General features: G+C 40.2%; 4 protein-coding genes and 1 long non-coding RNA gene across 7 annotated transcripts; 2 read left to right on the forward strand and 3 right to left on the reverse strand.

Annotated features, from left to right (window-relative positions):
* Positions 1-4,431: 4,431 nt before the first annotated feature.
* On the forward strand, positions 4,432-50,408 carry LOC134535141 (nascent polypeptide-associated complex subunit alpha, muscle-specific form). The gene is made up of 14 exons (XM_063374092.1): positions 4,432-4,657; positions 26,096-26,520; positions 26,749-27,865; positions 29,076-29,261; positions 30,399-30,582; positions 31,889-31,978; positions 32,636-32,772; positions 33,181-33,308; positions 34,510-34,777; positions 36,855-37,071; positions 40,502-40,627; positions 43,527-43,704; positions 45,069-45,317; positions 49,279-50,408. The coding sequence occupies exons 1-14, from the start codon at positions 4,576-4,578 to the stop codon at positions 49,399-49,401; spliced, it is 3,510 nt and encodes a 1,169-aa protein (XP_063230162.1). The 5' UTR covers positions 4,432-4,575; the 3' UTR covers positions 49,402-50,408.
* LOC134535143 (protein N-terminal glutamine amidohydrolase) lies at positions 48,990-69,884 on the reverse strand. Of its 3 annotated transcripts, none has more exons than XM_063374097.1 (6): positions 69,554-69,884; positions 65,615-65,768; positions 65,038-65,183; positions 60,514-60,638; positions 57,891-58,040; positions 48,990-49,494 (listed from the first exon to the last, which is right to left on the reverse strand). In XM_063374097.1, exons 1-5 carry the CDS (start codon positions 69,679-69,681, stop codon positions 57,934-57,936), a joined length of 660 nt encoding a protein of 219 aa, XP_063230167.1. In that variant the 5' UTR covers positions 69,682-69,884; the 3' UTR covers positions 48,990-49,494; positions 57,891-57,933. The 3 variants fall into 3 exon arrangements, with proteins under 3 accessions (XP_063230167.1, XP_063230168.1, XP_063230166.1); XM_063374098.1 differs by lacking the exon at positions 48,990-49,494 and adding an exon at positions 50,553-52,539; XM_063374096.1 differs by lacking the exon at positions 48,990-49,494 and having other exon boundaries at positions 55,656-58,040.
* A 5,811-nt stretch (positions 69,885-75,695) lies between these two features.
* Positions 75,696-103,228, reverse strand: LOC134535145 (uncharacterized). Its single transcript, XM_063374102.1, has 3 exons — positions 102,969-103,228; positions 87,818-88,076; positions 75,696-79,268 (listed from the first exon to the last, which is right to left on the reverse strand). Exons 2-3 carry the CDS (start codon positions 88,069-88,071, stop codon positions 78,695-78,697), a joined length of 828 nt encoding a protein of 275 aa, XP_063230172.1. The 5' UTR covers positions 88,072-88,076; positions 102,969-103,228; the 3' UTR covers positions 75,696-78,694.
* A 1,428-nt stretch (positions 103,229-104,656) lies between these two features.
* On the forward strand, positions 104,657-111,981 carry LOC134535337 (uncharacterized). Its single transcript, XR_010075610.1, has 2 exons — positions 104,657-104,850; positions 109,688-111,981. It is a non-coding gene; the product is annotated as an uncharacterized LOC134535337 (long non-coding RNA).
* Positions 111,982-112,518: 537 nt separating this feature from the next.
* Positions 112,519-133,872, reverse strand: LOC134535146 (uncharacterized). The gene is made up of 4 exons (XM_063374103.1): positions 133,664-133,872; positions 130,288-130,579; positions 128,550-128,670; positions 112,519-114,909 (listed from the first exon to the last, which is right to left on the reverse strand). Exons 1-4 carry the CDS (start codon positions 133,837-133,839, stop codon positions 114,677-114,679), a joined length of 822 nt encoding a protein of 273 aa, XP_063230173.1. The 5' UTR covers positions 133,840-133,872; the 3' UTR covers positions 112,519-114,676.
* Positions 133,873-134,398: the final 526 nt, after the last annotated feature.

A 134,398-nucleotide genomic window follows, 5' to 3' on the forward strand; every position in this document is an offset into this window, starting at 1 on the left:
CACGTCACTCCAGAGATAGCTCGTCCCCACTGTTCAGTAGCCAGGAGGGACCTCCATCACGAGTGGACCAGCAAGCGGCCGTCTTCGGGAGAGCTCAACATGGCCGACATGGCTCGGCACAGCGACTTCCAGTCCTATTCCCGAGCCGTCATGGCGCAGTTGGCCACCACACCGGCACCCCACTGGAGCATGCCGCTCATACATCATACTCATGCCCTGCACGGGTCTACTCATCCACACTTGCTTGGCACTCCCCGATCAGCCTTGGGACAGACTCTCCCAGACACCAGTGGACCACCTCATATCAACAAGACACATTGCTTGCATTGTCGACGGAGCACCGACCCACTGATCAGTCAGCTCGCTGAGCCTCGTCCCAGCACCGACCATGCACGCCAGGACGATGACACGTCTGTAGCCGGTGGGTCTGGCGGATAACCTCGGTGCTCCCCAGCCAGACATCAGCACCGTCATCAGCATGGCGCCCTCAGCTCTTGGCTACGACCCGCAGACAAGCAGCTGCGCCCCGGGGCCCCATCACTTCTAGGTGTTGCGCCCATGTACATTGTTCCTCGTACACAATATGTAAATAAAGATTAAATGTTTTGGATGGGTACCCCAAAATCTTGGCCACCAATTAAAAAAAAAAAACTCGCCCACCCGAGTTGTTTCTGGCAGTAGGTGTGGGTGCTCCTGCCACTGCAGAGTCGCACTCGAGGTATGCGGGGGAGCGCCAACAGGACATGGCGGCAGGAGGGGGAGAGGTGTTGCGTCGCCGACACTCGCCCGCTCTGGCCCGGCCCGTGACGTCACTAGTTCCGGCGCGTGTGGGGACACGGCTCAGGCATGCGGGCGACATGCAGTGAAAGTGCGCACCGCGCGGCTAGGGAGAGAACTACCCCGGCAGGGGCGGCTTTCTGGGTCACGGCGCACAGCCGCGCAACTCAGAGGGCCGCCATCACAGTCATCACTCAGTGCGAGTCATCGGCCTGTCGCCGATCTCAGAGCAACTTGTCTGAAGTTTAGCCTATTGCACTGATTCATCCGGTGTATATACATATAAAAGCGAAATACCGCTCGCTGACTCATCACCAGCTTTTTGAACTACAGACATACAAACTCTTAAAATTTGGCTATCATGTACCTTATACCCTCTGAACATCCACTAACAACTGATTTTACTTAAATAAATTCCCAAGAGTGTGTACGAGGATGCCCAAGGGTTTGGAAAATTTTAAAATTATATTCTGCAGCAGTTTTTGCTGAACGGAAAAACACGGATGAGAAGACAGACGAAATGTGTTTGGTAAGTGACTTTTCGTCAAATTAAATGGAGAAGAGCAGTGCTTATCAGAATGAAAGTACAGAACTACTTTTGTACAAGGAAATGCATTTTACAAAGACATTTCAGGAGAAATCACCTTTAAATGAAATAGATCTTGCTGACATGGAAGAAATAGACTTAGATTTAGAGGACAGGCCCCTTTCAAGTGACGAAATTTATCTTGAATGGCTGAAATATGTTGCAGGCTATATAGCTCACTGTTTCAGAAATAAATATCCTGACCTTGGCACTACGGATTTCAATTCGGAGGACGATAGATGGATACATAAAGGGTAACTCAAAATGTCCCACTAATGCATTTTTTGAATTAATAAAGATCGCTGAAATGTGTTTTGATAATGTTCATGGCAACAATTTGTGCAAAAAAGAGCGGATTTTTTAATCACTGACTAAAATGATTTGCGGAACTACTGAAAATAAATATCCAGAAGAAGTTATAAACTGTTTTGTCAGGACAAGAACGTATATGCGTATCAAGTATTTGAACGAACAGGAAATATGTTAACGAACAAGACGAAAAACCTAAGAAAGAAATAAGATGAGGAAAACTACCCTCTAAGATTTTTCAGTGTGATAGTGTCCACTTTCCTTCACCATAATATGTATGTTCATAATTTATTTACGATGTTTTTTAACTACTATATTTAAGAAAAGCATTTATTGTGAATATTGCAGCATTTATGTAGGGCTTAAGGTATTTATTGTATTCCAAATATTGAGTATGTCATTTTTATTACCTTTATTAAAAATAATATATATGTTAACAATGTAACAAATTTGCGAAATTTTTGTATTGCTATTGCAATTTCGTTTCTTGTAAATATTATTGTATACTTTTTCATATTGAAATTAAATTTGCTATAGGGTTGTTTGTATTTTAATTATACAGTTATAAGATGTTTTTATATTTTGTTTACTGTTTACAAACATTTGAAAAATATTTCCTTAACCATATTTCCATTTCCATGGCAATAGTCTTGTTAGCTTTTCGGGTAACTCTTCTACATGGATGATAAGACTATGCGACATCTAAAACATATCACACCACCTTTACATAACTATTAAACTAAGAGGTGTTTTCTTTGCATAATATTAAAGTATAATGTTTCCTTGTGGCGTAGGTGATTTATAATTTCCATTTATCTAGAAAAATGTGCTTTCAGAATGTTTTTTAACACACAGTGTTTCGGAAGGTTTTTGAAGAAAAGAATTGTCTACGCGTTTTATTTTTTTGCAGCTGAATTAGGGCACGTGCATGAAATATAATTAATCCGTAGGAAGCGCAATGGTTTAAAGTATTGATGTTGAAGATTTGAAAAGATTTATTGAAATAGTGTGAGAGAACGAGCGAGTTGAGTGAGAAGATGTGCGGGAGTGGCAGAGGTTAGCTCTCAGCCACATGGCGTCGTGCGCAGTTGCGGACGAAAAAATAATCCATTCCGCCTCCCCATGGGCCAGCATAAGGAGCAGTGCTGCCACCAGCTACAAATATGTCATTTGAAAAACAACACATTTCCAGATGTGGTGTTTCTCAAACGAACGAATGTTCGAACATCTCGTATCTCTGTTGTTTTTTTTTGTATTGGAGATGTGGTTGTATAAATGATATTGGATTTGCCTTGCCTTCACTAACAATTTTGTATGTCTACTCAATTTCGACAAGAAATAGACATGAGGTGTTTCTGAAATGACTGATTTAATTAAATCGTCAACGTAATTGTGTTTTAGGTGAAAATATAGAATTATTTTGCTAGATTGTTATGTTAAAATATTTTATAGAAAAACTTTAAAATAAATAAATGAAAAACCTTTTAATTCTTACATATAAACCCTAATGGTTTAAAATATACAAAAAAAAATGCATGATATGGAATTTAGCGCTTAAATGTTTTAGATTTAACATATATAATATTACTTTTATAACTTTTATATCTACCTTACTTTACTTTTATTTATGTTGTTTTTTATTCTTAAATTTTAATAAATGGAACAAATTCTTGAGCATTTAAATTAAGAAACAATGAAAATTAAATTATATTGATAAATACACTTTATTTAATAAGAAATTACCTATATTCTTTTCACAATTGTTTTAAAAATAAATAAAATTGATTTAAGATTAAATACATTTTCTAATTTTAAAGAATATGTGTACGATTTAGATTTTGTGTTGGTTGGGATTATGAAATCAATATTAAATATGCATCGGAATTTTTTTTTAATATTTAAAAAGTTCTCTTTGGTGAATTTCTTTTAAAAATAAAATTATATTTTGTTGACTATTTTATAATTTTGAACTCACAAGCACAATTTGATGACTTTTAACTAGCTTTGATACATTCGTTAAAATTCTTGTTTATTTAGTTAGTACCTACTTTTTGTATAATTTTCAGGTGAAAATTTTTGTGATACTTTTTTTGTTAGCTGTTTTGTGGTTGAAAAAAAATTAGAAATTTTGTTTGAAAATCGACAAATTTGAGTCAAGAAATGGAAATTTATAGTAGAAAATTTTTAAATTTCGATTGTTCTTATGGTTTGAAATAAACATTTTGATGGTTTTAAGAGACGGTTTTTGCGTTGGAATTTGTGATTTTTTGATTGGAATTTTGTAAATATTTCATTGAATTTCAAAGGATTTGCTAGTGGTCCAGAACTCTAAATTATATACTACTGACATTCAATTAACAGTAATGGCCAAAAATATTAATTACTTATTTATATTATTTTTATCATACATACAAACCTAAACGACGAACGCGAATGACAAAAAATGATGTATTTGAAGTGCGGCAGAAGGTTGTATTCTCCTGTCCCCTCCCTTGGAGTCGAACCAGCGACCTGCGCTTCTCGCCGGACGGGTCGAGTTATGGACTCGCAATCAGCGCCCTGCGGTGAGAGAAAGTTGCGGACGGAACACAGCTGCCGGATGTGCCCTGGGCGTGCGGGCAGCCGTCTGAGTTGACGAGCTGCGCGCGCGAGTTTCACCTGTGGCGGGCCGCCATGACAGTCGCGGTCGACCAATGGGGAGCGGGGACGACCAGCGACCGTCATCTGTTGTTCGCCTCGTTCAGTCGGGCCGAGACAAGAGGCGGCGACATGGTTCGCGACGGACTGCCTGCCGCCTGCCGCGTGTGAAATGATAATGGAACGCGTGAAAGTCTGTAAGCGGCCGCGCGAGAAGTAAGTCGCCGTCGTGTTTGGAGAAGTGTTGGGAGCGACAATACTCGACCATGTTGAACGGAGTGCGTGTTGCGGGATTGTTCCGCTGGACGCTGTGGGTGGCGCTGGTGTTGCTGCTGAGGCACTCGGCAGGTAAGCAGACTTCGTGGTCACCACCGGCAGGTTCCAACAGTTCCTAGTTTGCTCTGTACTGTTCTTCCAAGTGCGTTAAGCATTGTTGGACATGGAGAAGTCCCACTTAAGGCCCGTTCTACAATCGCAAGTAAACGGAACGAAGGATCTACAATGATCCGTACGGATTGGCTCGGCATTGTCCAGCTTTTCGTTTCCGTTACTCCGTGCGACCAATAGAAGCCGAATATTTAGCTGCGGTGGTAGCCATGTTTGTTTACGATTTAAATACGTACCTGAAAAATTTAGGTAGGCCCTACATGTATATATAATGTTCTATTATTACTTTGTGGTTTATTTTGATTAAATATATTTAATTCTCAACGTTTCTTGTTCACAGGTCTCAAATTGTTTTCTTAATTTAATTAATGTTTCGTAATCGTGAATTCAAATCTCACTGAAAGAAGGGAAGGGGCAGTGTACTGAAGTGGAATACCCTTTTTTAAAGTGAGTACGAAATTAAAAAAAATTATATGAATTTCTGACGACTTGAAAAGTTATCAAAACTATGGAGTAGATTATTTTTTTTGTAACTTACATTTTTTTTATTGTTCTAGAAGGTTTATGGCAATTCCCCTCCCTTACCACCCCTGGATCTTACAAAAGTAGTTTTTGTAAGTAGTAAACAGGGTTTTGCGTGTTGACGAAAACAACAAAATGACCACCTAAACCAATAACTGAACTAGCCGCACCGAGACCAGATGTAGCTTCACACTCGAGTCTTGATCGGGTTCAGAGACACGACCTCTCGCAGCGGAGGTCGCTGGTTCGAGTTCCGCAGAAGAGTTGCGCCTGGAATACCGCGCCATTCATGTGGTCGGCTAGGTGTATATATGCTAGATAGCGCATAGGCTGTCAACTTTAAAACAAACAAAACAATTAGGCCTAAATAAACAATTTATTTTCTTGGCATTACTATTAACTAAAGCCTCTTCGTGTAATGAGATGACAATTTGTGTTTTAAGTTACATCTCAATTTTTTTTCCCCACAGATATTGACTAAAAAAAATCACGCATGTGTACATAATCATGGCCACTCAAGGTCGAGTATAACGTTTAGTAAAGTGGCCCTATCTGATGAGGAAATTTTATAACCAACCAAACATGTTTTTAAGCTTTCGTGATAAGTTTACAGGAATATTCCTTAAATAATAATATTAACGACAAAAAATATGAAATAACCAACATTGCGTGTAAGACCAGCCATTTCGGTTTTTTATTTTTTTTCTCGTCATTTCTTAATTTAAGAGCTATTTCTGAAATTTAAACTCGATATATACCTTGAATTTACTGTTATTTCATAAATACTTCCAACACATATTCACTTAGTGCAGTATCATGGCGTGGAAGTCGCACAAGTGATGATAGCTACGAAGTCTTGCGCAACCATGATATTACACTAAGTGAACATCTGTGGACAAACAGCAAATGCAAGGGATATACATCGAACTTATTAAGTAAAAGTAATGACGAACAACTGAAAAAGAAAACAGGGCGTGTGAGACGAGGCATCGACAGCTAGGGACCCCCCTGACATGACTCATGTATGAGCGCAGAGTGGACGGGAGTCCTGTCCGCGGAACTCATCCCTATCTCCACGTCGCTAATGACGAGAATCTGTCTCTGATCGTCATTCAGCCCGACATGCCCCAGTATTTGCTCGGCCAACATTGTGAAAACCATTCGGAATAACTTCCATTGTAAGGTCCATCGACCACGCGACCAAACAAGAGCTTGAATCTGAGTTCGCGGAGCTGTTAGAACTCGCTAAGTTCCCGAATAGCTCCGTAAATTCTGCTTCCGTTATTTGATTACCTTTGTTGTCCTGCCTATTTTGATTCGGGCAGAACAGAAATATGTAGGTGTAATTTAATTTTATATTACTTTAAATGAGTTACAAAATGAAGTAAGATAATTTTGTGTTGTTCCTTTAAAAAAAAAAAGAGCTTAGAATATTCATACACCAAACATAAATAAATATTACATTTTTTGTCTAAGGAAACAGTTAGCTAAATCATTAAGTAACTACCGGCACCACAATTTAAATCAGAAAAGTTTAGTTAATGATTGTAAATTGAGTTGACATTATGAGTAGGCTAGGTCACAGAAATTTACGAAATGTGACCTTGACATCTGATTATCTATTATAAATGATGCAACGGAACAATATATTTAGTGACAGTTACGTCCACCTGAAGCGTGCACGAGTTAGGCCTGGTCTCACACACAATGCTAAATATTATCCCATGTCTGTGGAAAGCCACGCAAGCTTGAAAATAACATTACGTTTATGCAGCACTTAAATTTGCGGCGCCCTAATATTCAGGGAAATGGCTTCACCGGGGGACCTGATGTTGGGGGGGGGGGGGGGGGGGTTAGCCCCAGAGGAAAGGAGGGTTCGGTGCCCTCCACCGGGAAATTGGAGAAAATAAACTCTATGAAACAATGTTCTTAAACCAGCCCGTAACTTAAAATTCCGACGATGGTTTGTCCATTTATCCTGAGATAGGTTGGTGCGCCAGTAGCGCGTGGGATCTCTTGCACTTCCTGACGCGACTTGCCGTGTGAATGCTTCTGTTTAGCGGAACAACTGATTCATGAACTGACGCAATCGAAACTTTGAGACTGAAAATGTGGACAGAAGTAAATGGGAAGAATAAAAGTTGTAATGTTTGTGACCGCTGTGTCGCGAGCATCAGTGCTGCCCATGAGCTGTTCGCGGATGTAGCTGGCCCGGGTAGTGATGGGAGGCAAGATGGAGCAGCGGTGGTTGCGCCAGTGCGTGGAGCTAATAAAACACTAGACACTGGTGCAGAGCGGACACTCAAGGCTTTCGAACCTTCAGTTTTTTTCCTTCGTAGTCGCTGTCAAAAATGGCAAAATAGACAAACATAAAAGCGGTTTTTCCATGATTTTTAAGTAAGTCAATAAAATATCTGTGTTATTAAAAATTATGTCTAAAAGCTAACATTCTTTGCATGTATGCAGTAAATTTATATAAACGTGTATAAAATATGTATGATAAATCTAAATATTTTTCATCAGCATGTGCAACTCGTGACAGGACAGATGGCGATGCCGCGGCCTGTGTCAGCTGGAGTGTGGAGTGTAGCAGAGTGCGAGGGTCGCCGCTAACAGTACCGCGTGCGCGGGAACCGGTCCCCGTGGCGCGTGTCCCGTTACACACGACCCCTCCCCCCCCTCTCCCTCCACGCTCGTGTTTTCTTTCCAGTGTTGGCACTCGTGAGTTTTTTTTTGGTGGTTGTTCGTTGCTAGGAATGTTAACCGTATTATGTTTTAGATCATTTATTTTCAAATACGGAAAAAACCTTGGTTATATATTTTTTCAAAACTTAAAAACTACGTGATTCCGAAGTATGAGTGCTCAGTTTCTACTGCAAAAAGAAATACACACGTGCACACGTCTGCTAACATATCTTTTACACTGAATAAATAATTATGGTATGGAAACAACATTTAAATAAATAATTTACACACATATTTATATTTAATTCACTGTAATGCTCTTTGTTTTAACTTGTAAAATGAAAGGGCACAAAAATACAAAACCAAAATACAGTATTAAATATTTTTATTACAAAGGATATTACAATAATCAAAACAATATTTTTATTTTCTTGGTACACAATAAAGTTGTCATAAAATGTTCTTCTTAGGTATGTGTTACATTTAATTTGTGTGTCTTTATATATTATATATATATATATGTGTATATATATATATATATATATATATATATATATAAACTGTTTGTCTGAGAGCTTACATCACCAAAACTGCACGCCAAAATCCACCTGTAAACGATTTTTACACTATATAAGTATACAATTTTGTTTTAATTTTGAGTATGCTAAAGTCTACATGTTACATGTCAGGAGCATATGTACCTCCTGATAAAAAAAAAAGTGCGTAGAAAGTAGCTACCAAGCAGTTCTCGTTCAAGTAAAAGGTTCGAGATGTTTAGCTTTAGACCAATTACACATAAATTGATAGTTAATTATGTAAGGCTTTTCAAAAGTAAAATTTCACGGTTTTTGTTTGTGAAAACTAATATTAAATATTGCTTGAAAATTCTTAGCTCTCCCCACAAAACAATCAATCAGCAGTTTATGAACTTGGAAAATGCAGTTTTCAAAAATTCGCTATTTTACAATATTGCAGGCACCTTAAAATTAATTATACATGGAAAAAACCTCAGAAACGAATACTCGCATTTGCATAAACAGAGTCTATCAGCCCTGCTATCTAAACTATTTTACAAAGAAAATAGTAACTAACGATACACATGGTTTTAGTAAACAAGAACGTAGTATGTCAACATTTAATGAATCCCTGGTATTGTACTGTAGTAAAGGGATGTTAATTTGTGTGTACAAACAATTCACAGTTGTAGAGTGTCAGTCTACGAGAACGTATGTCAGAAACGGTGAATCTCACATATGGCAGAAAATTATTTTACATTTTTATTGTAATATTATTACGTGCGGTTGAAAGCAACATATATTTATAGATTGTACAAAACAATAATATTGTAAACAGTGTAGCCAAGAGAGTGCTGCACCTCAATGGGAATTCTTAAGTTGTAATTTTGCCGAAAAGATCCATATTTTTGGACGATGAACTTTTATTACAACATTACTTAACACGTGCTTCGTGTTTTAACATGTAAACGATTTTGTTGTAGCAGTCATTTTATTTAATTGCTACCAAAATAATTCAACATTGGCAAAAATGATTCCAAAGGATAATATTTTGTTCCCGTATGTATAATTATTTTGAATTATAAATTATTACATTATTATAATATAAATAAATTAGAATATTTATTCAGCATATTTATTGATTTTCAATATTAATTAAAAATTATCACGTTAAATTTACTAAGTTAAATATGTATTTTGTACACGTATTTATATTAATATTAAATACTGAGATTTTATTTAAATTTTTTAATTTGATTGAATTTATACTTTGCTAACAGTATTTAACATTTAATTCCAGTCCTATTATTATATTATTTATATTAATTATTCGCATGCAAGATTAAAGTAATGTCTAATGACGCCAAGTAAGTCATAATACTGGAGCAGCCTCGCCTGACCTTGTTCACTGGCCTCGCAGTGAACCACTTGGCCACGTGACAGCAGTACACTGTTGCCAGATTGTCTTATTCTGTACACCAGAGCATTTTTGATTTTCATAAGATCACTGGCAGTATTATCACAGTTGTAGTCATTCCGACAGAATATAGTTAAATGCTGAGCACTAATAATTATTTCACTTGAGAGACTATTTGTAACAGTCAGTCACTCTTAGTAAGAAGGCATTTCATGAATGTACGTGCATTGCTGAAAAGAGCCAAACTTCTTAAAATTAAATAATATCAACCAAAATGTTAACAAAAACGGTTGAAACAAGGATGCCATCATTCAATTACATCTTCTTAGAAATAAGAAAAAGGAAATTGAAGACCTTGCTGCAAAAAGGGGATAACTCACATTTCAGTAATTTTACAGGAGAGACAAAAAACGTATTGCAAAATTGGGGCTACTATATGTGCATGACTTGTTTACATTTTCATTATAAAGTATGGAAAAGTGTATCGTCAACCACATTCACAATAAAATTGCTTCCTAAAGTCGGAAGTAAATCGTTAATAAGTGAAATGAAGTTATCCCTTTTTTGCTCCAAATAATGAAAATAATAATACATATATGTATAATCCCTAATTAATGACAGTATTTTAAATTAACAATATTACCACATGATAGAAGACTCTTTCTACTCTTAAAAAACTATGTATTGTAATAAAATCAATATACATAACATTAATTTCAGAGAAGTACCCAAAACTTAAGATAAACAATACAATGTTATTATAACAAGTCAAAGTACCACACTTCATTATGTACTATGAAAGAATATGGCTGTAAATGAACACACATAAACAACTATTACACGTTCACAGTTAAATGTAGTCATCGTCTGAACAAGAAGCACCACATTCTAGATCTATCGTTGCCACAGACTTCAAGTTATTGTAGTACCACATGTCACACTTCGGAACATTCTGCTCTGCGAGTTTCATTGTGTCCCTTAGTTTCGCATCTTTAAGTGGTAGTTTCATCACATATGCAGGAGGAGCATCAAGTGAAAGTTGTTGTTTAGCCTTTATTAAATTAAAGTTTTCATAGTAAAGTTCACTTTGGTGACTGCAACATCGCAGAACTTGTGATGAGCCAGAGTAGTGGAAAATACGGAAACGCGATACAGTAAATACACTTGTGCCCTTCACTTTTTTCATAAACATTTGCTTCAAATGTGTGACGAAATCTCGTACATCATCTTGTTTTACGTCAATGACAAAGAACTTCTTAGGTGAGGTTTTCTTCACCAAACTTTTGTACTCTTGAGGCAAATATACCCTCTCTGTTTTTCTGATGTTTATTTCAATGCGACCAAAACACCGGTCACATGGAAGGAAGCTGTGGCCCGGTTCTGGAAATCGGTGCACAATATCGTCAAATCTCCCTATTTGTGTGCAGCTAAAAAGGAACTGGACTAAAGCATTGTTCTTATTCTGTGCACAGCAGTTGTCTGAAAAAAGGTAGACTTTCTTTACCGATGTGTTGAGCACATTATCAAAATAATGTTTCAGGAATGAGATAACTTCATTTGAGCCTATCTTTGCTGTACATTCATCATACATATAATAGTGGGCAGTTTTGAGTTTCGCTTAATAGATACAGAAGTTGTACATCCAAACCTGGCGACAGTAAAAAGCATCGCTGGACGGTACTTTTGGAAGGGGCATATTTTGTTGATAGTCAAAACAGAGTGTATCGGTAAATTCATTGTTTTCAGCTTCATGTATCTTACCTTTCATGCTTGTATAAAACATGTCTGCTTTAGTGATGTGAACCATTTTTTCAGTCTCAAGTCGTTTCTTTTCCTCTATGGAAGTTTCCCCATTTATCTGGTTCTCTAGAATATCACATGTTTTGCACGTGTCTGTACGAGGCCTCCCGAATGAATAATTAAAGTTATTTCGAAAATATCTGTAATAATAATCATACGTCACAGTAGGTTTGATGTTTTGTCCTTCCTTCAGACGATGATGCACATCAACTTCATACTTCTCCAGATACATTTGGTACATATGTGATATGTTTAGCAACGGAGACAAATAATACCTGTTGCTCTTACCTCTGCTGTAATGTGACAATCTCCTTGGGAAGCTTCTGATATGGTTATCGACTTGCTGTTTGATATTTTCGGGAATAGCATTTGCTCTGGTATCATGTTTCCCTAGGCCACCTGTTGGAGGTGTTACAGATGTTGACATGTGCTTTGCAATCCTTTCCACTCTCTTCTTACCAATGCCATGTAGTAAGCAGAATCCCATTTTGCAAACTTCGATTTGCTTTGGGCCGTCCCTAACCTAAAATCAAAGCAAACATGCAATAGTAAGTACACATGTTCATTGGCGTGATGATTGTTTACAAGATAAGGGTAGAGGTATTGAACTTACTTTGTATTTGATACTGAAGCAGCGAGGTGACTTGTTTCCGGATACTATTCTTCGTCGGGCTACTGGTAAAACTGTAATCAGTCCACTAAGATAAGAATCTTGTCTTTCTTGTTCTGCTATATTATTGAATGCTTTCAAGAATAAATGTTTGCGTTCATTAGTCAGACTGCCGAGGCAGTTTTTCTTGCAATTGCAGTTTGTAGCTGTTTGCCTGCCTGGTTTCTTTTTTCCTCTATGCCCCACATAAGCCTCTAAACGAGCACGTTTTGATTTTGCTACATTTCGCTTCCATTTCTTTACATTACACTTTCTTTTTCTACCTCTATTTTTACTTTCACCTTTATCTAGTTCTGAATCACTATTTTCCACGTTGGACGGAATATATTCACTTCCAGATGCTTCAAGGTCTGTACACTCATCACTACTTTCTGCCATATTTGATAAATGAACAGATGTTTATTTTTTCTCCATAGAGATTATACTTAGTAATCACCTTCGAGCATATAGAGTGCGTTCCAGCTATATGTTTTCATGTTCACATCTAAAACAGATGATGAGAGGCGACGTAGCAAGCGAAATATGCAGGTTGAATATTTAAAAGTGATTTTTATGGGTGAAAAATAATTTTAATTGTAACTGTGAACATAAGTTAGGAAAATATGTTTGCTGCAAAGAGGGGATAACTCCGCAACTTATCCCTTTTATGCACCAAAAGGTTACAGGGGATAACATTCTACAGTCTGTTGCTAAGGCATTTAAAAAGGTATTTATACCCTTTCTGCACCAGTTTATGCAGTGATTTTTTTACTGTATAGCCAACCAATAAAATGATTTTAGGTAAAAAGTGGACTTATCCCCTTTTTGCACCAAGGTCTTCAATTATCAGAGAAGTATATGTTGGCCGGTCGAGCCACGGAGTAGGAGCAGGGATTGGGGATGGGGTCAACGACCGCCCGCCCTGTCGTCACGGCGGCCATATTGGATGGCCTTGACCTCTGACCGTGAACTTCAAAATAGGCCAAAAATAACTCAAAATGGGCAAAAAAATTAAAAATAAAAGATTGTTGTATTTCGAGGGGAAAATTGCCATCAGCCATTCACCGTGAAGTGGAGCGATGCAGTCCCTACTACTACAGATTGCCGCGTGGCGCCCTCTGGACCAAAAGGCGGTGTTTGTTCGCGGCCACGCAGAGCCCAGGCCGCCAGGAGGTCACTGCCAGTGGCCTGGCGAGGACCCTTGTGACCCGGCCAGCCAGCCCTGTCGCGGTCCTGTCTGCCTTCCTGAGCCTTCCTGACAGTATAGACACGTACACTTCTGACGTGCAAACTTTGAATAGAAAAACAGACTTCAACTCTTGGGTAAAAAACGTAAACTGAGGATTGAACTGTGGGGGGGGGGGGGATGCCCCCGCCGAGGATCACTGCTCCAGCGACCCCGGCTTGGAGGGCCCCCAGCCTGCCCCAGCCCGCACACGGGGGAGCATGGCACTTTAGAAAGTAGGCTGTGCAACGCTAAGTCACCACGTAAAGGATGTAAGAAATTCCAAGTAATTTAGGCAGTTTCTTTTCCAAAGAATATTCAGCACAGAACTAGCGTGTCCATTTAAAGTTTTCAATTCAAAGTCTACGTTTCTACCCATTCATTGAAGTCTCCCGCCAGAAGTGTTCGACAATTCTCGACAGAACTTTAGAACGCCAGCTGGACTCCTTCGAAGCATTTCCTAAGCGCAAGGACGTAATGTGTAATTTATTATTCCTTTTTAAAATGAAATCTTACTTTTTGTATTGAAGTGGTTTGCTCCCCGCTATGGTTTTTCAATGTTTGTTATGACGAGGCATAAATAATAGCTAAGGGGCAGGTAGCTGACACCGCTCACTAGACTGCAAGGTATGCCCGCGCCAGCGGTGTCTTGTGATTGGCGGCCGTCTGCGAGAGAAGCCACTGTCTTGTTTGGCCGAGCCACTCAGGACGCGCTTGCTTGCGCTGAGTTGCTGTGATTGGCGGACCGATAGCAGACATGCACCTGGAAGAAACTCGACCATTCATGAAACAGCCGATGCTACAGAGCTGGCCTCGAAATATTTTCACGCAAAGTACGTAGGGACTAGAAAAATTCGCAGATTCATTGACCTCTAGGATAGACTCCACAGTCCTCTACATACTTGAGCCAACACCCTCTCTCATTGGCTGCTGACTTGTGAGACCTCTCGATTGGGCGGCCTGTTATACGACACGTCTTGGCGGGGCCCTAGAGTCTTCCAGATACACCGTGACCTAACAGCAGAAGATCGCAAAGGTATGAGTATTTGAAATTTAGCGTATCGCGAAATGGATCCGCGTATTTTCTCGGTCTCTAGCCCTAGATAAAATGTATCTCCGGTAGGAAATGACTTATTATTTCACACGAGCAACGTCACCTATGTTGTTATAATTAAAATTAATTTTATTTTTATTGCTTATTTTAAAATCAATTAAAAAAATTCTTTATGCCTTTTATATTATGAGATAACAGAACAAACGGGCAGAAATATGCATTAAAGTTATTAGAGCAATCGGAGAAAAAAATACTATTAATAATAACATTTGTACGAAATTAAACTATAAATTGCAATGACAGGGCCTGATAAACGTCTTGTCGGCCTTCATGTTTCGTTCATTGGTATCACGCACTTTCCACAACTTATAGCTAGTTTAATCACGAATTCTTAAAGTTGTGTTTATTTCATGTTAAGATTGTTTAAGCTGAGACGTATTCCTTGGTAGTTTCGCTGTGACAAGGTTTCCCGATGTGCAGGCAATGAAACACGCGGGCAGCAGGCTCCCCCAGCATGCACCGCGCAGCCTCACTTGCGGGGCACTAGCGCAGTTAAGCATCAGCCCGGGAGACGAAGCAAGCATCGCCAACAATGCGGCAGCCGTTGCCATGGAGATGATCGGCAAAACGTGCCTGAAAATGGCTAAAATATATTTTTGACGTGATAACGTCTTATAAATCGATGATCGCCGGCTGCACGCACGAAAAATTGTCACGTTCCGCTTGAGCCGAGCGTGCAAGAACCGGCCAACCAACGTGCGAGAAAATCTTCTATAATATCAAACAGGTTAAGGAGGGCTTTTAAACTAATTGTTCGTGATTATATTTGAACAAATTATTTAAATTAAATTTGCAAAAACTGTAAATAATATTTGAAAATTAAAAAAAGTATGTAATTTTTCATCAGTGTTTTCTTATGACGTTATCACGTAAAATTATCGTCCGTAAAACCGACTTTACAGACAACCCCCTTTAAAAAATAAAATAAAAAAAAGCGGCGATAAATTCCGAGTCCTTCATTACCACGTGGAGCGCCGTAAAAATGAGGACTTGCTGAATGTCTGCGTTTTGTATGAATTATATGCCTTTCAAAGAACAGAACTCCGTCCCGAATAACTTTTTTTTTTTTTTTTTAAAAGAACTGAATCGAGTTTGGAAAATATCAGCTGGAAGTACAAACGTACGAGATGGCACGGCACCAGGCCTTATTAACACAGACAGTACAAGCAGCTAGCTCCCAGATGCCGAGCCAGACATCGCCCGCTGCACGTCGCGGCGAGGCGGTTGCAAGTGGCGCACGCGGGGACTGCCGACGCGGTGGTCGGCGATGCTGTCCTACTGGCGGCAGGCGTTCAGCCCCGCTGCCCGAGCGCACTTTCACATACCCCCCTTCCCTTCCCTTCCCTTCCCGCGACACGCACAGCGCAGTCGAGCTGGTCAGCCTCCAATCCGTCCATGACTTCAACACGAGGATTAGGAACTCGTTTTAGGTCCAGATTTAATTGTTCGTTTTGAAGACACTCTTTCACCAATATAACCTCCCATGAGAGCTAAACAAATTTCATTTTTCTTGTTCAGGGAGGAGGGGGGGGGGGGAGAGAGAGAGAGAGAGAGAGAGAGACTATATACTACTTACTGCAAAACCAGTTAAATTAAAGAAGGAGTTAACGTTCCGCACTACAGTTTAAATCGTATCTTGTTAGTATGTGACTAAACTGATATTTAATGATGTATTCATAGAGAGAAAGAATTGTGAGCGAGTGTTGCAGCACTCGCCAGTGAGTGTAAACATCTCACCTCGGTAACGAGCCAATACATGTGTTCTCATGTTGCAAATACACTTATAATACGAAACTGGGACACGAAATTTAACATAGTACTTATTCTTTTACCCGTTCCGAGCATGATAAATAAATTGAAATTATTAATTTTAGGAAAAAACCGGTAAAAGTTATTCCCCTTTTTAAAAGCTAACTTTAATTAACAAGAGGGTTGGTACTATCGTTTATGAGGTTATACTTCTGTAGGCCCGTTGAAGGTGAGAGTTCAGTATGCACCAGGAATGCAACGAAACAAGCGCGCATTGCACAACGGAGATCTGACGTGTTGAATGTCTAATGCGCATGCGTGTAGAAACTGCTATAGCCGTCCGGGGACGTACTAAGTGTATTGGGGTGCCAAAGTAAACTTTACGGTAGTGAAACTAGCCTGGAATACATTTTGTAAACTTGAATAGCCATAAAAAAGATAGTAGCAACTTTAAAATTACCTATAATTTATTAACAAGCACACTTGTGTTGGGACGAACATGGCGTCAAAGATTTAACATTTTGCTGGTTCTCTAAAGCATTACGAATGTGGCGCTGTCTTTGAAGTATTTTTCAAACTAAAAGTGGCACTCCAATAGATCCCGGGTATGGACTTGATTTTCCACAAGGAATTATATAAATACTGCAAATCTTGTTAAAATTCACTAAACAGTACTGTAATTTTCTCACATTTAAATACTAACCTGAAATATTTTAAAACACACAACACAAAATATATGTTTGTATATTTGTTTTTCCTTAAATGACGACCTTGACCTTCATAATTTGCCAAAAGTGACTAAGATTTACCTAAATTTGCCAAATGTCGCCAAAATTTAAAGTTTGCAGGAAAAAATTTCTTCCAAAAAAAACCCCTATCTCGAAGGAAAACTTCCAATGTTCAGGAAAAATTTCACAATTTAGTCATCAAAAAATTTCAGAGGCTTGAAATGTCCCCAAAGAGACTTAAATTCATATACAAGCCTCCAATAAACCTCTAAGGTTATTTGACCTCAACCATTAGGATGTCGTGGCCACCATTTTTAATTGTGAAGTCACCAATGCAATTATCGTTAGGGTCGCCATCTTGAAAATTCGTACCTAATTATTATCTGAGAAAATTGGCCAACAATTTTAAATATACATAATAATTTTAGTAAAAAAATTCCACAATTTCGAAATTATGACATGTCCACCATCTTGAAAACCCATAATTATTATCCAAAAATTCTAAAATTTGTAAATTTAATAAAAAATAATTTAAATACAATTTTAATTTAAAAACACACTTACCTACATAATAGAGCCCTCGGTTTGAAATCATTGAGAGCAAAAGAAAAAATGGCGACGGATCCTTCTTCCACGGAAGCCACTGAAAGACTGACCTCCCACTACAAATGCTACGGTAGATATTATGTCAGCTAGTAAGTATTATGTAACGTCCGCCATCTTGGCTATGCTATCTTGTTTTTATCTGCTGGAGGTTACCATCTTGGATTATAGCATCACAGCTGCAATCATATTTTCGTCTGCTGGAAGCCGCCATTTTGTATTATGACATCACAACTGTCATCTTGTTTTCGTCTGCTGGAAGCAGACATATTTATTTTCAATACTTTCTACCAGGAGTGCTAGTGTCACTCAGTACACATTTCGTCTGCTAGAGAGCACTGCTGCCATCCTGTGTTCAATACTCGATACCATGAGTGCTAGTGTCATGTAGTACACATGTCGTCTGCTAGAGGGCACTGCCACCATATTGGTTTAATTTTTACCCACTAGAGGCATTAGTATTTATTGCCAGAGCGCCAGTCATCTTGTCGGCTGTCTTGGCTGCCATCCTGTAAAATCCTAATAACTTATAAAATTGAAAAAAAAAAAGTCAAAATTCTTCAAAAAATTAAACGTTAATATACTAATTGATTCGATCGGTTCCTGTCCTTAGGTTTGAACCTTGCTCGTTGCATACTGTTTATTCTGAGTAACACAAATTTAATAAGACATGTTCATAATACTAAAAACTGATTATATTCTTCGTCTATCCGCCTTCAGTAAGCTGATGACATATTGACCGCCGTCTTGAAAAATTCGTAATTATTTAGCTAGATATTAGGGAAAAATTCCAAAGTTCATCCAAATTCACTCATTGAAATATTGATTGAATCGATTTTTTTAAAATTATTGGTTTGATCCTTGCTCGAAGAAAAAATATAATTTCCAGTAAAAAATATTTATATCATCAAATATGGTGAAAAATCATAAATGTGGCCTAAATTCCTAGTCTACCAGCTACCAGAAAGCTATCATCCATCTTCACCGTCATCTTGAAAATATGTAATTGATGACCTAGAAATTTGGAGAAAAAAATGTAAAAAATCCAGTTACCTCTTATGGAGTTTATTAATAATTCTCTCTACGAAAAACGACTCTATACAAGAGAGCTGTCAGTAATATAGTAACGTATGTCCGAGCCCAGGGTCCAGGGTGAAGAACTGGAGCCGATATCCGCCATCTTGGATTGTTATGTCACGATGGCCATCTTGGATTGTTATGTCACGATGGCCATCTTGGATGACCTTGACCCCGGCGGCCATTTTGGATCCGCCATCTTGAATTACACAATCTTGAATTCGAATGCCTCTCTAAGGTCGCACTTTTCGTTACGCCCTCCTTCTTGGATGTGTATGTCCTCAACTGTGTTTTAAGAGTAAAAACACAAAAACTAAATATCTCAAGCGTCTCGTGACATACACGGTCACATGGTGTTCGATGTAGATTTTTACCGTAGACAAAATACACTTCTATTTGACAATACACTGGCTTTTCGTAGGAAATTACAAATACACTCCTATATTTAATTTTAGAAACCCAATTTTTTACGCACGGTTGTTTCGACAGTTTTTCTCAGAGCGCTCAATGAAGGTCTCTGAAGAATGCAATTAGCAAGTTTACCAAAAGCAAACATGCCAACAAATGAACTGGAAGACCTGAGTAGGAACTGACAACCGCTCCGGTCGACTGCATGGCGTTGCGCCGGCCTGGGGCCAGCACACGCCTCAAGTGTTGTGTTGGCAACCCTGCAGACAGCGTCGGTGACGCACGCTGTGCTTATTAAAAACATCAGAATGTAATCCACCTTGAAAGCAGAAATACACTTACCTTTCGATAATGTGTCTTGAGAGAAAACTGTAATGTTACTTTCTAAATCTGATGATTTGATTCGTACAACGTTTTAGACTGAAATAAAAAAAAAGTTCAGAACAAAACCGAATTCCTTTGATTGTATGCTGTGTGGTCTGTAGGGTCAGAATTGTTTGCGGTCGGTTTCAGAGGAGAATATGAGGAATGACGTGTAGACCGGGAGTGGGTTGCGGGGCATGGACCCTGGAGGCTGCAGGCAGACAGTTGGCAGCCCTGCGGACGGCGGGGCAGCGGTCCGTGACCTTGGCCCGCCAGCCGCGCTCTCTCCTGCGGTGCGCACACGCCACAGCAGGGCGTTACAGCCGTCGCCTCACTACAACTAGTTCTGAAGCCTGTTATACGTACAGACCGGAGAAATTCGTGGATTGGTTTCGCGAAAGGTTAAAATTATAATACTTATACATTTGCAAAGCTTCTGCTATTGGCTCACGATTTACCTGGAGGACTAAGGGCCAAACAAGTGTCCAATCACGGGCAACCCCACCCAGATAACACTCGAGTCAGCAGCCAACCAGCAGGGGATATTCGCTCAAGTACGCAGAGGACTGTGGAGTATAAGTATTCCTGCGGGTTGACGTGAGACGCAGCGGTGATGTATGAAGGACGCAAACAAGCTCTGGTGTGTGTTGGCCGCGCGGAGAGCCGCTCCTAGGCGCGGCTGCAGCAGGAAGCATGCCGGGCCGCGCGTGCCCCGTTACGCGCCGTTACAGGCCGCGCCGTCCGCAGGGATGAGTAGTTCTGCTTGCGTGTTCCGAGTTTAAACTATTTTTTTTAATAGTTTAAAGGTATAAAACTCATTGTCACGCCTCTCCTTAGCGCGCTAATTATTATTAAGTAATTTCTTAGAGAATCTTCTAAGATACAAAAATTTGGAAACGTACTGGAAAGATAAACTTAAAATAAAAAGATATGTCAATAATACTTCAGAGGGGCACTAAGGAGGGTGAACAAGAATTTATTACCACCCCTGTGGGCTTACAGATGGCGGAGAGGATCGTTTGTCGAGGTTTGGTTGGCGAGCTATTCGATTTATTCTGATTAAAAATTGATTTTCTATTTTATTTTGACAGTGCTTTGATAGTTTTATATGGTTTACATATTAAAAATTTAAGACAACATTATTAAAAAAAAAGTGAAAAACAATTGGCAATCGGCCCGGCCCTCAACAGGGTTACTTATGAAAGTTAACATATAATGTTCGGACTTTGTGACTTACGTCCTTGTGTGAAGTGTTACTTGTGCCCCTTTTGCGTGTCGTATAAACAGTTCGGAAAGATGGCGGGCCGCGTGCATACTGTTCGTTCGATTTGTACATGCCTATCGTTTCGTTGTCATAGTTGTATTCACTAAATCAGACTTTAGGGGAGAGTCTGACAGTACCGACCGTCTTACAGTACCGACCATTCCTAGTTCTCACTTCGACACTAGATAGCAGCACTTTGCAAGCGTTCGTGAATAACTTTTATCTTCATTGATTATATTCTTTGGCGACTACTGTCTTTGTTCATAGTTTTGGCAACCGTGAGCCAGAGAAGGTGTTCGTTTACATTTCGTGCGCAAAAAGTTGATCTGACGAAGGCGTATCTCCTTTCTGGGGTAAGTTATTGTTTCTTTTTTAGCATCCACTTAATCTCTCGAGTATAAGGTCAAATTACATGGTATTATATTCGTGATATTTCACGAGATAAAGGTGCAGCTTGCATTAATGTTACCACCTTGCTGTCGTACAGTACCGACCACCCAACTGTCGTCCAGTACCGACCAAGAAATATATCAACAAAATAAAATAATTTAAGTTTTTTTTTTTCTCTTGTCTCTTGTACAGCTGTTGTGGCTCACTGGAGCAGGATGGGATGAACAGCTTCCTCCAGAGGTCTTATGCAGGTGGTGTGATTTTAAGTCTGAACTGTCTTTGTTGTCACAACTTCGACTGCCTCGGTGTGTATCAGGCTCAGTAAAAGCTGTTCATGAACTGCACGGGTTTTGTGACAGTTCAGAGGTTGGCTATGCGTGTGTCATCTCTCAGATCAATGTTTTCAGATGGCAGAATCAAGGTCTCACTATTGATGGCAAAATCAAGAGTAGCACCGGTGAAAAGGATCTCTTTGCCTCGCCTTGAGTTGTGTGCAGCTGTGATGTTAGCCAAGCTAATCAGTTTCGTGAACAATGTATACAAGGGGGTGCTGGACATCATGCAAGTGTATGCGTGGTCAGACTCAACAGTTCTTCATTGGATTGCATCATCACCCCACCGATGGAAAACACTTGTGGCAAATCGTGTCAGCATCATACAGGACTTAACTGAAAAGGAATTCTGGAGACATGTTCGCACTGAAAACAACCCAGCAGATTGTGCATCCCATGGCTTGTTGCCCTCACAACTTATTGATCATCCTCTGTGGTGGTCTGGAGCCCCATGGCTTAGACAGCCTCACAGCCAGTGGCCAAACGATACCCTGGGTAGTGTGGTAATCGATGATGCCATTGCATGTGAAGAAAAACTTACAGCAATAAGTTGTGTGACAGAGGTATCCCTAGAATTTGTTGCCAGATTCTCTTCCTTCAGCAAGCTGCAGCATGTTGTTGCTTACTGCCTTCGGTTTGGAGACAACTGTCGTCAACTTAAGGAAAGGCGTTCTCTGGGACCGTTGACGACTACGGAACTGCAAAAGGGCTTGGACGTTTGCATCAGACATGCCCAACAATGCTTTGCAGCTGATAAGGTTAACTTGGACAAGGGGCAGTGTAGTTCTCATCAAATTCGGCGCTTGTGCCCCTTCGTATATAATGTGGGTATCATCCGTGTAGGAGGGAGGTTAAGTCAGGCATCCCTTCCATATTCTGTTCAATACCCTATATTGTTGTCCAAAGATCACCCATTCACGTTAATGATAATCAATCATTTTCATTGTTTACATTTGCACCCTGGTCCTCGAACTTGAGCAAGCCATCCTGAGCCAACGATATTGGATTCTTTGTGCGCGCTCTGTCATCAAAAGGGTTTTACGTGGGTGTATTAAGCGTTTCCGCACTAAACCCTCTCCATTCACTCCAACCATGGGAGAAATTCCATCTCCTAGAGTCCAACAAGTGACTGCTTTTCACCATACTGGTGTGGAATATGGTGGGCCCTTTCAGGTTACCACGACTCGCACTCGTAGTTGCAAGTCCACAAAAGCATACTTATGCTTGTTTGTTTGTCTTGCCACCAAAGTCCTACATTTGGAATTGGTTTCTGATCTCTCAACCAGTTTGTTCTTGGCAGTATTTTCTTGCTATCACTCGTAGGGGAAGGCCAACCCATGTTTACAGTGATTGTGGAAATAATTTTGTTGGAGCTCATCGAGAACTCAAAGAACTCTACCAGTTTGTAAGGCAGACAACCCATAACACTGAAGTGAGCAGTAAGCTGAGTCAGGAAGGAATTGCATGGCATTTCAACCCGCCAGCAGCACCACACTTTGGCGGTTTATGGGAGGCTGGCATGAAGTCTGTTAAAAGCCACTTAACTAAAGTCATTGGCTTACAGATCCTTTCTTATGAAGAGCTCTCGACCATCCTGATTCGCATCGAAGGGGTCTTAAACTCTCGTCCTCTTTGTGAGATCAGCTCAGACCCTTCAGAACTTGATGTCCTAACACCTTCTCATTTTTTGATTCTACAGCCCATAACATCATTACCCGAACCGGACATCACCCACCTCAACATTAACCGATCAAATCGCTGGCAGCTGGTCCAACGTATAATTCAAGATTTCTGGAAATGCTGGAGAAAGGAATATTTGTACTCCCTCCAGCAGAGAAGCAAGTGGACACAGCCAGGTGGTCAGCCCAAGATTGGAGATTTGGTCGTGATCAAAGATGAGCACACCCCTCCACTCAAATGGGGTCTCGCTCGAATTGAAGCTCTTCACCCAGGACCAGACCAAATCACCCGGGTGGCTACTATCCGGACTGCTACAAGTGTCTTGCAACGTCCGCTGATTAAGCTATGCCCTTTGCCAGTGGACAATGGTTATGATCTAGGACAGAATTCAACAAGATCATGTAATCTGTAACAAAGTGCTTTCTTTTCCTTGCTGTATATACCTTTGTGTTTGTTACCTGGAGTTAACAACGAGAGCGGAATGTTCGGACTTTGTGACTTATGTCCTTGTTGTGTGAAGTGTTACTTGTGCCCTCTTTGCGTGTCCTATAAACAGTTCGGAAAGATGTTGGGCCGCATGCATACTGTTCGTTCGATTTGTACATGCCTATCGTTTCGTTGTCATAGTTGTATTCACTAAATCAGACTTATTATCTCTATGGTCCTCCGGAAGAAATTCGTTGAAACAAAGAACATATAATTACACAAAATTGTTTCGTTGCATTGGCTAGCACTTGAAGTTATAAATTTAAAGTTCTGAAATATGAAATAAAACAATAAAATAAAAAAAAATAAAAATGTCTATAAACTGGCACGGGTGGTAGGTAGACTTGATATATGTTGGCATTCAAGCATAGTGAGCCGCAGACGACGAGAAGAGAGAGATAGCAAAATGACGAAGGCGTTTCACCGAGTGTTGTGAAACTGCTGGGCCAAAAACTTGATGTGGGATGTTCTAGGACGAACTGGGTTCCAGGAGTGTTCTTGAACCCGCACTGCAATAAAGGCCATTCGGTACGAATACCTCGGATGCAGGCGTTAGGTAGGGTGGCGGAATTCGCCACCGGGATTGGTGGAAATGGGGTAAAGACATAAAAAACTCACCACTGCGGGGAGAATTCAGCTGCCTGGCTGCCGCCTCATAGACCGACGCGGTAGCACACGGTTGGCTTTGAAAACCATGATGGATACGAAGAAAGTTGGAAGTAGAAAAAAAAATTAACTTGCGACTACTTAGGGCAGACTAAAAGCTAAAAAAAAAGTAAATCGGCACTTGAGGCCTTAACTGTAGTAGACTACATTCCAAATGATTGATTGGCGGTCTTATAATTCTCGCGTAAGTCAGGAGAGTCGCTGACCAGAGACGTTCGCGGTTGGCTGCCCTAAGAAAAGTGACCTCGGGGTGCGGTTGGGGCGCTTAATTAAAAGGCCAAGTCTCTCTTGAAAGATGGTGGGGGGGGGGAGCCTTCGGTATTCATCGGCGCTCGTCGCCATAGACACTCGAAGTTGGCATCCTTGGCCAGCGCGCTCTGGACGGAGAAGTGGGGAACTCGACTCCCCCGGCGAGCGGTCAGGTCGAGGGTCGATTCAACTTGAACATGGCTCTTATGGGCATGACAGTGCTGCCCTCAGGTGGACAGCCAGAATGGTAGGGAGGGGTTAGTTTCTCTCGCTTCCGCTAGATGGATCGTGGATATGTCTTTTAGCAGTATGGCACATCTTAATTCCCCGGCAGGGTGTGCGGACGAGAGTGTGAGAGCGGCTGTGGGTTATGACCTCCATGGACCAGAGAGGATGGGGGGTATGTTATGACCGGTGACTGACCCGGCCTGGGTTCTGGACGAGGGGACTGGCGAGTGCGGGGGAAATTCTGCAAGGTTCGTGCGAACCGAAGCAACGAAACACTGCGACGTGTCTGCCGCACCGAGAATTTGACCAGGCTGGTTGTCCGAGCTTGCTGATTGTGAGACTTCGGGGAAGTCACCAGGGGCTGAATGTCTGCTTGCCCCCGCAAGTCTGGTCACGAAATGGCTTCGTGTAACGAGACTTAGTACATGACAGCAAGCGGGGATTATGGGATTGGGGCGCTTCAAGCAGCACTCCATGTCGCAACGTAGCATTGGCGAAGCTGTGAACCGGATGTTGTGGGGGGAGAGAGAAAAAAAACACGCTGAAAAATAATTGGCCCGGCAGTACATTGGGCTGAATAAATTGTTAGGCAGCAAATAATTTAAGTAAAAAAATTAAAAAAAAAAACTCAATTATTTTAAAATTAAAAAAAGGTGCCCATAATGCACATGCTTGGTACATCATGTTCCTAGAATAATTTTTATATACATGAAACACTCGATAGAGAATCTTGAAAGCACTCGAGGGTCCTCCATCATCTAATGTTAGGTTATTGCTTGACTCCTATGCACAACGAGAAGACTGCGCTTAGAGGCGACACCAAGCTAGAAGCAGCAGCGCGTGTTCTCTTAACGTTTAGTTTTTAGGTCTCGTAGGAAACGCAAGGCGGATGAAGTTTAATAACGATGTTTTCAAGTACCTGCAAGATGCAACAACACAACGCAAGCATCGACCAACTTTCATCATCTTGCGTATCGGCTTGCGATGTCGCAAGTCTTGCCATTGCCGTTGGGAAACTGAACGAAATCTTAATAATATATCAGTCGCAGTCACCTGTTTGAGGAATTTGTTTCAACATTAATGTCCCATAGATAGCTTCTCTCTTCGAACCGTTGAAATGAAATACTTAAGGCCTACATAATAAAAAGAAGAAAATATGGTTGTCATGAAAAAGTGACACTGGCAAACAGTCTGAAGTAAAGAGTCAGTAGGAGGAGCTAGGACAGCTCGCATGCGCACGTGGTTGCAGGCTCGCAGCTGGCGACGCCCAGCGCACTCGGTACCGCCGGCACCGCCAGCACCGCCGGCACCGCCAGCACCGCCGGCACCGCCAGCCTCGCAGGGCTGCCGCCGCGCACGAGCAGCTCGGCGACCCGCCCCCGGGCGGCCGCCGCCAGGACGGTGCGTGCCATCGACCCGGGGGAGGCCAGCGCCCGCAACCTGCCCTCGCCCACCGCGCCGGCACACAAGGGGCAGTCCTCGGACGGCGGCGCCGCGTGGCACGACTACCGCCGCCGCATTCAGCCCACCAGGACCTCGCCTGCCGACAGCGACCGGCACACCGCCCGGCTCCTCACCACCGCCCCGTCGGGGGAAGTCTCTGGGGGTCCCCAGGGGAGGGCTCTGCCCCTCCTGGAGGACCCCGCCTCCACGGCTCCTGTCCCGCCCGCGATGGTGAGTCCACCTTCCTTCCCTCTAGTTCATCCACTGTTCATAACAAGTGTTTTTTTAATCTGACATGCCCTCTAACGTTTTAAAGGTATATTTACTCAGCTTGGTTAATAGAAATAAAGCAGAGTTGGGTTTCCTTGTATCATACAGAGTCAAAATAATAAAATATAAATTAGAATATTATGTTTGTTATTGTTTGAAGCAGAGGGATGTGTGTTCTGTGCCCTGCAGAGTCAGCCCCAGGTGAGTGCCACGCCGACCCAGGCACCGAGCTACCGTAGCGACGAGCCACGCAAGACCAACCCCGACATCCAGGACATCATCACCGGCATCGTGAAGCTGCTCAACGGCAACGTGAAGGTCCAGGCGAACCCCGACCTGCCCCCGGGGGCCGCAGTGCGCCCTGGCAAGCCCCTCCACTCGCGCATCAACAACCGTGGGCCCCCGCGCATCACCGACATGCCCCCGCTGCCCCCGGACTTTGGTGGACTCCCGCCTCAGCCCCAGCTGCAGCACACCCGCCTGCCGCCCCCCTACCCGTTCGACCTGCCCCCGGGCATCGTGCCCCTGCCCCCGCAGCCCTCGCCGCAGTCCGAGCGGCCCTTCCTGAGCGGCGTGCCGCTGCCCGAGCAGGTGGTGCCGCTCCGCCCCCACAGGCCGCGCCCCATCCGGCCCCGCCCCACCCCGCAGCCCATACCCCCCTTCAGGCCCCCTCGGCCTCCCCCGCTCCCGGACACGGACCTGCAGCCGCCGAGCATCGACCAGGTGTCGCTGTACGAGGAGCCCGAGGAGGACAGCACCGCGACCACCGCGACCACCACGACAACCACCTCTACACCATCGACCAAGCCCCCAACGAAAATGGCGAAAACAACAACCACCACAGCGAAACCCCCACCCAAGACAACAACGAAACCCCCACCCAAGACAACAACGAAACCCCCACCCAAGACAACAACGAAACCCCCACCCAAGACAACAACGAAACCCCCGCCCAAGACAACGACGAAGCTAACCGTCTCTCCGGAGCAGTTGTCGGACAGCAGTGGGGGCAGTGCCCCGGAGAAGAAGCCCTCGGAAGCTGCAGGCCCCCCGGGCAGGCCAGATGACGCCTCCCTGCAGGACGTGCCCGCAGCAACCCCGCCTGCGCCCACTGCATCGGAGACACCCGTTACACTGGAGCCGTCGACAGGCGTGGGCTCGGCGGTGCCCGTGCTGGAGTCCTCTATGCTGGAGGCAATGCTGCTGGATGCAACTACCAGTTCCGAGGGCCCATCTTCGACAACCTCCACTCCGCCCATCACCACTCCCACAGAGCTGTCCAGTAAGAGGCCGCACATAGCCACAGGTTAGTTCCAAAACACCCAAAACTACAATAATGAAGACAAGCAGTATAACTGCACTGTGGTAAATGCCAGGCAGTGAGCCACCTAGGTTGAGGTACAAGCTAGACAGCGTAACTACTCCCATTGAACGTAGCTTTTAAATTAAAGGTGTTCACGGAAATCTGTTTTTTTCAAGTGCTTACAAACGTACACATTCACAGTACTGTATATTGCTACAAGTTTTTGTGCATTTACTTGACTGTTACCACTGGCAAACTATTTGACTGGTTTGGCCCGATTAAGGCTTTAGCAAATGGAGCTCTTGCAGCTTCTCTTTTTCTACATTTCCAAATCAAGCTTTCTGTAGCTCCAAATTGTAATCCTTTTGGAGACTTAGTGGTAAGGTAGTAAGGTTTGGAGATTTCTGGGAAAAGGTGCAGGGCATAGGTCAATGACCAGCGCCACCATCTTGGATTGTGATGTCATGGTGGCCATCTTATATGACCTTCTCAGCCACCATCCTGGATGCCTTGACCCTAGTCATCTTGGTTTGTTAAGTCATAGACGCCATCTTGGATGACCACCACCTTGTAATGTGACAAAATATGATACCTCTGGTGTAATTGACACCAAAATTACATTTTTACCGAACTATTCAAAATTTTTAAATCAAATAATTGATTTAAAAAAAATTAAAATAATAATTTCGTAAGCCATTGTTTTTAATTATTTCATATGCCATGGGCTTTGGAGACCTAGATTCGATCCCGATGTGGACAATTTAATCATTTTTTTTAATCATTTGTCCATAGGGACAGGTTGCATACTGACACTCGCCACTTAGACCAAGAAATATATTACGTTATTATATTATAAATATATTATAAATAAATTACGATATGAGTAGTTCATAGATTTGTAAATTACCGGTGTCACTGTTAGCCAAGCGTTTTAAGTGAAATAACCACATATTTATGTTATGTTATCGATGAAATCTGGTTGTTTAGCCATTTTGGCAACAAAAAAACGGAATCACGACATGACCTACACCAACTAAGTGAAGTGTAAAATTCTCAATATCAAGATGTAAAAACACGTGATTCATTATCCTTTGGACATTTCTTCTGAAGCCATGCCTTCTTTTGCAGCAACCCTTTACAGAAGAATCGCTGAAGTACTATAGAATAATGGAGTATTGTGCTTGCCAGAAGTGAAGTGTACGTTGCTCCACAGAGGGTGCTGGGGTGCCGTACTTGCCCTACCAGCCGCGGCCGGGCATCGTGCTGGACGACCCAGAGTACACTCCCGGCAAGAGGCCCGTCCTCACGGCTGCCCAGGGCTTCCCCGGCGAGGCCTTCGACATCACCGTGTCCGCGGTGCAGGGTCCGGGGCACACCGGCCAGCCCTTCGTCTACCCGGGTGAGTCTTTGCTCAGGAGGATACAACTTTCGAACGTTACGAAAATTACGATCGCATAAGGGGTACGTGGTTGGAGACCCGGTAGAGGGGAATGGTTAGGTACGTGGTGGGAGACCCGGTAGATGAGGAGACGGCAGGGGAGAGGTAGAAATGACACAGCATACTTGCAAACTTGCATACCTTCACACTTGCATAATCATGTACTTGCATTATTACACAAATAATTATTACATCCTTGCACACTAGCATACTTCCACACATGCATAATAGCATAATTTAGCACTCACATACTTGCATTTTTTTTTTGATCTGCTAACTCAGCCAAAGTAAATTATGTTTCCTATACCTAATCTATATTAATAAAAAATTAAATGTTTGTTCAAAATCTTAGTTCTTCACCTTCATGCCTATGATAGGTAAAACATTAGATAAAAATATACATAGGAAGATATAATCATGGAGAAATAGAGATATCCAGTGAGGTATAGAGAGATATAAAAATATAGAAGATAGAACAAAAGATATATGTGTATGGAGAGAAATAATAGATAGAGGAGATAGAATGAGAAGTAGATATAAGCAGAGCCATAGAGAGATAGAAAGAGAAGCTGTGTATTATGTGAACCAACTTCAAATTAGAAAAAACTTGAAAAAGCATAGCAATGCATGCCGAGGCTTAGCTATTAATATAATGAGCTAGAAGTTTCAAATCTGTCGCACGTGGACTCCGCACGCACTTGTGATTATGAATGAGTTCTTAACTTTCAGAGACTATGTGGAAGCCTGTGCGATGGTGGTGTGGGGCGTGGTTGCAGTGGAGATGGAGGGAGTGAGCCTGCCCGGAGCAGCGGGGGAGGTGTCGGTGACTGCGATGGTGGTGTGGGCGTGGTTGCAGTGGAGATGGAGGGAGTGAGCCTGCCCGGAGCAGCGGGGGAGGTGTCGGTGACTGCGATGGTGGTGTGGGCGTGGTTGCAGTGGAGATGGAGGGAGTGAGCCTGCCCGGAGCAGCGGGGGAGGTGTCGGTGACTGCGATGGTGGTGTGGGGCGTGGTTGCAGTGGAGATGGAGGGAGTGAGCCTGCCCGGAGCAGCGGGGGAGGTGTCGGTGACTGCGATGGTGGTGTGGGGCGTGGTTGCAGTGGAGATGGAGGGAGTGAGCCTGCCCGGAGCAGCGGGGGAGGTGTCGGTGATCACCAGGCCCAAGGAGGGACAGCACTTTGTGTCCATCGACGGCAAGCGCACCTACTTCGACCTGCTCGGCAGCACGTCGACCGGGACGGTGGCTGGTGCGCAGCCCCTGCCCTCGACGGCCGTGGGCACGGGGTAGGCCCTCCTTGTCCTTGCCCGGTACCTCCGGTGATACACACCATCCACCTCAGCTTGATTAGAAACATGTTAGCTCTCAGTATACAGCATTTGATAGGCTTTGAGGTTCGGAAATGGGTACCCGTGGGTGCTGCAAGAGCCTGGAAGTCTCAGAAACCTCTAAATATGGCGCACTCGTGTGATTCATTTGTTCATATATTTTTTTTTTTAATTTTTAATAAACCAAGGTCACCCATCAAAGTACCAACTATTCCCAATGGTGCTTAACTTTGATAATAGTCCAAATTAAAGCATAACACACCTTTACCCTACTTAGTTACTATTTCATCATGAAATTCAATAGTCTTATAAATGTATATATATAAAAAAAGAATCTCTCAGAAAAAATAAAATTTTTACAAGTCCTTTAATTTCACATTTTCTTTTAAACCACCCTGCGTAGACCAGAGAATAAACTGCATCATAAATGTTCCGAACCTATCCAAAGCGCATCAAATGCACTGACTGCGAAAAATTATAGGAAATAAACAAAAAAATTAGCTTAACCTTATCTGGGTTTGGCTGGATCGGTTTGAGTTGGGTTTGATTAGGTTATTACCATCTTGTTAAACAGAATTATTGCTAGATTTGGAAAAGGGAAAAAAATTTTTTTTTTTTCCTAAAATGAATTTTTGTAGTATATTTATCATGCTCAGCATTATTTTTAAAAATTCTAAGTTAAATTTTCTCATTACTGAGGTAGGTTAGATGTTTCCACATCACTAGCGAACTCAAATTTTTTTTTGGCATACACCTTGGCTGGTTATACTGAATGGGTGTATGGATATTCATATATTTTTTCTATTATTAAAATTTATTATGACATTCAATGTTACCAACAATGGCTGAAGTAAAAAAAAAAAATTAAAATCTATCTTTCCATTGCAAACAACCATTAAAGACTGTAAAATTTGTGCATTTTAATACATTTTACATTTAAACTAAAGAAGTTTTACCATACGTGTTTTCCATAGCATAATTTTGTGTCTTGACGACTTTTATAAATCCCCAAGTGCAGTCTTTCACCAGGTTGGACTGGGGGGTGCATCACAAGAGAAACATTTTCCAAACTTAAAATATTACTGATTTAAATAATGCATTGCTAGGTTTTTTATTTTCTTGTATTGTTCACAACACCAGTATGGTTTCAATTTACTGAATTTTGTATAATCTTCTTGGATGGCTGTGAAGTGTGAAAAATGTTTTAATTTGATTTGAAAAAGGGAAGTGGCGAGTGCTGAGGCGGTGTGGTTGTGTGGCGCAGGTACGCCGTGCCGTTCTCCTCGCCGGCACACACGCAGTCGGGGGCCGCTGGGACTCCGCCCCGCCGCCGGCCGGCCCGCCCGCCCGTCAGGTGAGCCCCGCCTCTGCGTGCGGAACTGACCAGTCAGCAACAAGAGGGGGATTTTTATGACATTATCATGCAATTTTATGGGTACAGAAAATGTAAACAGAACGTGCAAATGATTTTGAATTGAAATAACATTTTAAAAGACTTGAAAAAAACCATATACCAAAATTATCATGTTCATGTGTATTTTTAATGAATCAGTATCAATATTTCTGCATGATCAGGGGCGTTCGCAGGAAAACGGGTGGGGGGCAAGGTGATTTCCTGTGAAATGAAACTCTGTGTACGCTCCTGTGCACTGCAAAACTCCGCCATGCTTCGTTTGGACGACAACTGCAAGGTTTCCTGAGGCATGCTGGGTGCTTGAGGTTTATGCAGAAGCCAACTTTTTTTTTACGGTATTATTTATTTTGTAATAATTGCACCAGTAGCAAACACTTTTGCAAGTTTGTGGGAGAGAAATGAGTATTATTATTTTGCCCAAAGTTTATTATTTGTGGGGTGTGAGTTGGAAACATCCTGTGTTATGGTTTGAGTTTATTTGGTACAAGCATCCTGTGAGACAGGAGTTGTGGTTTAGTTATTGCCTCGTGTTGAGTAAGGCAAGACATAGCTAAACACAGATACGTGTAACCCCTCAGACACGGAGGTCGTGTGCAGGATCGACACCTGCATCGTGGGGGACGACTCCACCTGTGACTCGACGCACAGCGAGAAGTGCCGCACGGAGGCAGGCGTGTCGTCGTGCCACTGTCGGCCCGGCTACAGCCGCCGCAAGCACCGGGAGCCGTGCCGCAGTGAGTGGCTAGCAGCATCCTTCCAGCTGAAACACAGCAGGAATGAGAAAAACAATTATTTTTTACTGGCACGCACTTTCTTTTTTTTTAATTTCTCACAAAAGGCTAAATTATATTTGTGAATTCTCTACCACCAGCCATGAACCCTTGTGTTCCTATCTTCTCCTCTCCTCCTTTAAATTTGTTACATAGTGGCCTATGGTTTCCTTTTTTTTATTTAATTAGGTACTGTACTCAAACTTTTGGTTGTTCATATACCTAAATGTATTTTTATTTAGTCTAATAAAATTTTAGTTTTTGTAAAACTTAAATATGAAGATTCTCAAACACTAGTCATTTGAACTCATTAAACAGGAACACTTCTCAAAAGAGAGAACTGCACGGCATGTTGTCGTGATGTGCTCGCAGGGGTGGCGTCCATCCTCATGTCGCTGCGCGTGGACCGACTGTACGAGCGCAAGGTGGTGTGGAGCAGCGAGCTGCAGGACCGCGAGTCGGAGCCGTACCAGCAGCTGTCCTGGGAGGCCGTCCGGGCCGTGAGTACTCCCGGCCGGTAGCGCCTCGACACGCTCTTCCTGATGAAACACTGCGGGCATCTTTTTAGCGTTTTTTTTTATTGAAAATATTTGTATAAACCTTTTTCATAAGTTTATTATATACATAAATAGTTCTCATTAGCAGCTTACATACATTTCCAATCATCATTTTTGAGCAAGGTTGCAAATGAATGGACCGACAGTCTGGAGGAGCCGGTCCAATCCTGGATCAGCCGTCAATGCCCCAGATCTCCCGAGTCTAATCAACGACCTTGAACTGGAAATTTAGTTTTACTGTACCACACACAATCAAAGACTACACTGTCATCAATGAAGTCTTCAAATGAAGCAGTGTGATTCAGAGTACTTGCAGGATGCTTTCGGTATGCTAAAAATGTTCTCTTTCTGTTGAGAAATAGTTCTTTTAAAATCTACTAATTTTGTTTCCTTAGTTATCAAAAGCAATCAGATGATAACACAATCTTAAGCCCAAATTACACAAACAAAAAAAATAAAATAATAATTTAAGTTTTTAATTAACATTTATCATTTAGTACATACATTTAGTTTTGTAGCAAACATTAAAATTGATATTTGATCATGAGTACTAAAACTTTGTATGAATTTACAACAGAACTACTAGTTGACTATAGTAGCGCTATCTATAGTGCCAATTTTAAACACTACTAAGGCATGTAAAGGGCTGTTTGAGTTGGCACCCACTGGTTTACTTAGCTTGTTAGTTTCAATGCTCATTGTAGTGATATCAAACATGGGAAGTTATTTAGTGATATCGCACACCGAGAATAATAGGGCCACATCTCAAAAAAACTAAATTTTACAGGAGAGTGAATAATTGAAAGTTTATTCTTAGCCTCAGCAATCAGGAAGTGAATAATGTTGGCACTGTTTCTATGGCACAAGTCAAAATATGGCCATGGTGTATTCCAACCCACCCTCAGCTGTACGAATAATAAGGCCGCATGTAAACATGTGGCTGTATTATTCTGATTTCTGTTTTACAAATTTAAAATGTAATAAGGACATATCTCATCTCAGGTGAATATTTATTGTACATATATGGCCTTGTTATACCGAATAGATATAGCCATAGATATTACAAATATACAAAAAATGTAAAAAAAAATTATCACAGGGAGTGATGCCACAGAAAGTGATGCAGCGATGTCATGTGTTGCAGATCGACTCAGCCATGTCGATGACACCCTTCTCGGACGACTTCCTGGGCGCCCACGTGAACGGCATGTACGCGGGCACGGGCGCGCGGCGCGGCGCGGTGTTCGTAAACGTGACGCTGCAGCTGGAGGAGAGCGCGGAGACGCTGCGGCCGGCCGTGCGTCTCGACATCCAGCGCCACCTGTTGGGCGTCATCCACCGGCGCAACAACAACGTGGGCAACAGCGCGCTGTGGGTGGACAGTCCGCCCGGCGCCGTGTCCCAGCTCCGAGGTGCGAGCCCTTCCCGCGCCTGTCGCCATATGGTGCAGTTTGAATTACAATCCACATTTTGAAACATACTTGGAAAAAGAAAAATGATTTTTACCAAAAGGGGCCAAATGTAGTCACTGGCAGAAAATGTGCGCTAAATTTAGGTGCATTGCAAACAAAACAATTTATAGAAGTTACAGTCTATTTGAATAAATCTTTTTAATTTTTTACCCCAAAATTATTTTTTAACTGTAGTACACATTCCTGCAAAACACACAAAAAGCTACTTGTTTCAGCCCTGTGGCACCGTCGTCATGCACGCCTGTGTTTACTGCCTCACCAGTGTCATGGTACCCCACCAATGTGAACAAGAGAGTGGGTGTAGGATGATGACAAGAGAGTGGGTGTAGGATGATGACAAGAGAGTGGGTGTAGGATGATGACAAGAGAGTGGGTGTGACATGTGAACAAGAGAGTGGGTGTAGGATGATGATGAGAGAGTGGGTGCGGCAGATGTGGACGAGAGAGTGGGTGTAGGATGATGAGAGAGTGGGTGCGGCTAATGTGGAGAGAGTGGGTGTAGGATGATGATGAGAGAGTGGGTGAGGCAGATGTGGACGAGAGAGTGGGTGTAGGATGTGGACGAGAGAGTGGGTGCGGTAGATGTGACGAGTGAGTGGTAGTAGGATGACGAAAGAGTGGGTGTAGGATGATGAGAGAGTGGGTGTAGGATGATGAGAGAGTGGGTGCAGGATGATGATGAGAGTGGGTGCGGCAGATGGGACGAGAGAGTGGGTGCGGCAGATGAGGATGAGAGAGAGGGTGTAGGATGACGAGAGAGTGGGTGTAGGATGATGACGAGAGAGTGGGTGCGGCAGATGTGGACGAGAGAGTGGGTGTAGGATGTGGACGAGAGAGTGGGTGCGGTAGATGTGACGAGTGAGTGGTAGTAGGATGACGAAAGAGTGGGTGTAGGATGACGAAAGAGTGGGTGTAGGATGATGAGAGAGTGGGTGTAGGATGATGAGAGAGTGGGTGCAGGATGATGATGAGAGTGGGTGCGGCAGATGGGACGAGAGAGTGGGTGCGGCAGATGAGGACGAGAGAGTGGGTGTAGGATGACGAGAGAGTGGGTGTAGGATGATGACGAGAGAGTGGGTGCGGCAGATGTGGACGAGAGTGTGGGTGTAGGATGATGACGAGAGAGTGGGTGCGGCAGATGTGGACGAGAGTGGGTGTAGGATGACGAGAGAGTGGGTGCGGCTAATGTGGAGAGAGTGGGTGTAGGATGATGATGAGAGAGTGGGTGAGGCAGATGTGGACGAGAGAGTGGGTGTAGGATGTGGACGAGAGAGTGGGTGCGGTAGATGTGACGAGTGAGTGGTAGTAGGATGACGAAAGAGTGGGTGTAGGATGATGAGAGAGTGGGTGTAGGATGATGAGAGAGTGGGTGCAGGATGATGATGAGAGTGGGTGCGGCAGATGGGACGAGAGAGTGGGTGCGGCAGATGAGGATGAGAGAGTGGGTGTAGGATGACGAGAGAGTGGGTGTAGGATGATGACGAGAGAGTGGGTGCGGCAGATGTGGACGAGAGTGTGGGTGTAGGATGATGACGAGAGAGTGGGTGCGGCAGATGTGGACGAGAGTGGGTGTAGGATGATGAGAGAGTGGGTGCGGCTAATGTGGAGAGAGTGGGTGTAGGATGATGATGAGAGAGTGGGTGAGGCAGATGTGGACGAGAGAGTGGGTGTAGGATGTGGACGAGAGAGTGGGTGCGGTAGATGTGACGAGTGAGTGGTAGTAGGATGACGAAAGAGTGGGTGTAGGATGATGAGAGAGTGGGTGTAGGATGATGAGAGAGTGGGTGCAGGATGATGATGAGAGTGGGTGCGGCAGATGGGACGAGAGAGTGGGTGCGGCAGATGAGGACGAGAGAGTGGGTGTAGGATGACGAGAGAGTGGGTGTAGGATGATGACGAGAGAGTGGGTGCGGCAGATGTGGACGAGAGTGTGGGTGTAGGATGATGACGAGAGAGTGGGTGCGGCAGATGTGGACGAGAGAGTGGGTGTAGGATGACGAGAGAGTGGGTGCGGCAGATGTGGACGAGTGCAGCAGCGAGGACCTGCACGACTGCCACGCACGCGCCACCTGCAGCAACGTGTTCGGGTCGTTCCGCTGCGAGTGTGCGGACGGCTACCGTGACCCGTGGGCGGGCGATGTGCAGCGCAGCGGGCGGCAGTGCGCTGCGTGCTCTCCCGACCACTGCAGCGGGCGCGGCGAGTGTCGCTACGAGGACGGCCGCCAGGTCTGCCGGTCAGTGCCCGCCCCACCTCAACACCCTATTTCTTTCAACAGTTCAAATGCCATAACAATGTTCTATCATTTAATATTGAAAATTTTCAGTCAAGTTTACTAAGGCATTATATAGTGTCTATTGACTGTATGGTTACATTTATAGTCATTCCCAATATTTAAATGAGTAATAAATGCCAATGACTGCACAGGGTAAACTATTTGTAGCAGCGAATCAACCTCGGATTTATATTTATCCTGGTAGACTAGACAGTGTTTGGCCAACCTCCACGCTTCATCCTGGGAACGCCTCTTGGTTCTCGTAGTCTCAAACCCGTATTCTCTATCTCTGGACTCCTGAACTCCGAACGGGATCTGCTGGTCCTCCTTTTACGAACTAGAATATGGTAATGATCTGGATCGTGTCTTGTCACCTTCCTGTATGTCGGTGGTTCTCCTCCGAGATCTTTGATATCGATTGCTGTTCTGACATTATGTACTCCAATATTGACTTTATAATTTAGCCTTTGTAGTTACTTTTCGTAAAGTTTCGGTATTAGGTCAATTGCTCCGCTGGTGTATGCTGTATTTGAAATCGTATAAACAAATTGTCTCCTGTAATATTTTCGACATGCAATTTAATACTAGAGGACGATGGTTATTTATTATAATTTTCACAGAAGTCTTATTTTCTTGAAATATTTTTGGTAAATTATCAATATTGATTCAAGTCTATCCGTATTACGATAGTTATACTATAAAAAATTATATGTCTTTCAGGCAATGCAGAAACCATTCACTTCCATATCATGTTCAATATTCAACTACAATTGTTCCAAACGAAAATGAATCCATTGGCAAAAGTGACACTCTTATGTTTATTTCTTTTAAACATAAAAATTGAAATTTGGGTCAATAGATACGCGCCACAGCACCTGAATTGACCATTCACGGTTTGGTTTACAAGTTCACAACCTTACATATTATTGGTTGAAAATAATTAATACAAAATGGATTTCAGACTACTTAAATAACGTGAATACTTGCTTCAGTTCTTTAGATACCTTTCATATCAACTGCTAGTCCACAAAAATTATAATAGATGTTAAAATTAACTAACTCACAAAAAAAAAATTCATAAAATTAATGCCATTTGGTAGTTAAAAAGTATTCAATTTATAAACAAGAAACAAATTCACTGTTATACTACAGATATGATGAATATTAAAATGTCTTTTGGCAAAATTATGTTATTCTTGTTGTTTGCTAGGAAGACTGAACTTCTACCTTTTTGGTGCTGTGCTATGAACAACAAATTGTTTTATTAATATAATATTCAACAATAAAGCCAAATTTTGAAAATCAAATGACTGAAATTGGCATGGCCTAAAAACTGTTGAAACCAAGGGGCAAATGTACATTCCTATTTCTCCCCCTTTAAGGGAATTGGCCACGCCATCTTGAATTTTTCTATTTTGTACTAAAATATAAAGTCCCAGTGCAGAGGCCAGTACTCACTAATGTTGTGTTGCAAGCTGCAGTAAGCTCCCCGGACAAACAATTAGTCACCCCAAGCTTAATTTAATACCATGCAACTCACCTCTGGACTTGATAACCGCCTGGATTCGGTTAGGAAGAAACACAAGGTTGTGCAGGTACGTCGCATCAAGGTTCAGCCACTCGGTGAGGATTTAATTGCGCAATTCTACCAAATTGCGGGAATGCTGATGTCGGCATTTTAGCCTCTGTTGCATCATGTCCCACAGCTTTTCAATGGGTTTCAAGTCGGGTGATTTTGCAGGCCAATCGAGATGTAATAGGGCGGGGGAGAGTTCATAAAACCAGCCATGCGTCCAGCCCGATGAACTTGCTGATGCCATCTTGAAAAATCGGGATATACTCAACTTGCAGATGTCGACTGAAAGACAACACCTGATCACCCAGAGCAGGCCCAACCCATGATACGGACAACACCCCATAACATCACAGACCCACCTCCAGCTCCAACCTGAACTTGCACACATCCAGAACTAAATACTTTGACTTTCGGTGCACTCAACAACGTGGGTCATCGGAATAGGCAAAAACTTGATTTGCCAGACCACATTACCACCAGTCAGCAACTGTCCACGTTCGATGATTTCTAGCTCATTGAAGACGTGCAGCTTTAGACTCCAAATGTTCATTGCATGCAGTTTCTGTCGCAGTGTTCTCTCGCTAACAGGTTGAAATGGACCTTTATTCACTGACTGCAGCAATTCCTATCGGATTTGAAGCGATTTTGATTCACAAGCTGTAGAACGTGTCTCCGGTCCCTCTCAGGATCTTCTTCCGACCACAACTCCGACTACTTGTTTCATGGGCATGTAGTTCACCACTGTTTGTAGTCTGCTGCGAAATAACAACAAATCCAGCAACTTCTCACACCTTATGGCCAGGGGCACGGCCGAACACGATTGTCTCTTCTTGCTACTCTACCCATGTTGATGTACACTGTCTGCTTGAAACATCAATGTCTCACTGATGCTACTGCCTTGTGCTCACGTAGAGGCAGTGCGTGTGCGTTGAGCACGGGACTCGTTCACTGTGCCACCTGAACAGGCCTAACAATACATCTGTGTGCGCACAGGGGTGACTGATGTTTCGTCCGGAGAGCTGGGCAGAGCGGCCTCGGGAAGCCAGTGTGATGCTTTCATGTTTCCTCTCATTTTATAGGATCTACAAAAATGGTAGGTTTTCAACTGTATTGCATATAAGATGGACATCCATGGAGTGATTTCTGGTCTCTTAAAGTTTGTCAGTTGTCAAATTAATAATCTGTGAATATTGTCACTTTATACTGGGATCATAATTCAAAAGTACAAATGCGTAATACTATGAACACGGCACAAATAAAATTATTCTTCCAACCAATGACGTTCAACACATCTATTCCATCAGTGAGGAAAAAAATGGTGGACACACACCTTTTGATTAGAAAGTATTTCTATTTCCATTGCGAGGCGTGTGCGACTTCGTGAAATGAGCACGAGAATGAGGTGTCCGTGTGCTGCTATAGGCCTACTAGTTCAGTGGCAATAAAAAATTACTGTATGTGTAATTTTAGATTTTTTTTACTAAATAGTTTGGGAAATATATAAATATGTTCACATACACTACTTTTTTTTATAAGGAATATTAAATAAGGATGAAACAACATATCAACAAGCTCGGTACATATACACAAACTTATAAGCATCATGGGTTCAGTATGTAATGGCAAGAATAAAGCTTATTCTTATCTAGTGTTTTGTTTCTGTTTGTTGCACGGCTAAAAATCGTGTGATCACAATAATGCGTCATTTTCTGTCACATCGTGTCCTTCACAACGCGCTTGTCGCACTATTGCTAGAAGGCTAGGAGGCCCGGCTGGCAGAGCGGTGCGTGTCACAGCGTGTGGTCCGTGTGGCAGGTGCACGGGCAACTTCTACGGCGCGCAGTGCGAGGTGGACGGAGAGGTGCTGGGCGTGGCGGTGGGCGCGTCCGTGGCAGCCGTGGTCATCATCCTGCTGACGGTCGTGTGTCTCTGCATGTGGAGGTGAGTGTGTCGCCACTGTCTTCTTCCGTTGCATTAGCTTTCACCTGTTGGCTTACATTTTTATCATTAATAAATTAAAAATTTTATGAAATAAATATTTTTTTAATAAAATGCCCTTAGAGCTGTATATATGAATCACAAGAATAAATTTTCAAAACATATTGTATTTTAAGGTTTAAGTTAAAAAAAAAAAAAAAAAAAACATTCTTGTGATACCTTTTTATAGCTGAAAGTAAAAATTTCTCATCTTTTTTTTTTAAAAAGGAAGCCCATTGTTTTTGTATTTATACTGCTATAGGCACTAATAATGAAACAATGAGAATGAATTTTTATGATGCACACCACGCAATGAAAATTTTGCAAGATGACAAGGGCTACCTACAAAAACACATGGTGGACCCATGTATTGCAGCATAAACCTCTATATCTCCCAATTTGTAAATATTTGGGGGCTCACCAATTGTATTAGTGAGCCAAATGAAAATTTTTAGTAGCAAAACATCTCAAATAAAAATTGTAAACTTAAATATTCAAAGAGGTAATATCAACTTTAAAAATACGTTAGAAATTTAGCATTATATTAATTACTTATAATCTCATTCAGCTCATGTGCTTCAGTAGCGCAGTGACAAAGCTTGTATGTACAAAAATAATGCAATAATTTTTGATTTGGTTCAAATCCTGTTACTGGGAGAAAAAAAATATTATATAAATGAATATTACAGTATACAAATTGTACTTCAAGAAAAAAATTATTTAATAATTTTTTTCTGTACCTAATTGCTAGTAATAACTTTTAATACGTAGCCCAGTCTGTTGGTTCAGTTATTTCATGCTACGTACCCTTTATTTATTACTTGAAGTAAAAATAAATAATATAAGCACAACCACCTTGAACAAAAATGTCACCTCTGTAATTGCACACACCTAAATTATTAAGTAAATAAGTTTCCATAAATTATTCATGGATAAAAAAATTTCCGCAGGATGAAAAAAAAAACACACATACAAAAAAAATGTGCTTTTATATCTTATTCTTTAGTGATTATTAATGAATACTGGTCCATATAATTAAAGTTATTTATTTATTGCGAATATTATTGATACAAATTGTGTTTATAAAATTTTTCAAGTGTATTTATATAAGTTAGGTAATGTTGCCAATTGTGTAATTTATTTGCATTATAAATTATAAATTTATTATTTTGTAAATTATTTAAATTAATAAATTAACTATACATTCAGCATATTTTTTGATGTTTATTATTAATTAAAATTTATCTTTTAACGCATGTACATAAGTTCACACATTCATGTTTTTTGAAAGTGTAACACGTATGTGCAGGCAGGAACACCAGGGAGGGCCGTTCAGTTTTGAGTTTTTAAACTGTTTACTAGACACAGGATGCTATTCCTCTGGAAAACTAGACACAACCAAACTATTAAATAATAGAACCCTCCATAAAACTTGTTCTGCAAACACTAGTATTGGTAACATCAAATTTCCAGATGAAAGTACATATCAGGTTCTCGTAAGATTAGACATAAGAGAGAGGTAGATATAGTACACAAACTAGAGGTAATGTTCGTAACAAGTTTAGATAGTTACACTGTAATTTTACACCAGAATATACAAATTTAACTTTAAAAATATCTATAATTTACTTGCAGGAAAATTGTAACAAACATGGCATCTTTTAAGTATTTTTCAAACTGCAACCTAAAACAATTTAAAACACATGTTACGACATATACATGGTTCCCACTCCTTTTAGCTAAAAAAATTCAAGCACTTATCGAGCACATTCAAGGACTTTTTCAAAAATTTCAAGGACCCAAATATTATGAAAATTTTAGTATGTATATTTTGAACACGTGCATAATTTTTTTTTCTCTGTCTATTACTTACAAACAGAAAGATAAAAGCTTATCGGAGGAACAGAAAAATTTCAAACTGGCTGAGTTTAACATTATACCGAACTTTTATCAGAACAAAAACATTGATGACACCATAACTGCCGGTAAAAATAGTACATAGAAGATATCTTATCGTATGCCGTCGAAAAACAGGGCATTAATCTATGTGAAAATATTCGAACGTACCATAAATATCGTAAAATTAAATTGCGGTGCCCCACTTTAAACTCTTGTAAACAGCGTAAAATTTTTATCAAGCACTTTTAAGGGCCCTTGATTACTTAAAACCATTTCAAGCACTTTTCAAGGACTTTCAAGGAGCGTGGGAACCCTGATATAGTATATGTGGTACATACATTTGCTTTCTCTTAAATGACAGAAATCTCCCTGTAAATACTTCCTACAAACAAACCGTAACCTTATTGAGATGATTTAAGATTTAACAGTAAAAATTCATCACAAAATTCTTTTAATCTCCATGACTTCAAATAAGTGTTTAATTTCTTGAGTCTCTAAAGTATTATGAACACTGCGATATCTGTTCATTTCAATGTTTACTAAGGGTTGTCAAAATTGTAACGGGTATTTTTTAATTTGTCATTATTTCTTTTTTATGACTATAAATTATATGTATTAAAGGATAGGTGTATTATTACAAAGTCTAGTTAGGCACAGCAATACTCTTAGTACATTCCCTGATGTTCGAGAAAGTTAACAAAATATATGGATGAATCAAGCCAGTAACACAATCTTTTTTTTGAGATTTTTGTGTGACTTCTACATATGGCAGCACCGTGTTTAGGGACACATTCACGTTCCAATGGACCGAGTTCATTCACGAAATTACTTCTTCCAAATGCTACATGCAGAGAGCAGAGATGTTTACCCATCAATAAATAAATAAATATCTGATAGGACGCAGATCACAAGTCTAGTATTGACATGAACAGTCGGCCAGCAGTGACGGGCGGGGGTGTTGCAGCCGGCGGTGGAGCCGTGAGCAGAAGACGGCGGCCGGCGCGGGCTCGCCGGTGTTCGGGTACATGGGCGCGGGCGTGAAGACCCCGGGCGTGGGCGCGCCCCCCTACCAGGTGTCCCTGGAGGACCGCCTGCGCTGGGCTCAGATCGCAGACGTCATGGCACAGGCCAACCACTACGCAGTAAGGCTCGCAGCACGCCACACTCATTTCTCTTCTCCCACTCAATGTAAAGCAGCAACTACTGGTTTCTGTTTTCATTTAAAATATTGTTTAATCTACTTTTACATTACATTGTGATAAAAACACCTTTGTTCAAAATGTTAAAATTCTTTCATCAACCATTTAATATATAACTATTTCTTACACGTAGTTACAGTGTCATGTGCAGGTATGTAAATATTAACGTGAAAATTGAAGCAGAAATATTGGTGGTTTTCAAAAAGTATCAGTTGTAGATGTTGCATGCACGATTGTGCTCAGTGAGACAGGTCACAAAGTTAGTGATGCTGATGTCAACTTTACAATTACAAATTTCATTACTGATTGTAAAACTCATAACTGTCACAGACACCAAGTGTCTCAACTATAAATGATTTTGACATATTGTCATATTACCTACCATGAATAATTTATGGCTAGTGCTGCTAATAAGTAATATTTTCAAATTAGTGTGAATATTATGCGTCAAAACATTTTGAGATAAAATAAATCAATTTTTCATCATTATTAATTGTAGTATGTCACAAGTCTGCAAGTTGACTTCTATAATTTTTTATCATCTGTAAATACCACATTTCAATATTATCTTTGAAAGATTTGTGCAATGGGAGTGCATGACTTGATGTAAGCTTTTGGACATACACCATTGCTAAGCATATGTATATCTGTATAAGAAAACTAAAAAAATACCCAAAAGACAAAAACACAAATTAAGCGAAAAATTGCTGTTGTCAACAGGATATAAACACCACATATTATTCCATAACAGAAAAATGGTCAACAAACAAAGAAAAACAAAGAAAAATTGACTAAGAGAAAGGAAAAAAACCGCACAAATGATGACAGCACAAACATATTTTATAATAATATTTTTGTGCTGTCATAATTTGTGGGTTTTTTTCCCTCTTAGTCCATTTTTCTTTGTTTTTCTTTGTTTGTTGACCATATTCCTGTTATGGAATAATATGTGGTGTTTATATCCTGTTGACAACAGCAATTTTTCGCTTAATTTGTGTTTTTGTCTTTTGGGTATTTTTTTAGTTTTCTTATATATGCTTAGCAATGGCGTATGTCCAAAAGCTTACATCAAGTCACATTTCAATACTTTGAATGTAACATTCATTAAAATTTGTTAACGCAATAAGTTATTTTTTACTAGATATGCATACCCCTGGGTCAGTGCGCCTACAGAAGTACAGAACTGAACAGCCTTAGACAGCAAGCAACAAACTGCCTGGGCTAGAACTAGACCTGTAAATGTAAACATGTCAATCACGTGGGTCCACACTACGCGGTGTGAAGCAGACGACCGTTGTGCGTGCCAGCAGCCGGAGCCCGTGAACGCCCCCACGCGACCGTCGTCGGCAGTGTTCGGGTACCCCAGCTTGAGCGTGTCGGGGACGCTACCCCACCTGGGCCCCCCGCCGGTGCCCCTGCCACGCCTCGGCCTGGGCCACGGGCCGCCCACCGTGTGCAGCCGTGCCGAGTCCACCAGCAGCGAGGAGGAGGACCGCACGGACCTGCTGGGCCGTGGCTTCCACGTGCCGCGCCCCAGGAGCCGCTCCTCCGTGGCGGTGAGCGGTCCCGACTGCATCCGCCCACACCCAGTGGCGCTGGTGCCAGATATAAGCTATACACTACTTTGTAGTTCTTAGAAAAATTGTTTCTACAAGTTAACAAAAAAATTCAAAGTTATTAATCTATAAGTTATTTAAAAAAACTGAATTTTATTATTCTGTAAAGGTAATTTTTAGATAAGTATTTTATATACTGCATGCGCCTTAGCCACCCACCCACCTCGCCTTCACTTGTCCGTTGTCCGGCGCAACGTTCTGACGGAAGGGATCCGTTTCAACTGAAGTCCTTCCACTGTATACAGTCAAACATCTCTGAAATGACCCCTCACGGTTCCCAGGAATAGGGTCTTAATAGGGGGGGGTTGTCATAATAGATGTTTTCCGAAATTTTCAGTTGATTTCAACCCCCCCCCACACCGCTACTCGCTAAGAAACCAGCCGTTCAATGGCAGGATGCTGTCACTCACAATGCTAGACGGCTTCGCTTTAAACCCACTTCAACCTTTATGACAAGTCCCTCGCCCTACAGGCCACCTCTAAAGAAAACATGTCAAAAGACGGTTTATTTTTACTGGTTAGTTTACATGTACGTTTTCTGCTTGCCGTAGTTAAATACACTAGAACCCCGATGTCACGAACCCCGGATTTAACGAAGCAGTGATTTTACGAATACATTTTCGGGAACCGTCAAAAAATTGGACATTTTGACCAAAATGTGAAAATCAGAAAAAAAAATTTAAAAAATAAAAACGAAATGAAAGATCATTAAAATATGTTAATTTTAACACACAGCGTATTTTTGTGTCGGCTTTAATACTTCCAATAATGTTCATGTAAGAATTACAAAAAAAATAATGGGACATTTCCTTTAAAAATATGGCGGCTGTAGGTTCTGCAACGCGAGTGGGTGCACACGAAGCTCACCCGGCTGGCTGGCGGCAGCGGCTTCATCACGCCCTCCCCTCTGTAGCATTCTTCAAGGCTAGCTCATCCCTCCCAGCCACACAAATCATCTAGTGTCCTCCCTTATAACACGCCAACTTCGCTTCCTTTAAAAAACCTTCAGTGAGAAAATGCTCTTTTCACCCTCCCTTCTCCCGTAAAATTTGGCTATTATGAATGGGGTACTAAAGCGGTCAGGGAGAGGTAAGATCGTTGTAAATATTTTCGGACCCCTCCCTCCCCACCAAACACGCCCAAAAAAAAAGTATGTCAAAATATATCACTTTTCACACCAAGTTTGAGTTCAGTCATCTCTGGCAAGGAATTTACAAGCTTTCAAAATTAAATATAAATGTATTTTAATAGCAAGGGTCCTATGAAAAGGAATACAGTAAGTCCTCTATTTACGTTGTACCGATTTACGTCGTTTCGGATTAACGTCGCTAATGTTTGAGTACTCATGTTTCAATTTAAGTTGTCGCCGATTCACAATAACGTCGTTTACAATGACCGTAAATCTTTATTTTAACCAAAACACCGTATATAATTCGTTTATAATTCTTTGTTTCCTTCGGTAGTTAATTTATGCTATGTAGCGTAAGCTACACGTTCACCGCCTTATCTTATCATACATCATGAGGGACGCTTCCTGCTCTCCGCTGCTCTCCGCACGGTGATGCAATACTACCAGCCCGCCCGCTCGGCCACCCACGTATCTCGCACGTAGAAGTGTTATCTACTTCCCGCAACGACACAGCATTTTCTCCTACCCCTTTTCGGCCAACTCCTTGGCACTTCAGTAGAGGTGTAAAAGTAACTAAAAAAAGTGTACCCGTATGTATTCGTTACTATAAAAATTAGTACTCGTTACTTTCGTATCGTTACTCGTTACTTCTGATACCGCATAACATGCTATGTTATGTAACAGCAACGAATTGAGTCGTATTTCGTACGCGTACAGTATGACGTCGCGTAAATAATAATAAATCGAATATAAACAATTAAAAGTATTTGATAATTAACAGCTTTTGTTAACCAAGAAACAATAAAATCTCATTAGAGCAGCTTTATTATAATATCTCTTTTAAGATGAGGACAAAAAACGTGAAAATACGCGATAAGAAAAAACCAAAACATACATATTTATAATTTGTAAAAAATACTTTCTTACGTTGTTTCTGTTCCAATCTCAAACTTTGTCTACACACACAATACCTTTAATAAACAGTAAAAAACTTGGACGACGAATTTCCAAATTATACTTTTCTTAATAAACAAACATCGTTCTTTGTAACGAATAAGCGCGCGCATGCGTAAAACATACGAAAAATGTGAGTAACGAAATGCATTCGTGTCTAACGTTTCGTTACTCGTTACTAGATGCCGCACCCGTTACTCAGTAACGAATACATACGGTTTGCTACAGCTCTACACTTCAGTCGCTATGATATCATTGAGTTGGCCGGAGTTTTAAACGTGCCGATGTTAACTTTATCGTGATTAAATGTGTTTGTAGTAGGCCAACAGTATCAGCTCACTGCAATTTATAATTTTTTCTTCATAAGATGTCTTCCAAACGACTATATATCTGTTTTTATATTTCAATCAATAAAGGTAATAAAGCAGCTGGTTAAATAACCATTCTATAAAGCTGAGAAGTACTAGTTGGACTTGTTTCCCACGCTGTCGGTTGTAATTTGCTGATAAAATTGCCCGTTGTCACGTCTGTATGCCAGCGCTTCCGGCCGACCTTGGGCCGTGGTCGGCCGGTGGCATGAAACATGGCTCATTTTGCGTCGTTTCTATTTACGTCGCGGTTTTCAGGAACGTAACCCCGACGTAAACCGAGGACTTACTGTATACTGAATAAAATCAAGCTGCTGTCACCAAAAAAGCATAAAACGGCCCAATGCGTGGTCGCTTCGTTATTGCTCGCGCGAGAGGTGAGACGTGGAATGTTAGAAGATAAATGCGGGCGAGACAGACGGCAGCCAGTGTGTTTCCTGGGTGGGGAATAAGTAGCGTAGCTCTTTTTTTTATGCTGGGTGAAGCGACCTTTTTCTGTCAACCCACGGGAAAAGATAATTGCTTGAGCTTTCAAAATAACCATCGCTGCGGCAGTTAAAACAAGTCGAGGCGGGCGTGCATCCAGTCGGTCGCTGTGTATATCTACACGAAAAACATAACATCTCAATTCATAACAAGATTCCTTATAAACTACACGTATTACTGGATGTTTTCAGCCTGATCCATACAAGTTCTTTAGCCACGTTTTGAATGAAAACAACTGGCGGGCCAGTGTTGTGCACTGTTTTGTGGACACATAAAGCTTTTATCAATTTGCTGACAGTTTTAATATATTTTTACTCTTGTTAAAATTAAGCAGATAAAGTGATTCGTGGAATGGGGGTTGTCAAGCGCTGACAGCGGTCGAAAGGAAGTGTGGTATCTATTTTTAGATATGCGCTGCCTACGGCAGTACAGCACTCGGCAAGAGAAACGCAGTTGCACGCTACTCACCACAAGAAACTTATTTTCTGTCCGATTTTCTTCGGATTTTCGGAAATTTTTTCACGGTTCCTCGAAATCTGGTTGTAATAGAGAGGTGGTGGCAATAAATGGGGTTGCAACAAAAAGGTTTTACTGTATTGTGTACTGTCTGATATTAAAAGTTTGACATCAGCTGATTTAGGCTTTGTTCTTTGTGGGTTTGTTGTTTTCATTTCATTTTTTTCTTGAAGTTTCTCCATGACATACAGTGCAAAAATGCAATGGCGTATGTCCAAAGAATTGTATAAAATCATCTTTATAATAAATTAAAAAATTTTTAAAATTAAGTCATACATGCAGTTCTTATGTAATTGTGGTTCAAGTTTTCATTTTTAAAATTCATATTTAAAATAGCTCAATGTCAAATTGGATTAACGACCAACCAAGTATTACACAGTAATGGCACTATCATGACGTCCAAGACAAGTGTAACACATGAAGGTACACGAGTGACATTGCGTTGCAGAACCAGAGTGGCATCTACTACGACGTGGACTACGACCAGAGTGTGTACGGCACGGCCACCAAGAGCCACCACACGGCCATCCCGCTCAGCACGTACGGCCGGTCGCCGTACTACCGGCATTGAGCGTGATCCTCGCCTCTGGCAGTGCTGTGCAGTTCCGAGTGCATCAAGCATTTGGGATATAACCATTTGAAACTCGCCTGTCTTGTCGTGTAACTGAAAAAAAAAAAAGTATAATTTTTAATGAACTTAAGGCATCTTTAAACATAAATTACAAAATGGATAAATTTTTGGGTTTTTACAATAAAACCAACATTTATTTACTGTCAGAAATTTTAGTTATTGGTAACCAACACCATTATTTTGATTAACACTGGTTTCTCAGAGGTAACTGGCAGATTGTATCAGAACTTCAACACACTGTGTGATGAAACCACTTCTCAACAAGAGAAAGACTTAGTATCAAATTCTGTGATGCTAGAGATAAAACCCACTTAGCTGAGCAGGCTGGTTTGCAGGCGGCTACACACACACTACTTCTCTTGTACAAGAACAGTTGAATCGTGGCCGCGTGCAAACCCTCGGGATGCAAATGGCACAGTCTGGCCGGCCCGACTTAAGCTGAGTTGTAGTACATTACTACAAGGGTTAAGTAAGTTACATGGAAAAGGTAGGAAACACACAATATGAGTTCAAAAAAAATATTAAAGGAAATAAAAACGATTTTCTCTTTTGTGTTCCTTATTCATATTTGTTGCAAAGTTTTACATTCACCAAAAAATCCAAATATGTTATAGGTTAACTTTTTATAGCATACCATTACGAGTGACAAGACTTATGGAATGCAGCAGTGCCACCATTCGCTTGTCAACTCTGCACCCAGCTGTACCAACCTCACGACACAGAGGCATTGAAAATGCCAGCGATGTTTAGCCGTACCATCTGGATGTTCAGGATTGCTCACATGAGATCTGGATGCATGTAAGTATGAAAGTGTTGGAACTGCTACATGGTAGCTTGACAGTATTGTGCGAGCTGAACAATATTGAAAAATGTTTTAGTTTGTATGTGTAAAATTGTAAACACAAGTGTACTGTATTTATAAAAAATAAACTTTTTTATGTAAACTACTTCAAGTTTAATTGTTGATGAAACCTGGTTATGTACAGTTTAAACAGTATCATTTATAATGTATTGGATTTGAAACTGCTTTAAATGTTTTTCTCAGAAAATCTGAAAGTTTAATTACTAAGTAGTAAGTTTATAAATTCTACTAATATATAAATGTGATAATTTGCAAGTTTTAATGTTTGTTATTCATTCATGTCCTTACTTGTAAACCATTAGAAAATGAGGATCATATACAATAATTATATGAATAATAATAAAAGTTAACTACAATACAGAACAAAGTTCATATCATAACAAGAGTTTGAAGATGTGAATAGGCTAATTGCGCAGATTTTAGATCTCTGGATTTATCATGGCAAAACATTATTTTCTGTTTTATCACGATGGGCCATGCACATGTACTACTTTACATGGAGGGCATTCATGCCAATTAACAAAACAGAGTAGAATTTGTAAGCTTTATTAATGCAATAACAATGTTCGTAACAATTCGAGTGCACTCGTGCATGACAACTGTCCACACATTTGTAAATAGAATTTGCAAACAAATGCAATCCAACATTTTTATGTAAAACTGTAATAGAAAAAATTGGATGAATATTGAATTATGTATATAGGTGTATATTTTAGGTACATAGACACATGCCATACAAGATATGAATTATTAGAAACTGCACAAGTACTTTACAAGAATGGTCAAACAGGGTGATTTACAAATTGTTTATAAATATATAAATGTGTACCGAAGAGGTTTATCTTTATAAAATAAGGAACAATTAAAACATTTACACAGAGTACAAGAAGTTACTACCTTCAGACTTTGAATGCACAAGTCAACAAAACCTATTAACTCTCATAATACAATCAGTGATGAAACATTGAGGGAAATGCTAATATCTGTTCACACTGTCGTGTCAAGAAGAATGCACTCCCTCACAGCTGCTAGCTAAGCCAAGTGCTTGGACATCTGATGCTGCAATATGGTGAGGGATAAGACCCTTCCATACGTAGTTTTGTGTGTTTCTTTACTATTTCATTTCAGAGATAAATTTTTTTAAATCTAGCCCCATTATGTGCATAAATAATACTAAAACTGTCCTAAAGTCACCATAATAAGCTGCAGACAAGTTTGTCGCAATCATAAGTTACAAACTGGTAGAAAATAAAATAGAACCTAGACTGCATTTGGTAAAAAAAAAAAAAAACTCCTTTGCTAGTGTGGTATGATATTAATTGGCTTGTTACACCTTTATTTCTATAAATTTTTGAATGTTACTAATTGGAAAAGCCCACAAAAAGAAACAGCTTGAATGTTTTTTAATAAAACATAAATGGTTGACAAATGAAAAAATGTCAACAGTAAAAATGTTAGCCATACTCATACAAATTGGCAGAATAATCTAACTTCATAAAGCATGGGGTAAAAGTATAATAAAAAAAACAAGCTACATATTCAGCATTGTCTCCAACAGTAAAACAAGAATGGTTTTGTTTTCTAACTGATATGTATAAACATACTAATAGTTTTTTTATTAATAAATTTAAATTTAAAATCATTTGTTACATATATATTATAAAATTATAATGTAATAATTTTGCAGAAAACAAATTATAGTTTATCATCATTTTCATCTTAGCTTCATACAGGTTAACATATTTTTCCCAATATTATTTTTCTGTGAAAGAGTTTTACTCGATCTATCCCTAGAGAATAGCCATTAAACTTAAATGCTGAATCAAATACCAAATGATTCACGAGTGTACATACGGGAGGCATTCTCCTTGCACGACACAGGCACACACACAACAGCACTGCCAACTGCACGGAGTGCCACTCCCGAGTGAACGATGACGTGACAGCCATGAGGTGGGCTCCAACACGCATCCGCATGCGGCAACAAGACAAAACCTGGAGCTGTTAAATCGTGCGATCGAGAAGGTGACACACGTCTGATAATTGACAAAATGTAGATGGGTGAAGATGTTTAGAAGAAATGCAGTGCATCTGGGGAAATGAGATCGGCAGATCCCGCCTAGCCAAGTTTCCCCTCACACCGACGTTACGCGATGGCTGAACAAACAAATTACGAAGTAAGTAGTCTTGAAATGGTTGGTTATGACCAAAATAACCTGTAGAGAAGATGATACAAAGATAGAAGGCAGAACAATGCAGTCTTATATTTATGAATATCACTTAAATTGATTACATATGTAATATCATTAACTACAATAACTTGTGCAAGGTTATAACACTAAACAGGAAATATGAGCTCAAATTTATGCTAACTGTATTTTATAAGAATAGTTATTAAATATTAACACAATCGAACAAGCCAACTGTATTCCCACAGCCGAAACACAAACTGTTCAACTTTAATTCACAAAATAGAACTACACGCTGGTTTGCACACAACTTTACTAGTGAAACTCTACCAAGTTAGCCACCTTTACAATTCATCGACTATAGTACACAAAAAATTATTTCAACATTGCAGTCTGAATAACAAATAAATATATATATAGTCAATAAATTCAATCAACATTCAAATCTCAAATTTCACTGCCAAAGACAATTACAAAGTTATAACTTTCTACCCGATACAGTTTTATCAACAGCATCGTGGGCCCACAGCATCATTTAAAAATAACACTTTTAGGAATAACAAGTTTCATAAAGCAGTTCCTACTACTATCGAAGAAACCTGAAACTAAACACATGGGTCTGTGGCAGCCATGCATGTTTGAACTTCACACACAATAGGGATACAAAACTTTTACGGTACTCTTGATGTATGAAACACAAGTAATGTGTTGAAAATAGACTTTTATTTACTAGTGTCTTTCCATGTCTTCCATGGAATCTACAAATAAATTTTTAGGTAATAATAGCTAAAAAATGATAAATTACCCTATTGGAAATCTCTCTACAAATAATTGTCACGATTCTATTGCTAACATCGGATCCAACCTCAGAGTTGAGAGTTTAAAGTTGCAAATTACGAAATGCAAAAGTATTAGCTAGTAGTACGTAAAAATTTACAAAAGTATTGAAAAGTATATTTAAAAAAAAAAAAAAAAAAAAAAAAAACATGTGCTGTTACAGCCATTTGTGACCAGCTGTAAAGATGTTTTAATTGAAACCTTTTATTTATATAAAAAAAAAAAAAAACCCTGCATATCACCAAGAAATATTGGTTAAACATGTTGCACACGTTAACTCCGTTACCTAGTCTCATAAGTTACCCCAATTCTGATATTACTCTACCAGCTGTAAAAAGTTTCACTTCAATATTCTTAATCCACTAATTTTCTGTATTTTTGAATTTATTAATATTTTTTGTTTATTAATATTATTATTTTGTTTGTTTTGTGTCCTTTGTCTGTGGTGTCTCTTGTGTATTGTGTTTTTTTTTTTTGTATCGTGCACACCCCTGTAATCTCTCCTCAGAGTGTTGGTGTGCATGTCACAATTTATAAATAAATAAATAAATAAATAAATATTGTTGAAACAAATCAAAAAATTGCACTCATTAAAAGTTACAACTTTGTGACATGGTGTGCTATTGAAGTACAGCTGTAGCAAGTGATGGTGGGGCGACATGGGACAGACAGGAAGAAGGAAGACAGACCAGCCAACTGGAAGAAGTTAAGAGGTTTGCCCTAGGAAGACACGCCAGCAGAACCAAGACGAATGTTGGATTGTGCTAATGTCTAAACGATGCACAATCGTGAGTGAATATGTCTTTGTGCACTCACCCGCCACAAAACCTTGAAAACCAGAAGCACCCAGTGCACGACGCTCTGAGAACACTTACCGCACGGTGCAGATGACGGCAGGCAACCAGGCAACCAAATGTGTTTAGTTTGTGGGTACAGCACCGTACAATGGTGCACACTGCTGCTAGCACGTGCTTGCCACTGGAGCCACGGGCGCCTCACATGCGACCACACTCCATCAGCCACACTTGAGGCTCGGTCTTACAGGCATGGCCTGATGGCCTGTAGCTCGCAGTATCATCCAACACAACCATTTTTTTACTGTGTAAGAATATACTGATAAAAAGTGCACAACTGAAAAATAGTGTGCTCATAAATTCATAATACTTAATTAAAAAAAAAAAACTTTTTTTAAAGAAATTATTCCCATACAGATTATAGAAATTGCATGACAATTGGAAAAACAAGAGAGAGGTTTTTGCATATTCGAACAATCTAACAATAGTTTTTACGTAAAACGTAATGTAAAACTGCAGTTTACGTTGTGATAACAGGAGCCGTTCCCCCACCACTCGACCCAGGGCAACAGGCCCTCCCGCCGAGCTCGGAGAACTGCGCCCACTGCACTCGTGTGCACCCGGACCAATTTGCAACTTTCTTTGATTTTAGCTACACCCTATAGTAAACCAAACTTACTCAACTTTCAATTAATTTAAATTTTGCAGCCTAAACTCATATTTCGTGGAAATAAAGAGCAATGACTTTACAAATACAGGAAACCCACTATCAAAAATTAAATACCTGATCTGTACAACTAACACTTCATTTCTCTATAGCTAATAAAGACACTGGATGGAAAAAAAAATTTTTAAATAAAATTTTTAATTGTAAATCTTGTTCTTGAATCCCATGTATACATAAATGTACGTATAAACTTTCCGTCTTTTGCAAGCTTGCACGTGTGTATTAGGTACCCACCCCTATTTTCACCCTTCAGCATGAAGTGGTCACAATTACCTACTACAACTGACTGAATTATTGACTCGATGTGCAGTAGTTTGGCTTGTAAAAGCCTGCAGGAAACTATGCTTGATGTATATGGTTTAGTGCTCATGGTATTGTTACACAATAAAAAACTGTCGGATGTATGAGTGGATTATACAGTGTAAAATTTTAGTAATGCCAACAAAGAAAAGCATACAGTTTTGGTATCATAATGGCATTATTTTAGAATGAACCTTTGCAAAAAGATCTACAGGATATTGAATTTAAATTACTGCATACATTTAACACTCATTCTTCAAAATTTCTAATTTTGCCTTTGTACCATCTGAAGGGAGTGCCAGATTGTCATTATTAAATTATACACTAATTCACTCGTAGAATCAGAACAAATAAAAATTATATTAACATAGTGTACAATTTATAATATTTCATAGAATATACCTATCCTAGGGTGTCACTCACTGAATTGATAAAGAATTTTGATGTAACTGCTTTGTACCATGGCCATGACTTTAACATGTATATAGGGATTCAAGCAGATTTCTCCCCCCCCCCCCCAACCTAGTTTTTTGTTCCAAAAATTCAGCCACTTAATATTACGTATCCATACTCACATCTAGTTACACTTTTATTCTTCAATGGCCACAAAATAAATTGCCTAATACTCTAATACTCTTACTAAACTAATTCTCCCCGAAATTATTTTGACTTGTTATCTCCAATTGGGCTTTCATGGAAATCCATTTTTGGATGGCTATAACAAAATATTTAGAAATGTTAGAAATGTAAATTTTTTGTTAAATCATTGTCAAATCAGTGTTATCTTTTTAAATTGTATATTTTGCTTATGATTATATGTAAATAGAAATAAAACAGAGTAGGTGCCTATGCAGACTAATTTCATTAAATTTGACTGAAGTTATAAATGTTAGATGTTTTGTGTTATTTATCAAGTAATCAGTGGCGATAAAACATTTTCTTTATGCTTTCATATTTTTTTGCTGTATCAAACATAATTTTTTTTTAAATTTAATTCACTCATGAAAATATTTTCAAATATAAATTTTAAAAAAGAATTTGGGCAAATCCTTTTATGAGTATGTTACAGATTAAAACCTGGCAAGCAGATGTCTTGTAATCACAGATATTTGGTATGATAATGTTAATAACATACTTAATAATAATTATAATAGCTCAGTTAATCCTCCTCTTGATTGGCTACATGTGGTCGGCTCACGTGACTGTCTGAGATCATCCAATTTCTCGACATTTCTGAGCGACAATTGTGCTTTATCTCAGTGCACATGTTAGGCACATATTTTTGGTACCATTGCATTATTGGAATGCCCCTTTCTATGTTTGCCAATTACTGAGTTTAATCAATTTTAGCATGGCATTTACAAATTCAACTGCTATGATTCATAATAAGTTCTGGTGTGTGTATCAGTAATTTTTATGCGTGAACTACATCTTCCTTAACTTTTCATCATGTGCCAATACGACAAATGCAGGATTTTCTTACAAAAACTGAAGAACAATACATATGTAAGCATAATTGAACTGAGCGTGACAAGAAGACCTGTTTTCTGGGTGCAATAACGATCTGAATATTACTAAAAAAAACTGTTCAGTCGTTAGCGGGTAAATATGAAATATGACAGGCAAACGTGCAGTTGAAGCCTAACTGCTGTATCTCCACTGCTCAGGCACGTCTCCGCGGGGTGGAGCCTGAGCCGTCAGTCCCAGGGACTGGTTCCTGGTCTGGTGGTGGGGGAAAGGGATATTTTCCTCTATGTACTGAAAACACAAACCCCCCCCCCCCTCCCCCCCAATAAAAAACAGGCCAAAATATTCTTAAGACCGAGCATTAAGGGCATAAAATCATTGAAGGCCTTAATGATTTGCTGTGAACGAATGAACGAATGAATACACAACATAAAATTACTGCACCTACAACAATTATTTGAAATAATAAAACTACCTACAATCACAACTTTTTACTGCAGAGAGAAAGCAGTCGATTTGTACTGTCAACAGATAAAAAAAAATGCAATCCACATCAGCGAGACAGCACCCAATACTTGGTCCACTCGTCCGTAGTTAAATACATACGCATAAGAGAACCGAACATAAACTTCAAATTCAACAGAAACCACATTACTTAAAAGACTTTCTAGTGCACACAATCAACTATAGAACTTGCTGCACAAAATAACAAACAATGCAAGAATACTCACTACAATCGGCATCACTTGTACACAACATAGAAATGTAAACTTCAGACTATAAAATTATTGTAACAATACAATACAATAATGTTTAGATAATAACAATACTAATCATGTAAACACATTATCACCTTGTGTTGACATACTAAAATTGCATTGAAAATGTAGACCATAAAGCTCCCCACATGTTCATACAAACATCAAATTTTATTATTAAATTCGTAATTAATTTATATCAACATTTCCTTGAAGACACTATAATAAATTAACAACAAAACGAGATCACTAATATCACACAACTTTAACACAGGAGAACGTGCATTAAATCAGACAATGTGACTAGAAATGAAACACCACCTACCCTACATTGTATTTACATTACCCTTTTTAAATTATCACATAATATGTGGCAAATAGTTATAAAAACTTCGCATTTTCACAAGCAATAATAATTCACGACAAACTTGGATGGAAAACAAAATTACAAGCAAAGAATTGCTAAGATAGTAAGGTGAGTTTATTCTAAGTTACCTTCTAACCAGCAGAGTTGCCAGCGTGCGTGGGGCCGGCACGTCTACGGCTGCTGGTAGAACTTCTTGACGAGCTGCGCGAGGTTTAGCACCTGGCCGTGCCCGCGCGTGGGATCCATGCTCACAAAGTCCTCCAGGTTGTGCGTCGACGCTGCCGAACAAACACCACGCACGTCTGGTCCACGCTGGCCAACAATCACTACAACTAGCTGCCGGAGCAGCTGCATGGACTATTGAACCAACTATTGATTAGCAGACCAAAATTTAAAACTCTATAATGAAACAGCACCAATAAAAGCGTAAAAAGACTTTTAAAAATATTAAACCACTGCTTTGGACCTTACTTCTGTCAAGGAATTTGATTAAAATACTGCCCATCTTGTTAAAATTCATTAATGCATTCCCTTTGTCTTTGTGAACTTCGATTCATGCCATTCGCCACAGACTGCAGCAACATGGATGTTACACACCAATAAAACTTTAAATTACAAATGCAGGGTAATTATAAAGTCCGTGAAACATTTCAAAAAATCGGTACAGTGAAATGGCTAAGAATTATGTTACAACTTATATACCACGTGAAAGAAAAACACTCAAAGTTTTTTTTTTTTCACTAGTTATAAATGTTCTATGTGTCCACCTTGCGTCACACGACACACATCTAATCGATAGTCCAATCCTGCCCATACCCGACCCAGAATATCAGGACTGATGGTAAGAGCAGCTGCTATGATGCGGTGTCTCAATTCGTCAAGGTTCTGTGGTAGAGGTGGAACATAAATACTATCCTTAATGTATCCCCACAAGAAAAAATCGCAAGGTGTCAAGTCCGGTGATCGTGGTGGCCACGGGAGTAGCACTTGGTCAGCGGCCGCCCCACGGCCCATCCAGCGATGTGGAGCACCATCTTGTTGGAAGATGAAGTCCCTGCTATCAGCTTCAAGTTGTGGCATAAGCCACAATTGCAGCATGTCGAAGTAAGTGATACCAGTGACAGTTCTCTCAGCGAAGAAGGTGCCATAAACTGTCTTGTTTGACATGGCACAGAACACGTTAACTTTTGGCGAATCTGGACGTGTTCGAGAGTTGCATGTGGATTCTCTGTCCCCCATATGTGTGTGTTGTTTCAGTTGACTCTTCCTGAGAGATGAAAAGTGGCTTCGTCACGGAAGATTAATTTGCTTGCAAAGTCATCTCTTCAAGACGGTTCTGTATGGCAATGCAGAACTGCAGTTGGAGCAATTTGTCATAATGGCTGATGGCTTGCAAAAGCTGAAATTTGTACGGCTTCACTCTTAATCGCTTAGGAAGAATTTTCCACACTGTTGGCTGAGGGATGTTCAATTCTGCACTAGCCCGATAAGTTGACTTCTTGGGACTCCACACCATCACGTCCCGTACACAATCCACCGTCTGTTGTGACACGCCTGGCCGACCCGACCGTTTTGTGTCGCACAAACAGCCGTCTTCCTCGAATTTCTTGTACCACTTCATTATGCTATTGTAAACTGGTGGTGTTTTGTTAAACTTTCCACGGAAAGCTCTTTGGACACTCACTACCGATTCGCTACGGGCGTATTCAAGCACACAAAAGGCTTTCGCTGCCTGGTTCACAGCCATTTTCAGCAACTACATGCACTAGCGCCCCTGTCGGTTGTTTTTTAAAATAGCTTTTTGGTGCTACATTCAAAAAAACTTTGAGAGTTGTTCTTTCACGCGGTATATAATTTGTTACGTTATTCTTTTCCATTTCGCTGTACCGATTTTATGTAATGTTTCATGGACTTTATAATTATCCTGTATATCACAGCAACATTACATGCTCTCTTTGCTCACACTGGTAAGTAATTGTAACATCCAACTACTACATGCCCTCTCTTCATCATCCTTTACTTGGACAAATATTGCCACTGTGACATTCCCATCATATCCTATGTTTAAAATAAGTAATTTTTTTTAACTAAATCTTTTTCTTAGTTGTTTTGTTGTTTGTTTGTAAATTAACAGTTCATAAGCGTTGTGTAAAAAGAACCCGTGGAGGTTGTTCCAAGGACAGCGGCGCACGCAAGGGGCCTACTGGAGGGCTATGCCCCCAACAGCCGAGATGATGAGAGCAGCCGTCGTTACACCAGGGCACAAACTGTCGTCCTTAAGGCTTTGGCCGGCAAGAAGTTGGTATGTGTTTATAGCTACGATAAAGACCTTCCTACTGACTTCTTGTCAGGTTTATTTTACAGTAGTAAATTTGCGCAAGAGCTTTAACACTTACAGCTACACCATGAAGGTTTTTTTGGTGAGAGCCAAATTATTTTGCAAGCCTAGGCATATTGGCACGCACCTCACACTCGTAACTGGTGATACTGTTCAGTGTACTCATGCTCATTTTTCATGAACTTAAGGGCCACGTTGCTTCAACATGACTGTAATGCACAGTGTCTGAAAAACTTCTGCCCGGTGTCTGCGGTAAAGGGTGCCACGGAGTGTTTCGCTATTTTTTTTGAGAACGCACAGTGAGAGTTGAAGGAGAGCAGGAGAAAAATTGATCACAGAATTATATTTTCTTTGTAAAAGACGAGGGACAACACGGAGTGGCCATCATGCTGGGGACGGGGTGAAGGACTCACTTGCCGTCTTGATGGGAGGGTACTCCGGAGGCGGGTGCACCCACGAGCCGTCTGCACGCTTCATGTGGCGGCGGTCAGACGCAAAGTGCTGCAGGAACAGCGTGGCGGGCAGCACTCTGAAGTATCTGCAGAGCCGAGCGCACACAACACACTTCAGCGAGGCCATCGCTGACGGATACGTACGATAACAAGAGCCGGGGACTTGCAGCACTCGGCAAGATTATAACAGACACAGTAACCAAAATGGAATAGAAATAAGCTTAGCACCAAGGTTCCAGGTTTGAATCCTGAGTGGGTTAAGGTAGTAATAGAACCTCCTTAGGTCAGATAAATTTGGACCAGAGTCAAGCCGGAATAAAGAAAACCCACATTTACGCAAAACTACTTCCCTTAACTTTAGTTGGGATTAACTTCCTATAAAAAAACTAAATAACTTCAATACTTTTTTAAAACTGGACTCATTGAATGATTCTATAGCGTGTATCAGAGATTAATATAAATATGCTATTCACATAATAGGGATGGGTCAATTCCACATTTATTCGATTCCAATTCCACAATTTCCCTCGATTCCAGGTTCGATTCAGGTTTTAATTCACTACTTTCTTTCTAAATAAAATTATGTAAATTCAAGTATAAGGTTAACCTAAAGAATAACACTTAATTCTAAATATACATACATTTTCCAAAAATTTACATTTGAAAAGCTTACAAGTATTGCAAAATACTTAATTAAAACTTATCAAAATACCTTATTTTCATATTTTGTGTTCTTGTGGAATTAATCTCTCTCCAGCCATGATTTTAACAGTCCTGATTGTTCTGTTTGAATTGATTTCAGTCAGCGAACGTTTACATTGAAATTAAAACACAGATTTTTGAGATATTTTCTGTTTAACTTAATTCAAATTCAAATTAGATTTAATAATAACGTAAGATATCGTGGTAACAGAAAATTAAACACCAACACAAAAGTGAAAACTGTGCATTTTGTACAAAAATTTGTTTACGCACACGAAGGAACATGTTATGCACAAAAATACATTTTTGGTATTCAATTTAATGACTTAAGTTCACATAATACCAATATTTAAATAACTTCTGTTAAACTAAACATACATAAAATATACAACGAAAAATTAGCTTTGGTATATAAAAGATTAAAAAAAAAAAAGAAAAATTAAATATTTATGAATAACACGGTTGGCCAGCCTGCATTAATTATTTACTTCAACATGGCGTCATGATTGTTCGCCGGCGCTGGAAATATATTATTTTAACGAGTGGAGAGAAAAGGCAATGTTGTATTTATGAAATAAAGATGTTATATTGAAACAAATTTACAATGTTTTCCCCACAAGTACAGAAATATAACTTTGGTCAGTACAATGTTACGGATAAATGTAGGGGATTGCAGTTGTGATCTCTTAATAATTATTATTATATCATGGCTAGGCAAAATGCATAAACATTGCCAGCCTACTGGCTAGAAAATACGCAAATGTGGCAAGAATCAATTGATGTTAATCTATTTTACATCCAAATTATCGACAGTAATTACGACCTTCTATTTTACATCCAAATTATCGACAGTAATTACGACCTATCATTCTAAATCTGATACAATTCCACCTTACAACTGGGAATCTACGGTTCCGATTCCAGGTAGGATCGGTGGAATCAAGCACCAAGAATCGACGAGCCCATCACTATCACATATCTTACATGCAACCCCAGTAGACTGTATGAGTTAATGCTTAAGTTGGGCACCAGTGGAAAGTTAACATTTTTAAAATTCTAGGAAGTGAATTGTTATGTTCAAGAGAGAGAAGAAATTTATATTAAGATTATATTAAAGAAAAATGTATTCGTCTTTCAGAGCTGAGTTCAGGCAACTTCAGGTGACACTGAACATGTATAAAACATATGACGTATCAATTACATATTAGTTGCAATAGATGTGCTGGCATTTGCAACAGCTTCTCTGGATGAATTATTATAAATACGGTTAGTTTACTTGTGAAAAATACCAATTAATTCTATTATTTCTCAAACATAAACATTTACAATTAATATGGCCGGCTACTAGTGAGGCAAAGCAGTTCTGAGACCTCTTATTTAATCGCTATCAGGTCTCCTCTGGGCATTAATTTTAGTGTAAAAAATTATTTCATATGTGAAAAAAAGCTGTGAAATGTAAGATTTTGCAGTACTGTTTACAGTTTATGTGTAATTACACTGGTTCCCTTGGAACATTCAATGAATGAAATGAGTATTTTTAACAAATTGAATAAAAGATAGCGATGATAAAATATATTAAAAATTCTTAATATATTTTGGGCACCTTAAAAGAAAATGTAAAATACAGGCAAAAATTATTAAATTATTACAAACTATTTAATGTTTTATTAAATTTGTATTTTTATACGATGTGAACTAAGAAAACTAAATCATTTACGATACACAAAATGATCACATTTATGGCAATACTCAGAATTATGATGATTATTATTAACTCTTTAAGTTTTTTGAATCAAAAATAAAACAGTTACGGCCATATTGCAGTTAGTTAAAGACTGCGCTTGCAAATTTAAGTTTCAGTGGCCATGGAACTGGAGTAAAGCTAGTCCAGATACTTTTCAAGAACACACGTGTTTTGTAAGAATCTTGAGTTGAGAAAAACACATAGTTTATGAGCCGACGTGCATGACGGCCCAAGTTGACTGGAAGAGGGGCACACACTGCCAGCTTGCAAGCAACAGATGTTACAAATGTTCAGAAACGTTTTGCGGATAAAAACTATCATTCTTTTTTATGCAAAGTATTTTCAAATTATGAAAACCAGCCTGGACATTGTTTTGCGCGCAGTCTTTAAAGACTTTTACGTGAATCTAGTTTTAAGTAGCTTTTTTTTTTTTAAACATTTAAAAAAAGTTAAAAAAATATTTGTCTTAAAACAGATAGGCTTATTGTCTTTAAATAATCACTAGCAGCATTGAAAAAAGGTTTTTCAATATATATACATTTTTATTTATATTAATGTAGATATAAGTATTTTATAAGTTTCTGCTATGTATTTTATCCTGGTAGCCCTGTGTTACTTGTTAGTATGCAATGCCTGGTAAATGTTAGTACGGCGTAAAGTAACGGGCCCCAGTACATTGTTTAAGAAGTATAATTTTTGGGTATACGATACTTGAAGATTTTTGTAATATTTAAATTTTAATAATTGTTAGCTTTTCACATTTTCACCATCATTCAAATAACTGCCAAGTAAAGTACACTGGAATTGTAGATATGATAATTTTTGTATACAAGCTGATTTTCGTGTAGCCTCAGTAATCATATCGCAGAACGAAGACCACAATGGTGCAGCTAGCCCTAAATAAGTGTTGGTTATTCAGATAACCGAGTAAAAGAAGGCCAACTTAACAAGGTTCAACCACATGAGCTCCAGTACTAACCAACTGTTGGTAGTAAATTTTTTAGGCTTCCTGCCTTATCTGAACAGCATAAGGCTGTTGACTCCAATGAATAATTACAATATACTTTCCTGAGAGGGTAGTCACATGAAACACACAAAAAATTAATTCCCATTGGTTTCCATGCAAATAACGAAAACATCAAACTATAAATTAAACATGTATATGCTTCCAAGTTCATAATTTGTTTAGAAAATAATTTAATTTGTTCCCAAATGTTGCTCTAAATAGTGCATGGCTAATGAAAACTCCCCCAGAACACTGGTACTTTGGGTGGGTGACGTAAGTTCTCAGGCAGAACCAGACAATGTAGTTGCTAGCACTAGCACTGCCGGCAGTTGAGAAGAACGACCACGCCATGTGATGCTGCCACAAGCAAAGTTAATGAAGGCAACTAATACCATCGCTGCTATATACACTTAGTAGAGCAAGCCATATGCATCATGTTTGGAATTGTCTCATCAATGTTGCAAACCTGTCACTTATCTGGAGTGTGTACTTGAACTCCAACAAATAGTCATCAAAATTAAATATTTTCTAGATTTACTTTGATATTTGCACCACTGTACCTTCCCCATGCAATATAATTATTATGTGGCTGAGAAAGCTCAATGAAAAATTGTTCTGTCATCCTGCTGCCAAATGACAACTTGAATACTTGTGCCAGCTCATGCATTTATTCACGAATACTTGACTTCTCGACATTTAAAGATGCAGTCCATGCATCATGACTAAAACCATGGAACTGTGGTGTAAGGCAGCAAGCAATAGGAAATGCCTTACTTCGCACGGCGCTCGTGAGACATGGTGCAAGCCGTGCCGCGGAGGCCCGACTGGTACTCGTGACACGGCCGTAGTTACAACAAACTGGGTGCTGGAGGCACACGCAGTGCACCTCTCTGTAATTCGCTAACGTCTTTTAAATTCCTGACTTTTTCCAGCTTTTCCAATTTTAAAAAATTTGAGAAAAGACCCCAGGTTTACAAATTAAACTACCATGGTCTTCACGAAACACACATCTGTTATCAGCGCTGCGACTCACCTGAAGTATTCAGGCTTGAGAATGTGGTCTGTGCGAAACGTCTCGGTCACGTACTTGTGGAAATGCGTGGGGAATGGGAGCTCCGACTCCAGATCGTAGACCACGCATCTGTCATCAGGGTTGTACAGGAACAACACATGGTAATCCTGAAACAAACACGAGTATGCCCTCTCCACCTCTCCACCTCACCACATGCAGTTCAAGGACGCCGAGCGACTGTCCGACATCTCGCGGCAACCGAAGGGAAATGAGAGATCTCCGAGTCTTTGTGTGTGCAATGATCTATTTACACCTCGCTATTGGTTGACCAGTATTGTTTTTATTTTTTGGAACATACAAAGTCACCAATTCAAATAACTAAAATTCAAAGGTGGTTTTTAAAAGTCTTTAGGTAGACTAATCAATTATGTTTTTTAATATTGGAAGATACTACTACCAAAAAAAATTTACTATTGAACACCTGCATTTTTAAATGACTAAAAAATTAGAAGTTCTTTAATTTACTTAAATTTCTCTCGAGCAGCAAAATGTGTTTGAACATTAATTTCATTGAATGGACAAGGGACGGGGCACTCACCCAGATGACCGGCTTGTCCTCATCCTGGCTGGCTCGCTGACGCCACAGCGGCACGGTGCGCCGGTCGTTGGACACGAACACCACGTGGCAGTGCTGCAGCTCCGAGGGGTGCGCCTGGCTGGCCCCCTGGCACAGCTTCCACACGTTCTCCTCGCTGCAACACGGCCCGAGCTCCCTCCCTCGCCACTTGCAACACTCACTGTTCCACGCCTTCCCTAGCGACTCCACCGTCTAGGCACGACGATACATCCCACTAATATTATAAATGTAAAAGTTTGGATGTTTGTTACTCAATTACGCCAGAACGGCTGAACGGATCTGGATGAAATTTGGCCTACAGTGAGGTCATAACCTGGATTAACACATAGACCATATATTAAAATGAAATTTCATCCCTAAGGGAGTGAAAAAGTGACAATTTCATTTTATAACAGAAAAAAATCATAGGTCATAGACATACAAATAGTGAGTGAGTGTCATTTTTCTGTGTCTGCCACACGATCATACACATAGTGAGGTCTGGCAAATTCATATTTTTTTCCTTGGTGTGACCAGCCCACTTAGTGGAGCTCGCAGCGGCTAGAAAAAAAAGGCGCTAATAACAGTTTTGTTCTTAACTTCGTCAATAGATGGAGTTGCCTTGAATTTTAGACGCACCATCGTTTGATGCAATTGTCATGTCTTTAATTTTTGTTTGTTTGTGCTGTATGCATTCCTATACAATTGATCCGATTGCTATGAAATTTTGGCGAGTTATGTGCATGCCTGTGAAGGTTTCTGAGACAGTATAACTATTTTGCAATAGTTGGAGCTCTAATTGTTTAAAAATGTGTTTATTTCATATTATATAGTGGCACTTTGTCTGTTTTTGTTGTATAAGTGCGCAGGCATGACACAATTTATTTAAATATAAAAGAGAGACAGAGATAGTGATATATATATATATATATATATATATATATAGAGAGAGAGAGAGAGAGAGATAAGTTGATATAGAGCGAGGTATAGTGAATGAAATGGGTTAGATGTATAGTTATATAGAGATTTATATATAGAAAAGATAGAGATAGTGGGAGGTATATATGTAGATATAAATAGATAAATAGAGATAGAGTGATACATAGATATACAGATGTAGATAGAGATAAATATATATTTAGAGAGATGGATAGATGATTTGTATATGTGTAACTACTTCAAACATGTTACAAAACCAAACTGAATGAGGCATTGCAATGCCTGCCGAGCATTAGCTAGATAATGGAATCTTTTCAATATTAGTAATCTCTTATTTTTCAACTTTTTTCTATAGTGCTTTATAGAGTCTATATTACATACAGACCACCAATTTTTAGATATATACAGGTAAATAACTATACACTGGCAGAACAACATCTGTCGGGATCTGAAAGTGGTATAAATTATTTTGCACACTTGACATTCAAATTAAGAAGACAATTACTAACTACATCTGAATTCGAAAAAGATCCCCTTCACCCTGTGTTCAGCCCGGGCAACGCCGGGTACTGCAGCCAGTGGGGAATAAATCCTGGTAGACCAGCAGACCAGCCGGGCCTACACCACACGTCTGGAGCCTAGAAATTCTAACTAAAAATGTCAGAAAATTGAAAAAAAAAAATACTTGTTATAACTTAATCACAGCATGACCCCAGCACCCAGGCATGAAATTGTCCGCCCTTATAGCCTCATGATATATGTGAGCCACTGCCCCACACATCCTTCCGGCACAGTACTTGAACGACTGACGAGACACAAGCAAACTACCTAGCTTACATACATATTCACTTAGCTGGGGACTTCCCCGAAACACTTGTTTAATACATTCTTCAAATGATTAGTGCAATGGGGAATTTTGATTTAATGCAGTTTTTTGGACATACGCCATTGCAGTTTTGCACTGTTTTTCATGGAAAAAAAAAAGGATAAAAAATACTTTCTTAATTCAATGATATTTGGACAAACAATCAAAAAACAGAAAATATAAAAATTACATAGTATTTCCTACAACTGCAATTGGCCATCATATTGACTACTTTTATTATAAAACAAAAATACCTCCGTTGACTACAGTTCTCCATAATAAACATAGAAACTCGTGTGGGTAACAATAAAAGGCAGGGGCACCGTCCAGGCACAGATATTGTAATGTAAGTTGAAAGTGTGATTTCTAATGAACTATTAAGTATTTATTAACGCTGTTTTTAGGGTAAATACAGGAATGTTTTTATTTTTAGTATTGGAAAATTGTATTTTCGTAGTTTTTTTTTAAATCCGTGGAAAAGCCAAGACAAGATTACTTGTGTCAGATCGCCATGACCAATCTGACACTTTTAGAGCCGCAACTAATGGAGAGTTAACTAAAGTTCTCCAAATCATAAACACACTCAGACCCAAATGGAAAAAAAAAAAAATATAGCGGCAGCCGCGTCAATGCACAGGTATTGTAGTGTAACCTAATAACTGTGATTTCTCAGAACCCAGCAGGAATATAGAAACACCGTTTCTAGGATAAACACAGTAATGTATCTAGTGTCCAGAAATTAGTATTTTGGGAATTTCATTATTACTTCACGGACAAGCAGCACTGTAAGAATATTACCATATACAGGATCATGCCATCAGGATTAAGGTATAAAATTGGATATGCGATACGGAAACTTTACCCAGTATCATTCAAAGTTTTATAAATGTTTTCAAAATAAAATATATTTAGGTAACTATTATTATTATTATTACTTATTAACCTGCAATTGGGCTTTCACCCGGTGGCAAGAACTCCCACTCACTCCCCTCTCCCCCCCCCCCCCTCCATCAGCTTTCTCCTCAGCTCCCTCCCATCCCTGACCTCCACCATTTCCTCCCCCAGCCCATTCCACTCCCTCCCCGTCCTCACCAGGAAGGTGTTCCGCCCTCTCTCTGTCCGCCTCCACACCCTCTGGAGCTTACATCTGTGGTCTCTTCGTCCTCTGTACTCCCCTCTATGTACTTTGCTTCCCAATTGCCCCCATCCCCCTTCCCCCTTCAGCACCTTGAACATCCTGACCAACCTTTCCACTCTTCTTCTCCTCTGTAACGTTTCCCACCCCAACTCCTTAATCATTTCCGTTGGGCTATGCAGTTTCCCATCCTGCCCCTCCCTCCTTCTCCACATTCCCATCACCCACCTAGCCGCTCTGCGCTGCACCCCTTCCAGCTCCTTCACCTCAGTCACCAGGTAGGGGTCCCAGACCGCCGCCGCATACTCCAACATTGGCCTGACCAATGTGGAGTATGCCTTCTCCTTTGTCCTCCTCCCAACTATACAGCTCTGCATCACCAAACATCCAATTCCTTTCTTTATTTTAATATTTTATGTTAAAATACAACTACGTATGCAATAAGAAACAAATACCATGTTCCTGTACTTAGGAATTTTTTTTGTAAAAAACTACAACCAGATAATATTTATAGGACTTTACCCCAATATCAAATTCTCAACCCTATTACCAAATAAAGGAGAAATTTTAAAAAGCTCTTGATACTTATTCAGCATAATCCTCTCCAAAAAACGGCATTAGTTTTTTTAGTTTTTTTTATCTTAATGCTAGACAAATAAAGCAATAAAAAAAGAAAAAGTACACTAACAATTGAATATAGTAGGCCTAATCCTAAAACGAAAAAAAAAATCTGTCAATAAGGGCATCCACTGAGAGCCGTACAACAAAATGTAGCACGAATTTAGTGAATACAAATACTGCATTTTAATATAAAGAGAAAAAAACATAATTTAATAAACGCAAGATAACGCCATCACTGCGCGCAACACGCATGGGCTCGTGCGCACATATTGATCTCATTGCAGAGGTTCTCCCGCATGCAAAAACCGCCTATTGCCCCTAAAATCGCAAATTTAAAAACTACGACAGTCGTAATACTTACCAGTAACATGGTGTGTAGACACAATCTGATTTCTGAGGGAATAAGGTTATCAAAGGTTTAGTTGTCGAGAGCGGCGTGATGCCTGTGTCTTGTCTCTGCAACTTATTTGACTGAGGCATGGAGGCCATATTTTGATTCGAACGTTTTTAATATGTTCTGTAGCAACCCAATGTTTGTCAAACAAACCTTCAAGAAAATGTAGCCATTAAATAATTTCGAAGTCCAGATTCTTCACCAAAACACACTACCTCAAACCTACACACCAATTCTACACAATTCCAACTAGACTTCCATTAGAGAACTGTTGACATCTCTACCGAATATTGTAGTAGGACAATATACGAAAGTCGTTGAAGAAACGGGTACACGATACGCAGCGCATTCTATTGGCAGCGCCTGATACTACAGCATTAGCTCATTTGCGATTAGGGTTCTTTGGCAATTTTTAATGTACGGTTTTTCCCTTTTTATGCAGTTGTAATTATTTATTATGGATTGGAAAAGCTTGTAAAATGTTTGGTTGCAACAATTAGTACAATGTTTCTAACTGCTTGAAGTCGTTTTTCAAGTTAAATTTCTTTGGTGCGTTGGTGCCGAAGTCGTCTCCGTGTGGCAGCAATAACCCATTTTATATTCTCTTACATGAACACCGAGGGGGCGAGGGACATATCGAGCGAAACGGTGTGCCAAAAAAAAAAAATCTCTATAATAGCACAAATATTCTGGAATAAATTTTATAGACTTTAATTGTCACCCAAAGAAATAGTATCGACTTAAAAAAACAATATAATTTTGCGATTACAGCATTGATAACCTAACATTTTACGATTTTTTTTATTTCCAAAATTCGTTCAACAGATTCTTAAAAGAATATAGAACATGTCAATAAAGTCAACAAAAATGAACAATACAAACAATCAAATTAATTAAATCATAATATCACATCAAATTAGTACTAATTAAAAACAAAAATATTAAATACATCAATATACAAACAAATCATCATAAGTTATTCTAAACATTATTATAATATTCATTTAATGTATAAAATGAATTTTCTAATAAATAGTTTTTGAGTAGAACTTTAAATAGTCTTGGGTTGCAATGGGAGATTGCTTTTAGTTTATGAGGGAGTGCATTGAAAAGTTTTATGCCAGAGTACAGTGCACCTTTTTGATACCTTGATGTATTATTACTTGGCACATGCAAGTCAGATTTATTTCTGGTGTCATAAGTGTGTATTGCACTGTTATTATCAAAACTATCATTATTTTTAACTACAAAATTAATTAATGAGTATATATACTGACACATCATAGTAAGTATCCTTAGATTCTTAAACAATGGTCTACAAGAAACATAGTGATTAACATTAGACATTATTCTAATAATTTTTTTTGTAGTAAAAAAACATCATTAGCATAGGGTGATGATGCCCAAAAAATTATCCCATATGACATTACAGAATGAAAAAACGAAAAATATATTTGTTTTAAATAAAAAACAGATACAGTTGCTGATAACGATTGAAGTGCGAAACAAGCTGAACATAGTTTAGGTATCATTTTAACTATATGTTCCTTGCCACACAAGGTATTGTTTACATGCAAGCCTAAAAATTTAACACTATTTGCTTCTGTAATTTTAGTATCACTATAATTCAATTGAACTACAGGGTTAGACTGTTTATGTAAGTGAAATTTTAAGATACTTGTTATATCAATATTTAGAGTAAGATTATTAGCATTAAACCATTGATTTAATTTATCACATACACTATTTAATGTTTGAATTAATTCTTGATTTTTAATGTTATGACACAATATGCTAGTGTCATCTGCAAATAAAATTACTTCAGACTGATCAGTTATAAAAGAAGGAAGATCATTTATATAAATCAAAAATAGTAATGGTCCCAGGATCGACCCTGAGGCACACCAAGATTAATTAACCCTTTATTTGAGTGAACTGTACTATGTCTATTATCAGAAATTTTTACTAGTTGATACCTATTTGACAAATAAGATGTAAACCAGTGGAACGCAGTATTTCTAATACCATAAAATTGAAGTTTATTTAGCAAAATTTTGTGGTCAACACAATCAAAAGCTTTAGCTAAGTCACAAAAAATACCTGCCACATTCTCTTTATTATCTAGTGCTTTAAGAATAGTAGAGGAAAATTTGAAAAAAGCTTCATTAACAGATTTCCCACTTCTAAATCCACATTGAGACTTAGATAAAATATTATTTTTTTCAAGATAATCTGTTAATCTATTATTCATTAATTTTTCCAGTATTTTTGCAAAAGATGAGATTAGGCTAATAGGTCTATAATTAGATACTTCATCTTTATTACCTTTTTTATAAAGAGGTGTCACCACAGAAAATTTTAGTCTATCAGGAAATATAGGTACCCGATGTCATGGAAGAGTTAAAGATAAAAGTAGAGGTTCACTAATTATGTCAATACATTACTTTAATAATTTTATGGAAATTTCATCAATTCCTGAGGATGCTTTCAACTTGGTATGTTTAGCATTGTGGTATTAAGCATAAGTGATGATTGCAAAAACATGGATTAAATCCCAATCCACCACAATTTTTTTTTAACATTTTCTTATAAAACTCATTATTTCATCTTAACACCATACTTAAAAAAAAATCTTATTTGTTTAAGAAAGTTTTATAACACCGGTAACTTTAAATAGGTATACACATATTAGTATGTTTAATTGGTTATTTGAAACTAAGTAGGCATATAGTATAAATTTTGACTGACAATAAAAATAAATGTTATTTATTCGAAATTATATGATTGAGTGTATGTGAATATGTGTATATACACACATTTAAAACAGAGTTTATATTGATTTGCATTTTAAATTCAAATTTAACATTTTTTTCCGAGCTTGATGAAATTTTACACACTCAACCTTCAAAACAAGAAGAATATCACTGTCTACATTATAATTATATTCCTAACCCCCACCCCCACCCTTAATTCCCCCCCCCCCCCCACCATCAAATGGAATGATAGTACCTACTTCTTGTTGAAATGTTGTTCAACTGACGTTTAAAATAAGAAGAATACTACAAGTACTACAAGCTACAACTAAATATGAGAAAAAATTCTACAACATTTATAGAAACAAATATGTATAAATTAAATTACTGTGCTACAGCCCGGCGGTCCCATGACTGAGAACCAGGTTGAAATTAAGGATGCCTGTGGCGATTTCGTGCTAACTGAAATTGAGCAAGGATCGTACCAATGACAGGAATCAAACAAATCAATCATTATTTTACTAAGTGATTTTTTTAAATAATTTTAACATTTTTTTCCGATTTTTCGGATAATAATTTCAGATTTTCAAAATGGTGGAAAAAATTGAGGATATGGCACCATCTAGAATGGCCGCCGGGGTCCCGATCATATGAATCGAAAGACGAACATGCCCGAACATATCCGAATCCTCATGATTGGCAAGCTCCCACTAGCAAGCCACCATCAAGCTGTAGTCCCATAGGACATAAATTGTGCCAGCTTTCCCCATTTCATCCTACTGTTATCAAATTATTACGTAGTACGACAGTCAGAAGTTTTTATTAACCGGAAATATATTGCAGTTTTAGCAGTAACATAGTATGAAGTAAGAGTTTTACCTAAAGCAAACTCTTCTTATTACTAATACTAGGCTTGTGTATATGCCTATCGTCATGTACAATTGTAGTTAATTTGAATTACACGGAGTTCCACTGTTATTTATATGCTATGCTGTGCTTGTGGAAAGCTTATGTTGATTGTGTCGGAGCCTTAATGGAACATTGACCGGCCATGGCAATGCCCGTCTTGTTTCCCATCTGCGATCAACCCGTCTCACGCGCCAACGAGTTCCAACGAGGACAAATGAGAGCCTACGAGGACCAACAAGAACAAACAAGGACCAATAAGAGACAATGAGGACGAACGAGGACAAACTAGGTCCAACGATGACCAATGTGGACAAATAAGAGCCCAATGAGAACCAATGACGACCGACAGGAACAAACGAGGACCAATGTGGACAAATGAGAGCCAATGAGGAACATTAAGGACAAACAAAAACAAATGAGGACCAACCAGGACCAAAGAGGACCAATGAGGACCAACGAGGATCAACGAGGACAGATGGCGACAAATGAGAACCAATATGAGGATCAAAAGAGAACCAACGAGAACAACAGGGACAAATAAGAGTCTATGATGACCAATGAGGACAAAGATAAAACACGATGTCCAACGAGAACCATTGAGGACCAATGAGTACAAACGAGGAAATGAGGACCAACAGGAGTGCTTGCAACTGGCACACCGGCTGCTCCATGGTCCGGACCGAGCCTTTGGCTTCACGGCTCCGCCACTCCCAGAACACTTGTCTCGGAGCTGGGCAGTGATTGGACATCTTCGTGTCGGATCACAACATTGCTAACAATGCATTGGTCAGGCACAGGGGCTTAGCCAGGGGGGGGGGGGTTAGGGGTTCAACCCCCCCCCTTAGCACCAAATCTTTAATTAATTTCTTATTCATCACTCAAACAAATTTCATATTAAAATTAATAAAATTTTTACCATTACAATATTTAAATTTAAGTACCGAAAACTGATAAAATAGCACTATTTCACACCTTACAATCTAAATTTTCCCGAGGGAGGACCCTCGGACCCCCCGCTTTAGTACGGGGGGGGGGGGGGCATTCTTCTTAACACCCCCCATAGCCCATACACAAATCCTGGCTACGCCACTGGTCAGGCACCAACTCTAAACTGCTGTAGAGGATATTCGAACCCATAGTCCGAACCTCACTCGTAAAAAAAAAAAAAAAAAAAAAAAAAAAAAACTAGTTTTACTTATACGTTTAATCCAATAACATAAATGGCTCTGGGCACTGCACCTGCAGCACATCACATAAAAGTTACATAAACATCACTGGGTACAAGCCCCATGTTCAGACACAAAAAAACAACTGATTTAACAAATTTACGGTTGCAGCTAATCATATCAGCCAAAACTTAGTTGGAGTCTCGGGGAACACTCCGACGCACAGGGCTCCATGCTAGCCGAAGTACGAACACGAAGCATTCATAGAGACCAGGAATACTTTCGTGATATGCTAAAATTCAAAAAATTATACTTTGTGCAGCTTCTGCTATTGACTCACTTTTAATCTGGAGGACTGTGGGCCAATTAGAGACCCTCGATCGAAGAAGTATCGAATCAATCATTACGCAGTTAAGACGCCTCACAAGTCAGCAGCCAATGAACAGGTTTTTGCCCGAGTATGCAGAGGATAGTGGAGTCCATCCTGGAGGTTATTGAACCCGCGAATTTCTCCAGTCTCTACGCACTGATGTCAGTATAGCTAGCAGAGTGGGAGCTCAGCACCTCCAGCCAGCGCAGAGCCATATTTGGATTAGGCAGTGTCATGCTATACCTCTTTGCCAGTACCTTATTTGTTTGTTTTCCTTATGGAAGTGAATACTGAAGTCCAAAACTAAGATGAATGCTAATTGTAAAAGTTGGCTATTAATCATCGAAATACTGAAGTTTGTGCTAGTTACACTGAGAGTTCCTATGAAGATAAAATGCTTTGATAAGAAATGAATTTTATTATGAACCATTAGTAGGCCTATTTGGCAACATAATTATAATTTTTTAGACTATTATAAAAGTTGCTGTGTTCGCCTGGTACCTTTAAATTCGTTTTTGTTCCATCGCATTCGCTCTCACCCCCTCTCTCAGTTTTGGGAGACATTAGTCATTTTAAATAAACTAATGAGAATAAAATTGTTTTCTATGCATTATAACGTAGAATTTCATGCAAGCAAATTTAGATAACAGATTGATTTAATTAAATACTTGCTAAAATTCTGCAGCTAGGTTGTATTTTTTTTCTTTTCGAAAAATATTGCTTGAAGGCTGATTTTTGCTGTCGCGACTAAACCAGTAATTGTCTCATTTCTATATTAGGTTTTGGGAACAAAATTAAATTTGTTATTCACATTAACCTTCGTCAGGCGATGTACATGTTTCCAACAGCACAACTGCTCTCTGGGTGTGCTGCGCTGCTCGCCACAAGTCCCTGCTGACGTCACGTAACTGCTTGTTGAGTGTCCAAGGCCGCGCGGACAGATAGTGACGGACATCGCAATGTTGTTCCTTTATGTTGATCGTCGCAGCACGTCCCTGCTATTGTTTCAATACACCTCGGCGCGGTTGCGACAGCAGAGGAAGTAGTCTACTGTATCCTTCCGCCATCACTGCAGCGCGACGGTCAACTCGCCGGACTGGCTCTCATAGATTCTGCACATTCCCAAGGACTTCTAACACAATAGCCCGTTCGAGCGATTTTGAGAGATACATTTTCAATAAGGCTCAGCGGGCCCAACCTCAGGTTGTATCTCCTGAGCAAAACACAAGCTGACGAAGTGCAGCTTCTTGGCATGTGAGCAGCTGATGAAGTGAAGATGGCGCTGTCTTTGTCGAGAGTGGGAAAATGCGGGGTAAGGAGGGGGAAGGCTAGCTTCACGCCAGTCGCTCGGCTGTTAGGTTAGGGTCGCAGAGACAACACAGATTAACTTCAGCTAATACATCACGAATGAGTTCTAAGCACGTGCATAGTCCTATGTTGACAAACGATTCGATCAGATTGTTCCTGCAGAACTCTGTTTCGTATGCGAGAAGCAGAACTATGATGACCAATGTTGGTGTGACACAACCCCTCAGAGTAGATGTTAAATTGATCATTGTTGTTGCGACAAGAATTATATATTATATATAAGAACTATAAGATATCATATGAAATAAAAGAATTTTATGTAATTATTAAGCAGAGTTTTAAGCTACTTTTATTGTTGGTGTAAGAAGACCCACAATATCAAAGCTTTAACTGATCATTGTTAATGTGACATAACAATCAGATCCGAGCTTTAACTAGCCATTGTTAATGTGACACGAACATTCGAGCAGAGTTCAATTGTTGTGTGTCACAACTAATCTCTCCATTTTCGTGGGAGTCACGGCATGTGGTGGTGGATTATTATGTTGTATCCTCCACAATTCCTTTACCCAATGTGGTTATTATATTCAGTATAACGGATATTAAAAAAAAGAGTGCTTGTCAGGTTGCAATTACTATAGTCGATGTCAGCAAGAAAATTATCTTGAAATGTAACGAAAATTCAATCATTAAAATAAGAATAGTGAGAATGGCAGCTATTATCCAGACAAGTGAGATGCTGAAGACGCCTGCACTGGAATTAGAAGGGTACTCACGTGTTCTCGTCGAAGTATCGATGCCGCCTGAATAGCTCCGGTCCACTCAAGGCCACCGAGTTCATTATCTCTGTCTCTGGCCGATATTGCAGCTAAGTAGCTAGCGACGCAGGGTGTTTCAAAACACCCACGCCTTTCGTCCACACAACCGCGTATCCTTCTGACAGCTCCCTGCTGACCAATTATTTGTTTTTAACATGCTGACACTATCACGGAAAATCTGAAGTCACAATTACAGCCTCGCTGCTTAGTTTTATGATTATCATCTACCAGTGAAGGCCAACAGAAAGTCAGATTGTCACCAGACTCGACAACCCATGGTTGGAAATGGTGATATATGGAGGAAAATATTAAGATCGTGTAGGTTTTCACTGTTACTATAGTACCAAAATATCCTATAGTGTAAGTGTTATTAATTAGTTATAAAACGAAAATTTAATTAGTTTTTTATTGTTAGGAATATTTTGGCGAGCTCTTAAAAAATTTGTGTCACTATTCCAATGTTGCGTATTGTTTGTCTAGCTAGCTCAACGACAATAATAAATTCAGTATCTTTATACTGTATACTATATAGATTGTGAATAGCCTAAAATATTTTAACTGTGCCAAAAGAAATAGAGTGGATAATAATGAACTCCAGATGGACCTAGCAAGAATATTTCATACATAATTTGGCACAAACATTTTCGCGATACATCACTATTTCTAACGATAATCTCTTTTTAACCTGTTATCAAACTTTCTTCACAAACATCCTGATAAATTTGAAGGGTAAAATGGAACATTAAAACATGCTCGTCTTTCTTTACAAATTGATAGTACTTTTATTTACAATTACAGGTATAACATGTTTCATTATTGTAAAAATTTTGGGGATTAACCATGCGAAATTAAGAAGAATAAAAAATATGCATTAGCTGTAGTATATAGGCCTATTTTTGAGGTAATTTCTTTTTAAATACTAGCTTTGCTAGTGCCAACATCAAATTGAAAGCAATTAATGCACTGTGTCGTTTATAAAAACACACTCTCAGCAAAATGGCCCTTTTTTGTACCAGTAGACCATTTTAAAACAACAAAAAATTAGATGCTTAATATTTGGCATTCAACGATAGTCAAAGGTTAAAATAAGATAAAAGCAAATCATCGCAAATATGTAACCAGTGTCTATGAGCAAAATATCCATGTTATCACCCAAATGGTATCATGCGCCAATTTATGCATGCTTGTTGCAATATTGAGACAGCAATACATTGATTGTATCACTGAATACAACAAAACAGTTATTTGTCCTCTTTGTAAAATTTATCTAATTCCATTTACGTCCCAAAATTTTATTTTAACTTATTTCAATTCCACAGTAATGGAAAACTCTTAACTTTATTTTATAATCTAAATAATACTAAAAACTTTTAAGATTCTTCTTTCAATCTCGACGTGTTCTAATAGCTTATATATCAATGCTTCTTTCAGAAAGTCCGGAAACATGTTCATGGCACAGTAAAGACCTGATTCAACACATTTGAATTTCAAACTGTGATTTGTACTCTCCATGATGCTCTCTTGTGGCAGCATATCCGCAGTGTATACGGCTTTCCGCTCAGTAAAAGGGGACTTCCTTAAGCAAGTCCAATGTCTTTCACAGAAAGACACATTCTGAATTAATATGCATCCCTAATCATCGTTTCAACACAATCAATCAAAACTTCAGGAACAGTGAATGTCTCCCTGTAAGTTCAACAGTCGTTTTACACATTTGCACAGACTCGAAATTCTACTCTCTCCTGATGATCGTTCAGCAAATCCAGCATGCTAGCTTATTCGTCTCACATGTCCCTCGCGCTCATGTTGAGACAGTGCTCTCTGCTGGACTCCAGGAACCTCTGTATCTTCTCCTGGAAGTCCATGGTCCTCTCCATGGGCGGCAGGCACAGTCCGTCTTCCTGAGGGAGGACCGGCATTGGCTCTCGACTCACCCTGCCGTCCTGCTGGACCTCAGCTCTGGGCGCTGGCCTCTTGTGGTTGCAGATGATGTCCGGCTTGTCCCTCTGCACCTTCATCTTCTCTTCCTCACGCCTCTTGTCCGCGCCGTCCGCACCTTCGCCCTCGGCGGGGTACAGGTTCCTCATGCCCTTCCACGCGATCCTCGCCGACAGCACGGCCCACACCAGCTCCAGTGTGGACGCCACCATGATGTTGATGGCCACGACGCTCCTCGCCTCGCTCCTGTCGCCAGGCACCGGGGCCTGGGTCACCGTGGAGTTGGCGGCAGTTCCCAGCTCCCGGCTCTCGACGAGCACGGCGAGAGTGGCGGCCGTCAGCGCCACGCTCAGCAGCGCCGACAGTCCCGCCACGCACGAACTGATGAAGAACCAGCGGATGTTGTTGTCCACGTACCACCTGCAACAACACGTATGCTCTTAACAGATTGCAGGTGCAGGTGAAGTTGAATGGTGATGCACCAGAAGGCTTGGTCAACTCGGTCTCTCAGTGCTCGTGAATAGTTGTGGATTATGCCCGGTGTTGCCTCGTCACTGTGTGTAGCGCCTGAAGCTGTTATGCCTGTTTGGAGGTTTCTTGGATGATACCTTGCTAGCATTCATAGTGGCTGGTATGGAACATTCTGTATATTAGCTAATCAGATGAATGTCGGGGAGAGAGATGCGTGGAGCGCCAGTGACACAAGAAGAGGAAGACGTGGCCAAGCTCAGGGCTGGTGCTAGGTATTGGTATTGGCGACGACGCGGTGACCTGCAGCTCCACTTGGCTCCCGTGCCAACTGGCGTCTGATGCCTCGGCCGAGCCTCTCTGCACTCGCAACAACACGAGCTCAGTTTCTTCCAGGATGCAGGTAGCAGTTACATCTAGAGAGACCAGCATATCACGAGTCATGGAATGGATGTCGTCGTGTGCCGTCAGCAAAATTAAGGATTCAAGCACTGTAAACTAATACACCGCCATGTGTGTTTGTGTATTACATGCTTGAAAGCATATTTGCCCTCCTGTATCAGTTAATGAACACTTCACTCATTTCGCTAACCTAAAAATTAACACATTCCACCAACACCACATGCCTTAAAGGATAACATAGCCCGTATTCTTGGATTTTGTATTTTTTTTGTTATAGTTCCTATTTTAAAATATGTATCATAATTTTTGGCAGAATACCTTAATAATATATTTCCTAGCTTTTATCATGCAATTTTCTATCAATCGCCCAGCATGGAACCACCGGGATGGATACACTAGACCACATTTTGACTTCAGCCAGGATACAAAGGTAGGCCACTGTAAATTGTCAAGCCATAAGATTAAATTACACCTCTGTTATGCAAACTGTGGCCAAGTGTTTTTTTTAAGTTTATATGAATGGGTTGTAGTAACCCAATAACCAAAAAGAGTACAGATAGTGTGGAATAGGCTGTCCAGAATCTAATGACTTGCAAAACTTTTAGTCAACTGTACACATACAGTTCTTGAGCTGTCGAATTTTCAGAGCCAACATAAGTACTCGATCAACAGCTGATCAATGTTGGATAATGTAAATGTATTTACAGCTACAATTAAAAATACATATATACATATATATATGTATATGTATACACACATATATATATATATACACATACACACATATACAGACTAGCATGAAACGTTAGGATCGCTAGATTTTTTTACTTCTGTAAAAAAATATATATGTTATAATTATTAGTTAATATTTATAAAGGTTTAAATATTATTATTTTTGTAAAAGCAATTATTTATACATGCAAAGAAGTACACGCTTTTTAGTGTGAAATTAATGCTTAAATATTCCTATTTGTGATATTTAATTTTTCGTGGTTGGAATGTCCCCTTACACCCGACACTCGGCCTGGAGCTGATGGTTCATAGCTGACTGCCAACTCGACTGGCACATGGGCCCAATGATCTCTGGCTCTCTGTGGCACGAGCGCTATGGGACAATCTCAGTTACGGAGTAGTTTATGAGCACTGGGTCGGCACCTTATAGTTCCCTAACAACGTATCACCCTACATTAGCTTGTATTCTCCTGCTTCCACTAGCTCATGATAGTCACCCACTCTCACATTCAGCAAAGCCGAGTCATTTCTTTTCGTAGTGCTCTTGTTTCACTAGCGGTTCATTTATTCCAGTGATGGGTCGATTTCTTCTCTAAAGTGACAGTGCTAGTCTCGTGGTTTTTGCTCACCAACCTATGAAAATCCACCTCCGGGAAGTGTGGCCAAGATAAACGAAAAAGCTCTCTCATTCCTTATTCTTAATCAAGCGCAGCGAAGAGTCAGTTTTTCAGTAGCAGGAATGAAGGTGAAATAAATCTGTTCCACTTACTGTGACTTTTACTCTCCAGAATGAGTAAAAAAATTATAAAAAAAAACACACTTATTTTAGATGGAAAATAGTCGCAAAGGCAGAGATTCTTCAAAGTCCCAGGAATTAAATTTGTTGCAGACAAGACTTCAGGTGTGAAAATGTAACGATTAGACCACATTTCCTTAGACTCATCTTGAATGATCGTGGGCTACTAATAAATAACAAAGTAAAGGTGAGAATCTGTTAAGAGTTTCGTTGGTTTGAAAATGTTAGCCACTTCAAAGCCGAGATCACAGATACTCGTATTTTGGCAAATAGGTCTTCATCAACAGATTCAATCGTCTCGGGAATTCGTCAGAAAATAAACAGCTATGCAGACAAGTTTCCTCAAAAACACACAACATTCCAACGAGAGAGTGTGGTGACAGACCTAGGTATCTGCGAGGCACTGCCAGTAGACTGTCCTAGCAGAACCATTGCAGTGATGAACGAGATTAAGTAAGTATTGTTCAATGACTATGTGCTAGAGGGAGGGCAGTAAAACTGCTATAATCCACTGGTTACGAATTAGTTTCTTATCAAATTTCTTTCTCTTGGTGGACCTTAAAGCAGTTTGGTATAAAAAGTAAATTTAAATTCCTTTATAGTAACGATGTTGATTTTAAAAATAAATTATATGTTAGTCTTTGGAGTGCAAATTTGTTTAATCAAGTATTCGTTTTTCTCTGTGTGTCTGTGTCTTTAATATTTTGTATTACCAAAAGGATTTGTTGCTTAATTAATCTAAAAAATTACGACTAATAATTGATAGAAGTGGTACGCTGCGATCTCTGGGCAGCGCGGGTAGGCACAGCAGACACAACACCTGACTGGCAGACACAAGTTTACAGAATTCAACAACTACGCTTTTCATTTCGTGACAATTACTACTTCCCTCCCACGTGCGGCGGTTGCGACCAACTCAAATAAATCAAAAACATACTTAAGAGGTCAAACAAGGCTAGAAAATGAAGGCGCAGATTCACAAAAACCTTTATTAAAATGCAAATCAATGACAAAATAATAAACTATTTACAAATTTGATTCTGCCACATCTAGCTGCTTAACGTTTTGCAAATTTTCATTTCACACTTTATAGTAAACAATAATAAACTATGAAATTTTCTTAGCAAATGTTAAAGATATCGTAAAAACCCCTAAATATTGTAATTAGATAAGAAATATAAAAATGTGTAATATTCTTAGGACAACGAATATTCGGTTACGTTAAAATAATTTTAAATATAGACTATATATGATAAATCTTTGATAGCATCTGTAAGTTTAAAAATATTTAAGGGTTCAAAAATTGATAATCCTTAAAAAATAATAGGAAATAATTATTTCAGTCTTGCAGCTGACTGAAGGTATAAGTTACTGCAACTTGTCAATGCAGCATTCAAATTCGTATATAAACGAGTCGCATGATGCCCTCGCCTTCTCACTGCAAATGCGTCAAAAATATATAAAGTTACTTTATTCTCAATATTTTTCTTCGTAGCCCATGAGGGAATGAGAATGTGGGTACGAGATAAACATTTTAATGGTTCCGTATCAAACACAATCAATTCTATGGAATTATTTCTTCTCAGTACAATATATTCTACAAGATAGCATGCTGCTACTGAGGGGTGACCTAACGCCTCAATTGTTTCCTAATATTTTTATTTGCTTAGTTTATTTTAAACTTTGCTCGTTAGCACCCATTTTTGTATTTTAAACTTTTTCTTGTTTGCCTTATCTTGGGTGAAGTTTCCCTGGATTGGTCGTATCATCGGACTATGTGACTTCTTTAACATCATGACTCGGGCCGGTCATTAATAAGTTATTCATTTAAATAATTGTTTATACAGATCTGCATAAAACTTAACGTCAGAAGCTTTCTTAAAAATTAATGCATTGGTGTTTCAAGTTTGGCTACTCGTATAACTTCTTGCAATCAGAAGCGCGGTACATTTATGAACAGAACTGTACGCGTCACACAATTGATAGCAATACCCTTTCGATAGCGAAATTTGTTCTTGCTTCTGCATGTGCGTCACCAAGCCCCGATGGGCGTGGAGTTGTTGCAGCGCTTCAGTCATAGCTCGACCACATTAACTTTGGGTCCATGGTGCTTGCATGGGGTCTTTAGCACGCAGTATTTGTCGTTGAAGCTGGCATTCACGCCAACACAATACTTCCAGCAAATTGCATAATGATTTTGGGACACTTTCATGGTGCGAGATTTGCAAAGAAATTTCGATGTTGTATAAGTAACTTTTTCGCTGCATATTGTGATGTGTGTACGAAGCGAGCGCACATGTTTCTCGTAACTTGTGCAGAACTTATTTTGAAACAAACTATGTCCACCTTTGCGAGCCTTTTCCTGCTATTTAGTGCTGGATTTAAACTTACAGTTTTACTTTTCACAAGAGGAAATTTTAATATAAAATGCCATTATCTTGTGTTGCGTATAAGATAAATACCGAGAATGTAAGTGAAATACATACGAGTTAAACAGTGTTGTAAATGCAAAGTATTGGCGCTGTTTTAAGGGATTCGTAACGGCATTGTGGTCCGCAGTTGCTTATAATAAAATTTGTTGAACTCGGAAATTTAAGTATTGCGGTACATAAGTCCGTAAATCACAAACATAGCCTACTAGCCGCTGTAATTCGTCTGTAATTATTGTAACAGCTTTTTATTATCGTTTTGCCTTCAATTTTTTTTTCATAATTTATTCTTCATATTTTTTTGCTATTGTTATATTTTACATTTGCCGTTAAATTATTTTGTATAAATTACTTTTAATAATTAGTGTAATTTATATGTTAATGCAGTCTTTTGACATGTAGTACGTAATAAATATATTTTAAGATTATTTTTCTATTAAAACATGTAGGCAACAAACATAATTACCTTACAGAGCCATGAATACGCTTATGATATTATTCTGCTGCAGTTCAGTAAAATTTAAATTGTGTTTAATTTATCGCATTTTCTTTATGCATGCCTTGTGGTGTGGTTCAGTCACCCTGCGCTTTAAACATAGGTTGAATATGGTTCATTCATTGAGCCAATGGCCATGGAGCAAGTACAATAGTTTTAAATACTACATTAATTATTTAAATTAAAATTGAATAACATTCATTATACGAAGAAAATTTTTAAAAAATTAAAAAAAAATGGCATTTAAGAAAAAATAACTATTTTGTTACATGTCATACCATAAAACTTTATGATTAACTTTTTGATTAATTGTAAAGTAATAATTTAAATATAAAGTCATTAATAACATTACAAAAGTAAATTAGTGGTGTGCCGGATATTTGGTATTTGACACGTTTTTTTCTTCTAATTTTAGATGATTTTAAATTTATTTTTGTAAATTTTATTTTTCTTTATAATTTGGTTTCTAAAGGATGATTTACTCTTTGTTAGGCTAGTGTACCCCCTTAGATAAACTTTGTGCCAGTAGTCTGAAGCCCCTTTCCCAGAGACCTATAGGATATTTTGCAGATCTAAGACTTTGTTGGCAGAGCGTTTAACATTTCCCTCGCTTCCAGGCACGTCCCAGACCTGTAACGTTACTTCACTTCATGACTAAAACTGCATACAGCAGCTCTGGACGAGCTGTTACCATTTCTCAGAGGCGAGCTGACCATAGCCTTTACTGTCACGAAAAGTCTTAGGTTCACTCCTCGAAAAGCACGTAATGGACGCTCGTTCTCAGCGTCGTTGCACTTTTCCTCCACCCCCCCTTGCCACTCGGTTCTAAGAATTCGCCTAAGACCAATGACCGGTCATAAACCCCAGCAGAAAGCGACCGTCTCCAAGGACGACTTGCATAAAAAATGTGTGTGCCAAGATGGACCGCCCACGATATCTAGCGGCAAACTCGCTAACTGCCCAGCCAACTTACCCTGTAGGCCGCCAGAGTGTAGCACCTGACTGCCCCTTTAAACCTTGGTTTAAGCAGACGTCTTGGGCGAGTCGATTCTTTTTTTATTTCAGACACCCCTCAACAGGTAGCGCTAAGGTCGGCCAGTGCTACTAACTTCGAGACATCAGTCAGAGTTTTTTTATGACGCCCACACGGGGAATTTCGGAACCTTTCGGTCCGGACTCCCAGCCCCCCAACCCCCCCTCCACTTTTGATAGAACAGTTACTTTTAATTACGAGACGCGGTTCTTCGCGAGACACTTCGCGTCGCGACTGCAGACGGACCGTTTGATTATTGGCGAGTCGACGAGACACTGCAAGACTTCCATCCGGCCGCAACCGACTATGTAGTCGCTTAAATAAGGGATGCTATCCCTATAATCTTCTTTATGTAGTTTAGTCCGTATGCATAGTACAAAGTGTGATAGTTAGTTTTCTGTTAAATTATTTCTTTTGAAATGGTAGAAACGACCGCACCAACCGCGTATTCGCGGGATCCAGTTCCTGGCTGGCGACGCAGCTGTAAATAGAAGCCGACTTCCCTGTCTGGTGAGTTACGATCCGCGACTTTCCACAACCTCCCCTTAACTTTACCGGGCATTCTCTGCCCAGTTTATACTGTCTGGGTACAAGTTCTGATCAGTTTTGATTCGGACTGTTACAGACAGGGTCAGAGAGCCGGACGCCGAATTGGCACTTTCATCTCCCTTTCTCAACACCACACAGGCGCCCTGACATCATGTTCCCGCGTGATTTCCGGGAAAAAAAGCCTCGACCTCCGGTGCTGTGCCTTTCAACCTTTTTTTTTTTAACTTTCCTAAATTACGCCGTCAAACAAAGTTAATCATAAAAACATAATTTCTGGACTTTAAGTATATACCTCAACTGGGATAGTTAAAATATATTTGTATTTTTTTTATTGGTTTATGTATATTTAATAAATGAAACTTTTGATAATTTCATGTATGGCCGGCCCATAATTTTTTTTCTTTTTGAATATACCTGAGAGCTGTTTAAGAATGTAATTAATATTGTACGTTAATATTCTATTGTATCTGCTATAAGTTTCCTCAGTATGAAGTAATTATATTTCAGATGGAATCACACCTTGTTTCTGTTCATTACTAATAACATAGTGAAACCTAAAGATCCACCCAGCAAAACAAAAATGGTAAACAGACCGTGGTTTGCTGCTACAAAAATGGAATCAGACCGTGGTTTGCTGCTACAGTGCCTAGTAAAAATGATAAGTAACACAATATATAACATAAAAAAATCAACAAACCTTAATCCAACCACACAAATATACACGTGAATAACTATTCAAACACAATATTCTAAAGGCACTTGATGTTTTATTGCCTTTTTAAAACGTGTATTCCGCTAGTGAAGTGCCAGCAGGTGCAGGGCTCCCAGCAGCTAGCAGGTGAGTGTACATACAGCAGTCAGGACCCACCTCCTCCAGGCCAGCAGCCCCACCAGCCCGGGCCTGGCAGTGCCAGCAGGTGCAGGGTCCCCAGCAGCTAGCAGGAGAGTGTACATACAGCAGTCAGGACCCACCTCCTCCAGGCCAGCAGCCCCACCAGCCCGGGCCTGGCAGTGCCAGCAGGTGCAGGGCTCCCAGCAGCTAGCAGGAGAGTGTACATACAGCAGTCAGGACGCACCTCCTCCAGGCCAGCAGCCCCGCCAGCCCGGGCCTGGCAGTGCCAGCAGGTGCAGGGCTCCCAGCAGCTAGCAGGAGAGTGTACATACAGCAGTCAGGACGCACCTCCTCCAGGCCAGCAGCCCCGCCAGCCCGGCGAGCGCCGAGGCCGCCCCCAGACCGAGGACAGAGCCGTAGCCCGGGGCAGGGCCTGGCAGTGCCAGCAGGTGCAGGGTCCCCAGCAGCTAGCAGGAGAGTGTACATACAGCAGTCAGGACGCACCTCCTCCAGGCCAGCAGCCCCGCCAGCCCGGGCCTGGCAGTGCCAGCTGGTGCAGGGTCCCCAGCAGCTAGCAGGAGAGTGTACATACAGCAGTCAGGACGCACCTCCTCCAGGCCAGCAGCCCCGCCAGCCCGGCGAGCTCCGAGGCCGCCTCCAGACCGAGGACAGCGCTGTAGCCCGGGGCAGGGCCTGGCAGTGCCAGCAGGTGCAGGGCCCCCAGCAGCTAGCAGGAGAGTGTACATACAGCAGTCAGGACGCACCTCCTCCAGGCCAGCAGCCCCGCCAGCCCGGCGAGCGCCGAGGCCGCCCCCAGACCGAGGACAGCGCTGTAGCCTGGGGCAGGGCCTGGCAGTGCCAGCAGGTGCAGGATCCCCAGCAGCTAGCAGGAGAGTGTACATACAGCAGTCAGGACGCACATCCTCCAGGCCAGCAGCCCCGCCAGCCCGGCGAGCACCGAGGCCGCCCCCAGACCGAGGACAGCGCTGTAGCCCGGGGCAGGGCCTGGCAGTGCCAGCAGGTGCAGGATCCCCAGCAGCTAGCAGGAGAGTGTACATACAGCAGTCAGGACGCACCTCCTCCAGGCCAGCAGCCCCGCCAGCCCGGCGAGCGCCGAGGCCGCCCCCAGACCGAGGACAGAGCCGTAGCCCGGGGCAGGGCCTGGCAGTGCCAGCAGGTGCAGGGCTCCCAGCAGCTAGCAGGAGAGTGTACATACAGCAGTCAGGACGCACCTCCTCCAGGCCAGCAGCCCCGCCAGCCCGGCGAGCGCCGAGGCCGCCCCCAGACCGAGGACAGCGCCGTAGCCCGGGGCAGGGCCTGGCAGTGCCAGCAGGTGCAATGCCCCCAGCAGCAGGCAGGTGAGGGCCAGCAGGAGGTGGACAGCTCCCAGGCCGCCCACCGTGGAGGCCGAGTAGCGCCGCTCCGAGGGGTACAGCCGCGAGGCGCACGGCTTGCTGCGCACCTTCACCACGTACACCTCCTCCATGGGGCCTGCAGACAGACGAGCCCGCACACCTTTGAACTTGGTGTTAACAATAATTAAAGAAATATATAAGTTTAGAACAGAGAAGAAAGATGTGGCCAGCTTCGCTATGGCCGAAAGAATTAAAGAGAGAACGGCAGTTTCCCTTGGCAATGTGTCTTAGTAGTATAGAATAGTATGTCCTGGCACAGGCGCCAGGCGGAGGAGGGAGGAGCCGACCGCCATCTTGGATTCTGACGTCATGGTGGCCATCTTGGATGACCGTGAATTTGACCTTTGTCCTGGACCTTTGACCTTGACCCCGGCGGCCATGTTGGATCCGCCATATTGGATCTGCCATATTGGATGCGCCATCTTTAAATCGAGTGCTCCACTCACTCATGATGAAATTTTCCTCACTGTCGCCATATCGATTTTTTCTTCTGTTCCACTGGAGGCCGCCATCTTGGATACCGTCGACTTTGTTTCCACTGTTTGTTCCTAGAGAGCACCAGCATCGCTCTTGATTTTTTATGTTCCACGGGAGGCCGCCATCTTGGATACCGACGACTTTGTTTCTGCTGTTTGTTCCTAGAGAGCACCAGAAACGCTCTGTCTCATCACATAAGGCCGATGTTTCATTACCTACCATAACTATTATGGTCCTTAATGACATTTTAAATTTAATTTTTTATGCAAAATACATTGGAAGCACTGTGATTCGAACCATTGCAGCTCTGATCTCTAGGTTGGAAAACATACGCCTTTAACCACAAGACCATCGAGAAATTTACCAGACTGAGATTTAAATAATGTATATATAAAATAACATGCATATTCAACTTGTATTCTTTTAATTTTAAGTAATAATAGCACCGCCTTTTCGAGACAGAACCGCCATCTTGTATTAAGTCACAACTGTTGCAATTCGCGTTACCGCCGCCATCTTGAAAATCCGTAATTTTAATGCTAGTAATTCCGAAAAAAAATAAATAAAAAAATATTTAAAAAATTGCATACTACAAATGTTTAGTTACTTAATTGTTTTCGGTCCTCGGTTCGATTTACGGCGAGAGTAAACTAGTAATTTATTAATATATTTTAAAAATTCTAATTAAAAAGTAATAAAAAGGTTTTACGACACACCCGACATTGTGAATTATGTCACCACCTGTATCAATTATCGTGAAAGGCGCCATATTGAAAATCTTTATTTATTATCCGATTTTAATGAAAAAAAGTAAAACATTTACCAAAAAATTAACTTATAAGAATACTTATTGATTATGTCGATTCCCGTCCTTGGTTCGAAACTGGTAAGAGCAAAAAATAAAAAAAACGACAGATCCTTCTTCCACAGAAGCCACCTACAGACTGACCTACCACCACGAATAACAAGGTATATATCATAAGCTGGTATAACGTCATGTCCGACACCTTGTTGTCGTCTGCTAGTGTGTGCTGGCAACATGTTAGTATAATTTTCTGTTCACCATACCTTTGACCTCGACTGTTGGCATTGCGCTTTGACCTTGACCTTGAAATTGAAATTTGACTTTGACCTTGATGACTATCATGGATCCGACATTTTATGTGCAGTACATGCTACCAGGAGCTACCACCTGCTAGAGGACATTACCACCATCTTGTTTTCGTCTGCTGGAGGACACCATCTTGTGTGTGTACTCGTCTTATAGAGTACATTACCATCATGCTAGTTTTATTCTAACCCTTTAGAGTGCAGTAATCATTTATTATTACTGAGGTGCCCGACATCTTGGAATTTGGGCGCCATCTTGGAATCGTGTAATTATTTAGCTAGAAATGTGGGAAAAATTCTAGAATATACCAAAAAAATTTACAATCAATTTACAAATTGATTCGATCAGTTACTGTTCTTAGTTCGATACTTGAACAGTGACAAGTGTAACTAAATATTAAATAAATTTAATATTTTGGTTTCCATTACCTTTTGCAGAGTTTATTAATCATTAACTCTACAAAAACAACTCAAGACAATATACCTGACCAACGAATTAAATATGTTATCGATAAGCCTAACATCAAAGTCTAGTTTTTAATACTTAGAATAACCTTTAAAATGTTCATGTACAAAGCCATCCATCCATACATATACACCAAGCATCTTCGGACCGCAGACCGGGCCATGAACAATGTCAGACATATAGACCATGAACACACAGTACACACAGGAAACGGAATGAACACAAGGTACATACAGTACACACACCAAAACGGAATGTACACACAGTACACACTGGAAACAGAATGAACCCACGGTACACACAGGAAACGGAATGAACACACACAGTAGCGGAAACACTACAGGGGCGCAACAGGAGGGGGGGGGGGGGAAGGGTATTTTGCCCCCCTCTGAAACCTTGAAGTGGGGGCAAACGGAGGCAAAGAAAGTGCTGTGTAATCAATTTTTAGATAATAAAACTGCTTAAATAGCACAATTTTCCACCTTGAAATACAAATTTTCCCGGGGGAGGACCCCCGGACCCCCCGCTTCAATAGGGGGTATCGATGATTCTTTATAAAAAGGTATATTGCCCCCCCCCCCCCCTTTGGAAATTTAGTTGTTGCGCCCCTGGAAACACACACATGCTTAGTTAAAATCATAATACAAGAAATGAAACATTTAATTTTTACTTTCAATATTTAATTTTTTTCTTAACATTATACAAATGCAAGTAAAACAAGCCATTATTGTATGTAGCCAGCTTCCCTCAGTTCTTCGAGTATGAAGGATGTTTCTTTGATGCACGAATAGTTTCCGGCACAAAGCGAGCCATGTAGAAGTCTTAGTCGGTCAACCAATATGTTTGGATCTTTCCATGAAGTGTAATCAATCTCTTCTACCACCATATTCATTGCATGCTCATTATAAATAATTTTAATATCACTATCGTCCCAGTGATCATAATAAGCTTTATCAGATTTATTTATTATAACACGTCGTTTCCATCGTTTCGGTCTCAGGACACCGCCACATTCTTCGATGTTGTCAACTTTAGGTACTTCATCAGTGTATGCCTTTGTCAACAGCCCCAGAGTCACTGTAGCAATCACCGTAGAATGCATCGCCTTCATCCAGATTACCGCAAGAATTCGATATCGATGATGTCGAAGTGTCCTCATCGTCTTCATGCTTCCGTTTTAGGAGTTCATCATTTTTACCAAGTAGGAAATATCTACTTGAATTCGGCTTGAATCAGTGGCGGATCCAGGATTTTGGTTTGGGAGGGGCTTGACCCAGCTGAGGCTAGGCTTTATCAAGGCAAACACTAAAACAATAGTGGAACCAGATGCTTTTGGAGGGGGCTTGAGCCCCTTAGCCCCACCTCTGGATCCGCTACTGGCTTGAATGTATTCTCACTTTTCACGTTAAGAATTCTTCCATTGTCTTCATTCATCCATAAATCATCAACGTCCTTCAATTTAAGTTCTTTGCCGAGATCGGAAGAGCCACGAACATAATCTCTCCCAAGACAAGGAAAATTATTGTCGTAATGCAGATCACACTTCTTTAGTCTAGTAGATCCATCGATGTCATCTATGCCGTAAGTGGGCTTGGTTTTACATGTTATACCATGTCTTTTTAAGCTGTCACTTCGTGTTAACAACCTGCTACACCGATTACAGCTTAACATTTTGCGTAGTGGGTTTTTAACACAATCATTCTTCTCATGACGTCTAGCATTCCTTCTCATGACAAAATCCTTGCTACAGTATCTACAGCGGCTTCCTTCCGATTCAGCTGCAGGTAACAAACCATGATCCATGGTAGCTTCTGTGACTAATGTTAGATGCAAATGGACAGTTTTCCAATTGGAACCATTACTTAAATATAATTTTTTTAAATATTTCATCAGGGTGAGTTAAGTTATCTTATGCAAAGCAACTTGTTGTAAGTAGTTCTGCTTGTCAACAAATGATGACGACACATTTTGCTTGCAGGTAAATATTATTTATTTTATGTGGGATGCGGAATGCTCACTAAAGATCGCAAAAGAAGGAAGGCTTTGCTAGACAACAAGGAGAAGGAAGTTCGTCCTTCATGATAGTGTTTCTCATCCGTCTTATCACATATTTTTGGACTGAGAATGTTTTTTTTAAATCCACCTTATAAAAATATTGTCAGTTTTGATTTAGTAGCAGAAATTCACAATTTAATTGCATCACAGGATAAAATGACATAACTCATTAAGTAAAAAATCCTTCACAGAGATCAATTTCTCATCTGATCTGTAACCAGAAGCACTCGGAGAAAACCACCATAATATTGACAAGGTTAAGTGAGCACCTATCCCACGGTACTACCAACAACAAACTCAAGACGTCCACGCCACGCCAGAGCGCCCTGCTCGCCATGTCTCTAGCAACTCGTGCGAGAGTGCTGGGGCGCATCACGTGAACTGCACGACTCTCGGCGCGCTGCCTCGCTGCCAGACTCCTGTGAGCCGTGTTCTGATAGCCAGACATTAACCACAAGCTCAGGATAATTAGTAGCTCTGTCTCACATGCTAAGTTGAGTTTTTTTCTTAATTTTTCTCGTCATTACTATTATTTAATGACTTTTCTGAAATTTTAAACTCAATACCTCCTTTGTATTTTTTTGTTCTGTCACTAATATTTTCAACAGATATTCGTTAAGTGTAATACAATAGGTTGCGCAAGTGTTTGTAATTACTTGCGCAGCAATTTACACCCATGATATTACATCAAGTGAATATCAGTTGAAAATACTGGTGACAGAATAACGAATGCAGAGGAGACATCAGAAACAGTTGTCAAATAGTAGTGATGACAAGAGTAACTCGGAGCAGGGCTTCAGAAAGAGCTGTTGCCGCGAGGTAGATCACAGAGAGAGAGAGAGAGAGAGAGAGAGAGAGAGAGAGAGAGAGAGAGAGAGAGAGAGACTGGCAGGTGACGAAATGTCACGGCTGGCCGCAGCCCGCATTGTCGCGGGCCGCGGAGAGAGTCGCCGCCCGCCGGCACGCTGTTTCATGAAGCTGCGGTTCGGCCGTTATGAAACTGTGGTTACCCGGTCACAGCCCCGCATCAGACCGCATCGGGCCCCATCAGGCACCATCAGGCACCAGCAGGTACCAGGGCTGCGCGTGGATACACGTGCTCCCGGGAGTTTCCAGCGACCGTGGACACCATGTTCGGGCATTCCGTCCACGCAGTACGCAGTTCGGTATTTATTGTAATACTCCACACAGGAAAGCGTTTCAATGCCACCGACGTAGTTAACAAGGAAAGTGTAGTGTAAAAAAAAATACTTTATATTTTCTTAATAAAGTTTAGAATGGAAAATGATGGGAAATTTTTTTCACACCCACATCGGCCACTATTTAAGTGTTTATTTTTCTGGCCACTTGCCACTGTTATAAATGTCCAAGATGAGGTTAACTTCACCAGTACACCGAGCTAAACACAGAAGGGGCAGGAGGAGTGATAAATATACTGGATTATGAGCACCTGCGAAATTGGCGCTGTATTTGGAGAGTGCAAATGTCTGTGCCCCCTGAATATGACCATGGTAAAAACCGTGGTATGTGGGTATCGAAACCTGGTTCCTACAAAAATACTTTTTAATGGTGCTAATTGTAAAGAAAAAAACCACTTTAGTGATTAAATATTTTAGCTAAATAAAAAAGGTGGGCCACTAAAACCTTTCTTCGCAAAGAGCAGATGATGCACTAATCCTCCCGCCTACACGTGGACACACAAGATGTGCACAGCTTCAGGATCTGCAATAGCTCAACATATCAGAGTGGTGTCTGTTCATCAACAACACACGCTGAGGGCGGATGAGTAGTTCTGTTTCTGTATTTTTACAACTGTATTTTTGACGCGATAACGTCTTATAAATCGATGAACTCCGGCTGCACGCACGAAAAATTGTCACGTTCCGCCTGAGCCAAGCGTGCAAGAACCGGCCAACCACCGTGTGAGAAAATCTTCTATAATATCAAACAGGTTAAGGTGGGCTTTTTAACTAATTGTTCGTGATTATATTTAAACAAATTATTTAAATTAAATTTGGAAAAAGTGTAAATAATATTTGAAAATTAATAAGTATGCAATTTTCATCAATGTTTACTTATGACATTATCACTTAAAATTATCGTCCGTAAACCGACTTTACAGAGAACCCCCCCCCCCCTTTTTTTTTTAGAATAATGAAAATGGCTGGACTGCATGTTTTCAGAAAAGTTTTTAGGCATGAAACTTCCTGTACAGATTCTTGAAAGCACTCAAGGGAGTTTATCTTAAAGTCTCCGCCATGCACCGGGAGAAGACTGCGCGACTCCGCGCCAGATACGCCCCCCGGAGACAGCAGGGCCGGCGAGGGGCGCAGCCCGTGGCGTGGCGCCAGCACGACCCAGAGGGCTCTGCCACGAGGCAGGACACGAGCCTTGCTCTGCTGTGCGCCCGACCAGACAGTTCCCTTTCTTCTCCGCGTAGTTAATGACGTTTCACTTACTGAGATGAGAATAATCGAATTCACAAACAAAATTGCAGTATTTCTATAGAAAACCATCAATATAACTGCCGTCGTCACAATGTACTTTCGAATTCTTCCACGACGTGGCAAAACTGTTCACATGTAAAAATACCCTTAAAATTATGCGCAAAGCTACGTTCCTATCATCAATCACGCTTCGAATAAATGTTTACATGCCAAAAACAAAATAAAACTCCGACTCAAAAATACTTGGCACAACAGCCTTGCAACAAACGAAGATTGCACCCAAGTACTATATGCAAGGCACAACAATAAGTTAGCGATACAGGACCAGTTTTGTTTGGCCACTTCACTTAATTCCCTTTACTGACTTCTCCAGTCCCCCCCCCCCCCCCCAAATTCTAAATTCCCTGACGGTTCTAAGTTGTCCCCGTTGTTCATGATCCTGGACATCCTGTGTGTGTTCATATTTATTTGCGATCATTCACTTGTTGCGGGTTGGGTCCCACCCACCTGTGTCTTCGCTATCTTCGGAGCGGCAACCAGCGAAGCTCCACGGCCTGAGAGTTGGAGGACGGCGCAGCTTGTGCGCGGAAGCCAAAGAACAGCGCCTCGTCACCCGAAGTTGCGCCCAGTTCTGGCGAGCACGTCAAGAACTTCCCAGGCCTAGAAGACCTTAGCCTCTGCGGGGTATACAACCCAGCCTCCAAGTGGAGGACGAAGCAGCTATCTCACGGCCGCTGCCAGTACATGCGCCCAACGGACTTCGACGCCAGAAGGGATAAGGAAGGTGACGTCAAGGAAGATTGACGTCACGAGAAGTACTCGTAGGTGAACGAGTAGTAAAAGGTTGTTGAACTCGTGGAATGGGTTCGTAAGCTGGCAAGGCTAGCATGACAGCGTAGGCATGGCGAGTGCGGAGATACTCGCCGCACGACTCGTGTAGCGAGTTGTGCTGCAGAGACCCCTCGTTCTTCTCACATAACTGACCATTATTGAACTGATAGTCGCTGAATGGTTTACATCATTACTGGGCGTCAGAGAGCGAGTTGGACAGCGGCGTTAGTTTGCATTTCCACAAGCCGCGAGCTACGAGTGTAGAGAACAGGAAGTTCTTGCTGTGCAAGTTGTCTTCAGGGAATCAGCAGAACACTGAGTACATGGACAGTCCTGGGGATACATACGTGCATCGTTAGGGGATGGGTTTGTTTACCCAGTCCTCTATCATCAGCCCTATAGGCCTGGGCCCCCATGGGTGAGGATCCTGAATACGCATTATACGCGAATCGGGAAAGGTGTTAGAACTTCAGCTATGACCAGAGGCTGAGGCTACCCATCCCAGCATAGTCACCACCTCGGCACCCTGCCTTACTCAGCTAACCAGGCAGTTGGCTGTGTCCTTAGCCCTTAGACCTTATCAGCACTGCTGGCACCTACCCCGATCTACCACATCACATCGGGACCACACAATCACCCAGTGAACCCGTGGTCCGGTGAACGACTATCCAACCTCTGCTAGCTGTCCAGGCTAGTACCGGAGCTGTGTCGTCGCTCACCACGTCGACTCATGAAAGGGCTAGGGAACCCTTTGAGCCTGCTCCAAGCGATCGGAGCACCACCACTAAGTACGAGTCCTACCCATTCAGATCCAGGACCTTAGAGGAAACCTGAACAGGGATCCTTCCCGTACGTACCAACTTGGTGTCTTCTATGAGCACAGAATGTTCGCCAACAGCTAGCCGACCAGCCACTGGATCCACCTCGTCTCCTCGGATGATCCCCCGACCCGTGCCTCGTCCCGGGGCTACAGCCCATGAAGACCTGGACGAGCCCGGACTCCGGCGGCGACCACTAACCGCCTTAGCCTCGGCGGAATCCAAGATAGCGAATTAGGTCAAATGTCAAGGGTCAAGGCCATCCATTCCTATACGTCACAGTTTAATTTCGTGAATGCATTAATGTCACAGTTTAAATTGGCACATCGATTTTATGTTGTCCTTAATCGGCGCCAAGTTTAAATGCATGATAATCTGTTTATCATTTTTAAGTTTCAAAAATTTGAAAGTAATACGAACAAAGAGAAAAGGAGAATAGAGACCGGTAGGCTAAAATGAACGCCTTGTGTATTATACCAACGGTATGTTGATTATTTAGCTAGTTTACTACTAGAGGAATTACATGAACGAGTCTCTAATGTTTTGTGATAATTATATCGTGTCTAACGACAGGTAGGATATTTTTATACAAGTTTTAAATTCTGTGTTCAAGATTTACAATTGTGTTTCTGGTAAGTTATGTTAGACATATAGTGAATTTGTAACATAATATTAGTCAACGTTACATAATTTAACGAACTTATTTTCGCCAAATATCCTTCTTTCTTTAATGTACTTACTTTTTGACGACGAATGAGCATCGATAAGTCTGAACTCAGGACACGATTGGCCTCGTGATTCGGGGACATCTGGTCTACATGTTTGACATTTTACTTATCTTTTTGAAATGTTGGTCCCGTATTGACGAATAAGACCTTTTGGTTCGAAGACGCCTAGTCTATGTGCATGATTCTGTACATGAACTGTTTAAACTTTTCGCCGAGCATCGACGAAAAACACCTCTTGGCTACTGACTGGATGTGTCTGACCACCTATTGAATGCACCTGGCTACCTATTGGACATGCGTTCCTGACCACTGGGCAACGACTTGGCGCACCTTGCTGCCAGCATGACGTGTCTGGTCGCTGACTGGACATACCTGATGAGCCTGGCCACTGATTGGAGGAGTCAAGCTAACATCTGGATGTGGCTGGTTAATCGACTGTCATGCAGCACTGCCCTGAAAACACATGTAAGGACTGTGGAAAAAGAGAAACGCTTGTAATTTGTGGTTTTTTATATTTGTAGAAGTTATACTATAATACATTTTTATTTGTAATTTTGTTGTTTAATTTCTTGAACCTGTCATTTTAATGGTTATTTTAATTAAATTAGCTTTTTTTTCATCCGCCAAGGATCGAAACTTATATTAATAGATATAATATATTAATTCGTTAAAGAAGGATTTATTGATAAAATGTTTTCAGAATTTTCAGTTTAAAAAATACGGATTTCCAGCAAATTTAAAAATGGCGGAAGTTCTTCTTATAAAGTTTTATTAATTAATTTGTATCATTTTTTAATTGTTTCCCTAATTATCTGATAATAATTACGGATTTTCATGTTGGCGGCCGTAACGATAAATGCAATGATTACGTTACAATGTAAAATGGCGGCCATGACATCCTAATAGTTGAGGTCATGACCTCAGCGGCTTAAGGTAGCTAGTCAGTCGCCGGTGAAATAAAGTCGCTTTAGGGAATTTACCATTTTTAAAGGCAAAAATATTTTGAGGTTTCTGGAATTCCAAATTTTTTTTATCGGAAATTTTCCTCAAAAATGGAATTTTTATATTTTTATAATTTTTTTTAGAATTTTTTAGATTTTTTTTGGCCTATTTTATTTCCCTTAAAATTGAAATAATTGCAAATATTTTTTGCGAAATTTGAGTTTTTTTGTCATTATTGGCAAATTTTGAAGGTCAATATCAAATATCAAGGTATCCGAGGTGGCCGTCGCGACGTCACAATCCAAGATGGCGGACACCGCCCCCACCACACTCCGACTCCAGCCGCCGGAAATACTGACATATACGTACCACTTGCAACTTCTGTGTATGAGGTATGCCGGGTTGTAATAGGGGACGAAATACATTATTGTAGCCAACGACATACGCTATAATCCTACTGAAATAATGTAATTGTAACCTTATGTAGCTAAGTTACTATAATTGAATGAAGCGGTTGGGACCCCCGGCTGGTCCCTGCTGGGGTCAGGGGTCATCCACACGAGGAGGGTCGGCTTTCACGCGGGAAACAGGGCGGTCGTGTCTGCCGGCGGCGCGCGGTGCAGGACAATGGGCCGAGGGCGGAAGTGCGAGCGAGTGAAAGCAGTCCGTGTGTGATCGATGTGTCCTGCCCGAGCGAGCCACTGCACCTGGGCTGTCATCTCCGTGCTCCAGCCCGCACACGTGGCGAGGTGGCACTGGATCCTCCCAGAGGAGCTGGCTGACCATCTGGCGATACTGGGGTGTTTCTTGTGATGGCAGGTAATGGCCGGTCGCTTCCTCGACGTGTCTGCCCTGTGTTAGCCTCGGTGTCGACGAAATGTAAAGCCCTAACACAATAATAGTGTGTGACCAAGATTTGTCGATCTGCGCTTGCCTTCCAGAAAACCCACTTTCAATGGCGACTGGGTCACACCCGATACTTTATTTCGTTCCTTCGTTTTTTTTCCTTTATGATTCTGAAGGCTCGGTATCACACGTCATGTTGATTCTTTCGTTTTATTTTTTTCGACATTTGCTTTATCTAAAGCCTATTTCTAAAATTTTAACTCTTGTTCAGCCACATATATTTTCAACCGATATTCACTTATTGTAATATTATAGGTGTAAAAAGGCGCGCAAGTAGTCGTAATTTTCATTACTTGCGCAACTTTTTACACCCATGATATTACATCAAGTGAATATCTGCTGAAACTCTTTGTGACGGAACTGTCAAGTGAACAGTGTTGTGCGCGGAGATGCTGTCCTATCCTCGAGTGCGCCTAGCAGCCGGACGACACCGCGCGCGGGCTGGCTTCGGAGCCGCTCGTTCATCTTCGGCTGTCATCGGGATGGTGCGCTCTGGGCAGATTCTTAGTTTTTTAGGTGCTGACTGGTGGCGGAGTGAGTGGTCAGTGCAACCACTCACCACCAGGGGCGCTTGCGTCCCTGGTCACTAAATCCAGTACTGGACAATTAGCAAAGCGGACCACGAGTCCAAGTGCCCAACCCCCGCATGGTAGACTCTTTTCTACTCTGTCCAACACTTCATCCAGACCATCCTCTGTCTCCTGTAAATTCCTACACGTAATGCATGCCAATTTGCATCCCGCATGAATGTGCCCAAGGTTTTCCCTGTGTCTATGCAGGTTTTACCTGGGCCCAACCTATCTCTAGTTATAGTCTAGATTTAAGAGTGAGGGGAGTTAGTCATGGCGCCAATCTCTGCCAAATCCCCTCCTAGCACATGATGCATGCGACCCTCTCCCTGCATGGCTAATCCCAGCATGACTAGGTGTATAGACTTCGGGCTGAGACGCACCTAGGTCCCTCCCTAACCCGGACCCCTCCAAAATACAATTAGTTTTAGTTAGGTAAGGAATAAAAATCAGATATTACTACCACCTCGATGGAAGGTATAAATTACCCCCCCCCCCCCCCCCAGAGAGCAAAGGAGGGAGGAGCCTGTTGCCGTCTATGAAGCTCTCCCGCCGCCACCTCTAGGACTTGAAGTCGGTGAGCCATCTCTGTATTCGTACTCGCAGTTAAGTATTGGAATTGTCTTGTATTTTGCTATAAGGACTTGGAAGAATTTGCGAGCCAACGAGGCTTGTGATAAATCATACTCGTTTGGACTTACAAACATAAGGCTTAAGAACTCGCAACACTCTCAGGTTAGATAACGTGACATCGTTCCGAGAGTTTGCAATGAACGCGTGGACTGCAGCCTCCCCTCCGCCACGGGGCAGTAGACCCGGCAGTCTTCCAGCCACTTCTGTCCACAGCAGGTCATTAGAGTCAATGTCACAGTCCACGGGAATTGGGAAAGTAGCGGTCGCAGCATTTGCCTGCATCTGGAGGCCCACGGGAAACAGAGATCACGGAACTCGAACCCGGGGGTAAGAAGCTGATAGTTGCTGTTCGCTATCTTTGCCATGATAACACCACCCACCACCTCCCCTTTTTCCCATCTGGATAGTAAAACTTTTTTTGTAATGAAATCAAGCGCTCTGTGTTGTTAACATTACTTGTAATTTTTATAATTCTTCCTAGCGAGTACTTTTCTATCACTATCTGTTGTGCACAGTTACGGCTTGGTTAGCTAACAAATTGCTAACCAGACACCCGCTCCGTGGACTAATACCTCCATGCGCAAAGATGTAAGTCTATGTCTCATACTTCGCGCCGTCCGAAGGGCAGAACTCGCTGCCATGACTGGCCAATCACACGCTACCCTTCCTGCATGGTTGAGACCCGGCATGATGAGGCGTGTAGGCTAACGCCTTTCCCTAAACCGAACCTCTCTTAGTTGAAGTTAGGTTAGGTAGGGTGACTAAATCATAAACTTGAAAAAACGGGACACATCCAAGGAGGGTTTGGGGGCGATGCCCTCCAGCTAAAGGGGGGTCCGAGGCGCCGCCATCGAGACGTAATCTTGAAACATGCTCTTTTTTGCTAATTTGAGACCTATAAATCTTTTTCAATTTACCTATGAATATGTAATTTAATTTAAATTGTGAGGTGTACAATAAATAAAAACAACAATTTTGCAGTGAATACTTATTTATCATAAGTATTATTACATACTTCAAAACATAACTAAACAAGATAACTAAAATTGTTAGTCAAAGTTATGTTAAAAATCTTTCGGATTTCAATTGGGGATATATTTTTTCGTTCCAGCCAATTTTAAAACCTCTTTCTTTTCCAATATAGAGTTGTAAAAACTAGAACAGTCCATTTTTAAATTGTAGAGTACCTACCTGCAAGATTGCAGAAAGGGTATCCACTCCCATCTTGTTCCTTTCATCCGTCCATTGAATGTTCATAAGCGAAAAGATTCTTTCAGTATTACCATTATGGGCAGGGATCGCAAAATAATACTGGCATATCTTCAAAAATTCAGAGTGCTGTTCTGGCCTGGTATGCGTTTTAAAAAAACAAACCCATTTTTCGTGACACTGAGGTGGTTTTTTTATTTTCATCAGTCCATTCTTTAATTTCTTCACTTACAAAATCCACTAAAAGCCAGTTGATCAAATAGCAAAGTATCATTTATGTCATCGAAGTAACAAATAGTTTCTTCAATTTGTTCCCTACTGGGGATCTCTTTCAAAAGCATCCATTTAAACTTTGAGAAAGTAGATAATGGTACACTCAATTTTTCACTATACTGTATGCAGAGTTAAACTGTCGAGGAGAGGGGAAGACGGCCCGAGGAGAGGCGCGACAAAGTGTATCATCAACCCAATGTAAATACGGGACATTTAGGCGTCCCGGGAGACTTTTTCGGGACCCCGTGTACGATCGTTAAAAAACGGGACAATCCCGTTTTTACGGGACGTTTGGTCACCCTAGGTTAGGGACATCGAAAGGACCTGGTGAAGGGGCAGCCTGTGCTGAAGCAGAGACTATCACTTGCCCTTTCCTTGCTACTGCACTTCGGCATTCTTAAGCGATTCTCACGCGATGTCGCGACGGTTTGCATTACGCGATTATTTCACAAGCACAATAAGTAATAATAAAAACAACTTTTTCACTTGTTACATATAAACTTAAAATTAGATTCCGAAGGGGCCATCTCATTCGGTCAGCCAACTATGTACCAAATATTTTTTTTAGAATATGTTTGATATGTATAATTTTCTGAAACGTTATTTTTCCAGAAACAATAAAAATATTTCTTGCTATATGTTTACCAAACTGTCAGAAATGTTAGAAACAAAGGTTTACGCGTAATTCATATTCAACGCAAATGTTTTGCTGAGTCTCACTCACTAGTTTTTATGAGGTGCACTCATGAATACGCCTTCATCAGGATCGATAAAACAAATTTTCATTAGCACTTTTTAAAAAATTATGTACAAAATATGACTAATCCCATGCCCTTATACAGCTACAAAAAAAACTATTAGATGCATCCCTTCATATGGCGATGTGTGCCTATTTATTTGATGAACCAATTGTTTTACGCCTTTGTACACTTTAAGCCAGCGATTTTTCGAGAGAGCTGTCAACGCAAGACATTTTAAATTTTTTGTTAAACCTTAAATTTTTATAACTTCAGCACAGAGCGTGCAAGTTAGTTTTATCATGCTGAGTGAATAATTCAATCGAAACAAGCTGATAAAGAAATGTTTTGAAAAATCAGAAATTTATAATGGGGTATTGTTGCCAATAGTTATAATTATTTGTGCTGTATAGCACGGGTGTAGAAAAATTGATATTTATAACAGTCAGTATCTGTGGAGCACAGTGTTTGTAATAGTCATACAGAAAATGTAGTTTATGATTAATAGGAACTTTAAAAATTGACCGCCATGGTTTGTTTACCAACAGTGCCCCAACTAGAACCACGAGGAAACGATAAAATGATACTGCAAACAGTCGACTGACGGAAAGAAAGAAGGCGGGGTCCTCAAGGCACTCTGAAGAAAAATAACAAAGAGCACGCACCTGTTGCTGCGAATTGTTGAACTGGAATTTTTGTTTATGGAGGTTTAAAAACAAAACTTAAAATCATGCTTATTGCATAATAACAAGTTGCGATTTACTTACCTTGAAAAATAAACTTTAGGACACGTAGAAGTCTTGAAGTTTTTAAGCGAATTGATGTAGTCTTCAGCAGAAGTATTTCATTTCTTGAAGGCCGAGAATCCACGCGGCAAACTGGTAGCGCGTTTCTAAATTAGTATGTTCAGTTCCCGCTCAACCAACGCGAGCACCACGGGCTAATGCTGAGTTTTCACTGCGGCCTCGGGGCAGCTTTCATTGTTGACTGGCGGCGCGCGGACAGTAGTGCTCCTCTCGCCGACTGCAGCGCTGCGTGGCGGCGGCGTCCGGAACTCCCCTCCCGCGCGAGACCGCCGTCGTACCGGAGTTATCGCACTGGTACGAGGATTGTGCTCGCACATAACAAGATATTATTATTCAAGCGCCCCAACAAGTCGAGGCTTGTCATTTAACAGCATTTATATGTTTATCCCGTTTATCCCTACATACAAAATTCAAAACACACGTAGAAAAAAAACGTTTAATGGCTGGATAAAGTCAAAATAAAGGGATTTAAAATGGTTAATCTGCTCACATTTATTCTTTGTGGGAGACCTGTATGATCGTAAACATTGGTTATGCTCTGGTGATAAGTTGTCAAAATTAAAAAGCACGGTCTTCGCTTTAAATTGCGAAGGAAATCGAACTATATAACTTACGTACTTGGAAATCGTAGCGTTGTAATCGTAGCGTCGTAATCGTACGGTCGAGTGTGCATGCGATACACACGGGGCTGTCGACCTTATCACTTCGCCTCGTCGTTCAGAACTTAAAAGGAGCACGCATACAATGTGCAGAGCTTCTGAAGAAACCACAAGATTTGAAATCTTGCTTAAGATATCCGACAGGTGTCTGTTTACGAAAAGCATTTAATAATGCGCTGAGGGCGGAGTTGTCCTGTTTTCGTGTTTCGTTTTAAAATCGTAGTTGTAGGAGCGTGAAGAGCTAAAACGCATCTCTTCAGGATAATTTTTGACATGAACGTCCGTTACAGATTCTGAATGCACTCGAGGGACTTGCATTACACCTTTATCTTCATTTCTCCGCCATCTAATATTATGGTTACCGGTCAAAGCTCATAGTTGCTCTATGCACAATGAGAAGACTGCGCGCTAATTGAAGGAGATACCGTGCTAGAAGCAGCAACGAGCGTCCCAATGATGATCCTGCCCCTGACTTGGCGAGCATCCTTGCTTCTGTGGCTAGCTGTTAGAGGACACCAATCAGGCAATCAACAGCTGCGACTGTTATCAGCATAAGAAAGTATTTTATATCACGCAAGAAGAGCACCGTTGTAGTTGTTCCGTCTGGCCACCACCAAGCTGTTTGCACATCTCCAGAACACGCGCGGTTTAAAAACTTATCGAGTTATCAGTTAACCGAAAAAAAAAAATCTCCGACGTCGACGGCATCGCGTCGCGACGGGCAACGAGCTATTGTGGAAACCGTCGTAGTAAAATAAAAAAAAAAAATGAGAGAATTTATTTTGTCTAGATTACACCAACTGTTCAATTCCGTTTTCAAATAAATTGAACCGGCACATGTAAAAATCATGCTGTGTCTCACACACGTAGATTAGATCACATCACATTTAATTGCAGAGCTTTTCTGTGGTACGTACGATAATCGTGACGCGAGAAGCGTGGCACAGTGTCGCAGCGCTGCAGCAGCTGGAAGCGGGGGGGAGTGGGAGTAGTTGTGACTGTGTCGGTGTTTGTACGTGTGTTGCCGGCCGCGCGCAGCGAAGAAAGTGGCCCTTGTCGTGAAGAAGGGGTCAGGGGAGGAGAGGTTCAGATGTCAAGGATCCCAGGCGGGCTTGACAACTGCCGTTCCACGCCCGGGCGAGAGCCAGCCTGTGGAACGGTTGCGCCGCCGAGCGTGGTACAAGGTAGCGGTTTCATAGCGCGCACGGCCCATTGTTGAAGGGCTGCCAGAACTGTAGCAGTTAGCTCGTTTGTTTAGCGTCGTATGAAACAATACAGAATTTTTGACCTATTCAATTTTTTTTTTTTCCGCTCAAGCATTTTAACTTACACAACTATTCTTCCGTTTTAAACGAATAGTATTTCCCACGGTTGTCTCAAAGGTGCATTATATAGCATAAAAGTTCATCTTTAAAACGCATGATCTGTCATGATAAAAAAGAACGCACGCGTGAAGCTTGTCTCAGCAGGACATGCGCAGAAGTCAGAAGTCAGCCACTCGGGTCTAGTGCACGGGCGCAGCAGCTCTCAGCCGCACGTGAGTGGACTAAGGTCGGACCGAGGTCACGTGCTGTGGAGGCCGGCGGCATTCTTCGCTCGCGACCAATAGCTTTCACCGCCGCGACTCCACCTGGCGAGCACGGCTGTAAGGGCGACTCTGGCTCGGCATCGCACCCTCAGCCGCTACGGCCAGGCCCCTGTGGGACTTTGTGCGGTGACCACTTTCCTATACCACATTCATTACTGTGTGTAGAATATTTTATACTTAAAAACTTCCATGAGAACACCCATTTCATCCTTTTCCACTGTCCAAAAAATACACGTTCAAAACGAAACTAGGGAACTAACTTGTATAGACAAGTGCAATGACTCTTATGCTATTCGTAATCATACACTTTTAATAAATCTCGAGGGGTTTGTAAATGGTGCGTTGATACGTGGAGCTCTGCACGTCTATTGGCGGCCTAGTCAGGCGGCCATCTTATGCAGTCTACAATTTCCACAGAATACTGCACCCTAGAATAAAGAGTTTTATTATTGGTTCAGAGTATGCAAATTCGTGCCCAGATTGCAGAAGTGACACATCCATCGTTCTAGCGGGCCATCAAACAAACGCATTCTTTTCCCCTCCGGTTTGCGATGGTAACATAGTGTTATTGACAATAACGTTTCTGGAAACAGCTCGCGCATTATTCATTTCCTTGGCGCCATGTTCCCGAGCTAGGTGCAGAGTTGGCAAGTTTCTAAAACAACATCCATTTAGACTTCTCAAAAAATACCAATATCAATTTTTTTTAAACTACCGTAAACAAACACAATAAAAATGAACTTAAACTTTTGTACTTCATTGTTATAGCCCTAACAATCGATAAAATGAAAACACATAACACAAAATCAATGTTTACAAAAAGCTATAAACTATGTTTCACAACCCACCATGACAAATATTTTTACTTAACTGATTAAAATCAGCCGTTCTTTAAATCACTACACATTTTTAGTTATTCGGGTTAACAAAATTCTCAATTCCATGCAGGAAGGGTGGCACTCGTGTGCCTTATTGGATGTTGGCCAGCCAAGGCTGGCTCCCTGGCCAACTAGTTTGTGACTCGTGTTATTTTGGATTTTGCCTAAACTAGTATTTGCTTTATGCTGTCAAATTAAAAACGCATGGTCTAAAAAAATAATTTTTTCTCAGACAGTGCCAAAAAAATAACACTTTCAATCGCGGCTATGCACCTGACTGGGGCACAGCCAGGGTTTGTGGAGGGGAAGAGAAAGGAAGTTATAAGAATATATTTGGGATAGGCCTGTTTCGGGGAGAGGGGGGTAGTGGGATACCCCCTGGCGAACAAGCAGTCCCGGGTCCTTCCTCAGTTACTTTTTAAACTATGATTCTTAAAAAAACTTGTCTTAATATGTGTTTAAAAAGAATGCTACTTTATAATTTTGCATGTTAGTGGCCATAAAATGAATCATACTTAGTCATTTTAAGCTGGTTAACGAAGTTCATTATAATTTTTAAAAAAAACCTGACTTCTCTTTTGCTCCTGACACACTCAGGTAATTAAATTATTATTTATTTGCAGACGTGTTGAAATTAAAATACTTGTTTTGCTGTTATTGCTGTTTTCGTTTTCTATGCAGGGTTATAAGATACGCTATATCTAGGGACTGGTTCGGTGACCTCCAGGGTAGACTCCACCGTCCTCTGCACACTCGGGCACATTGGCTGCTGACTGGTGCGGCGTCTCAACACTTATGTTACGCTACCATCTTATCCCGACTAGACTTATCCTACCGGCTGTAAATAAGTTTCACTTCAAAAATAATAACATCAGTCACTAGGTTTTTCTCCACCGCCCGATGGCGGGAGAGAGCCAGTTGGCAACTCTGGCCGTGACTGGCGCGCACGACACCAAATGCCAGCGCGCAGGTGTGGGTGTCTGCCGCAACATGGCGCAGGGCGTGGTGCGGCAGTTGGAGCGCGCTGGCTGCTGGTGGCCTTGGCGCAGTCTCCCGACAGAGTGTCACGTGGTGTGCTGGCCGCACGTGACCCAGCTGTCCAGACGCAACCATTCCGCTGTACGTCATGTACATTCTGTGGGCAGTCTACACGTTCCAACTTTATCCAAGTTCCGACCTCCACGGATATCCGCAATGGAGGGTTGACTTTGCCTCGTGCAACTGCATCAGCTCAGGAGAAGCAGATGAGCAGGAACACGGTGGTCAAGAGAAAGTCTTTTGAAACGAAGCCAAGTTATTGAAATAACTGCGGGTCCATCCCACAACTGACGTAATTATCTGCGGATGGATTGCAGTGCGTATAGTCAAATATAAGAGTTGGTGACGCCATACATGAAGAAAGAAGACACGTGCGTGAGAAAGGCTATTTCGCAGCATGAAAGACTAACAGCAACGTTACGATTCCTCGCTACAGGAAGAAGCTGTAAAGATTTGGAGTTCACAACCATAGAGTCTAAACCTGCGGCGACCGGTGAGTAGAATAATTCCTGAAACATCAATGTACCAGTCTTTGAAGGAGGATTATATGAAGATTAGCACAGTTTGAAGCAATTTATTTACTGTTTTCGGCAAGTGCAATAAGTGTAAACGTATGGTACAGATAAAGAAAAAAAAGAACAACACTAAACAGCTAGTCGGAATGTCGCAGAATGTGGCATGGCAAAGTTTAGAAAGATATTCATTATATTGTAATAACAAATGTGTCATATTTTAAGATATAATAACCAAACTAATTAAATAATAGTAAAATATGTTCCAGCATTTGAATAATGTAGTATGAAGTGCCTAAGCACAAGGGAAACATTTAACAATGAAGAATACAATGTAAAATCCAAAATGAACATATACTAACAACATTCCAAATCTCTAATTATTTACCTAGAAATTCGAAAAAAAAAAAAAAAATCAAGAAATCATCATAAAATTCATTATCTCAGGAGAGGTAGCATGCATCGTGTGCTAGGAGGGGATTGGCCAGCCATGACAGCGTTTGGTGCCATGACTAACTCCCCTCACTGACTTATCTAGAATAAAACTAGATAAGTTGTGCCCAGGTAAAACCCGCATAGACACAGGGAAAACCTTGGGCACTTTCATGCGGGATGCAAAAAATCATGCAGTTATATCAGGGAGGTTGGTTCCAGGAAACAGAGTGCTGGTTCCGGAAGAAGAGTTGGTCAGAGTAGAAATAAACTACTAAGCAATGGGCGGGAACTTGCACATTTCTGTCCGCATGGTTTTGGGAGTTAATGGTTTGTTGGGCGCGACTTTTGTCGTTTCCCGCCAGGCTGCCAGCCAGCTCGTGCAGTTAAAACTAAAGATTTAGTGAACGCTTGTGTAGACATTAGTAAATTTAATTACGTTAATTAATCTCGAGCTTCTGCATCGGGCCTCACTCCAGAATGGAGTCAGCTCGCCTGTCGCCTGTCAATGGCTGTCGGCAGCTAGCGAAATGATCCAATCTGTCATTGCGAAAATGTCATAGTCTCCCCATGTACGGCGAGAAGACTGCGCGCCAGTTCAGGGACTTGCGTTTAAGGGCGATACCTCACAAGAAGAACCAGCCAGTGTTGCACTTACCATCCCGCCTAACACAGGTACACCTTGACTAGGCAACATTACTCTCCTACAGCTTTCAACTTAAATAAAAAAAAACCTTCTAGGTTAGTGGGTAAATGTACTAAAACACTATAAATGTATAAAAAGCACAACATCCAGAACAAAGGCACTTCCGGCGGAGACTGGCGGTAGTTGCATCGCCCGCCGCTGGGCGCAGCACTAGCGCGAGTCACGTTTCTCATTGGCCCAGCAGCTGTCTCTCACGACGTGTTCTGGTCGCGCGGCTTAGCTGCACTTCCTCTTCCTCCTAGGAAGTTACTCAGTCCTCTTCCGCGAGTCCCTGCTTGTGTGACTTTTGTGTCCAGCACACCACCTAGTTCACATTCCTTATTGGTGGCTAAGTTAACTTACACTTAACTACATTAGCATTTACATTTCTCTGCATTGCATTAAAAAAAATCCCTTTTGGCACAGTCTAAAGGCGTATGTATATTTCGAGTTCCTATTTCTTCTGGAGCATTATGGAAACTTCTATAAACTTCTGGAACAATTTAAGAACTTAATAGACATGACAAACTAATGTCCAAAATTCCCAAATGATCGGTAAAACATTTTCTCATATTACAAGCAGCGAAAATGTTTCGAATGTTTTCAGCGCAATGCATCCAGCATTGAATAGCTTAGAACGAATTTTTTATTATGCGTTTTAAGGTAGTTATGAAATTTTTTTACCTTCTAACACTACATATTTTCATTCCCTTGCACTTATACTTAGTCGTATAAAAGTATGCTTTGGGCCACCGTTTAAGAAAATATTAATATGGTTTAAAATATATTCGAATGAATTTGATAGTAAGGAAATAATGATATATATATTTTTTTTATTTCAACCCCTGTTTTTACGGTAATAGTTCGTTTCATCTAAAATTGTTTCAGCCTGATATTGGCCGCCTCAGCGATGAAGACAGCACCGCCATGCTGCCGGAACTGCGACTGAGTGTTCTGGAGACTCGTATCGGCGAGCTGGGAAGAGGAGTCCGTGCTTCGCCAACTCGCTGTTCCACAACACAAGTCATCGGGCGAGCCTGCAGTGGCAGCCAACTGCGGGCTTATTAGAGGCAAGTTACGATATGCATTCGTGTGGCGTTAACATTCTCATCGTAACATCAGAGTTTTACGTGGATTATGTTCAGGCAATTCATTATAAATTTATCTATGGTAATTTTGTGATTTTGACTACAATGCTGGAATATAATTAATCTTATATGATGTGCAACTCTAGTGTCATGTTAGCTCACCGCCGATAACATCACAACTGCTGTGTTGCGTTTAGAACACACGCCAGTGATAGGACGTCTCCCACGTGTGTGCGTGACAGGTCGCGTGTTGTACAGTCACGTGTCGCGCGCCGTACAGTCACGTGCGCGTCAAGGCCTGCAACTGCCGCCCAAGGCCGACTTGACACTGTCTTACTTCAGGGGCTCCCAGTTTTGTAGGTAATGTTAAATAAATGCTGTTCGGGAAAATATGGTTTTAAATAGTTTCGGTATAAGAAAATAGAACACTTAGGGTTACCGGATGAGTAACATAAAAAAACAACTAAATGTCAACAAAAAGGAGAACGCACCTTGACAATACACTGAAACGTTTTTCTTAAGTGCTCAGTAAACATAGATTTTCGTTAGGTTTTACAACCGGGATATTAAACGATACAGACACTTATCTCCAACAATGAACAATTCTAAACAAACGCTGCTGGTAAAAACTTAAATTAAAAATTTTAAATACCTCCGACTTTGCAATTATCACTTGAAGCTATTATTATTAATTAAAATGCATTAAACACTATAATCGTATTTTACCATTGCTTAGTTTTTGTAATCTGTACAATAATGCACCATCCATACCATACTACATCAGGTCAAGGTTACAATGTTCTTGAAATACAATTGAAGTAACATGATACCAAGTTTCGAATCAATCAGACCTGTGAAAGTCGCTCTCAACCCTTCATCAACAAAAAAGACCTGATGATCTTCAAACGGCTGAGCATATTTTCTTGAATCATAGCTAAGAACACTCTCGATAAAGTCACCTTTTAAATTAAAAAACTAAATTAAATCTGTTGGTTCGTTTGGTAGCTACGATGCCACAGACAGATACACAAATACACACAAACTTAAAACACGCCTCTGTTTGCAACGTGCGTTGACAAGAGTAGCGGGGAGGATAGAAATATATATTAAAACATATATTAAATATATTCTTTCACCCAGTCTCGTTGATTACAAGCAAAATGAAAACAAAAGAGCGGAAATTTTCTCTCTCTCACTTGCATTTTATAAAAAAGACATTTGCTAGTTTCGCAACTGAAAATTTAAAATGACTATAAAAAGAGGATTTGTGTGGTCAGTTAACCATAAAATTACTGCAAACATATAGGTATAATGAATTTTTATTAAATTAGAAGTTTTCACTAACGATTTATTAACCAATGTAAACCTAATCATAACTAACGAAAAAAATTTTTTCTTGGAGTTGAAAACAAAATTGTTTTATAGTTTAATGTTTTTTTACTGTAAAAATTTGTGCTTTGTTGTAATTTTGTTGTATAACGAATATTTAGAAACTATAAACTATATGAAACTCTAAATAATAGCATAGAGTTGCAAATCAATAATCCTTCATTGCTAAAACATTATGTATCTAGTTGATAACAATTCCTTTTCAAACTGTATGTGCATGTATTTAACTTGATTAATACATTAAAAAATAGATCTTCTCATATAGGCAGTTTAAACTATCATTATTAGTGGCTTGTTGCAATAAAATAATGTTTTTTATTGTCAAAATATCAAATATGAAATTATTTCCTTTTTTCACGTGTTTTCTGAACAAAGCTTCACCACAGACGTGCATTTATTGACGTCTCCTTTTCAGCAAAAGAAAGCAATAGCAGCGGAACATACTCCTGAAGTTATTAATTTTCAGAGACTTCTTCTGAGAAGATTTAAATTATTCTTAGTGATATAGCAAGTAGTCCTACCGGTAATAATACCATACCATAAAAGTAAATAAGACCACTCCAGATGTAAAATAAAATTAAAAAAAACCCTAATTGTGCATGACCCACCGTGACCAATAACATGAGAACCAAACAACTTGCTGTTAGATCTGAGGAAATATATGTAATTGATAGTAATATATATTGTGCTTGTAGAAAAGTCTTAATAATTCTTAATTTTTATGAATATAAAATGTACATTTACTTGTTTACAATTGCTGAAATGAATGCTCTTGCTCGCATTACATTATTTCTGAACCTGTCTCGCCTTGAAACAGCTACACACTCCTCATCAACTTATCGCTTCATACCTACCGCTCTGATCTTCCCAGCATCTCTCTTATCTGCTGTCCCAAGTCTGCCCGCAGTTGACAAAAGATGCATAGTATTGTACATGCTATTTTTGTTTTTAAGGCACTAAATTAATTTGTTTTTGTTCACAGCTATTTAATCGTAGGTCTTATGTTTTTTGAATATAGGATAGAATGACCATGACTTTGAACACTTTAGTTGTTAGATGAATCTGTTGAAGGTAACTTCACTTTACGCCACACATTGACAAAAATTGTCTACAAGAAGGTAATGGGACTGTATGTCTAGACATCTTCCGCCACCCCCAAGAAATAAGCACCATGTATGAATAAAATGAATCTTAGTAAGTTTATGATAATTATTTTGTTTTCTGTCTTAATAGGTACTGTAATGATTTTACATTCACGTAAAAATTTTATTTATTTTCCATTTTACAAAATTTACAATTAAGGCACTTAAAATACCTAAATTTAATTGTTTCAGTGAAATTTACAATTATATTTACAACTGTTCAACTCACAATTTATATGAAATTTGAATTTGCGCAAAACAAAAAACTGTACAGCGAGTATTCAACTTAACATTAATAGGTACAATGTCTTAAAATAGTTCTCATATTAGCAGGCTAGAATTGATTGGCTCAATAATTAATAGTTGGTAAACAAACAACTTACTTTTTTCTTAAACTAAAAACAAAGAAACTTCAAAATTTAATTCCATAAAAACTTAGGTCTAAGTTGTGCAAGATGAACAAGGTGGATATGTATATGCTTAACAAGAAACTCAGTATGCACAATGCTAAGAGGCAGGGAAATGTCATACATGCTACACTTCAAACAAAGGAGCACAGTTTGTCACGCAAGCTGCAACAATAATCCTCTCGCGAGACTTGTCCTCAAGACAGCAGCCAATCAACAGCGATGACACCGCAGCTAAGATGACAAGGAAAGCCTCACTTACAGACTACGAATCTGGACAATATTCTATTCCCTCATACAGCAAAAGTGGAACAATGGTACCTACATAAGGTACAATTAAATTTGCAAGTCTCAAACTACGAGGCACGCTTCAGCAACACGTCAACACACCAACGTGATTTCAAATAAACTTCATACCTAAGTAGAAGCTACCAGTGTGTTTACTTATTTTTAATTATAAGCTGCTATCATGTTTTAACTTCGAGGAAGTGAACCTCAGTCATTGTTAAAAACTCAAACTTTTAAAATTGTTAAAACAATATATCCTACACAGTTGGATTCACTTTTGACTAGCAACAATTTTAAAACATATTTAAAGTGAAATGTTTACTTCCATACTGTTTTTCACAATTATACTTTATACACATCAGTATTAAAACTAATAGGTAGGCCCTACAAACAGTATTAAATCTAAGATAAAATTTTGGCGTCAGTTGAATTAGGTAACTTAAAAATTTAGATAGAGCAACATTTGAAACAACCATTGCAATAACACAGACATTTTACTGTCAGTGCTTTCTACAATTAACAATGACCACATTTACCTCCAATGCACGATAGCATAGCCATAATTAGTTGACGACTAAACATTTTTGAGCAACTTCCTACACATAGCCAACTACAATCCTACTTTGTAATTGCGGTTGTATAATTTACCCTTAAAATTTACATTATTTACATTCATGAAAATATTCATTCAATTGGCTGAGGCCTGTAGTGCTAGATTTTACTTTTATTGAAACTAAAGAACATTAGAAAATAGGCTACACTTAAGTAGGAACTAAAATACAAACAAATACAGAAAATAAACTGATTTAAAACAAATAGTTCACAAAATTAAATTTTAATAAACGAAAATAATAAAAGCATGGTACGTACATGGTACATTGGGCTGGTACGTACCGATATAATTTCACTCATTAACTTACTTTTAAATGCATTTAATATTTCAAATAGTTTGTATAAATAATTAGCATTTATTATATCAAAATAACTATACGACTTTGGTGTAAAGGTTTCCAAGTTGAAAAGTGATCATAAGAAAAACCAAAATATATTTTATCATCTAAGATTGAATAACATTTGCATTGACTTCAAACTTATTTAAAAATTAAAACTGGACTTCTGTACAACATTGTATATTTCGGTTTATTTTTTTAATAAGGCTTCAGTTAGCGATAAAATGAGTGTCGCACCATTGGGCGAGTAGGAAATGCATAGGGCCCGTTTTACAACAGCTCACGTAAACAGAGATGGATCTCCCGGAACTTTACAGTATCACGTATACTACTTCCACAATGACCGGGAAAGTAACAAATGGCAACCAATGATATTATATTAGTTTAGTTAAAAAAAAAAAAATGCTTCGAGATCATAGTATGCGCAGAAATTACATATACAATAAAATAAAAGCCAAAGTAATAATCGAACCCTTGATATTCTTGTATGTACTTGAAACAAACATGGCTACCACCGCAGCAAAGCACTCGGCTTCTATTGTTCGCGCGGAGCGAAGGAAACGGAAGGGTTGTAGTGACTGGACGCTGGCAGTGCAGTAGTTTGCGCGCGCCGTCAGATGACGAAGCCCTCGGCGCAGTGCTGCACTCTGTTGTCCGGCGGCGGGTACTTGCAGCACTGCGACGCCATGACGCCCAGGCCGGCCAGCAGCAGAGACAGTCCCGACACTCCACAGATGGCTCCACCCACCATGTCGGCTAGCGGCGTGCCTGGCCGAGGCTTGTACACCAGCAAGGTCACGAGGCCCGCAGCCGTCAGCACACTGAAGATGGCCAGCAGGATGTAGCCTGCCGCAACACGCATCCCTCTACCACCTTACCACTCGCACCTTGTTTCTGGTATAAAACAAAGTCGCTTCTCGCTCTCTGTCTGTCCCTAGGTATGCTTACATCTTTTCAACTACGCAACGGAATTTGATGCGGTTTTTTTAAATAAATAGAATGATTCAAGAGGAATGTTTATATGTATAATACATGCATAATATAGTAGAGAAACACTGATAATTTTAGAGGTTTCTAATGTGATGTAAATAAACACATTTTTTTTTGCGCTTACATTGCAAACGCTGGCTGAACCATACGAGATAGATCATGTTGTTGATAATTATTGTTGATTATCTTTTGTTTTTAGTAGAACGAATAGTAAGTAAAATAATTTTTTATTTAATTATCGAAAATCGTAGTTTAAGGTAAGGTATTTAAGTTCAAAAAAGAACAAAATAGAATAGGTTTCTTTTGTTGTTGATATTTGTTGATTATCATTTGTTTTTAGTCGAACGAATAGTAAGTAAAATGTATAGTTGAGGTATTACGGGTGTATTGCATTGCACCCGTGCGAAGCCGGGGTGGGTCGCTAGTCTATCATATAATGCAGCACAGTAGATTGCTGTAAATATTTGATCTCGGCTTTCCTCGAGAGTTTTAATCAAAACAGAAATTTATGTAAAAGTAAGTATATTAAAGGAACTTTGATACTTTTTAAATTGAACTAAGTGTTTGTAAAATATACCTACTTGGACCAAACCTGTTATTTTCATACCTACAGATATTTACTATTTTATTTACTTTTCGGGTGCTTCGTTGGTCCTTTGAAATCAACTAAACGGAAAACCCATTCAAAAAAAATGGCGCTAAAGACGAAATTATATAAACATACAATTCAAAAGTTTTTTTGTAAATTCTTTTCACGTGGTTTTACATTTCGGTTTTACCTACTCCTCATGCTTCTCATTGGCGAATATTGTTCATGACGTCGGATGCTGACTCAAGTTAGTCCAGTCATTATAGTAAGTTCACCTCGGAATTCGAGATACCCAGCTGTAAGTCTCTAAATACTTGTATATTGACACCCTAAAAGTTGTCTCAAAACCTACATATGGTAGGGTGTACGCAACTATTAAATTTCAAGGTCAAAGGTCACAAAAATCGGTTTTTTGCGCTTTTTTTTGTAAATATCTCATTTCCTATGGGTTTTTTGCTATTTGTATTTATTACCAATATTGTAGAATACAAAATTCTCTACAAATTTTGTTTAAAAAAATTTTTCATACGGTGAACCGTTTTCGAGATCGAGGGCGGAGAGCGCGCGGTCACAGCATGACTTCAGGTCAACCGGTGCCTCCGGTCGAAAACGCGCCATATATAGTTGGTGAACTATCGATAAATCAATCTATTATAAATATTTGTCAATTTTTATTAACTATATTATATTTTATCATTTTTTTCCTAACCTATCCACTTTTTATTCAGTATTAATTTATTTAACAACACTTACCTGCCCATGGAATTGCAGAATTGTTAAAGAAAATATAGGAATTATATTTGAATTTTAACCTAATTAATATTAATATTTTCTTACATGATGAAAAAAATAAATAAATTATGAATTAATCTTTTTATTAAAAAATATCATTCAAACCATTTATTTTTATTAAAAGTAAAAAATGGAATAAAGGGTACAAAAACTACAATTTATAATTTTAATCATCTTCTTCCTCTTCATCGTCGTCTTCCGGCTGCTGGTAAATTTCAAACTGGTCTTCATTATCGTCTTCAACGACATTTGTCTCAAGTTCTTCCATGATGTCGGGGTCAAAGGTTCCATCTTCGTTAATGTCGCTCTTATATGGTAGAGCATTGAGACAAGCTTGCCCATTACATTGGCCACAAGCTAAAAAGCATTGCAAGCCCGCTTTCCTGCATCCGCATCGCGAACCACAACCACTTTTGCAGTTGCAGAAAATTGTATTTAGCAAATCTTCTGGAGCAGGTGGTAAAATTGTCATGATAGGCTCCAGAAAATCGTTTCGCATAGCCCAACCCCATTCCTGGGGTTCCAAATCATAGCCTAACCAAGTTTTAACTTGATAATATACACGTTTGACGTAGTGGAAGGATTTTAAAATTTACAGATTTGAAAGAAAATGAACTTAATTATTTTCTATTTAAAATGTCATTAGTGTATATGGGAATATAATTATATTATGATTTAAGTTTTTCCCTTAATTATTTTTTAATTTTAGGAAACGGTTATCAGTATTATTGAAAAGATATAGATTTAATGCATGAAGAAAATGATAAAATATAATATAATAGTTAATAAAAATTGACAAATATTTATAATAGATTGATTTATCAATAGTTCACCAACTATATATGGCGCGTTTTCGACCGGAGGCACCGGTTGACCTGAAGTCATGCTGTGACCGCGCGCTCTCCGCCCTCTATCTCGAAATCGGTTCACCGTATGAAAAATATTTTTTTAAACAAAATTTGTAGAGAATTTTGTATTCTACAATATTGGTAATAAATACAAATAGCAAAAAACCCATAGGAAATGAGATATTTACAAAAAAAAAAGCGCAAAAAACAGATTTTTGTGACCTTTGACCTTGAAATTTAATAGTTGCGTACACCCTACCATATGTAGATTTTGAGACAACTTTTAGGGTGTCAATATACAAGTATTTACTGACTTACAGCTGGGTATCTTGAATTCCGAGATTCTTACCTAATTTAAGCTTAAATGACTGGACTAAGTCAGACACTCCGGTCAGACTGTGCCATCACCTGACGTCACGGGTCACGGGAACCAATCAAATGCCTTATCCGCACCTGCACATCAGCTGCGCATCAGCTAGACTCATCACAAGGGCAGTTCCAACTGGAAGTGAAGTTTGCAGGTAAACGAAACTTTGTATTTAGACTTAAAGAAACTCAATAAAAAAAATGTTTTGTGGGGTATGTTTGATAAAACATTTAAGTAATTTAAAGACTCGTAAAATTATTTCCATTTTATATTTGACTTGTATTTAGAACTGAATGAAAAATTAAATAAGTTTATAAGGAAGATGAAATAAATGCATGCACATGCATATAATCGTAACTACGAAACGAAGGGGTGATACTAATGGTGTTTTAAAAATAGCTATTATCGAATTAAATTGTTTAAAAAAATTATGTTAACGTCCTGATCAGCTGGCTAATTCTGTTTGAAGAGGCCAGACATGAACCCGTCCGAATTCGTACACAAGGTAGCAAGTAAAGTACACAACTGCGTACTTTAATTTGAAAACACGTGCTATAAATTTTCAAGCTTTTGTTTTTTCATCAGCCTAATTACTTCACGTAGGCGGCTTAAGGGGCCCGCCTCGTGGCCGATTTTTTCATCGCTCGGGCTCAAGAGTTGTAGTTTTTCCTCCAAGCAGGGTGGCGAGTCGGAGAAACACTGAGCAGGGAGGAGGGCAGCTGGGGAGTGGGGGGGACACAGCTCCGGCCACCTTCCTCTTCCCTTCTTCCTTGACGCGACCTTGAACGCAACGCGGGAGGAGGGGAAAAGACAGACGCAGAGAATGAGAGAATGATAGCAGGCCGTGGTGATAAGGAACGTGTAGCTGGCGACCGCTCGCTTCCCTGTCCACAGCAATGCATATTTGTGTCCTGAATAATCCACACGCTAGGCTATCCCGTACAAGACGCACAGTATAAGCCTATATTACGCCAACAGTTTCCCAAATTATAATGCTCTATCTGCTTATTATAGAAACACAAGTCTTGCAATTTTTAAGATCGATATAATATTACCTAAAAGTACAGACCTATTAAATTACTGGTAACTGAATGATAAAATTTTCTAGCTCTGCTTGAACCAATAAACATGCCCAGTTTAATACATTTTCCTGTCATTAAACTTTAGCGTAGATTTAACTTATATCGGTTTAAAAAAAACCTTGTTCTAAAGGGGAGTATGTGCAAGTAAAAAAGGTAAACATAATTTCTGATGAAAAAGAATTTTTGGAATTGGTTTTTAAATGACTTTGAAGAAAGCATTTTTTTTTTTAAATTTAGTTGATAACCTAATCTGGAACATATGTTTCGTACGTTGGCGTTTCAACTTCTTACACTTCAGAATTTAATCCTCCAGTTATTGTTTGTGAAGGTTAGGACCGCATATTCTTCATTTAAATTAAGCCCATTACACAGCTGCCAAATTTATGCTATACCTTCAATTATACCCATGGGGATAAAAATGAGCAAAAGTTTATCTAGCAGAAGAGAAGAAATAATTAGTTACTCCATTCACACGATACCTAGAATACTAACAGAAAACCTAACAACGCATTTGCCGACAAATCATGCTTTTTGGGCTAGGATAGACATGTTATTGTCCATTCAACCAATTACTGAAAATATATAAAAAATCTCACGGTGTATTTAAAAATAATGTAACCTGGTGGATGAACTTGGTATTTAATCTTCCTGACTTCACTTGCAAAAAATAAAACAAATTTGTGCGGTATTAAAAAAAACCGAGCAATTGTAAAATTAATGAAGTTTGCTCAAATGTAGTTTATTTATTATATATTCATAAGATAACATAAATAAGACAGCTCATTCAACTAATTCACAATATTAAATGTGCTATTTGTATTGTACTAATTCCAAATGGTCCCGATTCACATATTTTATACGTACGTACATACTGATTGGTTACTAACTTATTCTACTACTTAAAAGAAATTGTAATTAACAATTTTCGTTAACAAGTGAGACAAATAAACACGCTCAGTTTAATGTAGTAGTTCGCATAGTAAACTGAAATCTGAAGTGAAGGAAAACCATCGCATTTTCGTTTCGACTAACAGGTGTGGGGTTTCTATGATTTGCTAAGTTTATTCAGTAATAATATATGGAGAATAATTTCCTAATAAATTTAGATAATTAATTATTTGTTAAAACTACTTGTATTAAACAATCAAACCAAATGACTAAGCTATAAATTTAATGTTATTATAACAATAGGATAAACAAATAAAATGTTTTAGTAGGTATTTGCTGTAAGCATATTTTTTGAATCAGTAATATTTTATCGAAAAAAAATTATATTCCATTACCTAAGTTGAAAAATAGCGCGCTTTATAGACGCACAACAAAGTCAATGGGAACTTTTGTAGGAGATTATGTATTATCAGTAGAGCAATGCTGTAACTATTTTAGTTTACCAAATATATTTCAGAATACTCCAATACCATAAAATTTAATTTGGGAAACTAATACGTTTCCTAATGTTTGCATAAGTTAATATATACAGGTTTATGTTCTTACACGCGGGTCAATCATCTTGGCAACATTGGCTCGTGGGTAAAGCAGAAAAAATCGAACACGTTCTAGTACGGTTTTAGCTAATATTTTCGGTATGAAAACCTTTATTCCCAGTTACAAACCCCTTGAAAGGTTGCTGAAATGCTACCCACACGGGAGCAGGCGCGCTAACAGAAAATTTTTATGGAAACTGCTAAGGGAATGGGCATCGTAGTGGTCGCAATCATAAATGTATATATATACATTTGATATGTAAATATGTGTATGCATTTACATATATACATATAAAGTGTGTGTGCATATAAAACTAGATTTCTTATTGTTAATTTTTTTTTCACATGTATTGTACAACTGTGGAGTTGGTTAAAAACCAGTGATTTTAAACAAGGGACCTTACAGTACAATAAGTTCAAATTAAATTTAAATCTACCAAATTTAGACCAAAGTATCACTCACTTAGATTTACTACACCTCTAATTTACATCATAAACAGTAGGAAATCAGTCATGGCATATCTCATTTTTATGATTCATGCTTTGCCCAAATTTATGTTTCATAATGTATGTGGCAGTATTGTTTTGTTGTTTACTACATATTTGACACTCTACAGGTCCCATTTCTGTATGGTTCTAACTGCTACAACGACAAATATAATATGTGGTTACGCTAGATAAATTGTAATTATTTCGTATGCTTTAGCCCGAATCAAAAGGAAAGGAACTTGTGTGTCACTGTCATATTAAAACTTACTTAAGCTTTTCCTATTCAGAATTAAAGTAGTTCAATATTGCTGTATGCAAAGTTACTTGCTTACGCAATCCTCCAACATACACTGACTGAATTTCTTCATGGTACTTACAGGCATAGTTTTTTACTGTAACAATATGTAAAGCAATTTCGTTTGCGGACAATCCATTTATACAGAGAGCCAAGATGTTAAACATCAAAAATTACAACTCGATCACAAAACATACCACTCAGTCACACACTTCTTGATAGAGGTGCCTCACGACAGAGGTGTAAGATAGCATAGTTCGAGATTCTCAGCCTGTACCTAATTATTAAGAGCACATCAAACTCGGCATATAGACAGATTTACTTGGAAACAATAAAATAATAATTCAGAATCTAAATTACAAAACATTTCACAGTATTAACTTACGTGACATAGCGTTAGCCTAATAAACACTCTCCCCGAGCGACTGGCTCGGCTCGCCGGGCGCAGAGATGCACGACACAGGGCAAAGCACTCAAGGTCAAAATATCTAACGCGCATTATCTGTTTTGTAAAATGGCTGGCAGAAGATAAAAACAAAAATAATATACAGAATGAAGCACCCAGTGAAATACATTTTTTTAAATATAAACATTAATGTTTATTTTCTTATGAATAAAGTACGATTTTTACGATTTTTAGAAGTTGAATAAATGCTCTTAAGTTAGATGAAGTCATTATATTATTTTCAGCGAGAGCATTTTGAAACATTAGGCAGCGCAAGGAGCCCCGATATATTTGTATGCAACTTCGTCATATTTTTTGAATAGCCTACTATGTCACAATAAGTGAAAAAAATAATGGAAATAAGAATGCAATTCGACGATATTATAAGGGTTATATATTTACTAGCTGCAGTACCCGGCTTTGCCCGGGCTGAACACCGGGTGATATATTGTCCGCGGGTTACAGCAAAATGAATAGCGATATGTCCAGTGTGTTGGACATTAAGAAATGATACATAATTACTGTTTGTGTATCTGTGACCTATGATTTTCTGTTTACCCATGGCGATCGGTTGAAAGGTTTAGAAGTTGATGCGCTACAGCGCCATCTAGCGGCGAGTTACAAAAAAAATGGATAGCATAAAAACCTTCTTCATGATAAAAACACTTCGATGTGCCAAATTTCATGGCGATCGGTCAAACGGTGTAAGAGTTTATCGACGTCATACATGCCAACATCCAATTATATATATTCTTATATTTCGAAATTTTAGGGCTTTCACTTTTGCGGAAAGTGGATGTTCAGGACCTCGAATGGTTTGGAACACTCCATCTCGAAAGAAATGATATTTGAAATTCCTGCAATTTTCGAAATTTTGGGGCTTTGTCCCCAGAGGGGGAGTGGTGATTTTGAGGACCCTGAATGGCTGAGAAACAATAAAAATCGAAAGAGAATGATATTTGAATTTTTTTAAATTTTGGGGTTTTGACCCCTGAGGGGGGTGGGTGTGTTGTTGAGGACCACGAATGGCTCGTAAACACTCCAAATCGAAAGAGAATAGGCTTTTGGAAATTTTCCGAAATTTTTTAATTATTGGGTCTTTGACTCCTTGTGGGGGGAGGGTAGTTTGAGGACCCCGAATGGCTTGGAAACACTCCAAATAGTAAAAAAGTATTCTTAAATTTAAGAAATATTTCGAAATTTTGGGGTTTTGCATCCCCCCCCCCTCCCTCAAAATTGGGTGGGAAGTCGACTTTGGGTAAAAGTTCCACCATGCCCCGGACACTTTAGTTCGTAATGACTTAATTTTAATACAATTTCCTCCAATTTTTCGAAATTTTGTGGCTTTCACTTTTGTGGAAGGGAGAGGGGGGGGGGGGGGTGGAGGTTCAAGACCTCGAATGTTTCGAAGCACTCCATCTCGAAAGAATAGATATTTGAAATTCCTAAAATTATCGAAATTTTGGGGCTTTTTCCTAGAGGGGGGGGCGGGGTGTTCGAGGACCCTGAATGACTCGAAAACACTTAAAATCTAAAAGAAAAAGATTTTTTAAAAAATTTAAACTTTCGAAATTTTGGGGCTTTAACCACCTGGGGGGGGGGGGGGGGGTGATGTTGAGGACCCCGAATGGCTCGGGAACACTCCAAAACGAAAGAGATATAAAGGAATATAGGAATGTAGGCATTTACTGTACTACTATCTACCATAATAACAATATTGACAAATAGAAAAACTTATTACCTACCTATTAATAATTTTCTAAATAAATTAATAAATAACTCTATGTTTAAGAATTTACGTACATACATAATATTAAACTTCAAACTATACAAATATAAATATTAGTAGGCCCTACCAACCTATGAATAAATTTCGAAGAAATTTATAAGTTTACGAATTTATATACCTACTTAATATTAAACTTCAACCTATCCACAGAATAAAAACCTAAGAATATTAGTGTAATTAATTTTTTTTATTTGTCATAATACCTAAAATACGTATGTTTCCAAAATAAAACAAAGTATAAATAATGACCAATTTGACAAAAAAAAATTGTACAACTCGAATGACATTGAAAACATACACGTGAAATTTAAAAGAATTATGAGTGCCCTAGGTAGGGAGAAAAAATATAGAAGAAATTAAATTTAATAAATGGGTGCGTGTACTTAGGTACGCGCATGAGAAGTTATACTTCTTTGGCATCATTAAAAAATAGTTTTTAATTGCATGCAAAAATATTGCGTGGAGTCCCTCCGCGCGGAAGAAGTGAAACTTCGTAATGTGGAAATGAAAATAGGAAGGGGTAGAAATAGATTTTTAGTGAAATCATATTGTATCAAATCAAAATAAAAAAAATAAAGGAAATAAATGTGTAACGATTCATAGATTGATCTTCAGAGAGAGAGGGAGAGAGAGAGAGAGAGAGAGAGAGAGAGAGAGAGAGAGAGAGAAAGAGATACATATTTAATGACTATAAAACTTACTTTTTTATGAGAGCAGATTTTCATGAAATAAATCATGAAATCATTCAACGATAAAAGCTGTTTATTTAACTAAGCGGACGGGTTCGCCCGAAGGAGAAAATTGACGCGGCAAGACCTCGTGGACATAGAGAAATGACACACACTCACTATTTGTGTGTTTATGAAACATGATTTTTTTCTGCAATTTAAATTGTAATATACAAAAACGGTATTGAAAATTGAAACAAATATGGTGACACTACAAACTGTCAAGATCTTTATTTTTTTCTTACTCTCTACTTAGTTCCTTACAATAGAAAAACGTAACGTAATGGCTTGAAAGCTATTGCACGGCAGGCATAGAGGAATGACACTAACAGTTTGTATATCTATGACACACATTACATAAAATTAAGATATATTTTTTTAACACGTTTAATTATTTTTTTTTTTTTTTAGACAAAATATAGCCTATGTCCATCCCCAGGATATAATCTATCTCCTTGCCAAATTTCATTACGATCCGTTCAGCCGTTCAGCCGGGAAAAGGTAACAAACAAACAGACAGACAGACAGACAGACAGAGTTACTTTCGCATTTATAATATTAGTATTGATGAGAATATTTTAAGGAAAAAATATTAACTAAATATTTTTGACAAAAATATTTTTTTTTTTTTGTGAAGACGCGTCGTTGTAGATGGAAAAGAAAGGTCCATTTACAGTTCAAAAATTTTCATTACAAAATTTTAAGTTTTCCGTACCATGAAACAAATAGGGTCGGCGTTACATTCTACATCAGCATACAGTATGTGCGAAAGATTCATCCTTGGATCGTCTTTCATCAGATACACATTCCTAAAATAATTTCATTTCTAGTGATGCATTATTTTTAATTGCACGTTTCCTTTGAATAAGCACAGCAAGTTTAAAAGGAATGTTGCCTCAAATTTACATATATACGTATTACAAAAATTTAACGAACGATTGTTTCGTCAATAGGCCCTACACGTGTTATTATTACATTATAGGAAAGTTTCACAACAAATGCTGATAATCCTTCGATTGTTTAATATTAGTTATATAGAATACGTTATACATAAAACATGTAAAAACGACAGTGTTCATGAATATCGTAAATAGAAAAAACCTGATATACGACAACGGGCCGGTTTTATTAAAGCTTTAATATTGGTATTATCATTAATATCGATATTAAAGAAGGTAACATAAAAAAATCAATTTTAAAATTTGAGATATTTGCTAAATATTTTCATTGCAGGGTTTTAGGTGGTAAATGTTTTTTTGTATAATTCCAAAGCAAAATTTAGGATTGCAGTTAGCGTAGCATCGGTAGGCAACACGTAGTTCATAGTCAGCAGTTCGGAGTCGCCAGTCAAAATTACATAACATGACCAAGGGAGTATTTGATTAAACCACATCATCGCGAAAGATTTTCTGATAGGTGAAAATATTTTGGCAGCTGGCGGTCTGGCAAGTTGTTTCGGGCCGAAGCCCGGCCTAGCCTCACCACCTCCACCTCCTAGGACTGAACCCGTGAGGGTATTCCAGGAGCACTAACTTTTCTTCTTTCATCCTGATGTCACCTGGTCTTAATGGCATCAGGATGTTTGGCCTCGGATGTTCATATGCCATGTTTTTGAATGGTTAAACACCATTCGTTTGCCTCAACCAGAAACAACTTATCCATTCTGTTTGAGCCGCCGTGCCTGCAGCCAGAATATAGCTTTGTCAATTTTATAAAATACTTTGTCAGTTGCATCCATGCAGATTTTAAACACGACGGCTGATGTTAAAACTCTTCAGTCATTCCGCGTGGGATCTCTTGTATGCCATTGCTCCGGGACGGTCTGGCAGTCCGAAATGAAGTTAGATGATATCCCACTGCTCGACTGGCGACTGCTGGACTGCTGTCTGTGGAACAGTTTATCTCCGACTGCCGCCTGCCGGTTGCAAGTTGTCAAACTGCGGACTGCGCATTGTGAATAAGGTCCTAGATGCCGAAACGTCCGGCGTCGCCTCTTCGTAAGCAAAAGAAACTAAAATTGAACATTTATATCCAAATGGTTTTATTCTGCGGGCTATAATGTCAGGCATGCAGTCCGACTGCCGGGCTCGGGTGCTTGATGAGAATGTGACGTGAGACGAGTGGAACGGTATGTGCACAGACGATAACTTTTTTCCGCAATGCGTAACACGCCAGCGCACAGAGAGGTTTAAGTGACACGAGATATTAGTATAAACACAGCGTCGTTTTTTTCTTATTTTAGCGGTGGCTACACATTACACGTCTCTTAGTAACCTGTGGAATTCGTCAAGGTTTTACAATTAGCAGCGGCGATAATGCAATATGATACTTTTTTTGAACCGCTCTCACGGAGTTCCGTTTGTCAACTGTGAGTCTGAGCTTAGCGAGATTGACACGTGTACGTCTCCGAACGCATACACTTCCAACTTCCAGAACCGCACGTATGTTGCTAGACTCCGACGTTTATGGTTTGAATCACCGGAAAAAAACATAGAAGTGTGTACTAATCGTACGGCCATTAATGACATGCAACAAATGCTATTTATGACTTAATTCTTGTTTTCTGTATAAAAATTTTCAAATGTGTAGAGGTGTTCCCACTACAAACTATCACAGTCAGCCATGGACAGCCGGCAAAATACTATTTGTTTTAATTGTGACTATAATGACAAGCTTCTATGTCCAAATTAAACTTACACTGTCTGAAATACTGCAATATTTATGCATGTTTGCACACACCGAACAGTTTGAAGCTAATTGCTTTGGGCACCAAATTCTGCTTACCAAATAAGAACCCCCCCCCCCCCCTCCAAAAAAAAAGGCTCTTCTTATTCTTACGTTCATTCACAATTGAAGTTAAAAAAAAATACTTTTTTAAATGTTACGTGAAATTCTTTATTTCAACTTGGCGTTTTTAAAATGGTTAAATGCATATTTTGGTTAAAAGTGTTGATTGCATATAAATTTATACCATTAAAAATATTAATGGCCACATATAAAATAAAATTAATAAATACGTAACTAACAAAGCCATATAAAATCGATTTGAATATATCACTTGTATAATGAAATATTACTTATGCCCAACGATTTGGCGTTTACTTCCTTTAATGGTTTTGTTCTTCTTCCGAGGTGCATTTTGTCGTAACCTTGCCTTATGACCCCGCCTGCAGTCACGCTGAATTCTAATGTCGTTCGGCCTCAACACAACTAACTGTGGAATACGCGTGTACTCAGCCCGGTCTGGTGTCCACAGGCCCGCCCTAGCCGGGGTGAGTATTCAGACCGGGCAAGCGAAGCACAACTGAAAGAGGACAGGAAGAAAGGCAGCGCGGAGACCCCCCTTCATCCTGCCTCGTCATCCAAGGTCAAGCGGCCGTGGCGGCGCCACATACCGGGAAGAACATTCGCGCAGCACACGTCGTAGAAATCACGGTTTTTCTCAAAATTTTCCGTTGTGACCTAGTGCAAATTATATACGCAGCGAAAGAGAAAGGATTGGTGCACGATCCAAAAGTGGTTTTACGCAATAGTAATGAAAACTGTGAGCTTGGCGTGCCTCTGAAAATACGCTAATTAGGCTTATTCAGCATGCATTTACTAATCGACTATATGTCTGAGACATCTTAAACAACTTTAGGATCATGCCCGGTACCTTAATCTCTTTTATATCCGAAATCGGTAATCGCATGTCAAATAGTTTCGATAAAAACAACTAATTGTTAAACCTCTGCAGCTCACTTTGCACTGCATGTAGGCGGGCCCCTTAAGTTGACGTAGCCTAATAGTTACACTAGCCCAAAATGATTATTTCATAATTCCGGTAGCCTAGTTTGTTGAAGCACAACATCAAATAATACATCTGTACTGCAAAGTGAAGCAATATTTAAAATATTCAATATGGTGGGGTATGTATGTGTGTATGTATGTATGTATGTATGTATGTATGTATATATATATATATATATATATATATATATATATATAGAAGAGCGTTAAACCGTTCCAAAGACCCGGAAATTTCTCAGATTAAATGAACTGGTGGTGAGAAGGTTGCTGTCCTTCAGGGAAGATTGGTTTAGTGTTGTACCAAAGTTAATTTGTTACTTTTACATTTTTAATTGTCTTATAAGACCCCTAGGTTATGGCGAAAAGCAACTGTCCAATTGATAAAAGTTGAAAGAGACGAGCAATGGAAATCGGGGGTGAGTAGAGCCAGCAATCAGTACACACCAAGAGTGTATGCAAAATTTCATTTAAGTATGGGAAGCAGGAATAGAACCATTTCCCCCACTGTTTGCTTTCAAATTCTTTGTGGGAATGATAGATTTTTATAGATTTATAAAGCTTTCGGGGTCCATATGAGAAAAATTAATTTCAACCATAAAGCAGTACCTACTAAAAATAGGAATACTTTAGTGAAATGCATTTTTAAAATAGGTAAAAGTGTGTTCGTGTCACAAGGCACGTTTCGTTGGTTATTACTATAAGCTACACAATATAAACACCAGGTCGACGTCAGAGCCCGAGGCGAGCAGTCGGACAGACACAGGGTCGCCGCTGCGGGGCTGAAGAGAGAGACAGGTACCTGACACGTAATTCCTGTTGGGGAACCACAGCCAGGCGCGCGCGCGCAGTCCCGCGGCGCCCAGCAGGAAGGCACAGAACCCCGACACCAGCGCTATGTCGAGGAAGTAGCGGCGCCCTTCCTGCAACACGTGTTCCCTCACATCACTCTGCTGACTACAACATGCACTTACCCTGGCGAGCTGGGCACGCAGCTTATTTACCAGACGTGTACTCTATGCACTGCCCCTGGCGAGCTGGGCACGCAGCTACTCTACCAGACGTGTGCTCTATGCACTGCCCCTGGCGAGCTGGGCACGCAGCTACTCTACCAGACGTGTACTCTATGCACTGCCCCTGGCGAGCTGGGCACGCAGCTTATCTACCAGACGTGTACTCTATGCACTGCCCCTGGCGAGCTGGGCACGCAGCTTATCTACCAGACGTGTACTCTATGCACTGCCCCTGGCGAGCTGGGCACGCAGCTACTCTACCATACGTGTACTCTATGCACTGCCCCTGGCGAGCTGGGCCCGCAGCTACTCTACCAGACGTGTACTCTATGCACTGACCCAGGCGAGCTGGGCACGCAGCTACTCTACCAGACGTGTACTCTATGCACTGCCCCTGGCGAGCTGGGCACGCAGCTTATCTACCAGACGTGTACTCTATGCACTGCCCCTGGCGAGCTGGGCACGCAGCTACTCTACCAGACATGTACTCTATGCACTGCCCCTGGCGAGCTGGGCACGCAGCTACTCTACCAGACGTGTACTCTATGCACTGACCCAGGCGAGCTGGGCACGCAGCTACTCTACCAGACGTGTGCTCTATGCACTGTCCCAAACGAGCTGGGCACGCATCTACTCTACCAGACGTGTACTCTATGCACTGACCCAGGCGAGCTGGGCACGCAGCTACTCTACCAGACGTGTGCTCTATGTACTGCCCCTGGCGATCTGGGCACGCAGTTACTCTACCAGACGTGTGCTCTATGCACTGCCCCTGGCGAGCTGGGCACACAGCTACTCTACCAGACGTGTGCTCTATGCACTGACTCAGGCTAGCTGGGCCCGCAGCTACTCTACCAGACGTGAGCTCTATGCACTGTCCCAGGCGAGCTGGGCACGCAGCTACTCTACCAGACGTGTACTCTATGCACTGACCCAGGCTAGCTGGGCCCGTAGCTACTCTACCAGACGTGTGCTCTATGCACTGCCCCCGGCGAGCTGGGCCCGCAGCTACTCTACCAGACGTGTACTCTATGCACTGACCCAGGCTAGCTGGGCCCGCAGCTACTCTACCAGTCGTGTGCTCTATGCACTGACCCATGCTAGCTGGGCCCGCAGCTACTCTACCAGACGTGTACTCTATGCTTTGACCCTGGCGAGCTGGGCACGCAGCTACTCTACCAGACGTGGACTCTATGCACTGACCCAGGCTAGCTGGGCCCGCAGCTACTCTACCAGACGTGTACTCTATGCACTGCCCCAGGCTAGCTGGGCCCGCAGCTACTCTACCAGACGTGTGCTCTATGCACTGCCCCAGGCTAGCTGGGCCCGCAGCTACTCTACCAGACGTGTACTCTATGCACTGCCCCAGGCTAGCTGGGCCCGCAGCTACTCTACCAGACGTGTGCTCTATGCACTGCCCCAGGCTAGCTGGGCCCGCAGCTACTCTACCAGACGTGTGCTCTATGCACTGCCCCAGGCTAGCTGGGCCCGCAGCTACTCTACCAGACGTGTGCTCTATGCACTGACCCAGGCCAGGAAGCAGAAGCCCGCCACGCACGTGACCAGTCCGCACAGCACCAGAAGCAGCCCCGACACGAACAGGGTCGCCGTGGGCGGGTCCTGGTGTGGCTCTGGCAGGGTGATCCAGGACGCCTTGAGGCTGCGACTGGGCGATGGGGCTGGTGCCTGGGGCCGCATGGTCGGTGTGGCGTGCAGCACGAGTGGTGCTGGGTCCTTCCTGGGCGTCGTCTCTCTCTGGTAACACTGCCTGGCGCCCAACTCCACCGAGGATACCCGCCTCTGCAGCGGTCTGCCGCTCCTGGACACAAGGCACCACGTCTTATTGCCTGACTCTGATTCCTCTGTGGCGGGTGATGAATGGACATCCCCATTCCCCCGGTCTGATATATAATCTATTATCTCATTACCACCAACAGACGGAACTAATATCTACGACCTATGTTTCTCCCATCTACAATTCCCTTGTACACGTGACGGAAACAAGTTGGCAAGAGCTGTGTTTCAGCAATTGGTAAGCGATCTTGAGAATATGAGCTACTTGGGTAAGGTAACTAATAGATTTTTTTTTGTTATTTTCTGTATAATTTCTTTTATTTATGTTAGTAATGTAGCTCCGCTAAAAAAGAGATAAATTAGTGAAGTAATTAAGTTATTGTAGCTTGGTACAACTCTGCAATTTATTTGTAATGGAAACTTATCAAATAAATAAACATGCAATTTATATATTTTTTATATCTTACTTTATGGAATAAAGTTAAAGATAGTTAAACTCAGTGCAATAAAGTGCTTCTTTTGTTACGCGCATATCCTAGGAAATTTTGCACGACACAGTTATAGACATTATGCCAAACTTGACTCGTTCGGGTTTCGAGGTGTATTTGTAATAAGTAAGAATAATTATTAAAGAACATTCTAAAATTATATTTATTTTCTTGAGGTACAATAAAATGCTATAACTGAAACAGTGTTAAATTGTTATGGATAATGGTCCACGTTATATATGTGAAAGAATAGCTACTTCTGTAAAATTTAATCCTCTAATGCATAAACATCTCATATGAGGCTACAAATTAGTTCAGCATTTAAACAATAATTACTATTAAATGAAAATGAATTGTTTAGTACTTATATTTTTACTGATACAGCGATAACTAAGTAGTAGAAACAACTACTAAAGCTGGCCAGCGAAGTAGTAGTTATTTTATGTAACCTGTATTTTTGAAAGCCTGAAATGCTAAGATTTCGCAGTACGTAAAATTATATAATGGTGTAGAGATATGTTAATTCTAATCCAAAAATATTTATTTCTGGTTAAAAACAGTTTGCCTTCTACTTTATTTTTGTTATAATTTCACTGCCTCATTGTGAATACTTAAATAATATTAAATATTATACTAAATATCCTTAATGTTTTAAATTTATGTGTAAAATTATTTCATAAATCAATGAAAACAGTTCAAATAAATTATCTCTTCAAAATTTTCTAAAAAAAAGTTTGATAACAACTTTTACTCAGTTATTATGGTGTTTGTAAATATTTATTTATATAATAAATTTTTCTAATAAAAATTAAAATTGAACTTGCAGTAAAAATTTGGTAAACTATTAAACAAAAAATTATGTGTTTTAAAAATGTTATCGTTTATAATTTAATTTATATGCGCTTCAGATATGAAATTAAAACAATGTTTAAGTTATTATTATTAGTTCCTACAATATGTATCGATTGTAACGTACAAATCTATAGTACAGTGTCTAATTAAATTGAAGACGATTGTCTTCAAAAAATGTAAACATTTGTGAAAGATTGGTTATGTTATGTAAGATGCATTAAAAATACTGTAAATTGTATGAATGGTTGTTTAGGTTAGGTTAGCGACATCAAAAATACATAACGGCATTCTCCAGTACAAGTGTTTCATTAAAAAAAAAAAAAAAAAAAAAACCCTTTTCTGAGTTACATGTTCTTAACAGAGAACCTTCTCTAGGAAATTACCATTTGTTTAAATAGGGATAACAAGCTGCAGGCAAAGAAGTATAGAGTGTGTTAGCTGAGTTCAGGGAAGCGAGGTGGCAGATTTGCAATTAAAACTGCACAAGGAAAGACTGAATTTTTGAAATGATTAATAAACATAAAATTTATTTATATCGCAAGGAGACAGATTATTAATTTTCTAACCTTGATATTTGAAAGGATTTTTTTTCCGGGATGGGGTTAAACCAACCATCGAAATAATATATACATATAAATATTTTTTTTTCGTATCTATAACAACCACTTTATTATTTTGACGCACAGTATTTTGTTATTACAGGTAGTTGTTTTGTTTATAAATGATTTTATCACGCGTGTTGTCGTCAAGAGTGGTAGGTACTCGTCACAATCGCGGCAAACAATTGATACAAATGTTTAACTGCATTTTAGCCAGACTTCTGTCGTGAATGTGTTTCACTAAAAATATAAAAAAATAAAAACCCATTTCTGGCTATATTAAAAAAAAAATGGACAAACTTAAATGCTCTCGTAGCTTTCGTCCATTTGAAACCTAGGTCGGGGGAGTCAGAAAAAAAAACCACCGATAAAAACCTTTTTAGTCATAAATGAGGCAATCAAACTAATTATAAGTATCAAATGTCTCTTCTAATTTACTTTAATGCAATTCAATGGATCCAAATGGAATTCAAACTGCCATTAATTTTTAACGTATATTTCTCTATACTCTACTATGGTAAAATATCTCTAGTGACGTCACACTTTATTAGGTAGAGTCAGAGGTGCGCACAAGCACACGCATATCACTCCACGACGGATATAGACTTCTACGCATGACTTCCAAATTGGCGTACGATTTTCCAACATATTTGTTGAAATCAGCTGATGTAAATAAGGCCATTGTGTTTGTTTAACAGTACTCAAACAAATACACGTTTTTAAACTGAAATGCACTAGTAACTGAATAAAAAATAAACACGTAGGCCATAATACATTGAAACTGGAGCACACAAACTACTTGTTAGAGTTTATAGCCTCAACAGTGTGACAGCTACGTCCGCCATTTAAGTTTTACAGACAAATAAGTCGTTCTCCCATACTGTACATTATTTTCATCATCACATTATTTTGCAAGCACACTTTAAAACCATTTCACCTGAAAATTTGCAAGAAATATGATTTCCAAACGGTTTTTTTTCTTTCAGAAAGCAGATTACAGAATACTGCGAGAAAAAAAAACTGAAATAAATTTAAAATCGAAATTTGACGTGAATCGCCTGATGTTCGAGTGTTTTCCACCTTCCCATCCCCTGACCTCACACTTCAGGCAGGCATCGCAACCATCCACACGGCAGCAAGGGAAATGCTAACACCGCCGAGAGCGCTGACCTGGTGGGCGTGCGGGCAGGCGGCTCGTTGCGCCGGCGGGGGTCCGGGGACCAGCGCCAGTCCCTCGGGGGGGACTCGTGGTGTCCCGGGGGCGGCCACTCCAGCCGCCGGCGACTGGACGCGCGCCACTGCGGACTGCCGGGCGCTGAGTAGCCGTGGTTGCTGTAGCCCGCCATGTCACGTCATGCCTCGAGCCGGGACTAACGGCCGCGTCCTGCCGGGGGACTGCCGGAGGGGCGGTCCAAGGGGAAGGGATGGGGGTTGAAGGGGCGGCGATGCAGATCCACTCCTGCAGGATCACCAGGGGGGTTAGAGGGGGGGGGGGGCAGTTGGCGCGTGCCCTTCGGGCGCAAGCTGCGGCGCGTTTTCCGTTACTGGCGGATGAGGGCTCCGCGTCTACAGCCCGGCGCGAAAACATCCGCCTGTCACTCTCGGGAAGGACTGTCAGTAGACTGATGTCGGAGAAACGACTTTGCTTGAAAAACGGTAGAAAAGCCACCTTCGACAAATTTTTAAAAATACGAATTTAGAAGAAAATAACAAATCAATATAACGGTAGTGGTATGTCTGTCAATTTTTTTTTTTAAAAAAGGGGTAGGGGGGTAATTGTAAGTTACAGTTGTCAGACGAGGTGAATGGAGACTAAAACACACAGAAAGTCAGGGATGTCGCAGAGAGGACTGTCCACTCCTGTAGCAGGGGCACACCTGCATCGCCTGGAGCGACTGGAGCGAT

Source organism: Bacillus rossius, chromosome 8, assembly GCF_032445375.1.
Source record: "Bacillus rossius redtenbacheri isolate Brsri chromosome 8, Brsri_v3, whole genome shotgun sequence".
Lineage (NCBI taxonomy): Eukaryota > Metazoa > Arthropoda > Insecta > Phasmatodea > Bacillidae > Bacillus > Bacillus rossius.

Excerpts from the sequence above, each read along its gene's own strand:
- LOC134535141 (XM_063374092.1), top strand. The coding sequence starts at position 4,576 with ATGTTGAACGGAGTGCGTGTTGCGGGATTGTTCCGCTGGACGCTGTGG. Across the intron at positions 32,773-33,180 it reads GCACCGGGAGCCGTGCCGCA|GGGTGGCGTCCATCCTCATG; the intron begins GTGAGTGGCTAG and ends ATGTGCTCGCAG. Across the intron at positions 45,318-49,278 it reads GGAGCCGCTCCTCCGTGGCG|AACCAGAGTGGCATCTACTA; the intron begins GTGAGCGGTCCC and ends ATTGCGTTGCAG.
- LOC134535143 (XM_063374097.1), bottom strand. The coding sequence starts at position 69,681 with ATGGCCTCCATGCCTCAGTCAAATAAGTTGCAGAGACAAGACACAGGC. Across the intron at positions 60,639-65,037 it reads CTCAAGCCTGAATACTTCAG|ATACTTCAGAGTGCTGCCCG; the intron begins GTGAGTCGCAGC and ends TCGGCTCTGCAG. Across the intron at positions 58,041-60,513 it reads CCCTCCCATCAAGACGGCAA|CGTCGACGCACAACCTGGAG; the intron begins GTGAGTCCTTCA and ends TTTGTTCGGCAG.
- LOC134535145 (XM_063374102.1), bottom strand. The coding sequence starts at position 88,071 with ATGGAGGAGGTGTACGTGGTGAAGGTGCGCAGCAAGCCGTGCGCCTCG. Across the intron at positions 79,269-87,817 it reads GGGCTGCTGGCCTGGAGGAG|GTGGTACGTGGACAACAACA; the intron begins GTGCGTCCTGAC and ends GTGTTGTTGCAG.
- LOC134535146 (XM_063374103.1), bottom strand. The coding sequence starts at position 133,839 with ATGGCGGGCTACAGCAACCACGGCTACTCAGCGCCCGGCAGTCCGCAG. Across the intron at positions 130,580-133,663 it reads CCTGCCCGCACGCCCACCAG|GAGCGGCAGACCGCTGCAGA; the intron begins GTCAGCGCTCTC and ends CCTTGTGTCCAG. Across the intron at positions 114,910-128,549 it reads CAACAGGAATTACGTGTCAG|GCTACATCCTGCTGGCCATC; the intron begins GTACCTGTCTCT and ends GTGTTGCGGCAG.